Source organism: Danio rerio, chromosome 22, assembly GCF_052040795.2.
Source record: "Danio rerio strain M-AB ecotype USA chromosome 22, GRCz13ab, whole genome shotgun sequence".
Lineage (NCBI taxonomy): Eukaryota > Metazoa > Chordata > Actinopteri > Cypriniformes > Danionidae > Danio > Danio rerio.
This window is the reverse complement of record NC_141042.1, coordinates 31,698,048-31,842,226: the sequence shown is the minus strand read 5'-3', so window position 1 is coordinate 31,842,226 and position 144,179 is coordinate 31,698,048. Positions and strand designations below refer to the sequence as shown.

At 35.3% G+C, this 144,179-nt stretch overlaps 8 protein-coding genes and 1 long non-coding RNA gene across 14 annotated transcripts; all 9 read right to left on the bottom strand.

Annotated features, from left to right (window-relative positions):
* Window positions 1-32: 32 nt before the first annotated feature.
* Window positions 33-2,919, bottom strand: LOC792997 (novel PIM family protein). The gene is made up of 7 exons (XM_087304533.1): window positions 1,798-2,919; window positions 1,385-1,479; window positions 1,235-1,285; window positions 738-1,116; window positions 474-650; window positions 296-384; window positions 33-174 (listed from the first exon to the last, which is right to left on the bottom strand). The coding sequence occupies exons 1-7, from the start codon at window positions 2,729-2,731 to the stop codon at window positions 154-156; spliced, it is 1,746 nt and encodes a 581-aa protein (XP_087160659.1). The 5' UTR covers window positions 2,732-2,919; the 3' UTR covers window positions 33-153.
* A 16,132-nt stretch (window positions 2,920-19,051) lies between these two features.
* LOC147838586 (uncharacterized) lies at window positions 19,052-24,622 on the bottom strand. The gene is made up of 7 exons (XM_087304529.1): window positions 20,808-24,622; window positions 20,404-20,498; window positions 20,254-20,304; window positions 19,757-20,135; window positions 19,493-19,669; window positions 19,315-19,403; window positions 19,052-19,193 (listed from the first exon to the last, which is right to left on the bottom strand). The coding sequence occupies exons 1-7, from the start codon at window positions 21,784-21,786 to the stop codon at window positions 19,173-19,175; spliced, it is 1,791 nt and encodes a 596-aa protein (XP_087160655.1). The 5' UTR covers window positions 21,787-24,622; the 3' UTR covers window positions 19,052-19,172.
* A 9,488-nt stretch (window positions 24,623-34,110) lies between these two features.
* LOC147838585 (uncharacterized) lies at window positions 34,111-37,432 on the bottom strand. The gene is made up of 7 exons (XM_087304531.1): window positions 35,893-37,432; window positions 35,463-35,557; window positions 35,313-35,363; window positions 34,816-35,194; window positions 34,552-34,728; window positions 34,374-34,462; window positions 34,111-34,252 (listed from the first exon to the last, which is right to left on the bottom strand). The coding sequence occupies exons 1-7, from the start codon at window positions 36,869-36,871 to the stop codon at window positions 34,232-34,234; spliced, it is 1,791 nt and encodes a 596-aa protein (XP_087160657.1). The 5' UTR covers window positions 36,872-37,432; the 3' UTR covers window positions 34,111-34,231.
* A 23,792-nt stretch (window positions 37,433-61,224) lies between these two features.
* Window positions 61,225-64,638, bottom strand: pimr98 (Pim proto-oncogene, serine/threonine kinase, related 98). The gene is made up of 7 exons (XM_087304540.1): window positions 63,000-64,638; window positions 62,577-62,671; window positions 62,427-62,477; window positions 61,930-62,308; window positions 61,666-61,842; window positions 61,488-61,576; window positions 61,225-61,366 (listed from the first exon to the last, which is right to left on the bottom strand). The coding sequence occupies exons 1-7, from the start codon at window positions 63,322-63,324 to the stop codon at window positions 61,346-61,348; spliced, it is 1,137 nt and encodes a 378-aa protein (XP_087160666.1). The 5' UTR covers window positions 63,325-64,638; the 3' UTR covers window positions 61,225-61,345.
* Window positions 64,639-66,086: 1,448 nt separating this feature from the next.
* Window positions 66,087-69,559, bottom strand: LOC147838584 (uncharacterized). Its single transcript, XR_015522240.1, has 2 exons — window positions 69,514-69,559; window positions 66,087-69,402 (listed from the first exon to the last, which is right to left on the bottom strand). It is a non-coding gene; the product is annotated as an uncharacterized LOC147838584 (long non-coding RNA).
* Window positions 69,560-75,358: 5,799 nt separating this feature from the next.
* On the bottom strand, window positions 75,359-79,642 carry LOC147838583 (uncharacterized). The gene is made up of 7 exons (XM_087304525.1): window positions 77,090-79,642; window positions 76,711-76,805; window positions 76,561-76,611; window positions 76,064-76,442; window positions 75,800-75,976; window positions 75,622-75,710; window positions 75,359-75,500 (listed from the first exon to the last, which is right to left on the bottom strand). The coding sequence occupies exons 1-7, from the start codon at window positions 78,069-78,071 to the stop codon at window positions 75,480-75,482; spliced, it is 1,794 nt and encodes a 597-aa protein (XP_087160651.1). The 5' UTR covers window positions 78,072-79,642; the 3' UTR covers window positions 75,359-75,479.
* A 20,613-nt stretch (window positions 79,643-100,255) lies between these two features.
* On the bottom strand, window positions 100,256-118,120 carry LOC147838581 (serine/threonine-protein kinase pim-3-like). 4 transcript variants are annotated; one of them, XM_087304535.1, is made up of 7 exons: window positions 117,792-118,120; window positions 102,041-103,341; window positions 101,612-101,706; window positions 100,965-101,343; window positions 100,701-100,877; window positions 100,523-100,611; window positions 100,260-100,401 (listed from the first exon to the last, which is right to left on the bottom strand). In XM_087304535.1, exons 2-7 carry the CDS (start codon window positions 103,020-103,022, stop codon window positions 100,381-100,383), a joined length of 1,743 nt encoding a protein of 580 aa, XP_087160661.1. In that variant the 5' UTR covers window positions 103,023-103,341; window positions 117,792-118,120; the 3' UTR covers window positions 100,260-100,380. The 4 variants fall into 4 exon arrangements, with proteins under 4 accessions (XP_088507771.1, XP_087160661.1, XP_088507770.1 ...); XM_087304536.1 differs by lacking the exon at window positions 117,792-118,120 and adding an exon at window positions 101,458-101,512 and having other exon boundaries at window positions 100,262-100,401; window positions 102,041-103,124; XM_088651645.1 differs by lacking the exon at window positions 117,792-118,120 and having other exon boundaries at window positions 100,256-100,401; window positions 100,965-101,512; window positions 102,041-103,090.
* LOC147838582 (serine/threonine-protein kinase pim-3-like) lies at window positions 114,848-117,543 on the bottom strand. 3 transcript variants are annotated; one of them, XM_087304542.1, is made up of 7 exons: window positions 116,497-117,543; window positions 116,200-116,290; window positions 116,050-116,100; window positions 115,553-115,931; window positions 115,289-115,465; window positions 115,111-115,199; window positions 114,848-114,989 (listed from the first exon to the last, which is right to left on the bottom strand). In XM_087304542.1, the coding sequence occupies exons 2-7, from the start codon at window positions 116,272-116,274 to the stop codon at window positions 114,969-114,971; spliced, it is 792 nt and encodes a 263-aa protein (XP_087160668.1). In that variant the 5' UTR covers window positions 116,275-116,290; window positions 116,497-117,543; the 3' UTR covers window positions 114,848-114,968. The 3 variants fall into 3 exon arrangements, with proteins under 3 accessions (XP_087160668.1, XP_087160667.1, XP_087160669.1); XM_087304541.1 differs by having other exon boundaries at window positions 116,200-116,322; window positions 116,497-117,502; XM_087304543.1 differs by lacking the exon at window positions 116,200-116,290 and having other exon boundaries at window positions 116,497-117,537.
* Window positions 118,121-129,777: 11,657 nt separating the features above from the next.
* Window positions 129,778-134,023, bottom strand: LOC147838580 (uncharacterized). Its single transcript, XM_087304522.1, has 7 exons — window positions 131,505-134,023; window positions 131,130-131,224; window positions 130,980-131,030; window positions 130,483-130,861; window positions 130,219-130,395; window positions 130,041-130,129; window positions 129,778-129,919 (listed from the first exon to the last, which is right to left on the bottom strand). Exons 1-7 carry the CDS (start codon window positions 132,484-132,486, stop codon window positions 129,899-129,901), a joined length of 1,794 nt encoding a protein of 597 aa, XP_087160648.1. The 5' UTR covers window positions 132,487-134,023; the 3' UTR covers window positions 129,778-129,898.
* Window positions 134,024-144,179: the final 10,156 nt, after the last annotated feature.

The following is a 144,179-nucleotide window of genomic DNA, read 5'->3' as shown; positions in this document are numbered from 1 at the left end:
TTGTTTTTGTCAAATAATACTCTTCACAAGAGTTCAATTAATGCATATGTTTTATTGTTTGTTTTGAGAGGAGCCACCTCCTGCTCAAGATTTCCTGCCTCAAACAGCCTGAAACGTTCCTCTCAAGACAATAACATGTAGGGTGGCTGTTCTTCAGTTCTCCAGGTTGGTGTCCTAAAATAAAAACAGCAATTAGTTTATCAAAAGTGAATCCAAATCTAATATTCTCTAAGCTAACATCCATAGTCTTGTGTTTGAATTAACCCTCCCAAAATACTCTGCTTAGGCTTCATACCTTGAACCATTCGTGGAGAAGAATCTCTTTTAATTGAATCCGCTGCTCTGGCTTTTGCTGGAGACAGCAACTAATCAACTGACAGCATTCTGTGAAAAACAGTTGAAACATCTGTTTACCTTGAACTTCACACCTCCTTTGATGTTGCATGTAAGAGTCTTTGAAATAAAGAGCTTACCATCGGACAAGCCAGCTTTGGAGAAGTTGTTCTCATTGATCATGTGCAGTTCTTGAGGGTTGGGAAAGTCCTCACACACCAATACAAACAAGAGGATGCCAAGGGACCAGACTGTTGCCGGCTTCCCATTGTATTCACCCGTTTCCTCAAACTCTGGGGGGCAGTACTCAAGGGTGCCTAAAGGTAAAAGATTTTTGCATCAATTAGCATTTGTTGCTATAAATTCAGAATATCGTTTTTCACAGCTTAAGGGTTAATACATACCGGCAAATGTATCGTAGGGTAATTTCTTGAGAAGGTCTCCACACCCAAAGTCTATTAATTTGACTTTATGAGTCTCCTTGTTGATTAGTAGATTTTCAAGTTTGATATCGCGATGTAGAACACCATTGCGGCAGCACATGTATGCAGCTTGAGTTGCCTGCTGCATAACAACACGCGCTAAACCTTCACTTATGGATCCTCCATAGCTTTCTGTGAAAGCATATAGGTCCTCACAGGGTGAAGGGTATTCCAACACCATTATATAATGGTCCTCCTGGTCCTGCCAGTCCAGAAGCTGGATTATTTCTGGAACGCTGGATACTCCATGGGCGAGGATGAGAAGTGCAACTTCAAGAGGAAAGGGCTCTGAATGACCCGACTACAGGAAATACATTTTTTATGATGTTTAGATAGATATATATTTTATAGATTATGAATTGAATCATAATTTCACAAAATTTCGACAACAGTAGCTTGTCTTATGAGAAATCACTTACGATACGTATGTATTCCACATCTTCCGTCTTTGTGACAAATTTCACTGCCACCTAATAAACAAGAAATAAGCAAAGTGTATGTAAGAATGATTGTACAGCTAACATATTGTATTTGTTACTATTTATCCTATCCAGAAAAATGAAAGGCACCTTTAAGTCATCGTGTAGACGTCGCCCCTTGTACACAGTTCCAAAGGATCCTTCACCCAGCATGTCATCGATCAGATAGTGGCAAGAATTGATGACTATTAAAACAAAACCAAGGTTAAGTAATATGAAATATCAACCAGTGTAAAACAGGACAAAATGTTTTACTTAATCAGTGTACATTTTTTGAAAATGAGGTCTGAATGTTGAATAAATAAGCTTTAGTTTTACCTATTGCCAAAAATGTATAACTTAAGACTGGTTTTGTGGTCCAGGGTCACAAATGGAAACATTAAAATGGCCTGATATAGTATTGCAGGTGTGTGTGTGTGTGTGTGTGTGTGTGTGTGTGTGTGTGTGTGTGTGTGTGTGTGTGTGTGTGTGTGTGTGGTGTGTTTAAGGGACAGTCAACTTACCCTGACTTGTCATCTTTCCATTATTCTCTATTTGTTTTGAAACAGAGGCCTGTGTGCAGACTGGAGTTTGACCACCATTGATGCTCCAGTCTGACGTTGTGTGCTGTGAAATCTGAGGGAAATTGGCACTCCCCTCGGAAGCATCGGGGACTGGAATCTCAGTGGCATTGTTACAACAATCAGAAGTGGATGAGTGAAATGGAGGCTGGGTGACATCAATACTCCAGACTGACACGTTGTGTACCGGAGTCCGGGTAGCGTCAGTACTAAAATCTGATGTGGTGCGTGTTGGAGTTTTGATCACATCAATGCTCCAATCTGACATGGTGTGTGCTGAAGTCTTAGTAAAATCATTGCTCCACCTTGATGTGGTGCGTGCTAGAGCCAGGCCATCACAATAGTCATGACTAAGCAATGGAGTCTGGCTGATGTCAAAGTTCCAGTTGAATGAAGTCTGAGCAGTATTGCTGCTCAGAACTGGAGAACGGAGGACATCAGGTTGAACAGTAAGATGTGTCTTTACTGTTGGATAGACTTCAGGGTCACTGGCTGAAGGTTCCTGAAGATTGAGCTCTACAGTATGAATGGCCTGCTGTAGAGATCCGTCACCTGAAGAGGAGGAAGGTTGTACTTCAGGTGGTGCTGCAGTTGCCCCAGTGTCCTGAGCCTCTCCATCAACCTGAAGTGTACTATTTTTTTCAGCAGCTCTCAGACAGGAGAACCACCGCCACAACTTGAACCTTCTTTTCTTTTTACGGTTGGCCTCCTTTCTCTTTTTATTTTTCCCCTCACTCGCACTATCTTCACCTACGCCAACAGGATGTTTATGAGCTTCCACCAAATTGGTGAGCTGTGGCGGTGCATCGTGATGGTAAACGTGCACACGCTCAAAATCATTGTTTGCCTTTTTGCAACGACAATTACGTTGACCCATCGCTCAACTAGTTTAACCGCAGAATGCCAAAGTCAGAGTTGCATTCGCATTCTCTTAGCTATGATGTCACCGTTTCGAACATTCACATTCAATTCTAAATGTGACGCAGGCTGGGCCGTTTCTGTGGAGCGTTTCTGTGGCCATTTGAAAGTGCCATATTGTTTTTGCATAAAGTATATGCCTTATAATCAATCAATAACTGATCACACATACTCATAGCCTGTATGCAAGCGGCTACGCGGTAAACAGGCTAAACTTGTAAAACACCAGCGTTACGCCTTAATGAAATGAATTCTGCGTCAGTTTTACAACGAACTAAAAATTGAAATTAATTAAAATAAACAGTTGTAACAATAAAAATCATTGAAAAACATTTGTTTTTCACTATTTTACTTTTTTACTATTTTACTAAAAACCTATAGAAGACGAAACCTTCAAAAACTATACAAAAATAAGTAAAAACAAATAAATAAATAAGTTCATAAATAAATTCGTAAATTCCTGCATAAATAAAACAATAAATAAATAAATTGCATATTTATTTGCTTTATTTATGCAGGAATTTGTGGATTTATTTACTCATTTATTGTTATATTAGCTGTTTTATTTATTTATAGTTTTATTTATGCATTAATTTTTATATTTTTATTTATTTATGCTTTGTTTTATTTATGCAGAATTTATTTACTTATTTATTTATATATTTTCGTTTTTATCCATTTTTATTTATGCAGACATTTATTTATTTATTTGTTTATTTGCGTATTTATTTATTTTATGCCTGCATTCATGGATTTATTTACTCATTTATTTATTTGCGTATTTATTTATTAATTATTTTATTTATACAGGAATTTATAGATTTCAATGCTTATTTATGTATATATGCGCGTATTTAGTTATTCTTTTTTTATTTTGTTTTATTTTTGCAGAAATGTAAATGTATTCTCCAATTTCTTTATATATTTGCGCATTTATTCATTTTTTATTTATGCATGAATTTATGCATTTATTTACTCTGTCTTTTATTTATTTGCGCATTTATTCATTTATTTATTTATTTTTGCCGGTTTCGTCCTTCGTATAAACTCAGCATTCTTTTGATTTTGGATGCATGTTTTTTTTTTCTATTGACATAATAATGTTGCTCCCTTTTTATTCATTCATTCTTTATTGTACTGCGTGCGTGTGTATATGTTTCACTGGTAGTGTTGAGGTTGACATTTTGTATGGGTAAATTCTTTAATGAATGTATAAATGAATGGTTTGACTCGACCCTAATAAGTATGGCTGATATTTTAATCCTCATGCTTAAAATATCATCAGTGACTTTCACTTCTATTTTTTGATAGGCTACATGTTTATATACAGTATATTGCTAAATTGTTTATATCCATTCCCACATTGACACATTTACATTCTAGCAATCTCGTATTTTACTATTGTCTAGACAAACTTTTTTTTAAATTTATTTTTTTATTTAAACTTCAAATAACAAACAGGCATTTTCAACTTCCATTGTTAAACATATATAACATTATAACCAAGCAGCATATAATAAACAAAACAGTACAAATTAATAATAACATAAAAATAAACCTTAAATAATACAAAAGAAAATACATTACATTCAGAGGGGTCAGTCCATATATGTTGACAAAAGCTTAGAGAGCTTTAAGGCACCTGTTGTTTTTACTTGTTTTATAGATTTATATGACATATTGAAATCATTTTTAAATGCTTTGAAACAAGAAGAAACTTTAACAAATCTACATTTGTGTACATAAAATTTTGCTACAATCGACATATTATTACATAGAAATTCAACTTCCTTGTTTTTCATAAAAATGCCAAATTTCACAATGTGATAGTCAAACGCAGGTGTTACATTTTTAGTTATCAACCACTTATACAATCTGTCCCAAAAGGATTTGACACTGGAACAACTATAAAAAAAGATGTTCCTGTGATTCTATATCTTTCAAGCAAAAAAATACAAGCATTACTGTCTAAATGAAATCTTATTCTAAGAAATTTGTTACATGGATAGATGTCATCAATTGTTTTGAAATGTACTTCTTTCATTTTAGGTAACAAGGGAAATGACAGGTATCTTTTTCTAATATCAATAGTGTCCGCTTTAGAAAATCTCTCAGATAAAACTTTTCTTTTAACAGGAAGAGGAAAATATTCTTTTGTCAGTAGTGATCTCAAGACTTTGTTGTTACATTTAATATCCCAAAATGAATAATTATTTATAAACAAATCAACTAGTGTAGGTATTACAGAGGAGTATTGCACTATACCTTTAACTAAATTTCTCAAAGCTACAGGAATAGCTTTGACAACCAAAGAGAATTCTCTATGTGCACAATTACAATTGAATTTTAACTTAAAATGATCATAGCTCAACATATTACCATCATCATCCATTAAATGAATTACATTCCAAATTCCTTTGTCAAACCAGTCTTTAAAAAATAAAGATTTCCTCTCATGTAGAAAAACACACCTGTTATTCCAAATGATAACATTATGTGGAGTAAAATTGTGCTTGTACAACATCTTCCAATATAGTTACACTTCTGCATGAAAACCAGACAATTTAAATGGCAATTTTAGTAAGTCAAAATCACATTTTAGAAAAAAAGAAATTCCTCCCATCCTTTGAAAAATATGAAAAGGGATGCTAAACCATAAAGACGGTTCATCTTTAACAAAGCTTTGTAACCATTTTAACTTCATTACTCCATTTATAACGCCAAAATCAATAACATTCAACCCCCCTTCCTCTGATAACTTCACCAAATCATTTTTCAAAATAAATGTTGCTTATTGTTCCAAAATAAACTCATAATGAACTCTGTTAATTTGTTTAATACATCTTTCTGTTACACCTAAGCAATATGCTGGATAGATTAATCTTGATATTGCTTCCATTTTTGTTAATAATATTCTCCCAAAAAATTAAATATTTCTTTGTAACCAGCTACTTAATGTTTTTTTTTTTATTTTTCTGTACAACAGTATGAATATTATTATTTTCCCTGTCCCTAAATTTTTTTGTAATAGTTATTTCCAAGTATGTTATTTAGCTTTTAATTGGGATATTATACAATGAATTTTATGTATTATTGTGAAGAATTAGAATCTCACATTTTTTCAAATTTAAATGTAACCCTGAAGCATTAGAAAACAATGATATAGACTTTAAGGCAATCGGTATTTGATTAGAGTCCTTCAGAAATCAAGTTGTATCATCAGCTAGTTGTGTAATTAACAAGGATCTACTCAGAACATTTAATGGCTTAATATTGTCGTTATTTTTAATATACAGTGCTAATAATTCAGCAGCAAGTAAGAAAGAAGGGGGCTGACTGGATCTCCCTGTCGTATTTCCCTTCTGATATCAAATCTCTTTGTAGTACCCGATTGAAGTAAAACAGCACTTGTTATTTGTTATATTGTCAACATTGAAAGAATATTAATAAATTTTGTCCCAAACCCAAAATATTGTTGAGACTGAAAAACAAAAGGGTGTTCAAGTTTATCAAAAGCTTTTAGAAAATCCAGAAATAGTATTATACCATCATCCTCTATCAAATGTGAATAGTCTAATAAATCTAACACCATGCGAATGTTATTATGTATTAGTCGATTTAGAAGAAACCCAGATTGTGTATCACTAATAATTTTACCTATACCACCTTTAAGTCTACTAGCTAATGCATGAGTGAATATTTTGTAATCAATGTTAAGTAAAGTAATTGGTCTTAAATTATCAATAAGAGAGTTGTCTTTTTTTGTTTAGGTATTAAAACAATTATAGCCTGTTTCATTGTAGTTAGTAGTGTATGACTTTCTAAACATTCTATTAGTGCTTTAAAGAGCATTTCTCTCATATCATTCCAGAAAAAAGATAAAAGTTAGTTGCAAGTCCATCTTGACCTGGTGATTTACCTAAAGCCATTTTTTTAATAGCAGCATCAAGTTCTTCAATTTTTAAATCAGAGTCACATATCATTTTAAAATCTTCATCAATTTTAGGAATAAAATTATAGAATTTTTGAAGAAATTCTCAGAATCTTTCATGGAAAATGATGATGAATATAGGCTTTGATAAAATTTAAAAATCTCATTACTTATTTATTTTGGATCAGTTACAATTTTATTAATTGGATTTAAGGTGGTAATTGCATTTCTGTCTACTTTTTTCTAATCTACTAAAATAAGAGCTGTTTTTTACACCAACTTCCATCCATTTTGCTCTAGATCGTATAAATGCCCCTTGTGCCCTATTTAAGTAGAAATCGTCTAATTTAGTTTGTAATCTAATCATTTCCTCTTTATTAGGTTCTAATGATAGATCCTTTTTACAACAATCATTAATGTCTTTTATCAGCTGTTTTTCTAATTATTTTTGCTTATTACACAATATTTTACCATAATTAATTGAGTACATTCTCACTTTATCTCATCATTTGTCATAATTGAATATAAGATTTTTTTTAACCATGTCACAAAAATATTCTTCTTTTAACAAGTTTGCATTAAAGTTCCAATATTTTTGCCTACATGTTCTTTCAGAGCCTGGGATCAGTGTGACAGTAATTACACAATGATCAGTTGTAGGAGCTGCAGAGATTTTAGCTTGCAAAACATATTTAAAAAATTTCTTGGGTTACCAACCAAAAATCTATTCTTGATTTACAATTTCCATTGGGTCTAATCCATGAATATTGCCTTATTTCAGGATTAACATGATTCCAAACATCTATTAGGGAAGTATTAATACAAAAATTTGTAATACATTCATTTCATAATGACCATATTTGTTGGAAATCTATCCATCCATTCATCAGGGACACAAATAAAGTCACCAACATATTTTCAGTTGGGAAAAATGTTTTCAACTCTCTAATAGTTTCTGAAATGCATTCAGCAACATTTTGTTTTTATATTGACCATTATATCCGTAAACATTTAGAAGAATCAGTGGAGTACCTTCAATCATCAAAACTGCAGCAATCCAGTGTCCATCCTTATCTTCTTTCACTTTAACTACTTTACCAGGACAGTTATTCAAGCATATGACTACGCCAGCAGATCTATAGTTCCATGACTAAACAGTATAGTATCACCCAGAGGTGTGGACTCGAGTCATGTGACTTGGACTCGAGTCAGACTCGAGTCATGAATTTGATGACTTCAGACTCGACTTGACAAAATATAAAAAGACTTGCAACTCGACTTGGACTTGAACATAAATGACTCGGACTTTCACTTGGACTTGCGCCTATTGACTTGTAAAGACTTGCTACTTTCTATAAAAAGCCCAAAGATAAAAAGTATGTTGACAGAACGCTCTATCTCTGCGTGTGTGTGCGTGTGCGTGTGTGACAGAGAGCATGCACGCATACTTTCGACCACTAGCGCTTTGTGGCGCACTTCCGTGTTTTTGCACCAGCGGGAAATTTGAAGATGCCATTTTCATTCTGACTCGGAGAGTGAAATAAACACATCTGCGATCTGCTCCTTTTGTTTTATTCAGCGGATTTACAACATCTGTCAAAGATAAGAGACTTTACTACTCGCAATGTGTTACTGTTGTGCAAAAGCATTGTTTTACTGTTGTGCATAAGTCAATGAACTTCAGTTTTTTTTAAACCAAATTTACCCTCTCCTGATTTATTTCATATAATTATGAATGAACATGGCTGTAATTTATGTTTTTGCACTTGGTCGTTTGTGTCAATGCGCATATTATGTTTTATTTTTGTGTTTTGCCCATCCTCTGACAGTATTTTCTAACTATTTAATTAGTAGTAACATTAATTACATTCCATAATAACTAGATATATAATTTATTTTTAAAGCTCTTAAAACTGTAAAAAAAAGTTTTTTGTTATTTTCTGGTGACATTTTGCAATAAGGTTTCTTTAGTTAATCTATGTACTAACATGAACTAATAATGAACTATACTTATAAACCTCTATTAATTATAGTTTAACATTTACTATTGCATTATTACAATTTAAAGTTATGCTTGTTAACATCAATGTTAATGCACTGTGAGTTAACAAGAATTAACCAATAATTTTATTTTCATTAATTAAAGCATAAAATAATGAATACTGTAATGAACTGCACTGCATTGTTTGTTCACATTAGTACATACATAAACTTAATTAATTAATACAACCTTATTGTAAAGTGTTACATTTTTCATATTTTGGATTAATACTATTAATTTTATTTAGTATTTAAAACCTTAAAGTTATTTTTATTATTGTTGATGTTATGCCTCTTAGCAATATTTTAGTCCTGTATATGGTTTTTAATAAAACATTTTATTGTGAGATTGTAATGTAATGCATCTATATTGTTGAATTTCTGTTTGTTTGTTTTTCTGTATTTCCCCTTCTATATTTAAGGCTTATCTACTATTTTTAAAGTACTTAAAACCAACCATCTAATAAAAAATACAATTAACAATCACATTTTGTTTCATGAGTGTCTTTGTTCCTGTTTTGTAGGACTCTTATTTTAACAGATTTCATTTGGAAACACTTGACTGATCATTCAATTAAAGTTTTACCTTTATTATTCCATCACTCAATGAGATAATTTAATTGTGAGTTGAATTACTCCATTTGTAATTGTTTTTAAATAAACTAAAAACGAAGACTTGTTTTATTCAGTTTGTTGAATGTGAACTTCTCTACTTTACATATTAAAATATATTTAAAACCACTATGAATGTATTTAAACTAATATTTAAATTTATATAACTGTTTCATTGTGGGTATTTCTATTTTAATTTATTTAGCACATTTATTGGCTATTCAAACATGAAAACAAGTTTTAGATACTTTGTGGCTCTAATAAATGGTTAAACATAACAATATCCCTGCAGAAAAATCCAGCTTAAACCAGCCTAGGCTGGTAAGCTGGTTTTAGCTGGTCGACCAGGCTGGTTTTAGAGGGGTTTTGGTCATTTCCAGGCTGGTTTCCAGCCATTTCCAGCCTGGTCTTAGCTGGTCAGGCTGGAAACTGACCAGCAAAATCCAGCTAAAACCAGCTTGACCAGCCTGGTTTAAGCTGGACATAACTGGTTTTAGCTGGTCATCTCCCAGCCTGACCAGCTAAGACCAGGCTGGAAATGGCTGGAAACCAGCCTGGAAATGGCCAAAACCCCTCTAAAACCAACCAACCAGCCTAGGCTGGTTTAAGCTGTTTTTTCAGTAGGGATTTTTGACAAAATGTTCTAAAATGATTGTTTACAAGTGCCTAAGTGGGATTTGAACCCCGTTCTTTATGAAAAGAAAGAAAAATCTGATTGGCTCTGACATTACTTTCACTAGTGGGCAGGTACTTCAATCTATAAATCAATAAATACTAGTGTTTTTGAGAGTTAGGTATACTGCCTATGTTTAAGCCTAGTATTATTTACAAGTTGTTAATGAATGCTTCAGCATACTGTAGTATTAAGAATAGTGAACTGATAAAATGAAATACAGAGTGTAGTTTTACTACAGTAAAGTGTGGTGAATTGTAGTATAATATACCATATACTGTAAAAAAAACTACAGCACTGGGTCATTTGTTTATATTACACTTGTGTTACCATAGCAACTACAATATGACCCCAACAGATTAATTAAAGTACTTTACAAAAAAGTACTGTACAAAACCCTGTCCATGCCAATAGATGTGTTCAGGGGCCCTGTGGGTCAGCTTTTCCTCAAAATGAAGAGGATGACATGGAAAATGTCCTCCACAATCTCATCAATAATGTGGAAGACAGCAGAGACGTGTTCACTTTATTTTAGTTGCCATGATAAAATGGGATTGATAGTGAGATTTATTTAAAGAGTGAATAGTACAGTAGGCTATAATGCCAAATCAAGTTTTTCCTTATTTTTATCACAGTTACATTTCTGCTTGCGTTAGTTATATTTTTGTTTAAATGTTTTTTATTTGATTAGTATGGTGCACCTTTTGGATGTTTAATAAATGTTTGTAAAACAAAATGCATTCTTTACATCCAACCTCTATTCTCTGTGTCTTTAAGTGTTTGAAACTGGAAATATCTCATTATAAAACATACAGCCAAAATGTTATGGTTTATTAGATAAAAAAATTAATATGCAAGTCTATTTTAGTATTTTGGTTATTGTTAATAAATAGTGCCTCAATATAAATCATATCAAAAAGAGCAAAAGGAGGAAACACAAGACACAAATTCTATATATAATCTCTGAGAGCGCGCAGGAAAATGTGTGCGTGAGCAGTGCATATTTGAGAGCGAGAAAATTTGCGCGTGAGCAGCGTATATTTGAGAGCTCGCAAGCAGTTTTGTCCACAGAGGAAATCGGTGCACGAGCATCACACAAGGTAGAGAGCAAAGTTCTTCATTGTTATGTGAAGAAAACAGCGTTGTTGTTTGTATGAAGTAGCCTACTTCATTTAGAATATGTGCTACCATTTTACATTGCTGCTAGACAGATTTGCATCTCAATCTCTTCAGCACACACGAGATTCAATTGACAAAATACCAAGTTCACTCAATTTTACTTTGCAGCATACAGGAGTTGTTGGTCTACTGCTGCCTCATTGAGGTTGTTTATGTAGTTTTAGTTAATCACAAGTTGATCACTGAAGACATAACATAACACAACTAAACGTAATGAACTAGACAGCAGTAGACCTGCAATTTCTGTGTGATGTGAGGCAAAATGGACTCTTTTTTTGGTGGAACTCGTTCTTGTGCAATATGCTGTGTAGACGAGACACAGGACTGTTCAGCACTTTTTCAGAAAATTGCATTTGTATTTTTATATATCTGAGCAATGTTCTTTCATTAAAAAAAAGGTTTGTTTAATAAATACAGATCCTACAGCCATACATAATCTGTTTAAATTTTATTTTTCTGTTAAAAAGACTCGAAAAGACTCGAAAATCAAACTATAGGACTTTGGACTTGACTTGAGACTTGTTGCCTTTGACTTGGGACTTGACTCGGGACTTGCCTGTCTTGACTCGGGACTTGACTCGGGACTTGAGGGCAATGAATTGAGACTTACTTGTGACTTGCCAAACAATGACTTGGTCCCACCTCTGGTATCACCCCATTGGTTTCTCCAGAAGGTTGAGTCCTCTGCGCTGGAATGTGTCTCTTGTAAAAATATACATTGTGCCTGTTGTGAGTCTGACAGGAGTTCAGCTCCGGCACCCCAGTCGAGCCGGAGCTGAACTCCTGTCGGACAACATCTCCAGATTACTTCGCACCATCTGACTAGCAGGTAAAAATTCACAGAACTCACATTATAGCCACCTAGACTCTTGTTCACCCCACTTAAACATCAGTAACGCATATCTGGCGAATCCTATAGAGACTGTGTCTGTTCCTCGTATTATTAGATTAAGAAATAAACGTACTGTGTGCTCCAGAAAAAATCTAGTAAGAATCAAACCAGAAAAACCAGTAGAAAGTGAAAATACAAATTTCGTAAAACTTGGTCTCCTAAACATCAGGTCACTTGCACCTAAAGCACTTATCATAAATGAAATAATAACAGAAAACAATCTTAATGCACTCTGTCTCACTGAAACCTGGCTGAAACAAAATGACTATATTAGCTTAAATGAAGCAACTCCTCCAGGATTCTTATATAAACATGAGGCTCGTCAAACTGGTCGTGGTAGTGGAGTTGCATCAATCTTTAGTGATTTCCTTAATATTAAACAGAGAAACGGACTTATGTTTAGCTCCTTTGAAGTATTATTGCTTAATGTTCAGCTTCCAGATACTATACAAAAACCTATGTTATCTCTCGCTTTAATCACCATATATAGACCACCAGGACCCTATGTCAAATTTCTAAAAGAATTTTCTGATTTTATTTCTGACTTACTAGTCAAAACTGATAAAATGCTAATTGTAGGTGACTTTAACATCCACATAGATGACGCTAATGATACATTAGGGCTCGCGTTTATGGATTTAATACACTCACTTGGGATAAAGCAAAACGTTGTGGGTCCAACCCATCGCTTAAAGCATACATTAGATCTAATTCTGTCTTATGGAATCGAGGTTATTGACGTAGACATTATACCACAAAGTGATGATATTACAGATCACTACCTCTTACTATATAAGCTATGTTTACCTGAAATCAGCAAACCCGCTCCAATACTCCGCCCTAGTAGAACTATTGTTCCGTCAACTAAAGATGAATTTATCAATAACTTACCTGATCTCTCTCTATTTCGTAATGCACCCGCAAACTCAAATGATCTTGATGTAGAAACCAGCAGTATGGATGCCATCTTTACTAGCACACTAAATACTGTGGCACCCATCAAATTAAAAAAGGCTAGAGAGATTAAAACTGTACCATGGTATAATAGTCATACTCGTGCGCTCAAAACAGCAACCCGCGCCCTGGAACGTAAATAGAAAAAAACTAATTTAGAGATCTTTAGAATTGCGTACAAAGACAGTATGTCCAGCTATAGGAGGGCTCTAAAATCTGCCAGGACCGAGCACCTGCGCAAACTGATAGAAAATAATCATAACAATCCTAGATTTTTATTTAACACCATCTCTAAATTAGCAAATAACTCTTCTTTATCTATAGGCCATGTTCCAAACTCTTACAAGCTAGCTGTTAATAAGCCTATTATTAAGAAACCGCAACTAGACACCAACAACTTAGCTAACTATAGACCTATTTCAAATCTTCCATTTATGTCTAAAATACTAGAAAAAGTTGTTTCCACTCAATTATGCTCTTTTCTGCAGATGAACAATATTTTTGAAGTGTTTCAGTCAGGTTTCAGGGCTCACCACAGTACAGAAACCGCCTTAGTGACAATAACCAACGATTTACTCTTAGCTGCTGACCGAGGGTGCGTCTCGCTATTAGTTTTACTCGATCTTAGTGCGGCATTTGATACCATTGACCACAATATCCTCATAAATCGCTTAAAGTCTACAGGTGTCCAGGGACAGGCTCTACAATGGTTTAAGTCATACTTAACTGACCGCTACCAGTTTGTGAATCTTAATGGACAGCCTTCACAAATCTGCCCAGTAAAGTATGGGGTGCCTCAAGGATCAGTTTTAGGCCCTTTACTGTTTACAATTTACATGCTACCTCTGGGAGACATTATTAGAAGACATGGGATCAGCTTTCACTGCTATGCAGATGATACTCAATTATATATTTCAACTAAACCTGACAAGACGTCTGAACTTTCTAAACTAAACTAACTGACATCAAAGACTGGATGACCAACAATTTTCTTCTCTTAAACTCCGACAAAACAGAATTATTACTTATTGTGCCTATATCTTGCACACAGCAGATCTCGCAACTCAATTAACAATTAGAGGGATACAAAGTTAGCTTTAGCTCTACTATAAAAGATTTGGGTGTCATATTAGACAGCAATCTAACTTTTAAAAACCATATATCCCATGTCACAAAAACGGCCTTCTTTCATCTGAGAAATATCGCTAAATTACGTAACATGCTATCCATCTCAGATGCAGAAAAGCTAGTCCATGCTTTTATGACTTCGAGACTGGATTACTGTAATGCTCTATTTGCTGGCTGCCCAGCATCCTCTATTAACAGACTTCAATTAGTACAAAATGCAGCAGCCAGAGTTCTGACCAGGTCTAGAAAATATGATCATATAACCCCAATTTTATCCTCCTTACACTGGCTGCCTGTTAAGTTTCGTATTGAATTTAAAATATTACTTCTCACCTATAAAGCTCTAAATAATCTAGCTCCTGTTTATCTAACCAACCTTCTGTCTCGCTACGAACCAACTCGCTCTTTAAGATCTCAAAATTCAGGGCTTCTGGTAGTACCTAGAATAGCAAAATCAAGTAAAGGAGGTCGAGCCTTCTCTTTCATGGCTCCTACACTCTGGAATAGCCTTCCTGATAACGTCCGAGGCTCAGACACACTCTCTCAGTTCAAAACTAGATTAAAGACCTATCTGTTTAGTAAAGCATACACTCAATGCATCACCTAGCGGGTTCCACACTGGCTTCTGCATCTTGCTTATACACTATGAACAGCAGCTACGCTAATTATTCTCTTTATTCTCTATTTTCACCTGGGGATACTCATCCCGAGGTCCTCAGATTAGGCGGAGTCACTGATTGGATCCAAGACCAGATCCAAGATGATCCCAAGGATTCCATATCCGGGACCAGGCCATATCCTGAGCTGCTGCTGCGCTGATGGTCGTGGGGAGTGGAGAACATGTGTCTGATTCCAGCGACGCTCCAGGGACAGACGAGTCTTCATTGAGGCCATCTCCAGCATAAACCACGGCGAATGAAGTTCTGCACAAGACTTTTGGCCAGCGGAGAAATTAAAATGGTCGTGCCCAACTGAGTCTGGTTCTCTCAAGGTTTTTTTTCTTCACTCCCATCAGGTGAAGTTTTTTTTCCCTCTCCGCTGTCGCCACTGCCTCGCATGGTTCAGGATTGGTAGAGCTACGCATCGATGAATTTGCTCTTCAGTGTTTGAACGATGAAGAGTAATGATTAAATCACACTGAACTGAGCTAAACTGAACTGAACTGAACTTAAACACTAAAACCTGAACCACACTGTTCCAGTTACTATGACCATTTATGTGAAGCTACTTTGACACAATCTACATTGTAAAAGCGCTATACAAATAAAGCTGAATTGAATTGAATTGAATTGAACTGTTGACTTTTGCAAAATAAGAATATTGCTTTTCTCTTAATACTGTCTTTAAGTCCCCTGGTATTCAATGATATAAAATTAATTTTAGAACAAAATTTAAACATACTATTTACTTACACTACAAGTAGCTTTAACAAGCTAACAAATAACACCTCACAATATCTGTGTGGAGAAAAAAGAAAAAGAATAATTCAGTTGGTCCTTCTAAATATAATCACGTGTCTCATTTGTCTACATTAACAGCTCCCATGAACTATTTAGTATACATTTTAAGCGAAACATAAATAAAACAGTGTTTTCCTGTATTTACAAACAGAAGAAAATAAAAACTGGGTGAAATGTTTACAGTATACTCACCAGAAGTGTCCTGCAACTGCAGCCACGAGAAAATGCCATAGCCTGAACAGTAAGTCAGGTTGGGAGCAGGTGCAGGATCAGACAAAAACTCTATTGTACTTAAAGTTATTCATCCAATAAACTTTGTCTACAAAAAAGTAGAATTCGCTTAAAAGGTTATAGTAATGAACTAAATGTAAAATTATTTCAGTACTTGCACTTACAGGCTCACAAAACAGTAAAACACCTTTTTTTGAGCAGTTGACGGTCGTATATGTGTCCCACACTGCTAAAAACACTATTAGGACACAAATATTTCACTAAAAAGTGAAAATTGTTTGTTTTCGCCTAATTTCGAGCAAATTTATACTTCCAGTTAGAAACTAATTTTTGAAGCTGCGTCACAGTCATGAGATCTTAGCGTGTAATCTAGTGTGTAGACTTTATGTCTGTACCTGGGAGTACCTTGTGACGTCTCTGAGTGTGCTGCGTTCATTCATGAGAGACTTGGTTCAAACCAATCAGCGCGCTCTATTGTGTATGCCGTGCAACTTCATTAATATGAAAGCTAGCTTACAAGACTGTTTGTACCTGAAACAGTGTTCAGACGGCAGATAGACGCCATGTTGGGTTGCCAGAAGAAGTGGGAAAAGAATAAGATTTGTTTTGGAGATACGGGTCGTGATTTTATAATGTGCTGCAACGAAGGTTTTGTTTTAATTTTCCAGCTGTAAGAGCGCAATTGGACTCACGTGTGGATCAGTGCACGCGACACGCGGCAGAAATACGTTTGCTCTGAAAATTTTTTACTCGAGAGCTTTTTGCATCTGGGCCCGGTTTTTCAAAAGGATTAATCTGGATAAAATTGATCCGGATTTAGTAATCCTGTTTTTGCAATCCGTGATCACGTAATCCAGCTTACTTTTTGAGCCAGTTTTTCAAAGCAACATCGGATTGGATCAATGTGATCCGGATAGGAACTTTTCAGGATCACTAAATCTGGATTACCAGTGCTCAATCACAATGTAGATAAATAGATAGGCCTGTGTAAAGAGCAACAAGTAGAATAGCCAGTGTGGGGTCAATATAACTTTATTTTTATTTGAAATGAAAACTAAGAAAATTTAATAAATAATAAAATAATAATAATAAATGATAAAAACAAGAAAAACCCCACCCCATCCTCTTCCAGCAGTCCGCTCATCTGAGACCTACAACACTGTACATTGAGGATATTTATAATGAGTTTCAAATATAGATGTAAATAAAAAAAAGACTTAATGTCAAAAACTCCACAATAATTTCAGACTTCCTCATCTGATGTGGAGAGAGCAGCTTGTCTGAGCATAGCCTTTAGGAGGCGGATCTGAAGTCTGGCCTTGGTTTGCTGCAGTTTGGTAAGAGTCAGTTGTTCCTCTGCCAGATGAAGCTGTGCTTCCGCCCTTTCAGTCTCTTTTTGCAATTGTTAAAAAAGAGATTTCTAAAATCAGTCATTGCCATTCTTTGCACTTTTTTTTTTTTTTTTGGTTATTCTGTAATTATTGCATGCATCACTAATAAATATCCTAAAAACAAAAATATTTTCCATTGTGATGAATATAGATATCAATTATTGACAATAAAATGTATTGTTTTTGGTCAATTTTGACAGATGTTTGGGGGATTATTTTATGAGGCCAAGCTATTTCTACTTTGCTGTAGGCCTATACTGAATGGCTGAATACGTTAAAGCCAATAATCACTACAGGCTGATGGATGAACAAATAAAATTAAAACCTTATGAATAAATAGTATATCTCGCAAGATACTGTGTGATCCAAAAATAGTATTATTTAATAACATTTTTAAGTTTTTATTACATTTTGGGCATGAAATCCACACTTTCTGATGGGATCAGTTTAATCCAGGTTTTTTGGATCAAAGTGATCCAAATCCTACAAAAAAGGTCTGAAAAACCCAAAGTAAAGGTTTGATCCGGATCAAAACCAAGATTAGATTACGTGATCTAATCCGATTAGGTAATCCGTTTTTTCTTTTGAAAAACCCATTTTCAAGATTTGATCCAATCCCTTATCCAAAATCCTAGTGGATTACTTTTGAAAAACCGGGCCCTGGAGATTGTGAAATCCGGATTTGCTGCTCGGATTTGCTTTCACATGGCATTGCCATTTTCACAATTTTTTTAAAAATTTATTTATTTATTTTTTTGTATTTGCACAGAAAATAAAAAATTTAAAACAAATTTTTAAAATTTGCAATTTCAAGCCCACATATTGTCATTGTTTAAGTATTCATGGCCAAAAACTGTAAACATGATATAAACATATCTAGATGTATTATGTTTGAATTGACCTATGCACAGTTATTCAACTTGCGAAGGGAAAAAAAACAAACGTTTTTGTGTGTGTTTGAAAAACATCTAACTGCTTATAAGGTGGCATGGAGGCTCAGTGGTTAGCACTGTTGCTGCACAGCAAGGTGGTCGCTGGCTTCCTAGCGGGACCAAGCTGGGTCACTTGGCGTTTCTTTGTGGAGTTTGCATGTTCTCTCTATGTTCATGTGGGTTTCCTCCGGGTGCTCCAGTTTCCCCCACAGTACAGGTAGGGGAAACTGAATTGAAGAAGCCACAGTCTAAATTAGCCATAGTGTATGTGTGTGAATGTGAGTGTATAGGAGTTTACTTGGTTGTGACTGGAAGGACATCTGCTGTGTAAAACATATACTGGATAAGTTAGCAGATCTTTCCGCTGTGGCAACCCCTGATTAATAAAGGGACTAAGCCGAAGGAAAATGAATGAATGAATAATTATCTATAAATCAAGTCATCAAGTAGCCATATAGATTTGCACTGCCTACCCAAATTTAGCCTTCTTTTGGCCAGACGTTTAGAGTCTATTAGACAGCATTTAAACGTCTCATTGCTTGGTGAGATGTCTGAAGAACAAATACATGTGGCAGGGAAGTGTCTGTTATTTTAAATATTCATTTTCAGAGTGGAAATGTGATGTCATTTTACAGCTTAAAATGATGTTTATCATCAGCTGTTTTGTGTTGGTGACTTTTTTGACACGTTTATTGTGTCAATATGCAGCCTCTAGTCATCTTTTTAACTGTAAGAATAGCATGACACAAGAAATGCATTGCATACTTATCATACATGACAGAAACAAGATTCACAGTACTATGTAAATATGTGCTCTCCTAGAATTGTTTTTGTCAAATAATACTCTTCACAAGAGTTCAATTAATGCATATGTTTTATTGTTTGTTTTGAGAGGAGCCACCTCCTGCTCAAGATTTCCTGCCTCAAACAGCCTGAAACGTTCCTCTCAAGACAATAACATGTAGGGTGGCTGTTCTTCAGTTCTCCAGGTTGGTGTCCTAAAATAAAAACAGCAATTAGTTTATCAAAAGTGAATCCAAATCTAATATTCTCTAAGCTAACATCCATAGTCTTGTGTTTGAATTAACCCTCCCAAAATACTCTGCTTAGGCTTCATACCTTGAACCATTCGTGGAGAAGAATCTCTTTTAATTGAATCCGCTGCTCTGGCTTTTGCTGGAGACAGCAACTAATCAACTGACAGCATTCTGTGAAAAACAGTTGAAACATCTGTTTACCTTGAACTTCACACCTCCTTTGATGTTGCATGTAAGAGTCTTTGAAATAAAGAGCTTACCATCGGACAAGCCAGCTTTGGAGAAGTTGTTCTCATTGATCATGTGCAGTTCTTGAGGGTTGGGAAAGTCCTCACACACCAATACAAACAAGAGGATGCCAAGGGACCAGACTGTTGCCGGCTTCCCATTGTATTCACCCGTTTCCTCAAACTCTGGGGGGCAGTACTCAAGGGTGCCTAAAGGTAAAAGATTTTTGCATCAATTAGCATTTGTTGCTATAAATTCAGAATATCGTTTTTCACAGCTTAAGGGTTAATACATACCGGCAAATGTATCGTAGGGTAATTTCTTGAGAAGGTCTCCACACCCAAAGTCTATTAATTTGACTTTATGAGTCTCCTTGTTGATTAGTAGATTTTCAAGTTTGATATCGCGATGTAGAACACCATTGCGGCAGCACATGTATGCAGCTTGAGTTGCCTGCTGCATAACAACACGCGCTAAACCTTCACTTATGGATCCTCCATAGCTTTCTGTGAAAGCATATAGGTCCTCACAGGGTGAAGGGTATTCCAACACCATTATATAATGGTCCTCCTGGTCCTGCCAGTCCAGAAGCTGGATTATTTCTGGAACGCTGGATACTCCATGGGCGAGGATGAGAAGTGCAACTTCAAGAGGAAAGGGCTCTGAATGACCCGACTACAGGAAATACATTTTTTATGATGTTTAGATAGATATATCTTTTATAGATTATGAATTGAATCATAATTTCACAAAATTTCGACAACAGTAGCTTGTCTTATGAGAAATCACTTACGATACGTATGTATTCCACATCTTCCGTCTTTGTGACAAATTTCACTGCCACCTAATAAACAAGAAATAAGCAAAGTGTATGTAAGAATGATTGTACAGCTAACATATTGTATTTGTTACTATTTATCCTATCCAGAAAAATGAAAGGCACCTTTAAGTCATCGTGTAGACGTCGCCCCTTGTACACAGTTCCAAAGGATCCTTCACCCAGCATGTCATCGATCAGATAGTGGCAAGAATTGATGACTATTAAAACAAAACCAAGGTTAAGTAATATGAAATATCAACCAGTGTAAAACAGGACAAAATGTTTTACTTAATCAGTGTACATTTTTTGAAAATGAGGTCTGAATGTTGAATAAATAAGCTTTAGTTTTACCTATTGCCAAAAATGTATAACTTAAGACTGGTTTTGTGGTCCAGGGTCACAAATGGAAACATTAAAATGGCCTGATATAGTATTGCAGGTGTGTGTGTGTGTGTGTGTGTGTGTGTGTGTGTGTGTGTGTGTGTGTGTTTGTGTGTGTGTGTGTGTTTAAGGGACAGTCAACTTACCCTGACTTGTCATCTTTCCATTATTCTCTATTTGTTTTGAAACAGAGGCCTGTGTGCAGACTGGAGTTTGACCACCATTGATGCTCCAGTCTGACGTTGTGTGCTGTGAAATCTGAGGGAAATTGGCACTCCCCTCGGAAGCATCGGGGACTGGAATCTCAGTAGCATTGTTACAACAATCAGAAGTGGATGAGTGAAATGGAGGCTGGGTGACATCAATACTCCAGACTGACACTTTGTGTACCGGAGTCCGGGTAGCGTCAGTACTCCAATCTGATGTGGTGCGTGTTGGAGTTTTGATCTTATCAATGCTCCAATCTGACATGGTGTGTGCTGAAGTCTTAGTGAAATCATTGCTCCACCTTGATGTGGTGCGTGCTAGAGCCAGGCCAGAATCAATGCTCCAGTCAGATAAGGTGTGAGCTAAGCTTTCGGCTTCATCACAATAGTCAGGACTAAGCAATGGAGTCTGGCTGATGTCAAAGTTCCAGTTGAATGAAGTCTGAGCAGTATTGCTGCTCAGAACTGGAGAACGGAGGACATCAGGTTGAACAGTAAGATGTGTCTTTACTGTTGGATAGACTTCAGGGTCACTGGCTGAAGGTTCCTGAAGATTGAGGTCTACAGTATGAATGACCTGCTGTAGAGATCCGTCACCTGAGAAGGAGGAAGGTTGTACTTCAGGTGGTGCTGCAGTTGCCCCAGTGTCCTGAGCCTCTCCATCAACCTGAAGTGTACTATTTTTTTCAGCAGCTCTCAGACAGGAGAACCACCGCCACAACTTGAACCTTCTTTTCTTTTTACGGTTGGCCTCCTTTCTCTTTTTATTTTTCCCCTCACTCGCATCTTCACCTACGCCAACAGGATGTTTATGAGCTTCCACCAAATTGGTGAGCTGTGGCGGTGCATCGTGATGGTAAACGTGCACACGCTCAAAATCATTGTTTGCCTTTTTGCAACGACAATTACGTTGACCCATCGCTCAACTAGTTTAACCGCAGAATGCCAAAGTCAGAGTTGCATTCGCATTCTCTTAGCTATGATGTCACCGTTTCGAACATTCACATTCAATTCTAAATGTGACGCAGGCTGGGCCGTTTCTGTGGAGCGTTTCTGTGGCCATTTGAAAGTGCCATATTGTTTTTGCATAAAGTATATGCCTTATAATCAATCAATAACTGATCACACATACTCATAGCCTGTATGCAAGCGGCTGCGCGGTAAACAGGCTAAACTTGTAAAACACCAGCGTTACGCCTTAATGAAATGAATTCTGCGTCAGTTTTACAACGAACTAAAAATCGAAATTAATTAAAATAAACAGTGGTAACAATAAAAATCATTGAAAAACATTTGTTTTTCACTATTTTACTTTTTTACTATTTTACTAAAAACCTATAGAAGACGAAACCTTCAAAAACTATACAAAAATAGGTAAAAACAAATAAATAAATAAGTTCATAAATAAATTCGTAAATTCCTGCATAAATAAAACAATAAATAAATAAATTGCATATTTATTTGCTTTATTTATGCAGGAATTTGTGGATTTATTTACTCATTTATTGTTATATTAGCTTTTTTATTTATTTATGGTTTTATTTATGCATTAATTTATATTTTCCTATTTATTTATGCTTTGTTTTATTTATGCAGAATTTATTTACTTATTTATTTATATATTTTCGTTTTTATCCATTTTTATTTATGCAGACATTTATTTATTTATTTGTTTATTTGCGTATTTATTTATTTTATGCCTGCATTCATGGATTTATTTACTCATTTATTTATTTGCGTATTTATTTATTAATTATTTTATTTATACAGGAATTTATAGATTTCAATGCTTATTTATGTATATATGCGCGTATTTAGTTATTCTTTTTTTATTTTGTTTTATTTTTGCAGAAATGTAAATGTATTCTCCAATTTCTTTATATATTTGCGCATTTATTCATTTTTTATTTATGCATGAATTTATGCATTTATTTACTCTGTCTTTTATTTATTTGCGCATTTATTCATTTATTTATTTAATTTTGCCGGTTTCGTCCTTCGTATAAACTCAGCATTCTTTTGATTTTGGATGCATGTTTTTTTTTCTATTGACATAATAATGTTGCTCCCTTTTTATTCATTCATTCTTTATTGTACTGCGTGCGTGTGTATATGTTTCACTGGTAGTGTTGAGGTTGACATTTTGTATGGGTAAATTCTTTAATGAATGTATAAATGAATGGTTTGACTCGACCCTAATAAGTATGGCTGATATTTTAATCCTCATGCTTAAAATATCATCAGTGACTTTCACTTCTATTTTTTGATAGGCTACATGTTTATATACAGTATATTGCTAAATTGTTTATATCCAATCCCACATTGACACATTTATATTCTAGCAATCTCGTATTTTACTATTGTCTAGACAAACTTTTTTTTAAATTTATTTTTTTATTTAAACTTCAAATAACAAACAGGCATTTTCAACTTCCATTGTTAAACATATATAACATTATAACCAAGCAGCATATAATAAACAAAACAGTACAAATTAATAATAACATAAAAATAAACCTTAAATAATACAAAAGAAAATACATTACATTCAGAGGGGTCAGTCCATATATGTTGACAAAAGCTTAGAGAGCTTTAAGGCACCTTTTGTTTTTACTTGTTTTATAGATTTATATGACATATTGAAATCATTTTTAAATGCTTTGAAACAAGAAGAAACTTTAACAAATCTACATTTGTGTACATAAAATTTTGCTACAATCGACATATTATTACATAGAAATTCAACTTCCTTGTTTTTCATAAAAATGCCAAATTTCACAATGTGATAGTCAAACGCAGGTGTTACATTTTTAGTTATCAACCACTTATACAATCTGTCCCAAAAGGATTTGACACTGGAACAACTATAAAAAAAGATGTTCCTGTGATTCTATATCTTTCAAGCAAAAAAATACAAACATTACTGTCTAAATGAAATCTTATTCTAAGAAATTTGTTACATGGATAGATGTCATCAATTGTTTTGAAATGTACTTCTTTCATTTTAGGTAACAAGGGAAATGACAGGTATCTTTTTCTAATATCAATAGTGTCCGCTTTAGAAAATCTCTCAGATAAAACTTTTCTTTTAACAGGAAGAGGAAAATATTCTTTTGTCAGTAGTGATCTCAAGACTTTGTTGTTACATTTAATATCCCAAAATGAATAATTATTTATAAACAAATCAACTAGTGTAGGTATTACAGAGGAGTATTGCACTATACCTTTAACTAAATTTCTCAAAGCTACAGGAATAGCTTTGACAACCAAAGAGAATTCTCTATGTGCACAATTACAATTGAATTTTAACTTAAAATGATCATAGCTCAACATATTACCATCATCATCCATTAAATGAATTACATTCCAAATTCCTTTGTCAAACCAGTCTTTAAAAAATAAAGATTTCCTGTCATGTAGAAAAACACACCTGTTATTCCAAATGATAACATTATGTGGAGTAAAATTGTGCTTGTACAACATCTTCCAATATAGTTACACTTCTGCATGAAAACCAGACAATTTAAATGGCAATTTTAGTAAGTCAAAATCACATTTTAGAAAAAAAGAAATTCCTCCCATCCTTTGAAAAATATGAAAAGGGATGCTAAACCATAAAGACGGTTCATCTTTAACAAAGCTTTGTAACCATTTTAACTTCATTACTCCATTTATAACGCCAAAATCAATAACATTCAACCCCCCTTCCTCTGATAACTTCACCAAATCATTTTTCAAAATAAATGTTGCTTATTGTTCCAAAATAAACTCATAATGAACTTTGTTAATTTGTTTAATACATCTTTCTGTTACACCTAAGCAATATGCTGGATAGATTAATCTTGATATTGCTTCCATTTTTGTTAATAATATTCTCCCAAAAAATTAAATATTTCTTTGTAACCAGCTACTTAATGTTTTTTTTTTATTTTTCTGTACAACAGTATGAATATTATTATTTTCCCTGTCCCTAAATTTTTTTGTAATAGTTATTTCCAAGTATGTTATTTAGCTTTTAATTGGGATATTATACAATGAATTTTATGTATTATTGTGAAGAATTAGAATCTCACATTTTTTCAAATTTAAATGTAACCCTGAAGCATTAGAAAACAATGATATAGACTTTAAGGCAATCGGTATTTGATTAGAGTCCTTCAGAAATCAAGTTGTATCATCAGCTAGTTGTGTAATTAACAAGGATCTACTCAGAACATTTAATGGCTTAATATTGTCGTTATTTTTAATATACAGTGCTAATAATTCAGCAGCAAGTAAGAAAGAAGGGGGCTGACTGGATCTCCCTGTCGTATTTCCCTTCTGATATCAAATCTCTTTGTAGTACCCGATTGAAGTAACACAGCACTTGTTATTTGTTATATTGTCAACATTGAAAGAATATTAATAAATTTTGTCCCAAACCCAAAATATTGTTGAGACTGAAAAACAAAAGGGTGTTCAAGTTTATCAAAAGCTTTTAGAAAATCCAGAAATATGATTATACCATCATCCTCTATCAAATGTGAATAGTCTAATAAATCTAACACCATGCAAATGTTATTATGTATTAGTCGATTTAGAAGAAACCCAGATTGTGTATCACTAATAATTTTACCTATACCACCTTTAAGTCTACTAGCTAATGCATGAGTGAATATTTTGTAATCAATGTTAAGTAAAGTAATTGGTCTTAAATTATCAATAAGAGAGTTGTCTTTTTTTGTTTAGGTATTAAAACAATTATAGCCTGTTTCATTGTAGTTAGTAGTGTATGACTTTCTAAACATTCTATTAGTGCTTTAAAGAGCATTTCTCTCATATCATTCCAGAAAAAAGATAAAAGTTAGTTGCAAGTCCATCTTGACCTGGTGATTTACCTAAAGCCATTTTTTTAATAGCAGCATCAAGTTCTTCAATTTTTAAATCAGAGTCACATATCATTTTAAAATCTTCATCAATTTTAGGAATAAAATTATAGAATTTTTGAAGAAATTCTCAGAATCTTTCATGGAAAATGATGATGAATATAGGCTTTGATAAAATTTAAAAATCTCATTACTTATTTATTTTGGATCAGTTACAATTTTATTAATTGGATTTAAGGTGGTAATTGCATTTCTGTCTACTTTTTTCTAATCTACTAAAATAAGAGCTGTTTTTTACACCAACTTCCTTCCATTTTGCTCTAGATCGTATAAATGCCCCTTGTGCCCTATTTAAGTAGAAATCGTCTAATTTAGTTTGTAATCTAATCATTTCCTCTTTATTAGGTTCTAATGATAGATCCTTTTTACAACAATCATTAATGTCTTTTATCAGCTGTTTTTCTAATTATTTTTGCTTATTACACAATATTTTACCATAATTAATTGAGTACATTCTCACTTTATCTCATCATTTGTCATAATTGAATATAAGATTTTTTTAACCATGTCACAAAAATATTCTTCTTTTAACAAGTTTGCATTAAAGTTCCAATATTTTTGCCTACATGTTCTTTCAGAGCCTGGGATCAGTGTGACAGTAATTACACAATGATCAGTTGTAGGAGCTGCAGAGATTTTAGCTTGCAAAACATATTTAAAAAATTTCTTGGGTTACCAACCAAAAATCTATTCTTGATTTACAATTTCCATTGGGTCTAATCCATGAATATTGCCTTTTTTCAGGATTAACATGATTCCAAACATCTATTAGGGAAGTATTAATACAAAAATTTGTAATACATTCATTTCATAATGACCATATTTGTTGGAAATCTATCCATCCATTCATCAGGGACACAAATAAAGTCACCAACATATTTTCAGTTGGGAAAAATGTTTTCAACTCTCTAATAGTTTCTGAAATGCATTCAGCAACATTTTGTTTTTATATTGACCATTATATCCGTAAACATTTAGAAGAATCAGTGGAGTACCTTCAATCATCAAAACTGCAGCAATCCAGTGTCCATCCTTATCTTCTTTCACTTTAACTACTTTACCAGGACAGTTATTCAAGCATATGACTACGCCAGCAGATCTATAGTTCCATGACTAAACAGTATAGTATCACCCCATTGGTTTCTCCAGAAGGTTGAGTCCTCTGCGCTGGAATGTGTCTCTTGTAAAAATATACATTGTGCCTGTTGTGAGTCTGACAGGAGTTCAGCTCCGGTACCCCAGTCGAGCCGGAGCTGAACTCCTGTCGGACAACATCTCCAGATTACTTCGCACCATCTGACTAGCAGGTAAAAATTCACAGAACTCACATTATAGCCACCTAGACTCTTGTTCACTCCACTTAAACATCAGTAACGCATATCTGGCGAATCCTATAGAGACTGTGTCTGTTCCTCGTATTATTAGATTAAGAAATAAACGTACTGTGTGCTCCAGAAAAAATCTAGTAAGAATCAAACCAGAAAAACCAGTAGAAAGTGAAAATACAAATTTCGTAAAACTTGGTCTCCTAAACATCAGGTCACTTGCACCTAAAGCACTTATCATAAATGAAATAATAACAGAAAACAATCTTAATGCACTCTGTCTCACTGAAACCTGGCTGAAACAAAATGACTATATTAGCTTAAATGAAGCAACTCCTCCAGGATTCTTATATAAACATGAGGCTCGTCAAACTGGTCGTGGTAGTGGAGTTGCATCAATCTTTAGTGATTTCCTTAATATTAAACAGAGAAACGGACTTATGTTTAGCTCCTTTGAAGTATTATTGCTTAATGTTCAGCTTCCAGATACTATACAAAAACCTATGTTATCTCTCGCTTTAATCACCATATATAGACCACCAGGACCCTATGTCAAATTTCTAAAAGAATTTTCTGATTTTATTTCTGACTTACTAGTCAAAACTGATAAAATGCTAATTGTAGGTGACTTTAACATCCACATAGATGACGCTAATGATACATTAGGGCTCGCGTTTATGGATTTAATACACTCACTTGGGATAAAGCAAAACGTTGTGGGTCCAACCCATCGCTTAAAGCATACATTAGATCTAATTCTGTCTTATGGAATCGAGGTTATTGACGTAGACATTATACCACAAAGTGATGATATTACAGATCACTACCTCTTACTATATAAGCTATGTTTACCTGAAATCAGCAAACCCGCTCCAATACTCCGCCCTAGTAGAACTATTGTTCCGTCAACTAAAGATGAATTTATCAATAACTTACCTGATCTCTCTCTATTTCGTAATGCACCCGCAAACTGAAATGATCTTGATGTAGAAACCAGCAGTATGGATGCCATCTTTACTAGCACACTAAATACTGTGGCACCCATCAAATTAAAAAAGGCTAGAGAGATTAAAACTGTACCATGGTATAATAGTCATACTCGTGCGCTCAAAACAGCAACCCGCGCCCTGGAACGTAAATAGAAAAAAACTAATTTAGAGGTCTTTAGAATTGCGTACAAAGACAGTATGTCCAGCTATAGGAGGGCTCTAAAATCTGCCAGGACCGAGCACCTGCGCAAACTGATAGAAAATAATCATAACAATCCTAGATTTTTATTTAACACCATCTCTAAATTAGCAAATAACTCTTCTTTATCTATAGGCCATGTTCCAAACTCTTACAAGCTAGCTGTTAATAAGCCTATTATTAAGAAACCGCAACTAGACACCAACAACTTAGCTAACTATAGACCTATTTCAAATCTTCCATTTATGTCTAAAATACTAGAAAAAGTTGTTTCCACTCAATTATGCTCTTTTCTGCAGATGAACAATATTTTTGAAGTGTTTCAGTCAGGTTTCAGGGCTCACCACAGTACAGAAACCGCCTTAGTGACAATAACCAACGATTTACTCTTAGCTGCTGACCGAGGGTGCGTCTCGCTATTAGTTTTACTCGATCTTAGTGCGGCATTTGATACCATTGACCACAATATCCTCATAAATCGCTTAAAGTCTACAGGTGTCCAGGGACAGGCTCTACAATGGTTTAAGTCATACTTAACTGACCGCTACCAGTTTGTGAATCTTAATGGACAGCCTTCACAAATCTGCCCAGTAAAGTATGGGGTGCCTCAAGGATCAGTTTTAGGCCCTTTACTGTTTACAATTTACATGCTACCTCTGGGAGACATTATTAGAAGACATGGGATCAGCTTTCACTGCTATGCAGATGATACTCAATTATATATTTCAACTAAACCTGACAAGACGTCTGAACTTTCTAAACTAAACTAACTGACATCAAAGACTGGATGACCAACAATTTTCTTCTCTTAAACTCCGACAAAACAGAATTATTACTTATTGTGCCTATATCTTGCACACAGCAGATCTCGCAACTCAATTAACAATTAGAGGGATACAAAGTTAGCTTTAGCTCTACTATAAAAGATTTGGGTGTCATATTAGACAGCAATCTAACTTTTAAAAACCATATATCCCATGTCACAAAAACGGCCTTCTTTCATCTGAGAAATATCGCTAAATTACGTAACATGCTATCCATCTCAGATGCAGAAAAGCTAGTCCATGCTTTTATGACTTCGAGACTGGATTACTGTAATGCTCTATTTGCTGGCTGCCCAGCATCCTCTATTAACAGACTTCAATTAGTACAAAATGCAGCAGCCAGAGTTCTGACCAGGTCTAGAAAATATGATCATATAACCCCAATTTTATCCTGCTTACACTGGCTGCCTGTTAAGTTTCGTATTGAATTTAAAATATTACTTCTCACCTATAAAGCTCTAAATAATCTAGCTCCTGTTTATCTAACCAACCTTCTGTCTTGCTACGAACCAACTCGCTCTTTAAGATCTCAAAATTCAGGGCTTCTGGTAGTACCTAGAATAGCAAAATCAAGTAAAGGAGGTCGAGCCTTCTCTTTCATGGCTCCTACACTCTGGAATAGCCTTCCTGATAACGTCCGAGGCTCAGACACACTCTCCCAGTTCAAAACTAGATTAAAGACCTATCTGTTTAGTAAAGCATACACTCAATGCATCACCTAGCGGGTTCCACACTGGCTTCTGCATCTTGCTTATACACTATGAACAGCAGCTACGCTAATTATTCTCTTTATTCTCTATTTTCACCTGGGGATACTCATCCCGAGGTCCTCAGATTAGGCGGAGTCACTGATTGGATCCAAGACCAGATCCAAGACCAGATCCAAGATGATCCCAAGGATTCCATATCCGGGACCAGGCCATATCCTGAGCTGCTGCTGCGCTGATGGTCGTGGGGAGTGGAGAACATGTGTCTGATTCCAGCGACGCTCCAGGGACAGACGAGTCTTCATTGAGGCCATCTCCAGCATAAACCACGGCGAATGAAGTTCTGCACAAGACTTTTGGCCAGCGGAGAAATTAAAATGGTCGTGCCCAACTGAGTCTGGTTCTCTCAAGGTTTTTTTTCTTCACTCCCATCAGGTGAAGTTTTTTTTCCCTCTCCGCTGTCGCCACTGCCTCGCATGGTTCAGGATTGGTAGAGCTACGCATCGATGAATTTGCTCTTCAGTGTTTGAACGATGAAGAGTAATGATTAAATCACACTGAACTGAGCTAAACTGAACTGAACTGAACTTAAACACTAAAACCTGAACCACACTGTTCCAGTTACTATGACCATTTATGTGAAGCTACTTTGACACAATCTACATTGTAAAAGCGCTATACAAATAAAGCTGAATTGAATTGAATTGAATTGAACTGTTGACTTTTGCAAAATAAGAATATTGCTTTTCTCTTAATACTGTCTTTAAGTCCCCTGGTATTCAATGATATAAAATAAATTTTAGAACAAAATTTAAACATACTATTTACTTACACTACAAGTAGCTTTAACAAGCTAACAAATAACACCTCACAATATCTGTGTGGAGAAAAAAGAAAAAGAATAATTCAGTTGGTCCTTCTAAATATAATCACGTGTCTCATTTGTCTACATTAACAGCTCCCATGAACTATTTAGTATACATTTTAAGCGAAACATAAATAAAACAGTGTTTTCCTGTATTTACAAACAGAAGAAAATAAAAACTGGGTGAAATGTTTACAGTATACTCACCAGAAGTGTCCTGCAACTGCAGCCACGAGAAAATGCCATAGCCTGAACAGTAAGTCAGGTTGGGAGCAGGTGCAGGATCAGACAAAAACTCTATTGTACTTAAAGTTATTCATCCAATAAACTTTGTCTACAAAAAAGTAGAATTCGCTTAAAAGGTTATAGTAATGAACTAAATGTAAAATTATTTCAGTACTTGCACTTACAGGCTCACAAAACAGTAAAACACCTTTTTTTGAGCAGTTGACGGTCATATATGTGTCCCACACTGCTAAAAACACTATTAGGACACAAATATTTCACTAAAAAGTGAAAATTGTTTGTTTTCGCCTAATTTCGAGCAAATTTATACTTCCAGTTAGAAACTAATTTTTGAAGCTGCGTCACAGTCATGAGATCTTAGCGTGTAATCTAGTGTGTAGACTTTATGTCTGTACCTGGGAGTACCTTGTGACGTCTCTGAGTGTGCTGCGTTCATTCATGAGAGACTTGGTTCAAACCAATCAGCGCGCTCTATTGTGTATGCCGTGCAACTTCATTAATATGAAAGCTAGCTTACAAGACTGTTTGTACCTGAAACAGTGTTCAGACGGCAGATAGACGCCATGTTGGGTTGCCAGAAGAAGTGGGAAAAGAATAAGATTTGTTTTGGAGATACGGGTCGTGATTTTATAATGTGCTGCAACGAAGGTTTTGTTTTAATTTTCCAGCTGTAAGAGCGCAATTGGACTCACGTGTGGATCAGTGCACGCGACACGCGGCAGAAATACGTTTGCTCTGAAAATTTTTTACTCGAGAGCTTTTTGCATCTGGGCCCGGTTTTTCAAAAGGATTAATCTGGATAAAATTGATCCGGATTTAGTAATCCTGTTTTTGCAATCCGTGATCACGTAATCCAGCTTACTTTTTGAGCCAGTTTTTCAAAGCAACATCGGATTGGATCAATGTGATCCGGATAGGAACTTTTCAGGATCACTAAATCTGGATTACCAGTGCTCAATCACAATGTAGATAAATAGATAGGCCTGTGTAAAGAGCAACAAGTAGAATAGCCAGTGTGGGGTCAATATAACTTTATTTTTATTTGAAATGAAAACTAAGAAAATTTAATAAATAATAAAATAATAATAATAAATGATAAAAACAAGAAAAACCCCACCCCATCCTCTTCCAGCAGTCCGCTCATCTGAGACTTACAACACTGTACATTGAGGATATTTATAATGAGTTTCAAATATAGATGTAAATAAAAAAAAGACTTAATGTCAAAAACTCCACAATAATTTCAGAATTTCAGAGCAGCTTGTCTGAGCATAGCCTTTAGGAGGCGGATCTGAAGTCTGGCCTTGGTTTGCTGCAGTTTGGTAAGAGTCAGTTGTTCCTCTGCCAGATGAAGCTGTGCTTCCGCCCTTTCAGTCTCTTTTTGCAATTGTTAAAAAAGAGATTTCTAAAATCAGTCATTGCCATTCTTTGCACTTTTTTTTTTTTTTTGGTTATTCTGTAATTATTGCATGCATCACTAATAAATATCCTAAAAACAAAAATATTTTCCATTGTGATGAATATAGATATCAATTATTGACAATAAAATGTATTGTTTTTGGTCAATTTTGACAGATGTTTGGGGGATTATTTTATGAGGCCAAGCTATTTCTACTTTGCTGTAGGCCTATACTGAATGGCTGAATACGTTAAAGCCAATAATCACTACAGGCTGATGGATGAACAAATAAAATTAAAACCTTATGAATAAATAGTATATCTCGCAAGATACTGTGTGATCCAAAAATAGTATTATTTAATAACATTTTTAAGTTTTTATTACATTTTGGGCATGAAATCCACACTTTCTGATGGGATCAGTTTAATCCAGGTTTTTTGGATCAAAGTGATCCAAATCCTACAAAAAAGGTCTGAAAAACCCAAAGTAAAGGTTTGATCCGGATCAAAACCAAGATTAGATTACGTGATCTAATCCGATTAGGTAATCCGTTTTTTCTTTTGAAAAACCCATTTTCAAGATTTGATCCAATCCCTTATCCAAAATCCTAGTGGATTACTTTTGAAAAACCGGGCCCTGGAGATTGTGAAATCCGGATTTGCTGCTCGGATTTGCTTTCACATGGCATTGCCATTTTCACATTTTTTTTTAAAATTTATTTATTTATTTTTTTGTATTTGCACAGAAAATAAAAAATTTAAAACAAATTTTTAAAATTTGCAATTTCAAGCCCACATATTGTCATTGTTTAAGTATTCATGGCCAAAAACTGTAAACATGATATAAACATATCTAGATGTATTATGTTTGAATTGACCTATGCACAGTTATTCAACTTGCGAAGGGAAAAAAAACAAACGTTTTTGTGTGTGTTTGAAAAACATCTAACTGCTTATAAGGTGGCATGGAGGCTCAGTGGTTAGCACTGTTGCTGCACAGCAAGGTGGTCGCTGGCTTCCTAGCGGGACCAAGCTGGGTCACTTGGCGTTTCTTTGTGGAGTTTGCATGTTCTCTCTATGTTCATGTGGGTTTCCTCCGGGTGCTCCAGTTTCCCCCACAGTACAGGTAGGGGAAACTGAATTGAAGAAGCCACAGTCTAAATTAGCCATAGTGTATGTGTGTGAATGTGAGTGTATAGGAGTTTACTTGGTTGTGACTGGAAGGACATCTGCTGTGTAAAACATATACTGGATAAGTTAGCAGATCTTTCCGCTGTGGCAACCCCTGATTAATAAAGGGACTAAGCCGAAGGAAAACGAATGAATGAATAATTATCTATAAATCAAGTCATCAAGTAGCCATATAGATTTGCACTGCCTACCCAAATTTAGCCTTCTTTTGGCCAGACGTTTAGAGTCTATTAGACAGCATTTAAACGTCTCATTGCTTGGTGAGATGTCTGAAGAACAAATACATGTGGCAGGGAAGTGTCTGTTATTTTAAATATTCATTTTCAGAGTGGAAATGTGATGTCATTTTACAGCTTAAAATGATGTTTATCATCAGCTGTTTTGTGTTGGTGACTTTTTTGACACGTTTATTGTGTCAATATGCAGCCTCTAGTCATCTTTTTAACTGTAAGAATAGCATGACACAAGAAATGCATTGCATACTTATCATACATGACAGAAACAAGATTCACAGTACTATGTAAATATGTGCTCTCCTAGAATTGTTTTTGTCAAATAATACTCTTCACAAGAGTTCAATTAATGCATATGTTTTATTGTTTGTTTTGAGAGGAGCCACCTCCTGCTCAAGATTTCCTGCCTCAAACAGCCTGAAACGTTCCTCTCAAGACAATAACATGTAGGGTGGCTGTTCTTCAGTTCTCCAGGTTGGTGTCCTAAAATAAAAACAGCAATTAGTTTATCAAAAGTGAATCCAAATCTAATATTCTCTAAGCTAACATCCATAGTCTTGTGTTTGAATTAACCCTCCCAAAATACTCTGCTTAGGCTTCATACCTTGAACCATTCGTGGAGAAGAATCTCTTTTAATTGAATCCGCTGCTCTGGCTTTTGCTGGAGACAGCAACTAATCAACTGACAGCATTCTGTGAAAAACAGTTGAAACATCTGTTTACCTTGAACTTCACACCTCCTTTGATGTTGCATGTAAGAGTCTTTGAAATAAAGAGCTTACCATCGGACAAGCCAGCTTTGGAGAAGTTGTTCTCATTGATCATGTGCAGTTCTTGAGGGTTGGGAAAGTCCTCACACACCAATACAAACAAGAGGATGCCAAGGGACCAGACTGTTGCCGGCTTCCCATTGTATTCACCCGTTTCCTCAAACTCTGGGGGGCAGTACTCAAGGGTGCCTAAAGGTAAAAGATTTTTGCATCAATTAGCATTTGTTGCTATAAATTCAGAATATCGTTTTTCACAGCTTAAGGGTTAATACATACCGGCAAATGTATCGTAGGGTAATTTCTTGAGAAGGTCTCCACACCCAAAGTCTATTAATTTGACTTTATGAGTCTCCTTGTTGATTAGTAGATTTTCAAGTTTGATATCGCGATGTAGAACACCATTGCGGCAGCACATGTATGCAGCTTGAGTTGCCTGCTGCATAACAACACGCGCTAAACCTTCACTTATGGATCCTCCATAGCTTTCTGTGAAAGCATATAGGTCCTCACAGGGTGAAGGGTATTCCAACACCATTATATAATGGTCCTCCTGGTCCTGCCAGTCCAGAAGCTGGATTATTTCTGGAACGCTGGATACTCCATGGGCGAGGATGAGAAGTGCAACTTCAAGAGGAAAGGGCTCTGAATGACCCGACTACAGGAAATACATTTTTTATGATGTTTAGATAGATATATCTTTTATAGATTATGAATTGAATCATAATTTCACAAAATTTCGACAACAGTAGCTTGTCTTATGAGAAATCACTTACGATACGTATGTATTCCACATCTTCCGTCTTTGTGACAAATTTCACTGCCACCTAATAAACAAGAAATAAGCAAAGTGTATGTAAGAATGATTGTACAGCTAACATATTGTATTTGTTACTATTTATCCTATCCAGAAAAATGAAAGGCACCTTTAAGTCATCGTGTAGACGTCGCCCCTTGTACACAGTTCCAAAGGATCCTTCACCCAGCATGTCATCGATCAGATAGTGGCAAGAATTGATGACTATTAAAACAAAACCAAGGTTAAGTAATATGAAATATCAACCAGTGTAAAACAGGACAAAATGTTTTACTTAATCAGTGTACATTTTTTGAAAATGAGGTCTGAATGTTGAATAAATAAGCTTTAGTTTTACCTATTGCCAAAAATGTATAACTTAAGACTGGTTTTGTGGTCCAGGGTCACAAATGGAAACATTAAAATGGCCTGATATAGTATTGCAGGTGTGTGTGTGTGTGTGTGTGTGTGTGTGTGTGTGTGTGTGTGTGTGTGTGTGTGTGTGTGTGTGTGTGTGTGTGTTTGTGTGTGTGTGTGTGTTTAAGGGACAGTCAACTTACCCTGACTTGTCATCTTTCCATTATTCTCTATTTGTTTTGAAACAGAGGCCTGTGTGCAGACTGGAGTTTGACCACCATTGATGCTCCAGTCTGACGTTGTGTGCTGTGAAATCTGAGGGAAATTGGCACTCCCCTCGGAAGCATCGGGGACTGGAATCTCAGTAGCATTGTTACAACAATCAGAAGTGGATGAGTGAAATGGAGGCTGGGTGACATCAATACTCCAGACTGACACTTTGTGTACCGGAGTCCGGGTAGCGTCAGTACTCCAATCTGATGTGGTGCGTGTTGGAGTTTTGATCTTATCAATGCTCCAATCTGACATGGTGTGTGCTGAAGTCTTAGTGAAATCATTGCTCCACCTTGATGTGGTGCGTGCTAGAGCCAGGCCAGAATCAATGCTCCAGTCAGATAAGGTGTGAGCTAAGCTTTCGGCTTCATCACAATAGTCAGGACTAAGCAATGGAGTCTGGCTGATGTCAAAGTTCCAGTTGAATGAAGTCTGAGCAGTATTGCTGCTCAGAACTGGAGAACGGAGGACATCAGGTTGAACAGTAAGATGTGTCTTTACTGTTGGATAGACTTCAGGGTCACTGGCTGAAGGTTCCTGAAGATTGAGGTCTACAGTATGAATGACCTGCTGTAGAGATCCGTCACCTGAGAAGGAGGAAGGTTGTACTTCAGGTGGTGCTGCAGTTGCCCCAGTGTCCTGAGCCTCTCCATCAACCTGAAGTGTACTATTTTTTTCAGCAGCTCTCAGACAGGAGAACCACCGCCACAACTTGAACCTTCTTTTCTTTTTACGGTTGGCCTCCTTTCTCTTTTTATTTTTCCCCTCACTCGCATCTTCACCTACGCCAACAGGATGTTTATGAGCTTCCACCAAATTGGTGAGCTGTGGCGGTGCATCGTGATGGTAAACGTGCACACGCTCAAAATCATTGTTTGCCTTTTTGCAACGACAATTACGTTGACCCATCGCTCAACTAGTTTAACCGCAGAATGCCAAAGTCAGAGTTGCATTCGCATTCTCTTAGCTATGATGTCACCGTTTCGAACATTCACATTCAATTCTAAATGTGACGCAGGCTGGGCCGTTTCTGTGGAGCGTTTCTGTGGCCATTTGAAAGTGCCATATTGTTTTTGCATAAAGTATATGCCTTATAATCAATCAATAACTGATCACACATACTCATAGCCTGTATGCAAGCGGCTGCGCGGTAAACAGGCTAAACTTGTAAAACACCAGCGTTACGCCTTAATGAAATGAATTCTGCGTCAGTTTTACAACGAACTAAAAATCGAAATTAATTAAAATAAACAGTTGTAACAATAAAAATCATTGAAAAACATTTGTTTTTCACTATTTTACTTTTTTACTATTTTACTAAAAACCTATAGAAGACGAAACCTTCAAAAACTATACAAAAATAGGTAAAAACAAATAAATAAATAAGTTCATAAATAAATTCGTAAATTCCTGCATAAATAAAACAATAAATAAATAAATTGCATATTTATTTGCTTTATTTATGCAGGAATTTGTGGATTTATTTACTCATTTATTGTTATATTAGCTGTTTTATTTATTTATAGTTTTATTTATGCATTAATTTTTATATTTTTATTTATTTATGCTTTGTTTTATTTATGCAGAATTTATTTACTTATTTATTTATATATTTTCGTTTTTATCCATTTTTATTTATGCAGACATTTATTTATTTATTTGTTTATTTGCGTATTTATTTATTTTATGCCTGCATTCATGGATTTATTTACTCATTTATTTATTTGCGTATTTATTTATTAATTATTTTATTTATACAGGAATTTATAGATTTCAATGCTTATTTATGTATATATGCGCGTATTTAGTTATTCTTTTTTTATTTTGTTTTATTTTTGCAGAAATGTAAATGTATTCTCCAATTTCTTTATATACTTGCGCATTTATTCATTTTTTATTTATGCATGAATTTATGCATTTATTTACTCTGTCTTTTATTTATTTGCGCATTTATTCATTTATTTATTTATTTTTGCCGGTTTCGTCCTTCGTATAAACTCAGCATTCTTTTGATTTTGGATGCATGTTTTTTTTTCTATTGACATAATAATGTTGCTCCCTTTTTATTCATTCATTCTTTATTGTACTGCGTGCGTGTGTATATGTTTCACTGGTAGTGTTGAGGTTGACATTTTGTATGGGTAAATTCTTTAATGAATGTATAAATGAATGGTTTGACTCGACCCTAATAAGTATGGCTGATATTTTAATCCTCATGCTTAAAATATCATCAGTGACTTTCACTTCTATTTTTTGATAGGCTACATGTTTATATACAGTATATTGCTAAATTGTTTATATCCAATCCCACATTGACACATTTATATTCTAGCAATCTCGTATTTTACTATTGTCTAGACAAACTTTTTTTTAAATTTATTTTTTTATTTAAACTTCAAATAACAAACAGGCATTTTCAACTTCCATTGTTAAACATATATAACATTATAACCAAGCAGCATATAATAAACAAAACAGTACAAATTAATAATAACATAAAAATAAACCTTAAATAATACAAAAGAAAATACATTACATTCAGAGGGGTCAGTCCATATATGTTGACAAAAGCTTAGAGAGCTTTAAGGCACCTTTTGTTTTTACTTGTTTTATAGATTTATATGACATATTGAAATCATTTTTAAATGCTTTGAAACAAGAAGAAACTTTAACAAATCTACATTTGTGTACATAAAATTTTGCTACAATCGACATATTATTACATAGAAATTCAACTTCCTTGTTTTTCATAAAAATGCCAAATTTCACAATGTGATAGTCAAACGCAGGTGTTACATTTTTAGTTATCAACCACTTATACAATCTGTCCCAAAAGGATTTGACACTGGAACAACTATAAAAAAAGATGTTCCTGTGATTCTATATCTTTCAAGCAAAAAAATACAAACATTACTGTCTAAATGAAATCTTATTCTAAGAAATTTGTTACATGGATAGATGTCATCAATTGTTTTGAAATGTACTTCTTTCATTTTAGGTAACAAGGGAAATGACAGGTATCTTTTTCTAATATCAATAGTGTCCGCTTTAGAAAATCTCTCAGATAAAACTTTTCTTTTAACAGGAAGAGGAAAATATTCTTTTGTCAGTAGTGATCTCAAGACTTTGTTGTTACATTTAATATCCCAAAATGAATAATTATTTATAAACAAATCAACTAGTGTAGGTATTACAGAGGAGTATTGCACTATACCTTTAACTAAATTTCTCAAAGCTACAGGAATAGCTTTGACAACCAAAGAGAATTCTCTATGTGCACAATTACAATTGAATTTTAACTTAAAATGATCATAGCTCAACATATTACCATCATCATCCATTAAATGAATTACATTCCAAATTCCTTTGTCAAACCAGTCTTTAAAAAATAAAGATTTCCTGTCATGTAGAAAAACACACCTGTTATTCCAAATGATAACATTATGTGGAGTAAAATTGTGCTTGTACAACATCTTCCAATATAGTTACACTTCTGCATGAAAACCAGACAATTTAAATGGCAATTTTAGTAAGTCAAAATCACATTTTAGAAAAAAAGAAATTCCTCCCATCCTTTGAAAAATATGAAAAGGGATGCTAAACCATAAAGACGGTTCATCTTTAACAAAGCTTTGTAACCATTTTAACTTCATTACTCCATTTATAACGCCAAAATCAATAACATTCAACCCCCCTTCCTCTGATAACTTCACCAAATCATTTTTCAAAATAAATGTTGCTTATTGTTCCAAAATAAACTCATAATGAACTTTGTTAATTTGTTTAATACATCTTTCTGTTACACCTAAGCAATATGCTGGATAGATTAATCTTGATATTGCTTCCATTTTTGTTAATAATATTCTCCCAAAAAATTAAATATTTCTTTGTAACCAGCTACTTAATGTTTTTTTTTTATTTTTCTGTACAACAGTATGAATATTATTATTTTCCCTGTCCCTAAATTTTTTTGTAATAGTTATTTCCAAGTATGTTATTTAGCTTTTAATTGGGATATTATACAATGAATTTTATGTATTATTGTGAAGAATTAGAATCTCACATTTTTTCAAATTTAAATGTAACCCTGAAGCATTAGAAAACAATGATATAGACTTTAAGGCAATCGGTATTTGATTAGAGTCCTTCAGAAATCAAGTTGTATCATCAGCTAGTTGTGTAATTAACAAGGATCTACTCAGAACATTTAATGGCTTAATATTGTCGTTATTTTTAATATACAGTGCTAATAATTCAGCAGCAAGTAAGAAAGAAGGGGGCTGACTGGATCTCCCTGTCGTATTTCCCTTCTGATATCAAATCTCTTTGTAGTACCCGATTGAAGTAACACAGCACTTGTTATTTGTTATATTGTCAACATTGAAAGAATATTAATAAATTTTGTCCCAAACCCAAAATATTGTTGAGACTGAAAAACAAAAGGGTGTTCAAGTTTATCAAAAGCTTTTAGAAAATCCAGAAATATGATTATACCATCATCCTCTATCAAATGTGAATAGTCTAATAAATCTAACACCATGCAAATGTTATTATGTATTAGTCGATTTAGAAGAAACCCAGATTGTGTATCACTAATAATTTTACCTATACCACCTTTAAGTCTACTAGCTAATGCATGAGTGAATATTTTGTAATCAATGTTAAGTAAAGTAATTGGTCTTAAATTATCAATAAGAGAGTTGTCTTTTTTTGTTTAGGTATTAAAACAATTATAGCCTGTTTCATTGTAGTTAGTAGTGTATGACTTTCTAAACATTCTATTAGTGCTTTAAAGAGCATTTCTCTCATATCATTCCAGAAAAAAGATAAAAGTTAGTTGCAAGTCCATCTTGACCTGGTGATTTACCTAAAGCCATTTTTTTAATAGCAGCATCAAGTTCTTCAATTTTTAAATCAGAGTCACATATCATTTTAAAATCTTCATCAATTTTAGGAATAAAATTATAGAATTTTTGAAGAAATTCTCAGAATCTTTCATGGAAAATGATGATGAATATAGGCTTTGATAAAATTTAAAAATCTCATTACTTATTTATTTTGGATCAGTTACAATTTTATTAATTGGATTTAAGGTGGTAATTGCATTTCTGTCTACTTTTTTCTAATCTACTAAAATAAGAGCTGTTTTTTACACCAACTTCCTTCCATTTTGCTCTAGATCGTATAAATGCCCCTTGTGCCCTATTTAAGTAGAAATCGTCTAATTTAGTTTGTAATCTAATCATTTCCTCTTTATTAGGTTCTAATGATAGATCCTTTTTACAACAATCATTAATGTCTTTTATCAGCTGTTTTTCTAATTATTTTTGCTTATTACACAATATTTTACCATAATTAATTGAGTACATTCTCACTTTATCTCATCATTTGTCATAATTGAATATAAGATTTTTTTAACCATGTCACAAAAATATTCTTCTTTTAACAAGTTTGCATTAAAGTTCCAATATTTTTGCCTACATGTTCTTTCAGAGCCTGGGATCAGTGTGACAGTAATTACACAATGATCAGTTGTAGGAGCTGCAGAGATTTTAGCTTGCAAAACATATTTAAAAAATTTCTTGGGTTACCAACCAAAAATCTATTCTTGATTTACAATTTCCATTGGGTCTAATCCATGAATATTGCCTTTTTTCAGGATTAACATGATTCCAAACATCTATTAGGGAAGTATTAATACAAAAATTTGTAATACATTCATTTCATAATGACCATATTTGTTGGAAATCTATCCATCCATTCATCAGGGACACAAATAAAGTCACCAACATATTTTCAGTTGGGAAAAATGTTTTCAACTCTCTAATAGTTTCTGAAATGCATTCAGCAACATTTTGTTTTTATATTGACCATTATATCCGTAAACATTTAGAAGAATCAGTGGAGTACCTTCAATCATCAAAACTGCAGCAATCCAGTGTCCATCCTTATCTTCTTTCACTTTAACTACTTTACCAGGACAGTTATTCAAGCATATGACTACGCCAGCAGATCTATAGTTCCATGACTAAACAGTATAGTATCACCCCATTGGTTTCTCCAGAAGGTTGAGTCCTCTGCGCTGGAATGTGTCTCTTGTAAAAATATACATTGTGCCTGTTGTGAGTCTGACAGGAGTTCAGCTCCGGTACCCCAGTCGAGCCGGAGCTGAACTCCTGTCGGACAACATCTCCAGATTACTTCGCACCATCTGACTAGCAGGTAAAAATTCACAGAACTCACATTATAGCCACCTAGACTCTTGTTCACTCCACTTAAACATCAGTAACACATATCTGGCGAATCCTATAGAGACTGTGTCTGTTCCTCGTATTATTAGATTAAGAAATAAACGTACTGTGTGCTCCAGAAAAAATCTAGTAAGAATCAAACCAGAAAAACCAGTAGAAAGTGAAAATACAAATTTCGTAAAACTTGGTCTCCTAAACATCAGGTCACTTGCACCTAAAGCACTTATCATAAATGAAATAATAACAGAAAACAATCTTAATGCACTCTGTCTCACTGAAACCTGGCTGAAACAAAATGACTATATTAGCTTAAATGAAGCAACTCCTCCAGGATTCTTATATAAACATGAGGCTCGTCAAACTGGTCGTGGTAGTGGAGTTGCATCAATCTTTAGTGATTTCCTTAATATTAAACAGAGAAACGGACTTATGTTTAGCTCCTTTGAAGTATTATTGCTTAATGTTCAGCTTCCAGATACTATACAAAAACCTATGTTATCTCTCGCTTTAATCACCATATATAGACCACCAGGACCCTATGTCAAATTTCTAAAAGAATTTTCTGATTTTATTTCTGACTTACTAGTCAAAACTGATAAAATGCTAATTGTAGGTGACTTTAACATCCACATAGATGACGCTAATGATACATTAGGGCTCGCGTTTATGGATTTAATACACTCACTTGGGATAAAGCAAAACGTTGTGGGTCCAACCCATCGCTTAAAGCATACATTAGATCTAATTCTGTCTTATGGAATCGAGGTTATTGACGTAGACATTATACCACAAAGTGATGATATTACAGATCACTACCTCTTACTATATAAGCTATGTTTACCTGAAATCAGCAAACCCGCTCCAATACTCCGCCCTAGTAGAACTATTGTTCCGTCAACTAAAGATGAATTTATCAATAACTTACCTGATCTCTCTCTATTTCGTAATGCACCCGCAAACTGAAATGATCTTGATGTAGAAACCAGCAGTATGGATGCCATCTTTACTAGCACACTAAATACTGTGGCACCCATCAAATTAAAAAAGGCTAGAGAGATTAAAACTGTACCATGGTATAATAGTCATACTCGTGCGCTCAAAACAGCAACCCGCGCCCTGGAACGTAAATAGAAAAAAACTAATTTAGAGGTCTTTAGAATTGCGTACAAAGACAGTATGTCCAGCTATAGGAGGGCTCTAAAATCTGCCAGGACCGAGCACCTGCGCAAACTGATAGAAAATAATCATAACAATCCTAGATTTTTATTTAACACCATCTCTAAATTAGCAAATAACTCTTCTTTATCTATAGGCCATGTTCCAAACTCTTACAAGCTAGCTGTTAATAAGCCTATTATTAAGAAACCGCAACTAGACACCAACAACTTAGCTAACTATAGACCTATTTCAAATCTTCCATTTATGTCTAAAATACTAGAAAAAGTTGTTTCCACTCAATTATGCTCTTTTCTGCAGATGAACAATATTTTTGAAGTGTTTCAGTCAGGTTTCAGGGCTCACCACAGTACAGAAACCGCCTTAGTGACAATAACCAACGATTTACTCTTAGCTGCTGACCGAGGGTGCGTCTCGCTATTAGTTTTACTCGATCTTAGTGCGGCATTTGATACCATTGACCACAATATCCTCATAAATCGCTTAAAGTCTACAGGTGTCCAGGGACAGGCTCTACAATGGTTTAAGTCATACTTAACTGACCGCTACCAGTTTGTGAATCTTAATGGACAGCCTTCACAAATCTGCCCAGTAAAGTATGGGGTGCCTCAAGGATCAGTTTTAGGCCCTTTACTGTTTACAATTTACATGCTACCTCTGGGAGACATTATTAGAAGACATGGGATCAGCTTTCACTGCTATGCAGATGATACTCAATTATATATTTCAACTAAACCTGACAAGACGTCTGAACTTTCTAAACTAAACTAACTGACATCAAAGACTGGATGACCAACAATTTTCTTCTCTTAAACTCCGACAAAACAGAATTATTACTTATTGTGCCTATATCTTGCACACAGCAGATCTCGCAACTCAATTAACAATTAGAGGGATACAAAGTTAGCTTTAGCTCTACTATAAAAGATTTGGGTGTCATATTAGACAGCAATCTAACTTTTAAAAACCATATATCCCATGTCACAAAAACGGCCTTCTTTCATCTGAGAAATATCGCTAAATTACGTAACATGCTATCCATCTCAGATGCAGAAAAGCTAGTCCATGCTTTTATGACTTCGAGACTGGATTACTGTAATGCTCTATTTGCTGGCTGCCCAGCATCCTCTATTAACAGACTTCAATTAGTACAAAATGCAGCAGCCAGAGTTCTGACCAGGTCTAGAAAATATGATCATATAACCCCAATTTTATCCTGCTTACACTGGCTGCCTGTTAAGTTTCGTATTGAATTTAAAATATTACTTCTCACCTATAAAGCTCTAAATAATCTAGCTCCTGTTTATCTAACCAACCTTCTGTCTTGCTACGAACCAACTCGCTCTTTAAGATCTCAAAATTCAGGGCTTCTGGTAGTACCTAGAATAGCAAAATCAAGTAAAGGAGGTCGAGCCTTCTCTTTCATGGCTCCTACACTCTGGAATAGCCTTCCTGATAACGTCCGAGGCTCAGACACACTCTCCCAGTTCAAAACTAGATTAAAGACCTATCTGTTTAGTAAAGCATACACTCAATGCATCACCTAGCGGGTTCCACACTGGCTTCTGCATCTTGCTTATACACTATGAACAGCAGCTACGCTAATTATTCTCTTTATTCTCTATTTTCACCTGGGGATACTCATCCCGAGGTCCTCAGATTAGGCGGAGTCACTGATTGGATCCAAGACCAGATCCAAGACCAGATCCAAGATGATCCCAAGGATTCCATATCCGGGACCAGGCCATATCCTGAGCTGCTGCTGCGCTGATGGTCGTGGGGAGTGGAGAACATGTGTCTGATTCCAGCGACGCTCCAGGGACAGACGAGTCTTCATTGAGGCCATCTCCAGCATAAACCACGGCGAATGAAGTTCTGCACAAGACTTTTGGCCAGCGGAGAAATTAAAATGGTCGTGCCCAACTGAGTCTGGTTCTCTCAAGGTTTTTTTTCTTCACTCCCATCAGGTGAAGTTTTTTTTCCCTCTCCGCTGTCGCCACTGCCTCGCATGGTTCAGGATTGGTAGAGCTACGCATCGATGAATTTGCTCTTCAGTGTTTGAACTCTCAGTAATGATTAAATCACACTGAACTGAGCTAAACTGAACTGAACTGAACTTAAACACTAAAACCTGAACCACACTGTTCCAGTTACTATAACCATTTATGTGAAGCTGCTTTGACACAATCTACATTGTAAAAGCGCTATACAAATAAAGCTGAATTGAATTGAATTGAATTGAACTGTTGACTTTTGCAAAATAAGAATATTGCTTTTCTCTTAATACTGTCTTTAAGTCCCCTGGTATTCAATGATATAAAATAAAATTTTAGAACTAAATTTAAACATACTATTTACTTACACTACAAGTAGCTTTAACAAGCTAACAAATAACACCTCACAATATCTGTGTGGAGAAAAAAGAAAAAGAATAATTCAGTTGGTCCTTCTAAATATAATCACGTGTCTCATTTGTCTACATTAACAGCTCCCATGAACTATTTAGTATACATTTTAAGCGAAACATAAATAAAACAGTGTTTTCCTGTATTTACAAAAAGAAGAAAATAAAAACTGGGTGAAATGTTTACAGTATACTCACCAGAAGTGTCCTGCAACTGCAGCCACAAGAAAATGCCATAGCCTGAACAGTAAGTCAGGTTGGGAGCAGGTGCAGGATCAGACAAAAACTCTATTGTACTTAAAGTTATTCATCCAATAAAACTTTGTCTACAAAAAAGTAGAATTCGCTTAAAAGGTTATAGTAATGACTAAATGTAAAATTATTGCAGTACTTGCACTTACAGGCTCACAAAACAGTAAAACACCTTTTTTTGAGCAGTTGACGGTCGTATATGTGTCCCACACTGCTAAAAACACTATTAGGACACAAATATTTCACCAAAAAGTGAAAATTGTTTGTTTTCGCCTAATTTCGAGCAAATTTATACTTCCAGTTAGAAACTAATTTTTGAAGCTGCGTCACAGTCATGAGATCTTAGCGTGTAATCTAGTGTGTAGACTTTATGTCTGTACCTGGGAGTACCTTGTGACGTCTCTGAGTGTGCTGCATTCATTCATGAGAGACTTGGTTCAAACCAATCAGCGCTTTATTGTGTATGCCGTGCAACTTCATTAATATGAAAGCTAGTTTACAAGACTGTTTGTACCTGAAACAGTGTTGGCAGACGGCAGATAGACGCCATGTTGGGTTGCCAGAAGAAGTGGGAAAAGAATAAGATTTGTTTTGGAGATACGGGTCGTGATTTTATAATGTGCTGCAACGAAGGTTTTGTTTTAATTTTCCAGCTGTAAGAGCGCAATTGGACTCACGTGTGGATCAGTGCACGCGACACGCGGCAGAAATACGTTTGCTCTGAAAATTTTTTACTCGAGAGCTTTTTGCATCTGGGCCCGGTTTTTCAAAAGGATTAATCTGGATAAAATTGATCCGGATTTAGTAATCCTGTTTTTGCAATCCGTGATCACGTAATCCAGCTTACTTTTTGAGCCAGTTTTTCAAAATAACATTGGATTGGATCATTCTGATCCAGATAGGAACTTTTCAGGATCACTAAATCTGGATTACCAGTGTTCAATCACAATGTAGATGGATAGATAGGCCTATGTAAAGAGCAACAAGTAGAATAGCCAGTGCGGGGTAAATATAAATTTATTTTTATTTGAAATGAAAACTAAGAAAATTTTATAAATAATAAAATAATAAACAATAAAAACAAGAAAAACCCCACCCCATCCTCTTCCAGCAGTCCACTCATCTGAGACCTACAACACTGTACATTGAGGATATTTATAATAAGTTTCAAATATAGATGTAAATAAGAGAGAGCAGCTTGTCTGAGCGCAGCCTTTAGGAGGCGGATCTCGAGTCTGGTCTTGGTTTGCTGCAGTTTGGTCAGAGTCAGTTGTTCCTCTGCCAGATGAAGCTGTGCAGCAACAAGCTACAATCTTCAGGATCTTCGTTTGGAAGAACGCTCTGCTCCGCTCATCAACTATACAAGCTTCAAGCTACTATCTACAATATACAATCTAAAAGCTTCAATCTACAAGCTACAATATACAAGCTACAGCAACAACAACAACTACTACTATTACTACCATTTCAAACAACTACAACTCCAACAATTTCATCAACAGCTTAAACAACAACACCAAAACCTTCCACTTCAAAGAGCCTCCACAACGCATCTGCTGTGTCTTCAACCTTATTTCCCAGCAAGATATAAGCCAAAACTCCAAAGCTATTGCAATAAAACTGAACCCTCACCTTCTCCTAGCAGTACACATGCGATCCATCGTTTAACAGATTGTTTGCTGGAATGTGTTCAGCAGAGCAGCAGCTCCAGCCATAAACAATGTTGAATTTAATCAACAAAATGGCCGCCAGGCTTTTTGCACCTTTTGCATGGCCTGACTGAAACTCCTTAAGCTAATAGCTGTAAAGAGAAGCGTCACCATCCAATGAGCTAAAAGACTGGAGATGGTCCCGCCCTCTCTCTTGACTCTGTTGCAAAGACCTTATGAATGAATAGGCCAGACACGCTTGTAAATTTAGTTAAGATTAAAAAAAATAATAATAATAAATTCCATTAGACATTTAACTTCTGAAAAGATTATTACTCAACCAGTAAATATTAGCAAGCTATTGAAAAACATTATGCCATCAAGCACAGAAGTCTAATTGTAATACGCCAGTGACTCATGTGTTGATTTACAAAGCGTCATATAAGATTATATAGCAAGTCAGTCGGATGTGAAAACGGCAAAGAAACAAACTTCCCACTTGACTGTTATAAATAGAAATTTAAACTTCACTATCACTTCACATGCTCAGTCTTCAAGAGGTACCAGTTTTCCAGGACCACCAGACAAGCCATATCCTCAGCTCTCCATCCATCTGTCATCCCGTGGGGAGACGAACACCCACCCCTACCATCCTTGCACATCGTATCAATGAAGCTATCGGACCATGCATTAACAAAAGCGCTTCCATTTACAGCCGCCTATGCCCTTATTAAGATGCCTCGCATGGATATCAACTAAAACAATTTTCATGTCTGCCATACTTGTATTATTTTGCAAAGATTTAATTTCTGATTCTCTTTGTTTTTTCTATTTTAGAGATCATGACTGCTGGCTCCAGAAGCTGACCCTCATCCAACCTATTACACTCCACATCCTCTTCACAAAGGATACATTCCATTTTTCACTTTATCCAATCTGTCCTAACCTGCAGTCTGCAACCTCCGAACCTGAAACCGTCGATTATCTTATTAAAAAAAAAATCAACAACAACTTCATGATTGAACCATTCAAGGCTCCTCCATTTAATATCTCGCGCATTAGCCCCATTGGTGTCGCTACTCAAAAATTTTCTGGCAAAAACGCCTTATAGTCGACCTTTCGTCCCAACACAATTGCTCCTTTCCTAGCATTAACAGCACTATCCCATTGGACGAATATTCGCTTAACTACCACGACATTGATCAAGCGATCTCTCTCATAAAGATAGCCAGTCGTAACACCTGGCTAGCCAAAGTAGACATTTCCTCTACCTTTAAAATCCTGCCAATCCACCCAGACTTCTAGCACCTTTTTGGCATTCATTGGCGCAATCAATTTTATTTTTTGGATGCAAAAGCAGCCCAAAAAATAGTTGACATGATGTCAGAAGCTTTATGCTGGATTCTGTCTAATATTTACGGAATCCCATACCTCATTCACCTTCTAGACGATTTTCTTATTTCCCCCCCGTCATCTCCTCCAGCCAAACACCTAGCGATCACCCAGCAGGTTTTCGCTGATCTCAGAAAGGACCCTGTACTTCAATCGAATTTCTGGGTATTAATCTAGACTCGCATAAATTCCAAGCATCCCTTCCTAAAGAGAAAATCAATCGAATATTTTCTCTATCCCAAATTTTCCTTGAAAAACAGATGTGCACACAACGAGAACTCCTACCAATTCTAGGCCATCTAAATTTCGCTATGCGCATCATTCCTTTCATTTCCCACCTCCTTCAATTATCCACCACAGTTCATGGCTTAGAAGAAACAATTTTTCTCTCTAAACCCAGTCGCGATTAACTCTGCTTATGGATCTCTTTCCTTAAGCAATGGAACGGCTGTTCCTTTTTCTACAGCGACTTGATAGCATCCCCTATTGACATTAACTTATACACAGACGCTGCCCCTCCAATAGGTTACAGTGGCTACTACAAAGGACACTGCTTTGCCTTAACATGGCCACCCCAATTGTATTTCCATTCCGAAAGACCAATGTGAACCCTCAATGCATACCTCACAGCATGGAATTCATTCAAACAATTCCATACCATGCTAGACAACCCATTACACTCAAAATCCTTACTTCATGCATCTACACCAGGGGTCTCAAACTCAATTTACCTGGGGGCCGCAGGAGGCAAAGTCTGGGTGAGGCTGGACCGCATAAGGGATTCCACAAAAAAAAGTCCTCAAATGTCATTATTAACAGTTTTAATTATTTCTTCTGAACATGAAGTGTCCTGAACATTAATAGAACATTAAGTGAAGATTATGAACAGTTCTTCTGAACATGGCATCTTTTGCCTACTTCTTGCTGCCAGAGACTTGACAGCGCTTCTTCTCACAAATCTGAACCACATTTGGCTTTAGAGCGGAAGCAGTTGAGACCCTCAGTATGGCTTGAAGAGGATCATCATTAAGTCTAGACCTGTACTTTGACTTATTGAAGTCCTAGGGAAAAAAGTGGGGGAACTCACTCAAAACTTCCATTCCCTCACCTAAAAAAAAGGCGTATATATGTATAAATAAAACACCCCCACCCCACTCCAGTCACATCAGTCTGTACCAGTCTGTATCTACCTATAATATCAACACAATCTCACGGCAATTCGTAACTTTTTCATTTAGCGACTAATTCATATGAATTCGTACGATTTAATTCGTACAATTTAGTACGATTTGCTTATCCCCCAATGACGGTTGGGGTTAGGAGTGGGGTCAGGTGCCACGCCTCCTTTTAAAAATCATACCATTTCGTACGACTGAACTCGTACGAATTCGTACGAATTAGCCACTAAACTGGCAAAACGTAAAATACTTACGTTTTCTCGTGAGATCAGGCTGATAATATATATAAGATGCAGGGCAGGCACGTGCACACATAGGGCTCAACCTGTGCAGAGCACATGCCCTTTTTAGTCTTGCATAGAAAGTGCCCTTCCTAACACCCTCGGTCCCGCCCTTCAGTAGGCGCGCGATAACACCGCTCTTGAGTACGTGCACGACAACACAGCTGATCAGAACACGCGCATTGAGTGACAAGCGACAATGACAATCCTTCGCCTATCAGGTTTTCCCCCAGAGCCCTTTTCCAGCCACTCATTCGGGATTGGCACAGCCACTACAGCAGCCTCTAACAGGCTCTCACACCATCAGATCCAGACCCTTGGTCGCTGGTCTTCTGAAGCTTTCAAATCTTACATACGCCTCAATAAATACCACCTCAAGAAAGCCCAACAGGCTTTAACCAACCCCCAAGCACCTCCTCACACGGCTCCAACTCAAAAAGATGTCTAACAGAGCCTCGAGTCTCGCAAGAGTCATCCAAACCAAACCCCGCAGAAGCCCAATTGTCCACCCATGGCACCCTTACATGTTTGCCAAGGACTCCCTCAAGGGCCATTGCAGTTAGCATCTTCTGCAATCACCAATAGCTATTTACAGATGCAAACATTTGTATCCACATGTTCTTTGCGCATTTACTGCGTTTGTACATATGTATTATATTTGTGCTTGTTCCCTTCTTCCAACTTTTCCAAATCTTTTATCCTTATAACCCTACTTTTTAGCCTCTCGTTCCTTTCTTCTCTACACTCCACTCCCAACTAATTTTTTCTACACTCTACCTCTACCAATCTTTTTTCTCCCGTCTTGACTCTTCAGACCCTTGAAGGGGCCCCCTTGAGCTCCGACTCTCGCAGGATTCGGCCATAGTCCTTTCTTCTTCATGCTGATACCTATTCTTTTCCGCCTAGTCTCCAAGCTCCAACCCCTGCAGGGGTCTGCTCAAGCTAAAACTTCTTCACTCTACTTCAACTACCTCTCTTCTCCTTATTGACTCACCCTCTAGCTCTGACCACCGCAGGGGTCGCTCCGAGCCCCAACTCTCGCAAGAGTTACCCAGAACCCTCTCTTCTACACACTGCTACGTATCTCCTCCCATCTACACTCTACCTCCAAGCTCTGACCTCCGCAGAGGTCGCTCCGAGCTCCAACTCTTGCAAGAGTTACCCAAAATCCTCTCTCCCACTCACTGCTACCTATCTCCTCCTATCTGCACTCTACCCTCAAGCTCTGACCTCCGCAGAGGTCGCTCCGAGCTCCAACTCTCGCAAGAGTTACTCTCTTCCACTCACTGCTACCTATCTCCTCTTATCTACACTCTACCCCCAAGCTCTGACCTCCGCAGAGGTCGCTTTGAGCTCCAACTCTCGCAAGAGTTACTCTCTTCCACTCACTGCTACCTATCTCCTCCTATCTACACTCTACCTCCAAGCTCTGACCTCCATAGAGGTCGCTCCGAGCTCCAACTCTCGCAAGAGTTACTCTCTTCCACTCACTGCTACCTATCTCCTCTTATCTACACTCTACCCCCAAGCTCTGACCTCCGCAGAAGTCGCTTTGTGCTCCAACTCTCGCAAGAGTTACTCAAAATCCTCTCTCCCACTCACTGCTACCTATCTCCTCCTATCTGCACTCTACCCTCAAGCTCTGACCTCCGCAGAGGTCGCTCCGAGCTCCAACTCTCGCAAGAGTTACTCTCTTCCACTCACTGCTACCTATCTCCTCTTATCTACACTCTACCCCCAAGCTCTGACCTCCGCAGAGGTCGCTTTGAGCTCCAACTCTCGCAAGAGTTACTCTCTTCCACTCACTGCTACCTATCTCCTCCTATCTACACTCTACCTCCAAGCTCTGACCTCCGTAGAGGTCGCTCCGAGCTCCAACTCTCGCAAGAGTTACCCAAAATCCTCTCTCCCACTCACTGCTACCTATCTCCTCCTATCTACACTCTACCCTCAAGCTCTGACCCCCGCAGGGGTCGCTCCGAGCTCCAACTCTCGCAAGAGTTACCCTAAAATCCTCTCTTCCACTCACTGCTACCTATCTCTTCCCATCTGCACTCTACCTGCAAGCTCTGTCCTCCGCAGAGGTCGCTTTGAGCTCCAACTCTCGCAAGAGTTACTCTCTTCCACTCACTGCTACCTATCTCCTCCTATCTACACTCTACCCCCAAACTCTGACCTCCGCAGAGGTCGCTCCGAGCTCCAACTCTCGCAAGAGTTACTCTCTTCCACTCACTGCTACCTATCTCCTCCTATCTACACTCTACCCCCAAGCTCTGACCCCCGCAGGGGTCGCTTAGAGCTCCAACTCCCGCAGGAGTTACCCAGAGTCCTCTTTTACACTCTGCTTCAAACCACCTTCTTCTCCCTTTTATTCACAACCCTGAAAATTATGACCCCCGCAGGGGTTTCTTCAAGCTCTAACTCCAGCAGGAGCTACTAGAATCCTCTCTTCACCCTTCATAATCCTATCTACTTAATGCCCATGCATTAAACTTTCTTTCCTTCCATTATATCCAGCAGCCGGATATAGCTCTATTTTCCTTGCTTTTTGGGGTTTTTTTCCTTGAATACGCGGCTGCTGTCCCGAGCGATTAATTACTGCATTTTGGGGAGTTCTGAGATCCACCGAGCTCAGGCTCCCCTCTTGCTCTGCCAACGGGGGGAAGCCCCGGGCTCGAGGAGCCCTTGAGCTCGGGGCTCTCTCCCGGGACAGCATGCCAAACAAGCTTTTGTAAATAATCAGCTAAGTGTGAACTCTTGAAGTGAAGTTTATTCATAAACTAATTTCGAGAGGATCACGTGCTTATGATTTATCACGGCCAGTCTCGCATTTGCTAATCACTATCTTCCAATCATATGAGCCCTAAGCTACTATAAATAGCCACAGTTTTCAGTTCACTTTATCTTCGTTTGGAAGAAGCCCCCCTCCTCCCCTATTCTCCTTCTTTACCTGTGATTGGGCGGCACGGCGGCCCAGTGGTTAGCACTGTGAGCCACACAGCAAGAACACTGCCGGCCCGGGTTCCACAGGACCGGTGGGTGTTTCTGTGAGGAGTTTGTATGTCCTCCCCGTGTCCGCGTGGGTTTTCCCCGGGTTCTCCGGTTTCCTCCCACCATCCAAAGACATTCAACATACATAACAATCAAGCTTGTCTAATCCCTTGCGTTCCCTTAGCTACAGCGGCAGGGGAGTTCTGAGATCCACCGAGCTCAGGCTCCCCTCTTGCTCTGCCAACGGGAGGAAGCCCCGGGCTCGAGGAGCCCTTGAGCTCGGGCTCTCTCCATGGACAGCATGCCAAACAAGCTTTTGTAAATCATCAGCTAAGTGTGAACTCTTGAAATATTCTAAAAAGAAAAATATTTTCCATTGTGATGAATATATATATATATATCAATTATTGACAGAATAAAATGTATTGTTTTTGGTAAATTTTGACAGCTGTTTGGGGGATTATTTTATGAGGCCAAACTCTTTCTATTTTGCTGTAGGCCTATACTGAAAGGCTGAATACATTAAAGCCAATAACCACTATAGCCTGACGGATGAACAAATAAAATTAAAACCTTATGAATAAATAGTATATCTCGCAAGATACTGCGTGATCCAAAAATAGTATTATTTAATAAAATTTTTAAGTCTTTATTACATTTGCCTGGCCCCGGGCCCTGGGCCCGGTTTTTCAAAAGTAATCCACTAGGATTTTGGATAAGGGATTGGATCAAATCTTGAAAATGGGTTTTTCAAAAGAAAAAACGGATTACATAATTGGATTAGATCACGTAATCCAATCTTGGTTTTGATCCGGATCAAACCTTTAGTTTGGGTTTGTCGGACCTTTTTTGTAGGATCTGGATCACTGTGATCCAAAAAACATGGATTAAACTGATCCCATCAGAAGGGTAGATTTAGCGTGGATTTCATGCCTAAAATGTAATGAAAACTTAAAAAATTTATTAAACAATACTATTTTTGGATCATGCAGTATCTTACGAGATATACTATTTATTAATAAGGTTTTAATTTTATTTGTTCATCTGTCAGGCTATAGTGATTATTGGCTTTAACGTATTTAGCCTTTCTGTATAGGCCTCCAGCAAAGTAGAAAGAGTTTGGCCTTATAAAATAATCCCCCAAACAGCTGTCAAAATTTACCAAAAACAATACATTTATTCATTTATTCAAGCATATGACTACGCCAGCAGATCTATAGTTCCATGACTAAACAGTATAGTATCACCCCATTGGTTTCTCCAGAAGGTTGAGTCCTCTGCGCTGGAATGTGTCTCTTGTAAAAATATACATTGTGCCTGTTGACTTTTGCAAAATAAGAATATTGCTTTTCTCTTAATACTGTCTTTAAGTCCCCTGGTATTCAATGAAATAAAATAAAGTTTAGAACAAAATTTAAACATACTATTTACTTACACTACAAGTAGCTTTAACAAGCTAACAAATAACACCTCACAATATCTGTGTGGAGAAAAAAGAAAAAGAATAATTCAGTTGGTCCTTCTAAATATAATCACGTGTCTCATTTGTCAACATTAACAGCTCCCATGAACTATTTAGTATACATTTTAAGCGAAACATACTTAAAACAGTGTTTTCCTGTATTCACAAACAGCCGAAAATAAAAACTGGGTGAAATGTTTACAGTATACTCACCAGAAGTGTCCTGCAACTGCAGCCACGAGAAAATGCCATAGCCTGAACAGTAAGTCAGGTTGGGAGCAGGTGCAGGATCAGACAAAAACTCTGTTGTACTTAAAGTTATTCATCCAATAAACTTTGTCTACAAAAAAGTAGAATTCGCTTAAAAGGTTATAGTAATGAACTAAATATAAAATTATTTAAGTACTTGCACTTACAGGCTCACAAAACAGTAAAACACCTTTTTTTGAGCTGTTGACGGTCGTATATGTGTCCCACACTGCTAAAAACACTATTAGGACACAAATATTTCACTAAAAAGTGAAAATCGTTTGTTTTCGCCTAATTTCGAGCAAATTTATACTTCCAGTTAGAAACTAATTTTTTGAAGCTGCGTCACAGTCATGAGATCTTAGCGTGTAATCTAGTGTGTAGACTTTATGTCTGTACCTGGGAGTACCTTGTGACGTCTCTGAGTGTGCTGCGTTCATTCATGAGAGACTTGGTTCAAACCAATCAGTGCGCTCTATTGTGTATGCCGTGCAACTTCATTAATATGAAAGCTAGCTTACAAGACTGTTTGTACCTGAAACAGTGTTCAGACGGCAGATAGACGCCATGTTGGGTTGCCAAAAGAAGTGGGAAAAGAATAAGATTTGTTTTGGAGATACAGGTCGTGATTTTATAATGTGCTGCAACGAAGGTTTTGTTTTAATTTTTCAGCTGTAAGAGCGCAATTGGACTCACGTGTGGATCAGTGCACGCGACACGTGGCAGAAATACGTTTGCTCTGAAAATTTTTTACTTAAGAGCTTTTTGCATCTGGGCCCGGTTTTTCAAAAGGTTTAATCTGGATAAAATTGATCCGGATTTAGTAATCCTGTTTTTGCAATCCGTGATCACGTAATCCAGCTTACTTTTTGAGCCAGTTTTTCAAAGCAACATTGGATTGGATCATTCTGATCCAGATAGGAACTTTTTAGGATCACTAAATCTGGATTACCAGTGTTCAATCACAATGTAGATGGATAGATAGGCCTATGTAAAGAGCAACAAGTAGAATAGCCAGTGTGGGGTAAATATAAATTTATTATTATTTGAAATGAAAACTAAGAAAATTTTATAAATAATAAAATAATTATAATAATAAATAATAAAAGCAAGAAAAACCCCACCCCATCCTCTTCCAGCAGTCCGCTCATCTGAGATCTACAACACTGTACATTGAGGATATTTATAATAAGTTTCAAATTGCCATTGCCATTCTTTGCATTTTTTTTGTTATTCTGTAATCATTGCATGCATCACTAATGAATATTCTAAACACAAAAATATTTTCCATTGTGATGAATATATATATATATATATATATATATATATATATATATATATATCAATTAGTAACAGAATAAAATGTATGGTTTTTGGTAAATTTTGACAGCTGTTTGGGGGATTGTTTTATGAGGCCAAACTCTTTCTATTTTGCTGTAGGCCTATACTGAAAGGCTAAATACACTGTTAGACCTTACCGGGTTAATTTTACAGTAGAATACTGGCAACACTGTTGCCAGCCACTCACTGTAAAAGTTCAGTTACAGTAAGTAACTGGCAACAGTGTTGCCAGTTAATTACTGTAACTGAACCATTACAGTGAGTGACTGGCAACAGTGTTGCCAGTTATTTACTGTAACTGAACCGATACAGTGAGTAGCTGGCAACTTTGTTGCCAGTTAATTACTGTAATAGAGCAGCAGTGGTAACTAACTGGAAACTGTGTACAGTTAATTACTGTATTGTAGTGTTACAAATCACAGCATTATACTGCATACACATTAATAGTATGTAATATATAGTTATTGTAGTGTTACTAAAATTAATCAGTATTCTTAGCTGTTATTAAAAAAATAGAAGGCATAACATTTTTCAGACAAATTTATTTTATTGTTTTGGCACCAAACAAATAAATAACAGAAAAAGTAGAACAAAATTAAGAAATCAGCAGATATAATTATTGTCTTGCAGATTACAGGTCTGCACAGTAAGGCTGCGGTCACATTAACGTTTGAGCATGCGAAATTCTGTCATACTGCACTGCGAAGTGGAATTAAACAACGCGAGAAGTGGAATTCAACAAAATAATTAGAGATTGAAAAAGCAAGCCAGAGAGGTCACGTTTTGATCTTTGATTGGTATCAAGCAATCACATGATGTGATTTTGCATGTCAGCGTTCTCCAAGCTTGAACTTTCCAATGCTGCGAATTATGAAATTTGTCGCATGAGCTATTATTCCAGGTCTGCAGTACTCACATGCGTATGAATCGAAGTCTATTGGGAGAAAAGTGCAGTGTGACCGGGACTTTAAGCTGTTACTCTAGTTAAACACACCTGATCAAACTAATTAAGGCTTGTTAGAAATCTACAGGTAATGTTGAAGCAGGGTGGGTACTAAATTCTGCTGCTGCAGTTCTCCAGGAACTTGGAGTTTGACCCCCATGGTATATAGCAGGGGTGCTCAATCCGGTTCCTGGATATCTACCTTCCTGCAGATTTCAGTTGCTACCCATATCAAACACACCTGCCTGTAATTATCAAGTGGTGTTTAGGTCCTAATTAATTGGTTTAGGTGTGTTTGATATGGATAGCAACTGGAATCTGCAGGAAGGTAGATCAGCAAATGAACAGCAAAAAACACGACATAATTATTTTAAATTTTAAAGTTTTAAGTAATTAAAAACTGTGTCAAATCTCAATAAAAAGTTTAAAATAATTATAAAAAATAAAAATAAAGTTGGCAACATCGAAAAACCAAAGGATCCAATCTTTTATTGTTATAATTATCTCATGACAACAAACTTTTATTGTTTCTAATATAAATTCATAGGTGGAAACACTGCTCTGAAAAATACTTGGCAACAAACTCACAACCTGTGACCTGACAGTGGAGCTTTTGTGTGTGGATGGCTATGTGTATCATGTTTTTGTGATTCCCTGTGATGATGTGCACATGTTACCTTACAGAGATGATGGAATTTAATTTTGGCTTAGTTGCCGGAAAGATACATACAACTGTTAGCATCTGTACATTATGGCAGTATGCAATATCCAATATCCAATAAATACATATACTTAGACAAAAGTAATGTAAGAAGTTATATGAGGAGAGGCTAACTAGCTAACAATGTAGCTTTCAAGTACACAGTTCAAGATAACAACAATATAACTTAAAACACAGCCTTATTATTGAAACCCTCAAAAACATTTGAACACATTTTATTTACTCGTTGTAGATTCTTATTTAAAGCCTAATACATATCAGACTCTACATCTGAATTGATGGACAGAGAATAGAGCACACTCAGCAGTAAACAAATCAAACACCTGGCTCCCTTAAAGGGCCAGCATTTTCTGAAAACTCTTTCTAACACCTTTGTGTTTAGAAGAAGACAGACAGCCCGTGGGAGTGTGTGGTGATGCCTAAATCATTAATTTCTGCCTTTAAAATGCACATCTCTATACATAGCAACATAAACCATCAGAGAAGATGGGACAGTAATGGTTGAACAGTAATTTGCTATTTATTGTCAGTTACTATCTGTAATGAGTACATAAAGTAAATTACTGTAATTTATTTTTTGCACTACACAATTTCATACAAAGTCTACTCCTTTTACAGTAAAATAATGTGTTAATAAGTAATAAATGTTTCCTTTTATTACAGCAAAACACTGTAGATTGTGCAGTAAATAACTGTAAAATAGCCAGAGTAACAGTGCAGTTATACTAATTAAACACACCTGATCAAACTAAATCTAAAGGTAGTGTGTTGAAGCAGGGCTGGAACTAAATTCTGCTGGGCTGTGGCCTTTCAGGAGTTTGACATCCCTGGTACATAGCATATTTTCAAAGGAATTGCCTACATTTATCACAATCATGCACATATCATTGAATAAAAACAATAAAAATATAAAAACTTCATCCAAAGCAAACAAATAAAAAAAAAAAATAATAATCTGATCCTCATGTTGTTCCAAACCTATAGTAATATATATTACTATAGGTAATATATAGGTCGATATCTTTACCTTTTAATTAGCTCTGTGACATTGACATTGGTTGACTCCTGATACTCAATGTTAAAAACATAAAAGGAACCAAAGAAAACACAGAGATGGCTGCAGAGAAATTTATCTTATCATCAATGCATTGCCTCACTTTCTCCTCAATACTGACCATACACATACCAAAACTGAACTATATATATATATATATATATATATATAGCAACATAAAGCATCAGAGTACATGGGGTAATAATGGTTGAGCAGTAATTTACCATTTATTATCACAGTAACTATCTGTAATGGGTACATAAAATAAATTACTGTAATTTATTCTTTGCACTACAAAATTTCATACAAATCCTGCTCCTTTTACTGTAAAATACTGTTTCCTTTTATTACAGCAAAACACTGGCTATTTTACAGTTATTTACTGCATAATCTACAGTAAGGGTTAACAGTTTACGTTAAAGCCTATAATCACTATAGCCTGACAGATGAACAAATAAAATTAAAACGTTATGAATAAATAGTATATCTCGTAAGATTCTGCATGATCCAATATAGTTTTATTTAATACATTTTTTTACGTTTTTATTACATTTTGGGCATGAAATCCACGCTAAATGCACCCTTCTGATGGGATCAGTTTAATCCAGGTTTTTTGGATCAAAATGATCCAGATCCTACAAAAAAGGTCTGAAAAACCCAAACTATCCAAATCAAAACCAAGATTAGATTACGTGATCTAATCTGATTATGTAATCCGTTTTTTCTTTTGAAAAACCCATTTTCAAGATTTGATCCAATCCCTTATCCAAAATCCTAGTGGATTACTTTTGAAAAACCGGGCCCTGGAGATTGTGAAATCTGGATTTGCTGCTCGGATTTGCTTTCACATGGCATTGCCATTTTTTAAAAATTTATTTATGTTTTTTGTATTTGCACAGAAAATAAAAAATTTAGAACAAAATTTTAAAATTAGCAATTTCAAGCCCACATATTGTCATTGTTTAAGTATTTATGGCCAAAAACTGTAAACATGATATAAACATATCTAGATGTATTATGTTTGAATTGACCTATGCACAGTTATTCAACTTGCGAAGGGAAAAAAAACAAACGTTTTTGTGTGTGTTTGAAAAACATCTAACTGCTTATAAGGTGGCATGGAGGCTCAGTGGTTAGCACTGTTGCTGCACAGCAAGGTGGTCGCTGGCTTCCTAGCGGGACCAAGCTGGGTCACTTGGCGTTTCTTTGTGGAGTTTGCATGTTCTCTCTATGTTCATGTGGGTTTCCTCCAGGTGCTCCAGTTTCCCCCACAGTACAGGTAGGGGAAACTGAATTGTAGAAGCCACAGTCTAAATCAGCCATAGTGTATGTGTGTGAATGTGAGTGTGTAGGAGTTTACTTGGTTGTGACTGGAAGGACATCTGCTGTGTAAAACATATACTGGATAAGTTAGCAGATCTTTCCGCTGTGGCAACCCCTGATTAATAAAGGGACTAAGCCGAAGGAAAATGAATGAATGAATAATTATCTATAAATCAAGTCATCAAGTAGCCATATAGATTTGCACTGCCTACCCAAATTTAGCCTTCTTTTGGCCAGACGTTTAGAGTCTATTAGACAGCATTTAAACGTCTCATTGCTTGGTGAGATGTCTGAAGAACAAATACATGTGGCAGGGAAGTGTCAGTTATTTTAAATATTAATTTTCATAGAGGAAATGTGATGTCATTTTACAGCTTAAAATGATGTTTATCATCAGCTGTTTTGTGTTGGTGACTTTTTTGACACGTTTATTGTGTCAATATGCAGCGTCTAGTCATCTTTTTAACTGTAAGAATAGCATGACACAAGAAATGCATTGCATACTTATCATACATGACAGAAACAAGATTCACAGTACTATGTAAATATGTGCTCTCCTAGAATTGTTTTTGTCAAATAATACTCTTCACAAGAGTTCAATTAATGCATATGTTTTATTGTTTGTTTTGAGAGGAGCCACCTCCTGCTCAAGATTTCCTGCCTCAAACAGCCTGAAACGTTCCTCTCAAGACAATAACATGTAGGGTGGCTGTTCTTCAGTTCTCCAGGTTGGTGTCCTAAAATAAAAACAGCAATTAGTTTATCAAAAGTCAATCCAAATCTAATATTCTCTAAGCTAACATCCATAGTCTTGTGTTTGAATTAACCCTCCCAAAATACTCTGCTTAGGCTTCATACCTTGAACCATTCGTGGAGAAGAATCTCTTTTAATTGAATCCGCTGCTCTGGCTTTTGCTGGAGACAGCAACTAATCAACTGACAGCATTCTGTGAAAAACAGTTGAAACATCTGTTTACCTTGAACTTCACACCTCCTTTGATGTTGCATGTAAGAGTCTTTGAAATAAAGAGCTTACCATCGGACAAGCCAGCTTTGGAGAAGTTGTTCTCATTGATCATGTGCAGTTCTTGAGGGTTGGGAAAGTCCTCACACACCAATACAAACAAGAGGATGCCAAGGGACCAGACTGTTGCCGGCTTCCCATTGTATTCACCCGTTTCCTCAAACTCTGGGGGGCAGTACTCAAGGGTGCCTAAAGGTAAAAGATTTTTGCATCAATTAGCATTTGTTGCTATAAATTCAGAATATCGTTTTTCACAGCTTAAGGGTTAATACATACCGGCAAATGTATCGTAGGGTAATTTCTTGAGAAGGTCTCCACACCCAAAGTCTATTAATTTGACTTTATGAGTCTCCTTGTTGATTAGTAGATTTTCAAGTTTGATATCGCGATGTAGAACACCATTGCGGCAGCACATGTATGCAGCTTGAGTTGCCTGCTGCATAACAACACGCGCTAAACCTTCACTTATGGATCCTCCATAGCTTTCTGTGAAAGCATATAGGTCCTCACAGGGTGAAGGGTATTCCAACACCATTATATAATGGTCCTCCTGGTCCTGCCAGTCCAGAAGCTGGATTATTTCTGGAACGCTGGATACTCCATGGGCGAGGATGAGAAGTGCAACTTCAAGAGGAAAGGGCTCTGAATGACCCGACTACAGGAAATACATTTTTTATGATGTTTAGATAGATATATATTTTATAGATTATGAATTGAATCATAATTTCACAAAATTTCGACAACAGTAGCTTGTCTTATGAGAAATCACTTACGATACGTATGTATTCCACATCTTCCGTCTTTGTGACAAATTTCACTGCCACCTAATAAACAAGAAATAAGCAAAGTGTATGTAAGAATGATTGTACAGCTAACATATTGTATTTGTTACTATTTATCCTATCCAGGAAAATGAAAGGCACCTTTAAGTCATCGTGTAGACGTCGCCCCTTGTACACAGTTCCAAAGGATCCTTCACCCAGCATGTCATCGATCAGATAGTGGCAAGAATTGATGACTATTAAAACAAAACCAAGGTTAAGTAATATGAAATATCAACCAGTGTAAAACAGGACAAAATGTTTTACTTAATCAGTGTACATTTTTTGAAAATGAGGTCTGAATGTTGAATAAATAAGCTTTAGTTTTACCTATTGCCAAAAATGTATCTTGTGCAACTTAAGACTGGTTTTGTGGTCCAGGGTCACAAATGGAAACATTAAAATGGCCTGATATAGTAGTGCAGGTGTGTGTGTGTGTGTGTGTGTGTGTGTGTGTGTGTGTGTGTGTGTGTGTGTGTGTGTGTGTGTGTGTGTGTGTGTGTGTTTAAGGGACAGTCAACTTACCCTGACTTGTCATCTTTCCATTATTCTCTATTTGTTTTGAAACAGAGGCCTGTGTGCAGACTGGAGTTTGACCACCATTGATGCTCCAGTCTGACGTTGTGTGCTGTGAAATCTGAGGGAAATTGGCACTCCCCTCGGAAGCATCGGGGACTGGAATCTCAGTGGCATTGTTACAACAATCAGAAGTGGATGAGTGAAATGGAGGCTGGGTGACATCAATACTCCAGACTGACACTTTGTGTACCGGAGTCCGGGTAGCGTCAGTACTCCAATCTGATGTGGTGCGTGTTGGTGTTTTGATCTTATCAATGCTCCAATCTGACATGGTGTGTGCTGAAGTCTTAGTGAAATCATTGCTCCACCTTGATGTGGTGCGTGCTAGAGCCAGGCCAGAATCAATGCTCCAGTCAGATAAGGTGTGAGCTAAGCTTTCGGCTTCATCACAATAGTCAGGACTAAGCAATGGAGTCTGGCTGATGTCAAATTTCCAGTCGAATGAAGTCTGAGCAGTATTGCTGCTCAGAACTGGAGAACGGAGGACATCAGGTTGAACAGTAAGATGTTTCTTTACTGTTGGATAGACTTCAGGGTCACTGGCTGAAGGTTCCTGAAGATTGAGGTCTATAGTATGAATGACCTGCTGTAGAGATCCGTCACCTGAAGAGGAGGAAGGTTGTACTTCAGGTGGTGCTGCAGTTGCCCCAGTGTCCTGAGCCTCTCCATCAACCTGAAGTGTACTATTTTTTTCAGCAGCTCTCAGACAGGAGAACCACCGCCACAACTTGAACCTTCTTTTCTTTTTACGGTTGGCCTCCTTTCTCTTTTTATTTTTCCCCTCACTCGCACTATCTTCACCTACGCCAACAGGATGTTTATGAGCTTCCACCAAATTGGTGAGCTGTGGCGGTGCATCTGATGGTAAACGTACACACGCTCAAAATCATTGTTTGCCTTTTTGCAACGACAATTACGTTGACCCATCGCTCAACTAGTTTAACCGCAGAATGCCAAAGTCAGAGTTGCATTCGCATTCTCTTAGCTATGATGTCACCGTTTCGAACATTCACATTCAATTCTAAATGTGACGCAGGCTGGGCCGTTTCTGTGGAGCGTTTCTGTGGCCATTTGAAAGTGCCATATTGTTTTTGCATAAAGTATATGCCTTATAATCAATCAATAACTGATCACACATACTCATAGCCTGTATGCAAGCGGCTGCGCGGTAAACAGGCTAAACTTGTAAAACATAGACCAGCGTTACGCCTTCATGAAATTAATTCTGCGTCAGTTTTACAACAAACTAAAACTCGAAATGAATTCAAATAAACAGTTGTAACAATAAAAAATCATTAAAAACATTTGTTTTTCACTATTTTACTTTCACTATTATACATTATATTACATATATTTATTTATAACAAAATTCGAATGGACCTAAATTTACCAAATGATTTAAAACGTCTGAATCTCTTTAATATAGGATTGTAAAATGCTAGACACTTCTATTTACTTCGTTATTATTCCTTTTGCACAATTTATCAATCAGTTTATCATTATCTATCTGCATCTGCAACATGGATATTCGCACCCTAGGAAAAAAAAAACCTATAGAGGACGAAACCTTCAAAAACTATAAATAAATAAGTAAACAAATAAATAAATAAATGAATAAATAAATTCATAAATTCCTGCATAAATAAAACAATAAATAAATACATTGCATATTTATTTGCTTTATTTATGCAGGAAATTGTGAACTTTTTTACTCATTTATTTTTATAATTGCTTTTTTTATTTATTTAATGTTTTATTTATGTAGTAATTTATATTTTCTTGTTTATTTATGCTTTGTTTTATTTATGCAGAATTTATTTACTTATTTATTTATATATTTTCGTTTTTATTCATTTTTATTTATGAAGACATTTTTTTTATTTGTTTATTTATCAGTCGTATTAATTTATTTATAAAAAAAATATTTATGCCTGCATTTATGGATTTATTTACTTATTTATTTATTTGCGTATTTATTTATTAATTTTTTTATTTATACAGGAATTTATAGATTTCAATGCTTATTTATGTATATATGCGCATATTTTGTTATTCTTTATTTTATTTTATTTTTGCAGAAATGTATGGATTTATTCTTCAATTTCGTTATATATTTGCGTATTTATTAATTTTTTATTTATGTATGAATTTATGTATTTATTTACTTTGTCTTTTATTTGTATTTTTTTCTTTTTTTTTGCGTATTTATTCATTTATTTATTTATTTATTTTTGCCGGTTTCGTTCTTCGTATAAACTCAGCATTCTTTTGATTTTGGATGCATGCTTTTTTTTCTATTGACATAATATTTTTGCTCCTAATTTATTCATTCATTCTTTATTGTACTGCGTGCGTGTGTATATGTTTCACTGACAGTGTTGAGGTTGACATTTTGTATGCTTAAATTCTTTAATGAATGTATAAATGAATGGTTGGACTCGTCACTATTAAGTATGGCTGATATTTTAATCCTCATGCTTAAAATATCATCAGTCACTTGCACTTCTATTTTTTGATAGGCTACATGTTTATATATATTGATAAATTGTGTATATCCATTACCACAGTGACACATTTATATTCTAGCAATCTCGTATTTTATTATTCTCTTGACGAACTTTTTTTTTTTTTTAATTTAAACTTCAAATAACACACAGGCATTTTCAACTTCCATCGTTAAACATATATATCATTATATCCAAGCAGCATATAATAAACAAAACAGTACAAATTAATAATAACATAAAAATTAACCTTAAATAATACAAAAGAAAATACATTACATTCAGAGGGGTCAGTCCATATATGTTGACAAAAGCTTAGAGAGCTTTAAGGCACCTTTTGTTTTTACTTGTTTTATAGATTTATATAACATATTGAAATCATTTGTAAATGCTTTGAAACAAGGAGAAACTTTAACAAATCTACATTTGTGTATATAAAATTTTGCTACAATCAACATATTATTACATAAAAATTCAACTTCCTTGTTTTTCATAAAAATGCCAAATTTCACAATGTGATAGTCAAACGCAGGTGTTACATTTTTAGTTATCAACCACTAATACAATCTGTCCCAAAAGGATTTGACACTGGAACAACTATAAAAAAGATGTTCATGGGATTCTATATCTTTCAAGCAAAAAATACAAGCATTACTGTCTAAATGAAATCTTATTCTAAGAAATTTGTTACATGGATAGATGTCATTAATTGTTTTGAAATGTACTTCGTTCATTTTAGGTAACAAGGGAAATGACAGGTATCTTTTTCTAATATCAATAGTGTCCGCTTTAGAAAATCTCTCAGATAAAACTTTTCTTTTAACAGGAAGAGGAAAATATTCTTTTGTCAGTAGTGATCTCAAGACCTTGTTGTTACGTTTAATATCCAAAAATGAATAATTATTTATAAACAAATCAACTAGTGTAGGTATTACAGAGGAGTATTGCACTATACCTTTAACTAAGTTCCTCAAAGCCACATTAATAGCTTTGACAACCAAAGAGAATTCTCTATATGCACAATTAAAATTGAATTTTAACCTAAAATGATCATAGCTCAACATATTACCATCATCATCCATTAAATGAATTACATTTAATTCCTTTGTCAAACCAGTCTTTAAAAAATAAAGATTTCCTGTCATGTAGAAAAACACACCTGTTATTCCAAATGATAACATTATGTGGAGTAAAATTGTGCTTGTACAACATCTTCCAATATAGTAACACTTCTGCATGAAAACCAGACAATTTAAATGGCAATTTTAGTAAGTCAAAATCACATTTTAGAAAAAAAGAAATTCCTCCCATCCTTTGAAAAATATGAAAAGGGATGCTAAACCATAAAGACGGTTCACCTTTAACAAAGCTTTGTAACCATTTTAACTTCATTACTCCATTTATAACGCCAAAATCAATAGCATTCAACCCCCCTTCCTCTGATAACTTTACCAAATCATTTTTTCGAATTAAATGTTGCTTATTGTTCCAAATAAACTCATAATGAACTCTGTTAATTTGTTTAATACATATTTCTGTTACACCTAAGGAAAATGCTGGATAGATTAATCTTGATATTGCTTCCATTTTTGTTAATAATATTCTCCCCAAAATTGAAATATTTCTTTGTAACCGGCTACTTAATGTTTTTTTATTTTTCTTTACAACAGTATGAGTATTATTATTTTCCCTGTCCCTAAAACTTTTTGTAATAGTTATTCCCAAGTATGTTATTTAGCTTTTAATTGGGATATTATACAATGAATTTTATGTATTATTGTGAAGAGTTAGAATCTCACATTTTTTCAAATTTAAATGTAACCCTGAAGCATTAGAAAACAATGATATAGACTTTAAGGCAATCGGTATTTGATTAGAGTCCTTCAGAAATCAAGTTGTATCATCAGCTAGTTGTGTAATTAACAAGGATCTACTTTTAATGGCTTAATATTTTTAATATACAGTGCTAATAATTCGGCAGCAAGTAAGAAAGAAGGGGGCTGACTGGATCTCCCTGTCGTATTCCCCTTCTGATATCAAATCTCTTTGTAGTACCCGATTGAAGTAAAACAACACTTGTTATTTGTTATATTGTCAACATTGAAAGAATATTAATACATTTTGTCCCAAACCCAAAATATTGTTGAGACTGAAAAACAAAAGGGTGTTCAAGTTTATCAAAAGCTTTTAGAAAATCCAGAAATAGTATTATACCATCATCCTCTATCAAATGTGAATAGTCTAATAAATCTAACACCATGCGAATGTTATTATGTATTAGTCGATTTGGAAGAAACCCAGATTGTGTATCACTAATAATTTTACCTATACCACCTTTAAGTCTAGTAGCTAATGCATGAGTGAATATTTTGTAATCAATGTTAAGTAAAGTAATTGGTCTTAAATTATCAATAAGAGTGTTGTCTTTTTTGGTTTAGGTATTAAAATAATTATAGCCTGTTTCATTGTAGTTAGTAGTGTATGACTTTCTAAACATTCTTTTAGTGCTTTAAAGAGCATTTCTCTCATATCATTCCAGAAAAAAGATAAAAGTTAGTTGCAAGTCCATCTTGACCTGGTGATTTACCTAAAGCCATTTTTTTAATAGCAGCATCAAGTTCTTCAATTTTTAAATCAGAGTCACATATCATTTTAAAATCTTCATCAATTTTAGGAATAAAATTATAGAATTTTTGAAGAAATTCTCAGAATCTTTCATGGAAAATGATGATGAATATAGGCTTTGATAAAATTTAAAAATCTCATTACTTATTTCTTTTGGATCAGTTACAATTTTATTATTTAGATTTAAGGTGGTAATTGCATTTCTGTCTACTTTTTTCTAATCTACTAAAATAAGAGCTGTTTTTTACACCAACTTCCATCCATTTTGCTCTAGATCGTATAAATGCCCCTTGTGCCCTATTTAAGTAGAAATCGTCGAATTTAGTTTGTAATCTAATCATTTCCTCTTTATTAGGTTCTAATAATAAATCCTTTTTACAACAATCATTAATGTCTTTTATCAGCTGTTTTTCTAATTATTTTTGCTTATTACACAATATTTTACCATAATTAATTGAGTACATTCTCACTTTATCTCATCATTTGTCATGATTGAATATAAGATTTTTTTAACCATGTCACAAAAATATTCTTCTTTTAACAAGTTTGCATTAAATTTCCAATATTTTTGCCTACATGTTCTTTCAGAGCCTGGGATCAGTGTGACAGTAATTACACAATGATCAGTTGTAGGAGCTGCAGAGATTTTAGCTTGCAAAACATATTTAAAAATTTCTTGGGTTACCAACCAAAAATCTATTCTTGATTTACAATTTCCATTGGGTCTAATCCATGAATATTGCCTTACTTCAGGGTTAACATGATTCCAAACGTCTATTAGGGAAGTATTAATACAAACATTTGTAATACATTCATTTCATAATAACCGTATTTTGTTGAAAATCTATCCATCCATTCATCAGGGACACAATTAAAGTCACCAACATATTTTCAGTTGGGAAAAATGTTTTCAACTCTCTAATAGTTTCTGAAATGCATTCCAGCAAAATTCTCTTTTTATATTGACCATTATATCCGTAAACATTTAGAAGAATCAGTGGAGTACCTTCAATCATCAAAACTGCAGCAATCCAGTGTCCATCCTTATCTTCTTTCACTTTAACTACTTTACCAGGACAGTTATTCAAGCATATGACTACGCCAGCAGATCTATAGTTCCATGACTAAACAGTATAGTATCACCCCATTGGTTTCTCCAGAAGGTTGAGTCCTCTGCGCTGGAATGTGTCTCTTGTAAAAATATACATTGTGCCTGTTGACTTTTGCAAAATAAGAATATTGCTTTTCTCTTAATACTGTCTTTAAGTCCCCTGGTATTCAATGAAATAAAATAAAGTTTAGAACAAAATTTAAACATACTATTTACTTACACTACAAGTAGCTTTAACAAGCTAACAAATAACACCTCACAATATCTGTGTGGAGAAAAAAGAAACACAACCATTTGTATTCACAAACAGCCGAAAATAAAAACTGGGTGAAATGTTTACGGTATACTCACCAGAAGTGTCCTGCAACTGCAGCCACGAGAAAATACCATAGCCTGAACAGTAAGTCAGGTTGGGAGCAGGTGCAGGATCAGACAAAAACTCTATTGTACTTAAAGTTATTCATCCAATAAACTTTGTCTACAAAAAAGTAGAATTCGCTTAAAAGGTTATAGTAATGAACTAAATATAAAATTATTTAAGTACTTGCACTTACAGGCTCACAAAACAGTAAAACACCTTTTTTTGAGCAGTTGACGGTCGTATATGTGTCCCACACTGCTAAAAACACTATTAGGACACAAATATTTCACTAAAAAGTGAAAATCGTTTGTTTTCGCCTAATTTCGAGCAAATTTATACTTCCAGTTAGAAACTAATTTTTTGAAGCTGCGTCACAGTCATGAGATCTTAGCGTGTAATCTAGTGTGTAGACTTTATGTCTGTATCTGGGAGTACCTTGTGACGTCTCTGAGTGTGCTGCATTCATTCATGAGAGACTTGGTTCAAACCAATCAGTGCGCTCTATTGTGTATGCCGTGCAACTTCATTAATATGAAAGCTAGCTTACAAGACTGTTTGTACCTGAAACAGTGTTCAGACGGCAGACAGACGCCATGTTGGGTTGCCAAAAGAAGTGGCAAAAGAATAAGATTTGTTTTGGAGATACGGGTCGTGATTTTATAATGTGCTGCAACAAAGGTTTTGTTTTAATTTTCCAGCTGTAAGAGCGCAATTGGACTCACGTGTGGATCAGTGCGCGCGACACGTGGCAGAAATACGTTTGCTCTGAAAATTTTTTACTCGAGAGCTTTTTGCATCTGGGCCCGGTTTTTCAAAAGGTTTAATCTGGATAAAATTGATCCGGATTTAGTAATCCTGTTTTTGCAATCCGTGATCACGTAATCCAGCTTACTTTTTGAGCCAGTTTTTCAAAGCAACATTGGATTGGATCATTCTGATCCGGATAGGAACTTTTTAGGATCACTAAATCTGGATTACCAGTGTTCAATCACAATGTAGATGGATAGATAGGCCTATGTAAAGAGCAACAAGTCGAATAGCCAGTGTGGGGTAAATATAAATTAATTTTTATTTAAAATGAATACTAAGAAAATTTTATAAATAATAAAATAATTATAATAATAAATAATAAAAGCAAGAAAAACCCCACCCCTTCCTCTTCCAGCAGTCCGCTCATCTGAGATCTACAACACTGTACATTGAGGATATTTATAATAAGTTTCAAATTGCCATTGCCATTCTTTGCATTTTTTTTGTTATTCTGTAATCATTGCATGCATCACTAATGAATATTCTAAACTCAAAAATATTTTCTATTGTGATGATTATATATATCAATTAGTAACAGAATAAAATGTATCATTTTTGGTAAATTTTGACAGCTTTGGGGGATTGTTTTATGAGGCCAAACTCTTTCTATTTTGCTGTAGGCCTATACTGAAAGGCTAAATACACTGTTAGACCTTACCGGGTTGATTTTACAGTAGAATACTGGCAACACTGTTGCCAGTTAATTACTGTAACTGAACCATTACAGTGAGTGGCTGGCAACAGTGTTGCCAGTTATTTACTGTAACTGAACCGATACAGTGAGTAGCTGGCAACTTTTTTGCCAGTTAATTACTGTAATAGAGCAGCAGTGGTAACTAACTGGAAACTGTGTACAGTTAATTACTGTATTGTAGTGTTACAAATCACAGCATTATACTGCATACACATTAATAGTATGTAATATATAGTTATTGTAGTGTTACTAAAATTAATCAGTATTCTTAGCTGTTATTAAAAAAATAGAAGGCATAACATTTGAATAAGCAAGCCAGAGAGGTCACGTTTTGATCTTTGATTGGTATCAAGCAATCACATGATGTGATTTTGCATGTCAGCGTTCTCCAAGCTTGAACTTTCCAATGCTGCGAATGGTGAAATTTGTCGCATGAGCTATTATTCCAGGTCTGCAGTACTCACATGCGTATGAATCGAAGTCTATTGGGAGAAAAGTGCAGTGTGACCGGGACTTTAAGCTGTTACTCTAGTTAAACACACCTGATCAAACTAATTAAGGCTTGTTAGAAATCTACAGGTAACGTTGAAGCAGGGTGGGTACTAAATTCTGCTGCTGCAGTTCTCCAGGAACTTGGAGTTTGACCCCCATGGTATATAGCAGGGGTGCTCAATCCGGTTCCTGGATATCTACCTTCCTGCAGATTTCAGTTGCTACCCATATCAAACACACCTGCCTGTAATTATCAAGTGGTGTTTAGGTCCTAATTAATTGGTTTAGGTGTGTTTGATATGGATAGCAACTGGAATCTGCAGGAAGGTAGATCAGCAAATGAACAGCAAAAAACACGACATAATTATTTTAAATTTTAAAGTTTTAAGTAATTAAAAACTGTGTTAAATCTCAATAAAAAGTTTAAAATAATTATAAAAAATAAAAATAAAGTTGGCAACATCGAAAAACCAAAGGATCCAATCTTTTATTGTTATAATTATCTCATGACAACAAACTTTTATTGTTTCTAATATAAATTCATAGGTGGAAACACTGCTCTGAAAAATACTTGGCAACAAACTCACAACCTGTGACCTGACAGTGGAGCTTTTGTGTGTGGATGGCTATGTGTATCATGTTTTTGTGATTCCCTGTGATGATGTGCACATGTTACCTTACAGAGATGATGGAATTTAATTTTGGCTTAGTTGCCGGAAAGATACATACAACTGTTAGCATCTGTACATTATGGCAGTATGCAATATCCAATATCCAATAAATACATATACTTAGACAAAAGTAATGTAAGAAGTTATATGAGGAGAGGCTAACTAGCTAACAATGTAGCTTTCAAGTACACAGTTCAAGATAACAACAATATAACTTAAAACACAGCCTTATTATAGAAACCCTCAAAAACATTTGAACACATTTTATTTACTCGTTGTAGATTCTTATTTAAAGTCTAATACATATCAGACTCTACATCTGAATTGATGGACAGAGAATAGAGCACACTCAGCAGTAAACCAATCAAACACCTGGCTCCCTTAAAGGGCCAGCATTTTCTGAAAACTCTTTCTAACACCTTTGTGTTTAGAAGAAGACAGACAGCCCGTGGGAGTGTGTGGTGATGCCTAAATCATTAATTTCTGCCTTTAAAATGCACATCTCTATACATAGCAACATAAACCATCAGAGAAGATGGGACAGTAATGGTTGAACAGTAATTTGCTATTTATTGTCAGTTACAATCTGTAATGAGTACATAAAGTAAATTACTGTAATTTATTTTTTGCACTACACAATTTCATACAAAGTCTACTCCTTTTACAGTAAAATAATGTGTTAATAAATAGTAAATGTTTCCTTTTATTACAGCAAAACACTGTAGATTGTGCAGTAAATAACTGTAAAATAGCCAGAGTAACAGTGCAGTTATACTAATTAAACACACCTGATCAAACTAAATCTAAAGGTAGTGTGTTGAAGCAGGGCTGGAACTAAATTCTGCTGGGCTGTGGCCTTTCAGGAGTTTGACATCCCTGGTACATAGCATATTTTCAAAGGAATTGCCTACATTTATCACAATCATGCACATATCATTGAATAAAAACAATAAAAATATAAAAACTTCATCCAAAGCAAACAAATAAAAAAATAATAATAATAATCTGATCCTCATGTTGTTCCAAACCTATAGTAATATATATTACTATAGGTAATATATAGGTCGATATCTTTACCTTTTAATTAGCTCTGTGACATTGACATTGGTTGACTCCTGATACTCAATGTTAAAAACATAAAAGGAACCAAAGAAAACACAGAGATGGCTGCAGAGAAATTTATCTTATCATCAATGCATTGCCTCACTTTCTCCTCAATACTGACCATACACATACCAAAACTGAACTATATATATATATATATATATATATATATATATAGCAACATAAAGCATCAGAGTACATGGGGTAATAATGGTTGAGCAGTAATTTACCATTTATTATCACAGTAACTATCTGTAATGGGTACATAAAATAAATTACTGTAATTTATTCTTTGCACTACAAAATTTCATACAAATCCTGCTCCTTTTACTGTAAAATACTGTTTCCTTTTATTACAGCAAAACACTGGCTATTTTACAGTTATTTACTGCATAATCTACAGTAAGGGTTAACAGTGTACGTTAAAGCCTATAATCACTATAGCCTGACAGATGAACAAATAAAATTAAAACGTTATGAATAAATAGTATATCTCGTAAGATTCTGCATGATCCAATATAGTTTTATTTAATACATTTTTTTACGTTTTAATTACATTTTGGGCATGAAATCCACGCTAAATCCACCCTTCTGATGGGATCAGTTTAATCCAGGTTTTTTGGATCAAAATGATCCAGATCCTACAAAAAAGGTCTGAAAAACCCAAACTATCCAAATCAAAACCAAGATTAGATTACGTGATCTAATCTGATTATGTAATCCGTTTTTTCTTTTGAAAAACCCATTTTCAAGATTTGATCCAATCCCTTATCCAAAATCCTAGTGGATTACTTTTGAAAAACCGGGCCCTGGAGATTGTGAAATCCGGATTTGCTGCTCGGATTTGCTTTCACATGGCATTGCCATTTTCACAATTTTTTTTAAATTTATTTATGTTTTTTGTATTTGCACAGAAAATAAAAAATTTAGAACAAAATTTTAAAATTAGCAATTTCAAGCCCACATATTGTCATTGTTTAAGTATTTATGGCCAAAAACTGTAAACATGATATAAACATATCTAGATGTATTATGTTTGAATTGACCTATGCACAGTTATTCAACTTGCGAAGGGAAAAAAAACAAACGTTTTTGTGTGTGTTTGAAAAACATCTAACTGCTTATAAGGTGGCATGGAGGCTCAGTGGTTAGCACTGTTGCTGCACAGCAAGGTGGTCGCTGGCTTCCTAGCGGGACCAAGCTGGGTCACTTGGCGTTTCTTTGTGGAGTTTGCATGTTCTCTCTATGTTCATGTGGGTTTCCTCCGGGTGCTCCAGTTTCCCCCACAGTACAGGTAGGGGAAACTGAATTGAAGAAGCCACAGTCTAAATTAGCCATAGTGTATGTGTGTGAATGTGAGTGTATAGGAGTTTACTTGGTTGTGACTGGAAGGACATCTGCTGTGTAAAACATATACTGGATAAGTTAGCAGATCTTTCCGCTGTGGCAACCCCTGATTAATAAAGGGACTAAGCCGAAGGAAAATGAATGAATGAATAATTATCTATAAATCAAGTCATCAAGTAGCCATATAGATTTGCACTGCCTACCCAAATTTAGCCTTCTTTTGGCCAGACGTTTAGAGTCTATTAGACAGCATTTAAACGTCTCATTGCTTGGTGAGATGTCTGAAGAACAAATACATGTGGCAGGGAAGTGTCTGTTATTTTAAATATTCATTTTCAGAGTGGAAATGTGATGTCATTTTACAGCTTAAAATGATGTTTATCATCAGCTGTTTTGTGTTGGTGACTTTTTTGACACGTTTATTGTGTCAATATGCAGCCTCTAGTCATCTTTTTAACTGTAAGAATAGCATGACACAAGAAATGCATTGCATACTTATCATACATGACAGAAACAAGATTCACAGTACTATGTAAATATGTGCTCTCCTAGAATTGTTTTTGTCAAATAATACTCTTCACAAGAGTTCAATTAATGCATATGTTTTATTGTTTGTTTTGAGAGGAGCCACCTCCTGCTCAAGATTTCCTGCCTCAAACAGCCTGAAACGTTCCTCTCAAGACAATAACATGTAGGGTGGCTGTTCTTCAGTTCTCCAGGTTGGTGTCCTAAAATAAAAACAGCAATTAGTTTATCAAAAGTCAATCCAAATCTAATATTCTCTAAGCTAACATCCATAGTCTTGTGTTTGAATTAACCCTCCCAAAATACTCTGCTTAGGCTTCATACCTTGAACCATTCGTGGAGAAGAATCTCTTTTAATTGAATCCGCTGCTCTGGCTTTTGCTGGAGACAGCAACTAATCAACTGACAGCATTCTGTGTAAAACAGTTGAAACATCTGTTTACCTTGAACTTCACACCTCCTTTGATGTTGCATGTAAGAGTCTTTGAAATAAAGAGCTTACCATCGGACAAGCCAGCTTTGGAGAAGTTGTTCTCATTGATCATGTGCAGTTCTTGAGGGTTGGGAAAGTCCTCACACACCAATACAAACAAGAGGATGCCAAGGGACCAGACTGTTGCCGGCTTCCCATTGTATTCACCCGTTTCCTCAAACTCTGGGGGGCAGTACTCAAGGGTGCCTAAAGGTAAAAGATTTTTGCATCAATTAGCATTTGTTGCTATACATTCAGAATATCGTTTTTCACAGCTTAAGGGTTAATACATACCGGCAAATGTATCGTAGGGTAATTTCTTGAGAAGGTCTCCACACCCAAAGTCTATTAATTTGATTTTATGAGTCTCCTTGTTGATTAGTAGATTTTCAAGTTTGATATCGCGATGTAGAACACCATTGCGGCAGCACATGTATGCAGCTTGAGTTGCCTGCTGCATAACAACACGCGCTAAACCTTCACTTATGGATCCTCCATAGCTTTCTGTGAAAGCATATAGGTCCTCACAGGGTGAAGGGTATTCCAACACCATTATATAATGGTCCTCCTGGTCCTGCCAGTCCAGAAGCTGGATTATTTCTGGAACGCTGGATACTCCATGGGCGAGGATGAGAAGTGCAACTTCAAGAGGAAAGGGCTCTGAATGACCCGACTACAGGAAATACATTTTTTATGATGTTTAGATAGATATATCTTTTATAGATTATGAATTGAATCATAATTTCACAAAATTTCGACAACAGTAGCTTGTCTTATGAGAAATCACTTACGATACGTATGTATTCCACATCTTCCGTCTTTGTGACAAATTTCACTGCCACCTAATAAACAAGAAATAAGCAAAGTGTATGTAAGAATGATTGTACAGCTAACATATTGTATTTGTTACTATTTATCCTATCCAGGAAAATGAAAGGCACCTTTAAGTCATCGTGTAGACGTCGCCCCTTGTACACAGTTCCAAAGGATCCTTCACCCAGCATGTCATCGATCAGATAGTGGCAAGAATTGATGACTATTAAAACAAAACCAAGGTTAAGTAATATGAAATATCAACCAGTGTAAAACAGGACAAAATGTTTTACTTAATCAGTGTACATTTTTTGAAAATGAGGTCTGAATGTTGAATAAATAAGCTTTAGTTTTACCTATTGCCAAAAATGTATAACTTAAGACTGGTTTTGTGGTCCAGGGTCACAAATGGAAACATTAAAATGGCCTGATATAGTATTGCAGGTGTGTGTGTGTGTGTGTGTGTGTGTGTGTGTGTGTGGTGTGTTTAAGGGACAGTCAACTTACCCTGACTTGTCATCTTTCCATTATTCTCTATTTGTTTTGAAACAGAGGCCTGTGTGCAGACTGGAGTTTGACCACCATTGATGCTCCAGTCTGACATTGTGTGCTGTGAAATCTGAGGGAAATTGGCACTCCCCTCGGAAGCATCGGGGACTGGAATCTCAGTGGCATTGTTACAACAATCAGAAGTGGATGAGTGAAATGGAGGCTGGTTGACATCAATACTCCAGACTGACACTTTGTGTACCGGAGTCCGGGTAGCGTCAGTACTCCAATCTGATGTGGTGCGTGTTGGTGTTTTGATCTTATCAATGCTCCAATCTGACATGGTGTGTGCTGAAGTCTTAGTGAAATCATTGCTCCACCTTGATGTGGTGCGTGCTAGAGCCAGGCCAGAATCAATGCTCCAGTCAGATAAGGTGTGAGCTAAGCTTTCGGCTTCATCACAATAGTCAGGACTAAGCAATGGAGTCTGGCTGATGTCAAAGTTCCAGTCGAATGAAGTCTGAGCAGTATTGCTGCTCAGAACTGGAGAACGGAGGACATCAGGTTGAACAGTAAGATGTTTCTTTACTGTTGGATAGACTTCAGGGTCACTGGCTGAAGGTTCCTGAAGATTGAGGTCTATAGTATGAATGACCTGCTGTAGAGATCCGTCACCTGAAGAGGAAGAAGGTTGTACTTCAGGTGGTGCTGCAGTTGCCCCAGTGTCCTGAGCCTCTCCATCAACCTGAAGTGTACTATTTTTTTCAGCAGCTCTCAGACAGGAGAACCACCGCCACAACTTGAACCTTCTTTTCTTTTTACGGTTGGCCTCCTTTCTCTTTTTATTTTTCCCCTCACTCGCACTATCTTCACCTACGCCAACAGGATGTTTATGAGCTTCCACCAAATTGGTGAGCTGTGGCGGTGCATCGTGATGGTAAACGTGCACACGCTCAAAATCATTGTTTGCCTTTTTGCAACGACAATTACGTTGACCCATCGCTCAACTAGTTTAACCGCAGAATGCCAAAGTCAGAGTTGCATTCGCATTCTCTTAGCTATGATGTCACCGTTTCGAACATTCACATTCAATTCTAAATGTGACGCAGGCTGGGCCGTATCTGTGGAGCGTTTCTGTGGCCATTTGAAAGTGCCATATTGTTTTTGCATAAAGTATATGCCTTATAATCAATCAATAACTGATCACACATACTCATAGCCTGTATGCAAGCGGCTGCGCGGTAAACAGGCTAAACTTGTAAAACACCAGCGTTACGCCTTAATGAAATGAATTCTGCGTCAGTTTTACAACGAACTAAAAATCGAAATTAATTAAAATAAACAGTTGTAACAATAAAAATTATTGAAAAACATTTGTTTTTCACTATTTTACTTTTTTACTATTTTACTAAAAACCTATAGAAGACGAAACCTTCAAAAACTATACAAAAATAGGTAAAAACAAATAAATAAATAAGTTCATAAATAAATTCGTAAATTCCTGCATAAATAAAACAATAAATAAATAAATTGCATATTTATTTGCTTTATTTATGCAGGAATTTGTGGATTTATTTACTCATTTATTGTTATATTAGCTTTTTTATTTATTTATAGTTTTATTTATGCATTAATTTATATTTTCCTATTTATTTATGCTTTGTTTTATTTATGCAGAATTTATTTACTTATTTATTTATATATTTTCGTTTTTATCCATTTTTATTTATGCAGACATTTATTTATTTATTTATTTGTTTATTTGCGTATTTATTTATTTTATGCCTGCATTCATGGATTTATTTACTCATTTATTTATTTGCGTATTTATTTATTAATTATTTTATTTATACAGGAATTTATAGATTTCAATGCTTATTTATGTATATATGCGCGTATTTAGTTATTCTTTTTTTATTTTGTTTTATTTTTGCAGAAATGTAAATGTATTCTCCAATTTCTTTATATATTTGCGCATTTATTCATTTTTATTTATGCATGAATTTATGCATTTATTTACTCTGTCTTTTATTTATTTGCGCATTTATTCATTTATTTATTTATTTTTGCCGGTTTCGTCCTTCGTATAAACTCAGCATTCTTTTGATTTTGGATGCATGCTTTTTTTTTCTATTGACATAATAATGTTGCTCCCTTTTTATTCATTCATTCTTTATTGTACTGCGTGCGTGTGTATATGTTTCACTGGTAGTGTTGAGGTTGACATTTTGTATGGGTAAATTCTTTAATGAATGTATAAATGAATGGTTTGACTCGACCCTAATAAGTATGGCTGATATTTTAATCCTCATGCTTAAAATATCATCAGTGACTTTCACTTCTATTTTTTGATAGGCTACATGTTTATATATTGCTAAATTGTTTATATCCATTCCCACATTGACACATTTATATTCTAGCAATCTCGTATTTTACTATTGTCTAGACAAACTTTTTTTTAAATTTATTTTTTTATTTAAACTTCAAATAACAAACAGGCATTTTCAACTTCCATTGTTAAACATGTATAACCAAGCAGCATATAATAAACAAAACAGTACAAATTAATAATAACATAAAAATAAACCTTAAATAATACAAAAGAAAATACATTACATTCAGAGGGGTCAGTCCATATATGTTGACAAAAGCTTAGAGAGCTTTAAGGCACCTTTTGTTTTTACTTGTTTTATAGATTTATATGACATATTGAAATCATTTTTAAATGCTTTGAAACAAGAAGAAACTTTAACAAATCTACATTTGTGTACATAAAATTTTGCTACAATCGACATATTATTACATAGAAATTCAACTTCCTTGTTTTTCATAAAAATGCCAAATTTCACAATGTGATAGTCAAACGCAGGTGTTACATTTTTAGTTATCAACCACTAATACAATCTGTCCCAAAAGGATTTGACACTGGAACAACTATAAAAAAAGATGTTCCTGTGATTCTATATCTTTCAAGCAAAAAAATACAAGCATTACTGTCTAAATGAAATCTTATTCTAAGAAATTTGTTACATGGATAGATGTCATTAATTGTTTTGAAATGTACTTCTTTCATTTTAGGTAACAAGGGAAATGACAGGTATCTTTTTCTAATATCAATAGTGTCCGCTTTAGAAAATCTCTCAGATAAAACTTTTCTTTTAACAGGAAGAGGAAAATATTCTTTTGTCAGTAGTGATCTCAAGACCTTGTTGTTACGTTTAATATCCAAAAATGAATAATTATTTATAAACAAATCAACTAGGTATTACAGAGGAGTATTGCACTATACCTTTAACTAAGTTCCTCAAAGCTACAGGAATAGCTTTGACAACCAAAGAGAATTCTCTATATGCACAATTACAATTGAATTTTAACTTAAAATGATCATAGCTCAACATATTACTATCATCATCCATTAAATGAATTACATTCCAAATTCCTTTGTCAAACCAGTCTTTAAAAAATAAAGATTTCCTCTCATGTAGAATACACCTGTTATTCCAAATGATAACATTATGTGGAGTAAAATTGTGCTTGTACAACATCTTCCAATATAGTAACACTTCTGCATGAAAACCAGACAATTTAAATGGCAATTTTAGTAAGTCAAAATCACATTTTAGAAAAAAAGAAATTCCTCCCATCCTTTGAAAAATATGAAAAGGGATGCTAAACCATAAAGACGGTTCATCTTTAACAAAGCTTTGTAACCATTTTAACTTTATTACTCCATTTATAACGCCAAAATCAATAACATTCAACCCCCCTTCCTCTGATAACTTTACCAAATCATTTTTCAAAATAGATGTTGCTTATTGTTCCAAAATAAACTCATAATGAACTCTGTTAATTTGTTTAATACATCTTTCTGTTACACCTAAGCAATATGCTGGATAGATTAATCTTGATATTGCTTCCATTTTTGTTAATAATATTCTCCCAAAAAATTAAATATTTCTTTGTAACCAGCTACTTAATGTTTTTTTTATTTTTCTGTACAACAGTATGAATATTATTATTTTCCCTGTCCCTAAATTTTTTTGTATTAGTTATTTCCAAGTATGTTATTTAGCTTTTAATTGGGATATTATACAATGAATTTTATGTATTATTGTGAAGAATTAGAATCTCACATTTTTTCAAATTTAAATGTAACCCTGAAGCATTAGAAAACAATGATATAGACTTTAAGGCAATCGGTATTTGATTAGAGTCCTTCAGAAATCAAGTTGTATCATCAGCTAGTTGTGTAATTAACAAGGATCTACTCAGAACATTTAATGGCTTAATATTGTCGTTATTTTTAATATACAGTGCTAATAATTCAGCAGCAAGTAAGAAAGGAAGTGGGCTGACTGGATCTCTCTGTCGTATTCCCCTTCTGATATCAAATCTCTTTGTAGTACCCGATTGAAGTAAAACAGCACTTGTTATTTGTTATATTGTCAACATTGAAAGAATATTAATAAATTTTGTCCCAAACCCAAAATATTGTTGAGACTGATAAACAAAAGGGTGTTCAAGTTTATCAAAAGCTTTTAGAAAATCCAGAAATAGTATTATACCATCATCCTCTATCAAATGTGAATAGTCTAATAAATCTAACACCATGCGAATGTTATTATGTATTAGTCGATTTAGAAGAAACCCAGATTGTGTATCACTAATAATTTTACCTATACCACCTTTAAGTCTACTAGCTAATGCATGAGTGAATATTTTGTAATCAATGTTAAGTAAAGTAATTGGTCTTAAATTATCAATAAGAGTGTTGTCTTTTTTGGTTTAGGTATTAAAATAATTATAGCCTGTTTCATTGTAGTTAGTAGTGTATGACTTTCTAAACATTCTTTTAGTGCTTTAAAGAGCATTTCTCTCATATCATTCCAGAAAAAAGATAAAAGTTAGTTGCAAGTCCATCTTGACCTGGTGATTTACCTAAAGCCATTTTTTTAATAGCAGCATCAAGTTCTTCAATTTTTAAATCAGAGTCACATATCATTTTAAAATCTTCATCAATTTTAGGAATAAAATTATAGAATTTTAGAAGAAATTCTCAGAATCTTTCATGGAAAATGATGATGAATATAGGCTTTGATAAAATTTAAAAATCTCATTACTTATTTCTTTTGGATCAGTTACAATTTTATTATTTAGATTTAAGGTGGTAATTGCATTTCTGTCTACTTTTTTCTAATCTACTAAAATAAGAGCTGTTTTTTACACCAACTTCCATCCATTTTGCTCTAGATCGTATATATGCCCCTTGTGCCCTATTTAAGTAGAAATCATCTAATTTAGTTTGTAATCTAATCATTTCCTCTTTATTAGGTTCTAATGATAAATCCTTTTTACAACAATCATTAATGTCTTTTATCGGCTGTTTTTCTAATTATTTTTGCTTATTACACAATATTTTACCATAATTAATTGAGTACATTCTCACTTTATCTCATCATTTGTCATAATTGAATATAAGATTTTTTTAACCATGTCACAAAAATATTCTTCTTTTAACAAGTTTGCATTAAAGTTCCAATATTTTTGCCTACATGTTCTTTCAGAGCCTGGGATCAGTGTGACAGTAATTACACAATGATCAGTTGTAGGAGCTGCAGAGATTTTAGCTTGCAAAACATATTTAAAAATTTCTTGGGTTACCAACCAAAAATCTATTCTTGATTTACAATTTCCATTGGGTCTAATCCATGAATATTGCCTTACTTCAGGGTTAACATGATTCCAAACGTCTATTAGGGAAGTATTAATACAAAAATTTGTAATACATTCATTTCATAATGACCATATTTGTTGGAAATCTATCCATCCATTCATCAGGGACACAAATAAAGTCACCAACATATTTTCAGTTGGGAAAAATGTTTTCAACTCTCTAATAGTTTCTGAAATGCATTCAGCAATATTTTGTTTTTATATTGACCATTATATCCGTAAACATTTAGAAGAATCAGTGGAGTACCTTCAATCATCAAAACTGCAGCAATCCAGTGTCCATCCTTATCTTCTTTCACTTTAACTACTTTACCAGGACAGTTATTCAAGCATATGACTACGCCAGCAGATCTATAGTTCCATGACTAAACAGTATAGTATCACCCCATTGGAATGTGTCTCTTGTAAAAATATACATTGTGCCTGTTGTGAGTCTGACAGGAGTTCAGCTCCGGCACCCCAGTCGAGCCGGAGCTGAACTCCTGTCGGACAACATCTCCAGATTACTTCGCACCATCTGACTAGCAGGTAAAAATTCACAGAACTCACATTATAGCCACCTAGACTCTTGTTCACCCCACTTAAACATCAGTAACGCATATCTGGCGAATCCTATAGAGACTGTGTCTGTTCCTCGTATTATTAGATTAAGAAATAAACGTACTGTGTGCTCCAGAAAAAATCTAGTAAGAATCAAACCAGAAAAACCAGTAGAAAGTGAAAATACAAATTTCGTAAAACTTGGTCTCCTAAACATCAGGTCACTTGCACCTAAAGCACTTATCATAAATGAAATAATAACAGAAAACAATCTTAATGCACTCTGTCTCACTGAAACCTGGCTGAAACAAAATGACTATTAGCTTAAATGAAGCAACTCCTCCAGGATTCTTATATAAACATGAGGCTCGTCAAACTGGTCGTGGTGGTGGAGTTGCATCAATCTTTAGTGATTTCCTTAATATTAAACAGAGAAACGGACTTATGTTTAGCTCCTTTGAAGTATTATCGCTTAATGTTCAGCTTCCAGATACTATACAAAAACCTATGTTATCTCTCGCTTTAATCACCATATATAGACCCCCAGGACCCTATGTCAAATTTCTAAAAGAATTTTCTGATTTTATTTCTGACTTACTAGTCAAAACTGATAAAATGCTAATTGTAGGTGACTTTAACATCCACATAGATGACGCTAATGATACATTAGGGCTCGCGTTTATGGATTTAATACACTCACTTGGGATAAAGCAAAACGTTGTGGGTCCAACCCATCGCTTAAAGCATACATTAGATCTAATTCTGTCTTATGGAATCGAGGTTATTGACGTAGACATTATACCACAAAGTGATGATATTACAGATCACTACCTCTTACTATATAAGCTATGTTTACCTGAAATCAGCAAACCCGCTCCAATACTCCGCCCTAGTAGAACTATTGTTCCGTCAACTAAAGATGAATTTATAAATAACTTACCTGATCTCTCTCTATTTCGTAATGCACCCGCAAACTCAAATGATCTTGATGTAGTAACCAGCAGTATGGATGCCATCTTTACTAGCACACTAAATACTGTGGCACCCATCAAATTAAAAAAGGCTAGAGAGATTAAAACTGTACCATGGTATAATAGTCATACTCGTGCGCTCAAAACAGCAACCCGCGCCCTGGAACGTAAATGGAAAAAAACTAATTTAGAGGTCTTTAGAATTGCGTACAAAGACAGTATGTCCAGCTATAGGAGGGCTCTAAAATCTGCCAGGACCGAGCACCTGCGCAAACTGATAGAAAATAATCATAACAATCCTAGATTTTTATTTAACACCATCTCTAAATTAGCAAATAATTGGTCATCCTTGGAACAAACTACTCCACCGCAAATTAGTAGTGATGACTTCATGAAATTTTTCAGTAATAAAATAGAAGGCTTTAGACAGAAAATAGGAGATGCCAAACTTTCTGCACCGGCTTATACTCCAAATCCTGTAAACATTTCATTAAATCATAATAATAACCTACACTGCTTCAAAATCATAGAACATGAAGAGTTAGTAAAAATTATAAATAGCTCTAAACCAGCTACAGTACGTGTATGCTGGACTCAATTCCAACAAAATTACTGAAAGAGCTGCTACCTGCTATAGGAGAACCTCTTCTTAACATTATCAACTCTTCTTTATCTATAGGCCATGTTCCAAACTCTTACAAGCTAGCTGTTAATAAGCCTATTATTAAGAAACCGCAACTAGACACCAACAACTTAGCTAACTATAGACCTATTTCAAATCTTCCATTTATGTCTAAAATACTAGAAAAAGTTGTTTCCACTCAATTATGCTCTTTTCTGCAGACGAACAATATTTTTGAAGTGTTTCAGTCAGGTTTCAGGGCTCACCACAGTACAGAAACCGCCTTAGTGAAAATAACCAACGATTTACTCTTAGCTGCTGACCGAGGGTACGTCTCGCTTTTAGTTTTACTCGATCTTAGTGCGGCATTTGATACCATTGACCACAATATCCTCATAAATCGCTTAAAGTCTACAGGTGTCCAGGGACAGGCTCTACAATGGTTTAAGTCATACTTAACTGACCGCTACCAGTTTGTGAATCTTAATGGACAGCCTTCACAAATCTGCCCAGTAAAGTATGGGGTGCCTCAAGGATCAGTTTTAGGCCCTTTACTGTTTACAATTTACATGCTACCTCTGGGAGACATTATTAGAAGACATGGGATCAGCTTTCACTGCTATGCAGATGATACTCAATTATATATTTCAACTAAACCTGACGAGACGTCTGAACTTTCTAAACTAACTGAGTGTATCAAAGACATCAAAGACTGGATGACCAACAATTTTCTTCTCTTAAACAGAATTATTACTTATTGGGCCTAAATCTTGCACACAGCAGATCTCGCAACTCAATTTACAATTAGAGGGATACAAAGTTAGCTTTAGCTCTACTATAAAAGATTTGGGTGTCATATTAGACAGCAATCTAACTTTTAAAAACCATATATCCCATGTCACAAAAACTGCCTTCTTTCATCTGAGAAATATCGCTAAATTACGTAACATGCTATCCATCTCAGATGCAGAAAAGCTAGTCCATGCTTTTATGACTTCGAGACTGGATTACTGTAATGCTCTATTTGCTGGCTGCCCAGCATCCTCTATTAACAGACTTCAATTAGTACAAAATGCAGCAGCCAGAGTTCTGACCAAGTCTAGAAAATATGATCATATAACCCCAATTTTATCCTGCTTACACTGGCTGCCTGTTAAGTTTCGTATTGAATTTAAAATATTACTTCTCACCTATAAAGCTCTAAATAATCTAGCTCCTGTTTATCTAACCAACCTTCTGTCTCGCTACGAACCAACTCGCTCTTTAAGATCTCAAAATTCAGGGCTTCTGGTAGTACCTAGAATAGCAAAATCAAGTAAAGGAGGTCGAGCCTTCTCTTTCATGGCTCCTACACTCTGGAATAGCCTTCCTGATAACGTCCGAGGCTCAGACACACTCTCCCAGTTCAAAACTAGATTAAAGACCTATCTGTTTAGTAAAGCATACACTCAATGCATCACCTAGCGGGTTCCACACTGGCTTCTGCATCTTGCTTATACACTATGAACAGCAGCTACGCTAATTATTCTCTTTATTCTCTATTTTCACCTGGGGATACTCATCCCGAGGTCCTCAGATTAGGCGGAGTCACTGATTGGATCCAAGACCAGATCCAAGACCAGATCCAAGATGATCCCAAGGATTCCATATCCGGGACCAGGCCATATCCTGAGCTGCTGCTGCGCTGATGGTCGTGGGGAGTGGAGAACATGTGTCTGATTCCAGCGACGCTCCAGGGACAGACGAGTCTTCATTGAGGCCATCTCCAGCATAAACCACGGCGAATGAAGTTCTGCACAAGACTTTTGGCCAGCGGAGAAATTAAAATGGTCGTGCCCAACTGAGTCTGGTTCTCTCAAGGTTTTTTTTCTTCACTCCCATCAGGTGAAGTTTTTTTTCCCTCTCCGCTGTCGCCACTGCCTCGCATGGTTCAGGATTGGTAGAGCTACGCATCGATGAATTTGCTCTTCAGTGTTTGAACTCTCAGTAATGATTAAATCACACTGAACTGAGCTAAACTGAACTGAACTGAACTTAAACACTAAAACCTGAACCACACTGTTCCAGTTACTATAACCATTTATGTGAAGCTGCTTTGACACAATCTACATTGTAAAAGCGCTATACAAATAAAGCTGAATTGAATTGAATTGAATTGAACTGTTGACTTTTGCAAAATAAGAATATTGCTTTTCTCTTAATACTGTCTTTAAGTCCCCTGGTATTCAATGATATAAAATAAAATTTTAGAACTAAATTTAAACATACTATTTACTTACACTACAAGTAGCTTTAACAAGCTAACAAATAACACCTCACAATATCTGTGTGGAGAAAAAAGAAAAAGAATAATTCAGTTGGTCCTTCTAAATATAATCACGTGTCTCATTTGTCTACATTAACAGCTCCCATGAACTATTTAGTATACATTTTAAGCGAAACATAAATAAAACAGTGTTTTCCTGTATTTACAAAAAGAAGAAAATAAAAACTGGGTGAAATGTTTACAGTATACTCACCAGAAGTGTCCTGCAACTGCAGCCACAAGAAAATGCCATAGCCTGAACAGTAAGTCAGGTTGGGAGCAGGTGCAGGATCAGACAAAAACTCTATTGTACTTAAAGTTATTCATCCAATAAAACTTTGTCTACAAAAAAGTAGAATTCGCTTAAAAGGTTATAGTAATGACTAAATGTAAAATTATTGCAGTACTTGCACTTACAGGCTCACAAAACAGTAAAACACCTTTTTTTGAGCAGTTGACGGTCGTATATGTGTCCCACACTGCTAAAAACACTATTAGGACACAAATATTTCACCAAAAAGTGAAAATTGTTTGTTTTCGCCTAATTTCGAGCAAATTTATACTTCCAGTTAGAAACTAATTTTTGAAGCTGCGTCACAGTCATGAGATCTTAGCGTGTAATCTAGTGTGTAGACTTTATGTCTGTACCTGGGAGTACCTTGTGACGTCTCTGAGTGTGCTGCATTCATTCATGAGAGACTTGGTTCAAACCAATCAGCGCTTTATTGTGTATGCCGTGCAACTTCATTAATATGAAAGCTAGTTTACAAGACTGTTTGTACCTGAAACAGTGTTGGCAGACGGCAGATAGACGCCATGTTGGGTTGCCAGAAGAAGTGGGAAAAGAATAAGATTTGTTTTGGAGATACGGGTCGTGATTTTATAATGTGCTGCAACGAAGGTTTTGTTTTAATTTTCCAGCTGTAAGAGCGCAATTGGACTCACGTGTGGATCAGTGCACGCGACACGCGGCAGAAATACGTTTGCTCTGAAAATTTTTTACTCGAGAGCTTTTTGCATCTGGGCCCGGTTTTTCAAAAGGATTAATCTGGATAAAATTGATCCGGATTTAGTAATCCTGTTTTTGCAATCCGTGATCACGTAATCCAGCTTACTTTTTGAGCCAGTTTTTCAAAATAACATTGGATTGGATCATTCTGATCCAGATAGGAACTTTTCAGGATCACTAAATCTGGATTACCAGTGTTCAATCACAATGTAGATGGATAGATAGGCCTATGTAAAGAGCAACAAGTAGAATAGCCAGTGCGGGGTAAATATAAATTTATTTTTATTTGAAATGAAAACTAAGAAAATTTTATAAATAATAAAATAATAAACAATAAAAACAAGAAAAACCCCACCCCATCCTCTTCCAGCAGTCCACTCATCTGAGACCTACAACACTGTACATTGAGGATATTTATAATAAGTTTCAAATATAGATGTAAATAAGAGAGAGCAGCTTGTCTGAGCGCAGCCTTTAGGAGGCGGATCTCGAGTCTGGTCTTGGTTTGCTGCAGTTTGGTCAGAGTCAGTTGTTCCTCTGCCAGATGAAGCTGTGCAGCAACAAGCTACAATCTTCAGGATCTTCGTTTGGAAGAACGCTCTGCTCCGCTCATCAACTATACAAGCTTCAAGCTACTATCTACAATATACAATCTAAAAGCTTCAATCTACAAGCTACAATATACAAGCTACAGCAACAACAACAACTACTACTATTACTACCATTTCAAACAACTACAACTCCAACAATTTCATCAACAGCTTAAACAACAACACCAAAACCTTCCACTTCAAAGAGCCTCCACAACGCATCTGCTGTGTCTTCAACCTTATTTCCCAGCAAGATATAAGCCAAAACTCCAAAGCTATTGCAATAAAACTGAACCCTCACCTTCTCCTAGCAGTACACATGCGATCCATCGTTTAACAGATTGTTTGCTGGAATGTGTTCAGCAGAGCAGCAGCTCCAGCCATAAACAATGTTGAATTTAATCAACAAAATGGCCGCCAGGCTTTTTGCACCTTTTGCATGGCCTGACTGAAACTCCTTAAGCTAATAGCTGTAAAGAGAAGCGTCACCATCCAATGAGCTAAAAGACTGGAGATGGTCCCGCCCTCTCTCTTGACTCTGTTGCAAAGACCTTATGAATGAATAGGCCAGACACGCTTGTAAATTTAGTTAAGATTAAAAAAAATAATAATAATAAATTCCATTAGACATTTAACTTCTGAAAAGATTATTACTCAACCAGTAAATATTAGCAAGCTATTGAAAAACATTATGCCATCAAGCACAGAAGTCTAATTGTAATACGCCAGTGACTCATGTGTTGATTTACAAAGCGTCATATAAGATTATATAGCAAGTCAGTCGGATGTGAAAACGGCAAAGAAACAAACTTCCCACTTGACTGTTATAAATAGAAATTTAAACTTCACTATCACTTCACATGCTCAGTCTTCAAGAGGTACCAGTTTTCCAGGACCACCAGACAAGCCATATCCTCAGCTCTCCATCCATCTGTCATCCCGTGGGGAGACGAACACCCACCCCTACCATCCTTGCACATCGTATCAATGAAGCTATCGGACCATGCATTAACAAAAGCGCTTCCATTTACAGCCGCCTATGCCCTTATTAAGATGCCTCGCATGGATATCAACTAAAACAATTTTCATGTCTGCCATACTTGTATTATTTTGCAAAGATTTAATTTCTGATTCTCTTTGTTTTTTCTATTTTAGAGATCATGACTGCTGGCTCCAGAAGCTGACCCTCATCCAACCTATTACACTCCACATCCTCTTCACAAAGGATACATTCCATTTTTCACTTTATCCAATCTGTCCTAACCTGCAGTCTGCAACCTCCGAACCTGAAACCGTCGATTATCTTATTAAAAAAAAAAATCAACAACAACTTCATGATTGAACCATTCAAGGCTCCTCCATTTAATATCTCGCGCATTAGCCCCATTGGTGTCGCTACTCAAAAATTTTCTGGCAAAAACGCCTTATAGTCGACCTTTCGTCCCAACACAATTGCTCCTTTCCTAGCATTAACAGCACTATCCCATTGGACGAATATTCGCTTAACTACCACGACATTGATCAAGCGATCTCTCTCATAAAGATAGCCAGTCGTAACACCTGGCTAGCCAAAGTAGACATTTCCTCTACCTTTAAAATCCTGCCAATCCACCCAGACTTCTAGCACCTTTTTGGCATTCATTGGCGCAATCAATTTTATTTTTTGGATGCAAAAGCAGCCCAAAAAATAGTTGACATGATGTCAGAAGCTTTATGCTGGATTCTGTCTAATATTTACGGAATCCCATACCTCATTCACCTTCTAGACGATTTTCTTATTTCCCCCCCGTCATCTCCTCCAGCCAAACACCTAGCGATCACCCAGCAGGTTTTCGCTGATCTCAGAAAGGACCCTGTACTTCAATCGAATTTCTGGGTATTAATCTAGACTCGCATAAATTCCAAGCATCCCTTCCTAAAGAGAAAATCAATCGAATATTTTCTCTATCCCAAATTTTCCTTGAAAAACAGATGTGCACACAACGAGAACTCCTACCAATTCTAGGCCATCTAAATTTCGCTATGCGCATCATTCCTTTCATTTCCCACCTCCTTCAATTATCCACCACAGTTCATGGCTTAGAAGAAACAATTTTTCTCTCTAAACCCAGTCGCGATTAACTCTGCTTATGGATCTCTTTCCTTAAGCAATGGAACGGCTGTTCCTTTTTCTACAGCGACTTGATAGCATCCCCTATTGACATTAACTTATACACAGACGCTGCCCCTCCAATAGGTTACAGTGGCTACTACAAAGGACACTGCTTTGCCTTAACATGGCCACACCAATTGTATTTCCATTCCGAAAGACCAATGTGAACCCTCAATGCATACCTCACAGCATGGAATTCATTCAAACAATTCCATACCATGCTAGACAACCCATTACACTCAAAATCCTTACTTCATGCATCTACACCAGGGGTCTCAAACTCAATTTACCTGGGGGCCGCAGGAGGCAAAGTCTGGGTGAGGCTGGACCGCATAAGGGATTCCACAAAAAAAAGTCCTCAAATGTCATTATTAACAGTTTTAATTATTTCTTCTGAACATGAAGTGTCCTGAACATTAATAGAACATTAAGTGAAGATTATGAACAGTTCTTCTGAACATGGCATCTTTTGCCTACTTCTTGCTGCCAGAGACTTGACAGCGCTTCTTCTCACAAATCTGAACCACATTTGGCTTTAGAGCGGAAGCAGTTGAGACCCTCAGTATGGCTTGAAGAGGATCATCATTAAGTCTAGACCTGTACTTTGACTTATTGAAGTCCTAGGGAAAAAAGTGGGGGAACTCACTCAAAACTTCCATTCCCTCACCTAAAAAAAAGGCGTATATATGTATAAATAAAACACCCCCACCCCACTCCAGTCACATCAGTCTGTACCAGTCTGTATCTACCTATAATATCAACACAATCTCACGGCAATTCGTAACTTTTTCATTTAGCGACTAATTCATATGAATTCGTACGATTTAATTCGTACAATTTAGTACGATTTGCTTATCCCCCAATGACGGTTGGGGTTAGGAGTGGGGTCAGGTGCCACGCCTCCTTTTAAAAATCATACCATTTCGTACGACTGAACTCGTACGAATTCGTACGAATTAGCCACTAAACTGGCAAAACGTAAAATACTTACGTTTTCTCGTGAGATCAGGCTGATAATATATATAAGATGCAGGGCAGGCACGTGCACACATAGGGCTCAACCTGTGCAGAGCACATGCCCTTTTTAGTCTTGCATAGAAAGTGCCCTTCCTAACACCCTCGGTCCCGCCCTTCAGTAGGCGCGCGATAACACCGCTCTTGAGTACGTGCACGACAACACAGCTGATCAGAACACGCGCATTGAGTGACAAGCGACAATGACAATCCTTCGCCTATCAGGTTTTCCCCCAGAGCCCTTTTCCAGCCACTCATTCGGGATTGGCACAGCCACTACAGCAGCCTCTAACAGGCTCTCACACCATCAGATCCAGACCCTTGGTCGCTGGTCTTCTGAAGCTTTCAAATCTTACATACGCCTCAATAAATACCACCTCAAGAAAGCCCAACAGGCTTTAACCAACCCCCAAGCACCTCCTCACACGGCTCCAACTCAAAAAGATGTCTAACAGAGCCTCGAGTCTCGCAAGAGTCATCCAAACCAAACCCCGCAGAAGCCCAATTGTCCACCCATGGCACCCTTACATGTTTGCCAAGGACTCCCTCAAGGGCCATTGCAGTTAGCATCTTCTGCAATCACCAATAGCTATTTACAGATGCAAACATTTGTATCCACATGTTCTTTGCGCATTTACTGCGTTTGTACATATGTATTATATTTGTGCTTGTTCCCTTCTTCCAACTTTTCCAAATCTTTTATCCTTATAACCCTACTTTTTAGCCTCTCGTTCCTTTCTTCTCTACACTCCACTCCCAACTAATTTTTTCTACACTCTACCTCTACCAATCTTTTTTCTCCCGTCTTGACTCTTCAGACCCTTGAAGGGGCCCCCTTGAGCTCCGACTCTCGCAGGATTCGGCCATAGTCCTTTCTTCTTCATGCTGATACCTATTCTTTTCCGCCTAGTCTCCAAGCTCCAACCCCTGCAGGGGTCTGCTCAAGCTAAAACTTCTTCACTCTACTTCAACTACCTCTCTTCTCCTTATTGACTCACCCTCTAGCTCTGACCACCGCAGGGGTCGCTCCGAGCCCCAACTCTCGCAAGAGTTACCCAGAACCCTCTCTTCTACACACTGCTACGTATCTCCTCCCATCTACACTCTACCTCCAAGCTCTGACCTCCGCAGAGGTCGCTCCGAGCTCCAACTCTTGCAAGAGTTACCCAAAATCCTCTCTCCCACTCACTGCTACCTATCTCCTCCTATCTGCACTCTACCCTCAAGCTCTGACCTCCGCAGAGGTCGCTCCGAGCTCCAACTCTCGCAAGAGTTACTCTCTTCCACTCACTGCTACCTATCTCCTCTTATCTACACTCTACCCCCAAGCTCTGACCTCCGCAGAGGTCGCTTTGAGCTCCAACTCTCGCAAGAGTTACTCTCTTCCACTCACTGCTACCTATCTCCTCCTATCTACACTCTACCTCCAAGCTCTGACCTCCATAGAGGTCGCTCCGAGCTCCAACTCTCGCAAGAGTTACTCTCTTCCACTCACTGCTACCTATCTCCTCTTATCTACACTCTACCCCCAAGCTCTGACCTCCGCAGAAGTCGCTTTGTGCTCCAACTCTCGCAAGAGTTACTCAAAATCCTCTCTCCCACTCACTGCTACCTATCTCCTCCTATCTGCACTCTACCCTCAAGCTCTGACCTCCGCAGAGGTCGCTCCGAGCTCCAACTCTCGCAAGAGTTACTCTCTTCCACTCACTGCTACCTATCTCCTCTTATCTACACTCTACCCCCAAGCTCTGACCTCCGCAGAGGTCGCTTTGAGCTCCAACTCTCGCAAGAGTTACTTTCTTCCACTCACTGCTACCTATCTCCTCCTATCTACACTCTACCTCCAAGCTCTGACCTCCGTAGAGGTCGCTCCGAGCTCCAACTCTCGCAAGAGTTACCCAAAATCCTCTCTCCCACTCACTGCTACCTATCTCCTCCTATCTACACTCTACCCTCAAGCTCTGACCCCCGCAGGGGTCGCTCCGAGCTCCAACTCTCGCAAGAGTTACCCTAAAATCCTCTCTTCCACTCACTGCTACCTATCTCTTCCCATCTGCAAGCTCTAACTCCAGCAGGAGCTACTAGAATCCTCTCTTCACCCTTCATAATCCTATCTACTTAATGCCCATGCATTAAACTTTCTTTCCTTCCATTATATCCAGCAGCCGGATATAGCTCTATTTTCCTTGCTTTTTGGGGTTTTTTTCCTTGAATACGCGGCTGCTGTCCCGAGCGATTAATTACTGCATTTTGGGGAGTTCTGAGATCCACCGAGCTCAGGCTCCCCTCTTGCTCTGCCAACGGGGGGAAGCCCCGGGCTCGAGGAGCCCTTGAGCTCGGGGCTCTCTCCCGGGACAGCATGCCAAACAAGCTTTTGTAAATAATCAGCTAAGTGTGAACTCTTGAAGTGAAGTTTATTCATAAACTAATTTCGAGAGGATCACGTGCTTATGATTTATCACGGCCAGTCTCGCATTTGCTAATCACTATCTTCCAATCATATGAGCCCTAAGCTACTATAAATAGCCACAGTTTTCAGTTCACTTTATCTTCGTTTGGAAGAAGCCCCCCTCCTCCCCTATTCTCCTTCTTTACCTGTGATTGGGCGGCACGGCGGCCCAGTGGTTAGCACTGTGAGCCACACAGCAAGAACACTGCCGGCCCGGGTTCCACAGGACCGGTGGGTGTTTCTGTGAGGAGTTTGTATGTCCTCCCCGTGTCCGCGTGGGTTTTCCCCGGGTTCTCCGGTTTCCTCCCACCATCCAAAGACATTCAACATACATAACAATCAAGCTTGTCTAATCCCTTGCGTTCCCTTAGCTACAGCGGCAGGGGAGTTCTGAGATCCACCGAGCTCAGGCTCCCCTCTTGCTCTGCCAACGGGAGGAAGCCCCGGGCTCGAGGAGCCCTTGAGCTCGGGCTCTCTCCATGGACAGCATGCCAAACAAGCTTTTGTAAATCATCAGCTAAGTGTGAACTCTTGAAATATTCTAAAAAGAAAAATATTTTCCATTGTGATGAATATATATATATATATATCAATTATTGACAGAATAAAATGTATTGTTTTTGGTAAATTTTGACAGCTGTTTGGGGGATTATTTTATGAGGCCAAACTCTTTCTATTTTGCTGTAGGCCTATACTGAAAGGCTGAATACATTAAAGCCAATAACCACTATAGCCTGACGGATGAACAAATAAAATTAAAACCTTATGAATAAATAGTATATCTCGCAAGATACTGCGTGATCCAAAAATAGTATTATTTAATAAAATTTTTAAGTCTTTATTACATTTGCCTGGCCCCGGGCCCTGGGCCCGGTTTTTCAAAAGTAATCCACTAGGATTTTGGATAAGGGATTGGATCAAATCTTGAAAATGGGTTTTTCAAAAGAAAAAACGGATTACATAATTGGATTAGATCACGTAATCCAATCTTGGTTTTGATCCGGATCAAACCTTTAGTTTGGGTTTGTCGGACCTTTTTTGTAGGATCTGGATCACTGTGATCCAAAAAACATGGATTAAACTGATCCCATCAGAAGGGTAGATTTAGCGTGGATTTCATGCCTAAAATGTAATGAAAACTTAAAAAATTTATTAAACAATACTATTTTTGGATCATGCAGTATCTTACGAGATATACTATTTATTAATAAGGTTTTAATTTTATTTGTTCATCTGTCAGGCTATAGTGATTATTGGCTTTAACGTATTTAGCCTTTCTGTATAGGCCTCCAGCAAAGTAGAAAGAGTTTGGCCTTATAAAATAATCCCCCAAACAGCTGTCAAAACTGACCAAAAACAATCAATTTTATTCTGTCACTAATTGATATATATATATATATATATATATATATATATATATATATATATATATATGTATTCATCACAATGGAAAATATTTTTCTTATTAGAATATTTATTAATGATGATAGCAATGATTACAGAATAAACAAAAAATGCAAGAAATATCAATGACTGATTTTTGAAATCTCTTTCAACAATTGCAAAAAGAGACTGAAAGGGCAGAAGCACAGCTTCGCCTGGCAGAGGAACAACTGACTCTGACCAAACTGCAGCAAACCAAAGCCAGACTTGAGATCCCCCACCTAAAGGATACGCTTCACATCAGATGAGGAAGTCTGAGATTATTGTGGAGTTTTTGACATTAAGTATTTTTTTTATTTACATCTATATTGGAAACTTATTATAAATATCCTCAATGTACAGTGTTTGTGTTGTAGGTCTCAGATGAGCGGACTGCTGGAAAAGGATGGGGTGGGCTTTTTCTTGTTTTTCTTATTTATTATTATTATTAATTTAATATTTATTACATTTTCTTAGCTTTCATTTAAAAAAAAAATTATATTGACCCCACGCTGGCTATTCTACTTGTCGCTCTTTACATATCTATAGTTCTACATTGTGATTTCCTATCCTGTTTGAGCACTGGTAATCCAGATTTAGTGATCCTGGAAAGTTCCTATCCAGATCAGATTGATCCAATCCAATGTTGCTTTGAAAAACTGGCTCAAAAAGTAAGCTGGATTACGTGATCACGGATCGCAAAAACAGAATCACTAAATCTGGATCAATTTGATCCGGATTAAACCTTTTGAAAAACCGGGCCCTGGGCCCGGTTTTTCAAAAGGTTTCATCCGGATCAAATAGATCAAAATCACAATGTAGATAGACAGGCCTGTGTAAAGAGCAAAAAATAATAGCCAGTGTGGGGTCAATATAACTTTATTTTTATTTGAAATGAAAACTAAGAAAATTTAATAAATAATAAAATAATCATAATAATAATAATAAATAATAAAAACAAGAATAACCCCACCCCATCCTCTTCCAGCAGTCCGCTTATCTGAGACCTACAACATTGTACATTGAGGATATTTATAATAAGTTTCAAATTCAAATGTAAATAAAAAAGACTTAATGTCAAAAACTCCACAATTATTTCAGACTTCCTCATCTGATGTGGAGAGACCAGCTTGTTGAGCAAAGCCTTTAGGAGGCAGATCTCAAGTCTGGCCTTGGTTTGCTGCAGTTTGGTCAGAGTCAGTTGTTCTCTGCCAGATGAAGCTGAACTTCTGCCCTTTCAGTCTCTTTTTGCAATTGTTGAAAGAGAAATCTAAAGTCATTGCCATTCTTTGCATTTTTATTTTTGGTTATTCTGTAATCATTGCATGCATCACACATAAATATTCTAAAAAGAAAAATATTTTCTATTGTGATGAATATATATATATATATATATATATATATATATATATATATATATATATATATATATATATATATATATATATATATATATATATATATATATATATCAATTAGTGACACAAATTTTTTTTATTGTTTTTGGTCAGTTTTGACAGCTGTTTGGGGGATTATTTTATGAGGCCAAACTCTTTCTACTTTGCTGTAGGCCTATACTGAAAGGCTGAATACGTTAAAGCCTATAATCACTATAGCCTGACAGATGAACAAATAAAATTAAAACCTTATTAATAAATAGTATATCTCGCAAGATACTGCATGATCCAAAAATAGTTTTATTTAATACATTTTTAAGTTTTCATTACCTTTTAGGCATGAAATCCACGCTAAATCCACCCTTCTGATGGGATCAGTTTAATCCAGGTTTTTTGGATCAAAGTGATCCAGATCCTACAAAAAAAGGTCTGAAAAACCCAAACTAAAGGTTTGATCTGGATCAAAACCAAGATTGGATTACGTGATCTAATCCGATTAGGTAATCCGTTTTTTTCTTTTGAAAAACCCATTTTCAAGATTTGATCCAATCCCTTATCCAAAATCCTAGTGGATTACTTTTGAAAAACCGGGCCCAGGGCCCGGTTTTTCAAAAGGTTTAATCCGGATCAAATTGATCCAGATTTAGTAATTCTGTTTTTTGCGATCCGTGATCAGGTAATCCAGCTTACTTTTTGAGCCAGTTTTTCAAAGCAACATTGGATTGGACCAATCTGATCTGGATAGGAACTTTTCAGGATCACTAAATCTGGATTACCAGTGCTCAAACAGGATAGGAAATGACAAATAGAATAGCCAGCGTGGGGTCAATATAATTTATTATTTTTTTAAATGAAAACTAAGAAAATGTAATAAATATTAAATTAATAATAATAATAAATAAGAAAAACAAGAAAAAGCCCACCCCATCCTTTTCCAGCAGTCCGCTCATCTGAGACCTACAACACAAACACTGTACATTGAGGATATTTATAATAAGTTTCAAATATAGATGTAAATAAAAAAAAAATACTTAATGTCAAAAACTCCACAATAATCTCAGACTTCCTCATCTGATGTGAAGCGTATCCTTTAGGTGGGGGATCTCAAGTCTAACCTTGGTTTGCTGCAGTTTGGTCAGAGTCAGTTGTTCCTCTGCCAGGCGAAGCTGTGCTTCTGCCCTTTCAGTCTCTTTTTGCAATTGTTGAAAGAGATTTCAAAAATCAGTCATTGCCATTTCTTGCATTTTTTGTTTATTCTGTAATCATTGCTATCATCATTAATAAATGTTCTAATAAGAAAAATATTTTCCATTGTGATGAATACATATATATATATATATCAATTAGTGACAGAATAAAATTTATTGTTTTTGGTCAGTTTTGACAGCTGTTTGGGGGATTATTTTATGAGGCCAAACTCTTTCTACTTTGCTGGAAGCCTATACAGAAAGGCTAAATACGTTAAAGCCAATAATCACTATAGCCTGACAGATGAACAAATAAAATTAAAACCTTATGAATAAATAGTATATCTCTTAAGAGACTGCATGATCCAAAAATAGTATTGTTTAATAAATTTTTTAAGTTTTCATTACCTTTTAGGCATGAAATCCACGCTAAATCCACCCTTCTGATGGGATCAGTTTAATCCAGGTTTTTTGGATCAAAGTGATCCAAATCCTACAAAAAAGGTCTGAAAAACCCAAAGTAAAGGTTTTATCCGGATCAAAACCAAGATTAGATTACGTGATCTAATCCGATTATGTAATCCGTTTTTTCTTTTGAAAAACCCATTTTCAAGATTTGATCCAATCCCTTATACAAAATTCTAGTGGATTACTTTTGAAAAACCGGGCCCTGGAGATTGTGAAATCCGGATTTGCTGCTCGGATTTGCTTTCACATGGCATTGCCATTTTCACAATTTTTTAAAAAATTTATTTATTAATTTTTTTGTATTTGCACAGAAAATAAAAAATTTAAAACTTTTTTTAAAATTTGCAATTTCAAGCCCACATATTGTCATTGTTTAAGTATTAATGTCCAAAAACTGTAAACATGATATAAACATATCTAGATGTATTATGTTTGAATTGACCTATGCACAGTTATTCAACTTGCGAAGGGAAAAAAAACAAACGTTTTTGTGTGTGTTTGAAAAACATCTAACTGCTTATAAGGTGGCATGGAGGCTCAGTGGTTAGCACTGTTGCTGCACAGCAAGGTGGTCGCTGGCTTCCTAGCGGGACCAAGCTGGGTCACTTGGCGTTTCTTTGTGGAGTTTGCATGTTCTCTCTATGTTCATGTGGGTTTCCTCCGGGTGCTCCAGTTTCCCCCACAGTACAGGTAGGGGAAACTGAATTGAAGAAGCCACAGTCTAAATTAGCCATAGTGTATGTGTGTGAATGTGAGTGTATAGGAGTTTACTTGGTTGTGACTGGAAGGACATCTGCTGTGTAAAACATATACTGGATAAGTTAGCAGATCTTTCCGCTGTGGCAACCCCTGATTAATAAAGGGACTAAGCCGAAGGAAAATGAATGAATGAATAATTATCTATAAATCAAGTCATCAAGTAGCCATATAGATTTGCACTGCCTACCCAAATTTAGCCTTCTTTTGGCCAGACGTTTAGAGTCTATTAGACAGCATTTGAACGTCTCATTGCTTGGTGAGATGTCTGAAGAACAAATACATGTGGCAGGGAAGTGTCTGTTATTTTAAATATTCATTTTCAGAGTGGAAATGTGATGTCATTTTACAGCTTAAAATGATGTTTATCATCAGCTGTTTTGTGTTGGTGACTTTTTTGACACATTTATTGTGTCAATATGCAGCCTCTAGTCATCTTTTTAACTGTAAGAATAGCATGACACAAGAAATGCATTGCATACTTATCATACATGACAGAAACAAGATTCACAGTACTATGTAAATATGTGCTCTCCTAGAATAGTTTTTGTCAAATAATACTCTTCACAAGAGTTCAATTAATGCATATGTTTTATTGTTTGTTTTGAGAAGAGCCACCTCCTGCTCAAGATTTCCTGCCTCAAACAGCCTGAAACGTTCCTCTCAAGACAATAACATGTAGGGTGGCTGTTCTTCAGTTCTCCAGGTTGGTGTCCTAAAATAAAAACAGCAATTAGTTTATCAAAAGTCAATCCAAATCTAATATTCTCTAAGCTAACATCCATAGTCTTGTGTTTGAATTAACCCTCCCAAAATACTCTGCTTAGGCTTCATACCTTGAACCATTCGTGGAGAAGAATCTCTTTTAATTGAATCCGCTGCTCTGGCTTTTGCTGGAGACAGCAACTAATCAACTGACAGCATTCTGTGAAAAACAGTTGAAACATCTGTTTACCTTGAACTTCACACCTCCTTTGATGTTGCATGTAAGAGTCTTTGAAATAAAGAGCTTACCATCGGACAAGCCAGCTTTGGAGAAGTTGTTCTCATTGATCATGTGCAGTTCTTGAGGGTTGGGAAAGTCCTCACACACCAATACAAACAAGAGGATGCCAAGGGACCAGACTGTTGCCGGCTTCCCATTGTATTCACCCGTTTCCTCAAACTCTGGGGGGCAGTACTCAAGGGTGCCTAAAGGTAAAAGATTTTTGCATCAATTAGCATTTGTTGCTATACATTCAGAATATCGTTTTTCACAGCTTAAGGGTTAATACATACCGGCAAATGTATCGTAGGGTAATTTCTTGAGAAGGTCTCCACACCCAAAGTCTATTAATTTGACTTTATGAGTCTCCTTGTTGATTAGTAGATTTTCAAGTTTGATATCGCGATGTAGAACACCATTGCGGCAGCACATGTATGCAGCTTGAGTTGCCTGCTGCATAACAACACGCGCTAAACCTTCACTTATGGATCCTCCATAGCTTTCTGTGAAAGCATATAGGTCCTCACAGGGTGAAGGGTATTCCAACACCATTATATAATGGTCCTCCTGGTCCTGCCAGTCCAGAAGCTGGATTATTTCTGGAACGCTGGATACTCCATGGGCGAGGATGAGAAGTGCAACTTCAAGAGGAAAGGGCTCTGAATGACCCGACTACAGGAAATACATTTTTTATGATGTTTAGATAGATATATATTTTATAGATTATGAATTGAATCATAATTTCACAAAATTTCGACAACAGTAGCTTGTCTTATGAGAAATCACTTATGATACGTATGTATTCCACATCTTCCGTCTTTGTGACAAATTTCACTGCCACCTAATAAACAAGAAATAAGCAAAGTGTATGTAAGAATGATTGTACAGCTAACATATTGTATTTGTTACTATTTATCCTATCCAGGAAAATGAAAGGCACCTTTAAGTCATCGTGTAGACGTCGCCCCTTGTACACAGTTCCAAAGGATCCTTCACCCAGCATGTCATCGATCAGATAGTGGCAAGAATTGATGACTATTAAAACAAAACCAAGGTTAAGTAATATGAAATATCAACCAGTGTAAAACAGGACAAAATGTTTTACTTAATCAGTGTACATTTTTTGAAAATGAGGTCTGAATGTTGAATAAATAAGCTTTAGTTTTACCTATTGCCAAAAATGTATCTTGTGCAACTTAAGACTGGTTTTGTGGTCCAGGGTCACAAATGGAAACATTAAAATGGCCTGATATAGTAGTGCAGGTGTGTGTGTGTGTGTGTGTGTGTGTGTGTGTGTGTGTGTGTGTGTGTGTGTGTGTGTGTGTGTGTGTGTGTGTGTGTGTGTGTGTTTAAGGGACAGTCAACTTACCCTGACTTGTCATCTTTCCATTATTCTCTATTTGTTTTGAAACAGAGGCCTGTGTGCAGACTGGAGTTTGACCACCATTGATGCTCCAGTCTGACGTTGTGTGCTGTGAAATCTGAGGGAAATTGGCACTCCCCTCGGAAGCATCGGGGACTGGAATCTCAGTGGCATTGTTACAACAATCAGAAGTGGATGAGTGAAATGGAGGCTGGGTGACATCAATACTCCAGACTGACACTTTGTGTACCGGAGTCCGGGTAGCGTCAGTACTCCAATCTGATGTGGTGCGTGTTGGTGTTTTGATCTTATCAATGCTCCAATCTGACATGGTGTGTGCTGAAGTCTTAGTGAAATCATTGCTCCACCTTGATGTGGTGCGTGCTAGAGCCAGGCCAGAATCAATGCTCCAGTCAGATAAGGTGTGAGCTAAGCTTTCGGCTTCATCACAATAGTCAGGACTAAGCAATGGAGTCTGGCTGATGTCAAATTTCCAGTCGAATGAAGTCTGAGCAGTATTGCTGCTCAGAACTGGAGAACGGAGGACATCAGGTTGAACAGTAAGATGTTTCTTTACTGTTGGATAGACTTCAGGGTCACTGGCTGAAGGTTCCTGAAGATTGAGGTCTATAGTATGAATGACCTGCTGTAGAGATCCGTCACCTGAAGAGGAGGAAGGTTGTACTTCAGGTGGTGCTGCAGTTGCCCCAGTGTCCTGAGCCTCTCCATCAACCTGAAGTGTACTATTTTTTTCAGCAGCTCTCAGACAGGAGAACCACCGCCACAACTTGAACCTTCTTTTCTTTTTACGGTTGGCCTCCTTTCTCTTTTTATTTTTCCCCTCACTCGCACTATCTTCACCTACGCCAACAGGATGTTTATGAGCTTCCACCAAATTGGTGAGCTGTGGCGGTGCATCGTGATGGTAAACGTACACACGCTCAAAATCATTGTTTGCCTTTTTGCAACGACAATTACGTTGACCCATCGCTCAACTAGTTTAACCGCAGAATGCCAAAGTCAGAGTTGCATTCGCATTCTCTTAGCTATGATGTCACCGTTTCGAACATTCACATTCAATTCTAAATGTGACGCAGGCTGGGCCGTTTCTGTGGAGCGTTTCTGTGGCCATTTGAAAGTGCCATATTGTTTTTGCATAAAGTATATGCCTTATAATCAATCAATAACTGATCACACATACTCATAGCCTGTATGCAAGCGGCTGCGCGGTTAACAGGCTAAACTTGTAAAACATAGACCAGCGTTACGCCTTCATGAAATTAATTCTGCGTCAGTTTTACAACAAACTAAAACTCGAAATGAATTCAAATAAACAGTTGTAACAATAAAAAATCATTAAAAACATTTGTTTTTCACTATTTTACTTTCACTATTATACATTATATTACATATATTTATTTATAACAAAATTCGAATGGACCTAAATTTACCAAATGATTTAAAACGTCTGAATCTCTTTAATATAGGATTGTAAAATGCTAGACACTTCTATTTACTTCGTTATTATTCCTTTTGCACAATTTATCAATCAATTTATCATTATCTATCTGCATCTGCAACATGGATATTCGCACCCTAGGAAAAAAAAAACCTATAGAGGACGAAACCTTCAAAAACTATAAATAAATAAGTAAACAAATAAATAAATAAATGAATAAATAAATTCATAAATTCCTGCATAAATAAAACAATAAATAAATACATTGCATATTTATTTGCTTTATTTATGCAGGAAATTGTGAACTTTTTTACTCATTTATTTTTATAATTGCTTTTTTTATTTATTTAATGTTTTATTTATGTAGTAATTTATATTTTCTTGTTTATTTATGCTTTGTTTTATTTATGCAGAATTTATTTACTTATTTATTTATATATTTTCGTTTTTATTCATTTTTATTTATGAAGACATTTTTTTTATTTGTTTATTTATCAGTCGTATTAATTTATTTATAAAAAAAATATTTATGCCTGCATTTATGGATTTATTTACTTATTTATTTATTTGCGTATTTATTTATTAATTTTTTTATTTATACAGGAATTTATAGATTTCAATGCTTATTTATGTATATATGCGCATATTTTGTTATTCTTTATTTTATTTTATTTTTGCAGAAATGTATGGATTTATTCTTCAATTTCGTTATATATTTGCGTATTTATTAATTTTTTATTTATGTATGAATTTATGTATTTATTTACTTTGTCTTTTATTTGTATTTTTTTCTTTTTTTTTGCGTATTTATTCATTTATTTATTTATTTATTTTTGCCGGTTTCGTTCTTCGTATAAACTCAGCATTCTTTTGATTTTGGATGCATGCTTTTTTTTCTATTGACATAATATTTTTGCTCCTAATTTATTCATTCATTCTTTATTGTACTGCGTGCGTGTGTATATGTTTCACTGACAGTGTTGAGGTTGACATTTTGTATGCTTAAATTCTTTAATGAATGTATAAATGAATGGTTGGACTCGTCACTATTAAGTATGGCTGATATTTTAATCCTCATGCTTAAAATATCATCAGTCACTTGCACTTCTATTTTTTGATAGGCTACATGTTTATATATATTGATAAATTGTGTATATCCATTACCACAGTGACACATTTATATTCTAGCAATCTCGTATTTTATTATTCTCTTGACGAACTTTTTTTTTTTTTAATTTAAACTTCAAATAACACACAGGCATTTTCAACTTCCATCGTTAAACATATATATCATTATATCCAAGCAGCATATAATAAACAAAACAGTACAAATTAATAATAACATAAAAATTAACCTTAAATAATACAAAAGAAAATACATTACATTCAGAGGGGTCAGTCCATATATGTTGACAAAAGCTTAGAGAGCTTTAAGGCACCTTTTGTTTTTACTTGTTTTATAGATTTATATAACATATTGAAATCATTTGTAAATGCTTTGAAACAAGGAGAAACTTTAACAAATCTACATTTGTGTATATAAAATTTTGCTACAATCAACATATTATTACATAAAAATTCAACTTCCTTGTTTTTCATAAAAATGCCAAATTTCACAATGTGATAGTCAAACGCAGGTGTTACATTTTTAGTTATCAACCACTAATACAATCTGTCCCAAAAGGATTTGACACTGGAACAACTATAAAAAAGATGTTCATGGGATTCTATATCTTTCAAGCAAAAAATACAAGCATTACTGTCTAAATGAAATCTTATTCTAAGAAATTTGTTACATGGATAGATGTCATTAATTGTTTTGAAATGTACTTCGTTCATTTTAGGTAACAAGGGAAATGACAGGTATCTTTTTCTAATATCAATAGTGTCCGCTTTAGAAAATCTCTCAGATAAAACTTTTCTTTTAACAGGAAGAGGAAAATATTCTTTTGTCAGTAGTGATCTCAAGACCTTGTTGTTACGTTTAATATCCAAAAATGAATAATTATTTATAAACAAATCAACTAGTGTAGGTATTACAGAGGAGTATTGCACTATACCTTTAACTAAGTTCCTCAAAGCCACATTAATAGCTTTGACAACCAAAGAGAATTCTCTATATGCACAATTAAAATTGAATTTTAACCTAAAATGATCATAGCTCAACATATTACCATCATCATCCATTAAATGAATTACATTTAATTCCTTTGTCAAACCAGTCTTTAAAAAATAAAGATTTCCTGTCATGTAGAAAAACACACCTGTTATTCCAAATGATAACATTATGTGGAGTAAAATTGTGCTTGTACAACATCTTCCAATATAGTAACACTTCTGCATGAAAACCAGACAATTTAAATGGCAATTTTAGTAAGTCAAAATCACATTTTAGAAAAAAAGAAATTCCTCCCATCCTTTGAAAAATATGAAAAGGGATGCTAAACCATAAAGACGGTTCACCTTTAACAAAGCTTTGTAACCATTTTAACTTCATTACTCCATTTATAACGCCAAAATCAATAGCATTCAACCCCCCTTCCTCTGATAACTTTACCAAATCATTTTTTCGAATTAAATGTTGCTTATTGTTCCAAATAAACTCATAATGAACTCTGTTAATTTGTTTAATACATATTTCTGTTACACCTAAGGAAAATGCTGGATAGATTAATCTTGATATTGCTTCCATTTTTGTTAATAATATTCTCCCCAAAATTGAAATATTTCTTTGTAACCGGCTACTTAATGTTTTTTTATTTTTCTTTACAACAGTATGAGTATTATTATTTTCCCTGTCCCTAAAACTTTTTGTAATAGTTATTCCCAAGTATGTTATTTAGCTTTTAATTGGGATATTATACAATGAATTTTATGTATTATTGTGAAGAGTTAGAATCTCACATTTTTTCAAATTTAAATGTAACCCTGAAGCATTAGAAAACAATGATATAGACTTTAAGGCAATCGGTATTTGATTAGAGTCCTTCAGAAATCAAGTTGTATCATCAGCTAGTTGTGTAATTAACAAGGATCTACTTTTAATGGCTTAATATTTTTAATATACAGTGCTAATAATTCGGCAGCAAGTAAGAAAGAAGGGGGCTGACTGGATCTCCCTGTCGTATTCCCCTTCTGATATCAAATCTCTTTGTAGTACCCGATTGAAGTAAAACAACACTTGTTATTTGTTATATTGTCAACATTGAAAGAATATTAATACATTTTGTCCCAAACCCAAAATATTGTTGAGACTGAAAAACAAAAGGGTGTTCAAGTTTATCAAAAGCTTTTAGAAAATCCAGAAATAGTATTATACCATCATCCTCTATCAAATGTGAATAGTCTAATAAATCTAACACCATGCGAATGTTATTATGTATTAGTCGATTTGGAAGAAACCCAGATTGTGTATCACTAATAATTTTACCTATACCACCTTTAAGTCTAGTAGCTAATGCATGAGTGAATATTTTGTAATCAATGTTAAGTAAAGTAATTGGTCTTAAATTATCAATAAGAGTGTTGTCTTTTTTGGTTTAGGTATTAAAATAATTATAGCCTGTTTCATTGTAGTTAGTAGTGTATGACTTTCTAAACATTCTTTTAGTGCTTTAAAGAGCATTTCTCTCATATCATTCCAGAAAAAAGATAAAAGTTAGTTGCAAGTCCATCTTGACCTGGTGATTTACCTAAAGCCATTTTTTTAATAGCAGCATCAAGTTCTTCAATTTATAAATCAGAGTCACATATCATTTTAAAATCTTCATCAATTTTAGGAATAAAATTATAGAATTTTTGAAGAAATTCTCAGAATCTTTCATGGAAAATGATGATGAATATAGGCTTTGATAAAGTTTAAAAATCTCATTACTTATTTCTTTTGGATCAGTTACAATTTTATTATTTGGATTTAAGGTGGTAATTGCATTTCTGTCTACTTTTTTCTAATCTACTAAAATAAGAGCTGTTTTTTACACCAACTTCCATCCATTTTGCTCTAGATCGTATATATGCCCCTTGTGCCCTATTTAAGTAGAAATCGTCTAATTTAGTTTGTAATCTAATCATTTCCTCTTTATTAGGTTCTAATGATAAATCCTTTTTACAACAATCATTAATGTCTTTTATCGGCTGTTTTTCTAATTATTTTTGCTTATTACACAATATTTTACCATAATTAATTGAGTACATTCTCACTTTATCTCATCATTTGTCATGATTGAATATAAGATTTTTTTAACTATGTCACAAAAATATTCTTCTTTTAACAAGTTTGCATTAAATTTCCAATATTTTTGCCTACATGTTCTTTCAGAGCCTGGGATCAGTGTGACAGTAATTACACAATGATCAGTTGTAGGAGCTGCAGAGATTTTAGCTTGCAAAACATATTTAAAAATTTCTTGGGTTACCAACCAAAAATCTATTCTTGATTTACAATTTCCATTGGGTCTAATCCATGAATATTGCCTTACTTCAGGGTTAACATGATTCCAAACGTCTATTAGGGAAGTATTAATACAAACATTTGTAATACATTCATTTCATAATAACCGTATTTTGTTGAAAATCTATCCATCCATTCATCAGGGACACAATTAAAGTCACCAACATATTTTCAGTTGGGAAAAATGTTTTCAACTCTCTAATAGTTTCTGAAATGCATTCCAGCAAAATTCTCTTTTTATATTGACCATTATATCCGTAAACATTTAGAAGAATCAGTGGAGTACCTTCAATCATCAAAACTGCAGCAATCCAGTGTCCATCCTTATCTTCTTTCACTTTAACTACTTTACCAGGACAGTTATTCAAGCATATGACTACGCCAGCAGATCTATAGTTCCATGACTAAACAGTATAGTATCACCCCATTGGTTTCTCCAGAAGGTTGAGTCCTCTGCGCTGGAATGTGTCTCTTGTAAAAATATACATTGTGCCTGTTGACTTTTGCAAAATAAGAATATTGCTTTTCTCTTAATACTGTCTTTAAGTCCCCTGGTATTCAATGAAATAAAATAAAGTTTAGAACAAAATTTAAACATACTATTTACTTACACTACAAGTAGCTTTAACAAGCTAACAAATAACACCTCACAATATCTGTGTGGAGAAAAAAGAAAAAGAATAATTCAGTTGGTCCTTCTAAATATAATCACGTGTCTCATTTGTCAACATTAACAGCTCCCATGAACTATTTAGTATACATTTTAAGCGAAACATACTTAAAACAGTGTTTTCCTGTATTCACAAACAGCCGAAAATAAAAACTGGGTGAAATGTTTACAGTATACTCACCAGAAGTGTCCTGCAACTGCAGCCACGAGAAAATGCCATAGCCTGAACAGTAAGTCAGGTTGGGAGCAGGTGCAGGATCAGACAAAAACTCTATTGTACTTAAAGTTATTCATCCAATAAAACTTTGTCTACAAAAAAGTAGAATTCGCTTAAAAGGTTATAGTAATGAACTAAATATAAAATTATTTAAGTACTTGCACTTACAGGCTCACAAAACAGTAAAACACCTTTTTTTGAGCTGTTGACGGTCGTATATGTGTCCCACACTGCTAAAAACACTATTAGGACACAAATATTTCACTAAAAAGTGAAAATCGTTTGTTTTCGCCTAATTTCGAGCAAATTTATACTTCCAGTTAGAAACTAATTTTTTGAAGCTGCGTCACAGTCATGAGATCTTAGCGTGTAATCTAGTGTGTAGACTTTATGTCTGTACCTGGGAGTACCTTGTGACGTCTCTGAGTGTGCTGCATTCATTCATGAGAGACTTGGTTCAAACCAATCAGCGCTTTATTGTGTATGCCGTGCAACTTCATTAATATGAAAGCTAGCTTACAAGACTGTTTGTACCTGAAACAGTGTTCAGACGGCAGATAGACGCCATGTTGGGTTGCCAAAAGAAGTGGGAAAAGAATAAGATTTGTTTTGGAGATACAGGTCGTGTTTTTAAAATGTGCTGCAACGAAGGTTTTGTTTTAATTTTTCAGCTGTAAGAGCGCAATTGGACTCACGTGTGGATCAGTGCACGCGACACGTGGCAGAAATACGTTTGCTCTGAAAATTTTTTACTTAAGAGCTTTTTGCATCTGGGCCCGGTTTTTCAAAAGGTTTAATCTGGATAAAATTGATCCGGATTTAGTAATCCTGTTTTTGCAATCCGTGATCACGTAATCCAGCTTACTTTTTGAGCCAGTTTTTCAAAGCAACATTGGATTGGATCATTCTGATCCAGATAGGAACTTTTTAGGATCACTAAATCTGGATTACCAGTGTTCAATCACAATGTAGATGGATAGATAGGCCTATGTAAAGAGCAACAAGTAGAATAGCCAGTGTGGGGTAAATATAAATTTATTATTATTTGAAATGAAAACTAAGAAAATTTTATAAATAATAAAATAATTATAATAATAAATAATAAAAGCAAGAAAAACCCCACCCCATCCTCTTCCAGCAGTCCGCTCATCTGAGATCTACAACACTGTACATTGAGGATATTTATAATAAGTTTCAAATTGCCATTGCCATTCTTTGCATTTTTTTTGTTATTCTGTAATCATTGCATGCATCACTAATGAATATTCTAAACACAAAAATATTTTCCATTGTGATGAATATATATATATATATATATATATATATATATATATATATATATATATATATATATATATATATATATCAATTAGTAACAGAATAAAATGTATGGTTTTTGGTAAATTTTGACAGCTGTTTGGGGGATTGTTTTATGAGGCCAAACTCTTTCTATTTTGCTGTAGGCCTATACTGAAAGGCTAAATACACTGTTAGACCTTACCGGGTTAATTTTACAGTAGAATACTGGCAACACTGTTGCCAGCCACTCACTGTAAAAGTTCAGTTACAGTAAGTAACTGGCAACAGTGTTGCCAGTTAATTACTGTAACTGAACCATTACAGTGAGTGACTGGCAACAGTGTTGCCAGTTATTTACTGTAACTGAACCGATACAGTGAGTAGCTGGCAACTTTGTTGCCAGTTAATTACTGTAATAGAGCAGCAGTGGTAACTAACTGGAAACTGTGTACAGTTAATTACTGTATTGTAGTGTTACAAATCACAGCATTATACTGCATACACATTAATAGTATGTAATATATAGTTATTGTAGTGTTACTAAAATTAATCAGTATTCTTAGCTGTTATTAAAAAAATAGAAGGCATAACATTTTTCAGACAAATTTATTTTATTGTTTTGGCACCAAACAAATAAATAACAGAAAAAGTAGAACAAAATTAAGAAATCAGCAGATATAATTATTGTCTTGCAGATTACAGGTCTGCACAGTAAGGCTGCGGTCACATTAACGTTTGAGCATGCGAAATTCTGTCATACTGCACTGCGAAGTGGAATTAAACAACGCGAGAAGTGGAATTCAACAAAATAATTAGAGATTGAAAAAGCAAGCCAGAGAGGTCACGTTTTGATCTTTGATTGGTATCAAGCAATCACATGATGTGATTTTGCATGTCAGCGTTCTCCAAGCTTGAACTTTCCAATGCTGCGAATTATGAAATTTGTCGCATGAGCTATTATTCCAGGTCTGCAGTACTCACATGCGTATGAATCGAAGTCTATTGGGAGAAAAGTGCAGTGTGACCGGGACTTTAAGCTGTTACTCTAGTTAAACACACCTGATCAAACTAATTAAGGCTTGTTAGAAATCTACAGGTAATGTTGAAGCAGGGTGGATACTAAATTCTGCTGCTGCAGTTCTCCAGGAACTTGGAGTTTGACCCCCATGGTATATAGCAGGGGTGCTCAATCCGGTTCCTGGATATCTACCTTCCTGCAGATTTCAGTTGCTACCCATATCAAACACACCTGCCTGTAATTATCAAGTGGTGTTTAGGTCCTAATTAATTGGTTTAGGTGTGTTTGATATGGATAGCAACTGGAATCTGCAGGAAGGTAGATCAGCAAATGAACAGCAAAAAACACGACATAATTATTTTAAATTTTAAAGTTTTAAGTAATTAAAAACTGTGTCAAATCTCAATAAAAAGTTTAAAATAATTATAAAAAATAAAAATAAAGTTGGCAACATCGAAAAACCAAAGGATCCAATCTTTTATTGTTATAATTATCTCATGACAACAAACTTTTATTGTTTCTAATATAAATTCATAGGTGGAAACACTGCTCTGAAAAATACTTGGCAACAAACTCACAACCTGTGACCTGACAGTGGAGCTTTTGTGTGTGGATGGCTATGTGTATCATGTTTTTGTGATTCCCTGTGATGATGTGCACATGTTACCTTACAGAGATGATGGAATTTAATTTTGGCTTAGTTGCCGGAAAGATACATACAACTGTTAGCATCTGTACATTATGGCAGTATGCAATATCCAATATCCAATAAATACATATACTTAGACAAAAGTAATGTAAGAAGTTATATGAGGAGAGGCTAACTAGCTAACAATGTAGCTTTCAAGTACACAGTTCAAGATAACAACAATATAACTTAAAACACAGCCTTATTATTGAAACCCTCAAAAACATTTGAACACATTTTATTTACTCGTTGTAGATTCTTATTTAAAGCCTAATACATATCAGACTCTACATCTGAATTGATGGACAGAGAATAGAGCACACTCAGCAGTAAACAAATCAAACACCTGGCTCCCTTAAAGGGCCAGCATTTTCTGAAAACTCTTTCTAACACCTTTGTGTTTAGAAGAAGACAGACAGCCCGTGGGAGTGTGTGGTGATGCCTAAATCATTAATTTCTGCCTTTAAAATGCACATCTCTATACATAGCAACATAAACCATCAGAGAAGATGGGACAGTAATGGTTGAACAGTAATTTGCTATTTATTGTCAGTTACTATCTGTAATGAGTACATAAAGTAAATTACTGTAATTTATTTTTTGCACTACACAATTTCATACAAAGTCTACTCCTTTTACAGTAAAATAATGTGTTAATAAATAATAAATGTTTCCTTTTATTACAGCAAAACACTGTAGATTGTGCAGTAAATAACTGTAAAATAGCCAGAGTAACAGTGCAGTTATACTAATTAAACACACCTGATCAAACTAAATCTAAAGGTAGTGTGTTGAAGCAGGGCTGGAACTAAATTCTGCTGGGCTGTGGCCTTTCAGGAGTTTGACATCCCTGGTACATAGCATATTTTCAAAGGAATTGCCTACATTTATCACAATCATGCACATATCATTGAATAAAAACAATAAAAATATAAAAACTTCATCCAAAGCAAACAAATAAAAAAAAAAATAATAATCTGATCCTCATGTTGTTCCAAACCTATAGTAATATATATTACTATAGGTAATATATAGGTCGATATCTTTACCTTTTAATTAGCTCTGTGACATTGACATTGGTTGACTCCTGATACTCAATGTTAAAAACATAAAAGGAACCAAAGAAAACACAGAGATGGCTGCAGAGAAATTTATCTTATCATCAATGCATTGCCTCACTTTCTCCTCAATACTGACCATACACATACCAAAACTGAACTATATATATATATATATATATATATATATATATATATATATATATAGCAACATAAAGCATCAGAGTACATGGGGTAATAATGGTTGAGCAGTAATTTACCATTTATTATCACAGTAACTATCTGTAATGGGTACATAAAATAAATTACTGTAATTTATTCTTTGCACTACAAAATTTCATACAAATCCTGCTCCTTTTACTGTAAAATACTGTTTCCTTTTATTACAGCAAAACACTGGCTATTTTACAGTTATTTACTGCATAATCTACAGTAAGGGTTAACAGTTTACGTTAAAGCCTATAATCACTATAGCCTGACAGATGAACAAATAAAATTAAAACGTTATGAATAAATAGTATATCTCGTAAGATTCTGCATGATCCAATATAGTTTTATTTAATACATTTTTTTACGTTTTTATTACATTTTGGGCATGAAATCCACGCTAAATGCACCCTTCTGATGGGATCAGTTTAATCCAGGTTTTTTGGATCAAAATGATCCAGATCCTACAAAAAAGGTCTGAAAAACCCAAACTATCCAAATCAAAACCAAGATTAGATTACGTGATCTAATCTGATTATGTAATCCGTTTTTTCTTTTGAAAAACCCATTTTCAAGATTTGATCCAATCCCTTATCCAAAATCCTAGTGGATTACTTTTGAAAAACCGGGCCCTGGAGATTGTGAAATCTGGATTTGCTGCTCGGATTTGCTTTCACATGGCATTGCCATTTTTTAAAAATTTATTTATGTTTTTTGTATTTGCACAGAAAATAAAAAATTTAGAACAAAATTTTAAAATTAGCAATTTCAAGCCCACATATTGTCATTGTTTAAGTATTTATGGCCAAAAACTGTAAACATGATATAAACATATCTAGATGTATTATGTTTGAATTGACCTATGCACAGTTATTCAACTTGCGAAGGGAAAAAAAACAAACGTTTTTGTGTGTGTTTGAAAAACATCTAACTGCTTATAAGGTGGCATGGAGGCTCAGTGGTTAGCACTGTTGCTGCACAGCAAGGTGGTCGCTGGCTTCCTAGCGGGACCAAGCTGGGTCACTTGGCGTTTCTTTGTGGAGTTTGCATGTTCTCTCTATGTTCATGTGGGTTTCCTCCAGGTGCTCCAGTTTCCCCCACAGTACAGGTAGGGGAAACTGAATTGTAGAAGCCACAGTCTAAATCAGCCATAGTGTATGTGTGTGAATGTGAGTGTGTAGGAGTTTACTTGGTTGTGACTGGAAGGACATCTGCTGTGTAAAACATATACTGGATAAGTTAGCAGATCTTTCCGCTGTGGCAACCCCTGATTAATAAAGGGACTAAGCCGAAGGAAAATGAATGAATGAATAATTATCTATAAATCAAGTCATCAAGTAGCCATATAGATTTGCACTGCCTACCCAAATTTAGCCTTCTTTTGGCCAGACGTTTAGAGTCTATTAGACAGCATTTAAACGTCTCATTGCTTGGTGAGATGTCTGAAGAACAAATACATGTGGCAGGGAAGTGTCAGTTATTTTAAATATTAATTTTCAGAGAGGAAATGTGATGTCATTTTACAGCTTAAAATGATGTTTATCATCAGCTGTTTTGTGTTGGTGACTTTTTTGACACGTTTATTGTGTCAATATGCAGCGTCTAGTCATCTTTTTAACTGTAAGAATAGCATGACACAAGAAATGCATTGCATACTTATCATACATGACAGAAACAAGATTCACAGTACTATGTAAATATGTGCTCTCCTAGAATTGTTTTTGTCAAATAATACTCTTCACAAGAGTTCAATTAATGCATATGTTTTATTGTTTGTTTTGAGAGGAGCCACCTCCTGCTCAAGATTTCCTGCCTCAAACAGCCTGAAACGTTCCTCTCAAGACAATAACATGTAGGGTGGCTGTTCTTCAGTTCTCCAGGTTGGTGTCCTAAAATAAAAACAGCAATTAGTTTATCAAAAGTCAATCCAAATCTAATATTCTCTAAGCTAACATCCATAGTCTTGTGTTTGAATTAACCCTCCCAAAATACTCTGCTTAGGCTTCATACCTTGAACCATTCGTGGAGAAGAATCTCTTTTAATTGAATCCGCTGCTCTGGCTTTTGCTGGAGACAGCAACTAATCAACTGACAGCATTCTGTGTAAAACAGTTGAAACATCTGTTTACCTTGAACTTCACACCTCCTTTGATGTTGCATGTAAGAGTCTTTGAAATAAAGAGCTTACCATCGGACAAGCCAGCTTTGGAGAAGTTGTTCTCATTGATCATGTGCAGTTCTTGAGGGTTGGGAAAGTCCTCACACACCAATACAAACAAGAGGATGCCAAGGGACCAGACTGTTGCCGGCTTCCCATTGTATTCACCCGTTTCCTCAAACTCTGGGGGGCAGTACTCAAGGGTGCCTAAAGGTAAAAGATTTTTGCATCAATTAGCATTTGTTGCTATAAATTCAGAATATCGTTTTTCACAGCTTAAGGGTTAATACATACCGGCAAATGTATCGTAGGGTAATTTCTTGAGAAGGTCTCCACACCCAAAGTCTATTAATTTGACTTTATGAGTCTCCTTGTTGATTAGTAGATTTTCAAGTTTGATATCGCGATGTAGAACACCATTGCGGCAGCACATGTATGCAGCTTGAGTTGCCTGCTGCATAACAACACGCGCTAAACCTTCACTTATGGATCCTCCATAGCTTTCTGTGAAAGCATATAGGTCCTCACAGGGTGAAGGGTATTCCAACACCATTATATAATGGTCCTCCTGGTCCTGCCAGTCCAGAAGCTGGATTATTTCTGGAACGCTGGATACTCCATGGGCGAGGATGAGAAGTGCAACTTCAAGAGGAAAGGGCTCTGAATGACCCGACTACAGGAAATACATTTTTTATGATGTTTAGATAGATATATCTTCTATAGATTATGAATTGAATCATAATTTCACAAAATTTCGACAACAGTAGCTTGTCTTATGAGAAATCACTTACGATACGTATGTATTCCACATCTTCCGTCTTTGTGACAAATTTCACTGCCACCTAATAAACAAGAAATAAGCAAAGTGTATGTAAGAATGATTGTACAGCTAACATATTGTATTTGTTACTATTTATCCTATCCAGAAAAATGAAAGGCACCTTTAAGTCATCGTGTAGACGTCGCCCTTTGTACACAGTTCCAAAGGATCCTTCACCCAGCATGTCAGTGTACATTTTTTGAAAATGAGGTCTGAATGTTGAATAAATAAGCTTTAGTTTTACCTATTGCCAAAAATGTATAACTTAAGACTGGTTTTGTGGTCCAGGGTCACAAATGGAAACATTAAAATGGCCTGATATAGTATTGCAGGTGTGTGTGTGTGTGTGTGTGTGTGTGTGTGTGTGTGTGTGTGTGTGTTTGTGTGTGTGTGTGTGTTTAAGGGACAGTCAACTTACCCTGACTTGTCATCTTTCCATTATTCTCTATTTGTTTTGAAACAGAGGCCTGTGTGCAGACTGGAGTTTGACCACCATTGATGCTCCAGTCTGACGTTGTGTGCTGTGAAATCTGAGGGAAATTGGCACTCCCCTCGGAAGCATCGGGGACTGGAATCTCAGTAGCATTGTTACAACAATCAGAAGTGGATGAGTGAAATGGAGGCTGGGTGACATCAATACTCCAGACTGACACTTTGTGTACCGGAGTCCGGGTAGCGTCAGTACTCCAATCTGATGTGGTGCGTGTTGGAGTTTTGATCTTATCAATGCTCCAATCTGACATGGTGTGTGCTGAAGTCTTAGTGAAATCATTGCTCCACCTTGATGTGGTGCGTGCTAGAGCCAGGCCAGAATCAATGCTCCAGTCAGATAAGGTGTGAGCTAAGCTTTCGGCTTCATCACAATAGTCAGGACTAAGCAATGGAGTCTGGCTGATGTCAAAGTTACAGTTGAATGAAGTCTGAGCAGTATTGCTGCTCAGAACTGGAGAACGGAGGACATCAGGTTGAACAGTAAGATGTGTCTTTACTGTTGGATAGACTTCAGGGTCACTGGCTGAAGGTTCCTGAAGATTGAGGTCTACAGTATGAATGACCTGCTGTAGAGATCCGTCACCTGAGAAGGAGGAAGGTTGTACTTCAGGTGGTGCTGCAGTTGCCCCAGTGTCCTGAGCCTCTCCATCAACCTGAAGTGTACTATTTTTTTCAGCAGCTCTCAGACAGGAGAACCACCGCCACAACTTGAACCTTCTTTTCTTTTTACGGTTGGCCTCCTTTCTCTTTTTATTTTTCCCCTCACTCGCATCTTCACCTACGCCAACAGGATGTTAATGAGCTTCCACCAAATTGGTGAGCTGTGGCGGTGCATCGTGATGGTAAACGTGCACACGCTCAAAATCATTGTTTGCCTTTTTGCAACGACAATTACGTTGACCCATCGCTCAACTAGTTTAACCGCAGAATGCCAAAGTCAGAGTTGCATTCGCATTCTCTTAGCTATGATGTCACCGTTTCGAACATTCACATTCAATTCTAAATGTGACGCAGGCTGGGCCGTTTCTGTGGAGCGTTTCTGTGGCCATTTGAAAGTGCCATATTGTTTTTGCATAAAGTATTTGCCTTATAATCAATCAATAACTGATCACACATACTCATAGCCTGTATGCAAGCGGCTGCGCGGTAAACAGGCTAAACTTGTAAAACACCAGCGTTACGCCTTAATGAAATGAATTCTGCGTCAGTTTTACAACGAACTAAAAATCGAAATTAATTAAAATAAACAGTTGTAACAATAAAAATCATTGAAAAACATTTGTTTTTCACTATTTTACTTTTTTACTATTTTACTAAAAACCTATAGAAGACGAAACCTTCAAAAACTATACAAAAATAGGTAAAAACAAATAAATAAATAAGTTCATAAATAAATTCGTAAATTCCTGCATAAATAAAACAATAAATAAATAAATTGCATATTTATTTGCTTTATTTATGCAGGAATTTGTGGATTTATTTACTCATTTATTGTTATATTAGCTTTTTTATTTATTTATGGTTTTATTTATGCATTAATTTATATTTTCCTATTTATTTATGCTTTGTTTTATTTATGCAGAATTTATTTACTTATTTATTTATATATTTTCGTTTTTATCCATTTTTATTTATGCAGACATTTATTTATTTATTTGTTTATTTGCGTATTTATTTATTTTATGCCTGCATTCATGGATTTATTTACTCATTTATTTATTTGCGTATTTATTTATTAATTATTTTATTTATACAGGAATTTATAGATTTCAATGCTTATTTATGTATATATGCGCGTATTTAGTTATTCTTTTTTTATTTTGTTTTATTTTTGCAGAAATGTAAATGTATTCTCCAATTTCTTTATATATTTGCGCATTTATTCATTTTTTATTTATGCATGAATTTATGCATTTATTTACTCTGTCTTTTATTTATTTGCGCATTTATTCATTTATTTATTTATTTTTGCCGGTTTCGTCCTTCGTATAAACTCAGCATTCTTTTGATTTTGGATGCATGCTTTTTTTTTCTATTGACATAATAATGTTGCTCCCTTTTTATTCATTCATTCTTTATTGTACTGCGTGCGTGTGTATATGTTTCACTGGTAGTGTTGAGGTTGACATTTTGTATGGGTAAATTCTTTAATGAATGTATAAATGAATGGTTTGACTCGACCCTAATAAGTATGACTGATATTTTAATCCTCATGCTTAAAATATCATCAGTGACTTTCACTTCTATTTTTTGATAGGCTACATGTTTATATACAGTATATTGCTAAATTGTTTATATCCATTCCCACATTGACACATTTATATTCTAGCAATCTCGTATTTTACTATTGTCTAGACAAACTTTTTTTTAAATTTATTTTTTTATTTAAACTTCAAATAACAAACAGGCATTTTCAACTTCCATTGTTAAACATATATAACATTATAACCAAGCAGCATATAATAAACAAAACAGTACAAATTAATAATAACATAAAAATAAACCTTAAATAATACAAAAGAAAATACATTACATTCAGAGGGGTCAGTCCATATATGTTGACAAAAGCTTAGAGAGCTTTAAGGCACCTTTTGTTTTTACTTGTTTTATAGATTTATATGACATATTGAAATCATTTTTAAATGCTTTGAAACAAGGAGAAACTTTAACAAATCTACATTTGTGTACATAAAATTTTGCTACAATCGACATATTATTACATAGAAATTCAACTTCCTTGTTTTTCATAAAAATGCCAAATTTCACAATGTGATAGTCAAACGCAGGTGTTACATTTTTAGTTATCAACCACTAATACAATCTGTCCCAAAAGGATTTGACACTGGAACAACTATAAAAAAAGATGTTCCTGTGATTCTATATCTTTCAAGCAAAAAAATACAAGCATTACTGTCTAAATGAAATCTTATTCTAAGAAATTTGTTACATGGATAGATGTCATTAATTGTTTTGAAATGTACTTCTTTCATTTTAGGTAACAAGGGAAATGACAGGTATCTTTTTCTAATATCAATAGTGTCCGCTTTAGAAAATCTCTCAGATAAAACTTTTCTTTTAACAGGAAGAGGAAAATATTCTTTTGTCAGTAGTGATCTCAAGACTTTGTTGTTACATTTAATATCCCAAAATGAATAATTATTTATAAACAAATCAACTAGTGTAGGTATTACAGAGGAGTATTGCACTATACCTTTTACTAAATTTCTCAAAGCTACAGGAATAGCTTTGACAACCAAAGAGAATTCTCTATGTGCACAATTACAATTGAATTTTAACTTAAAATGATCATAGCTCAACATATTACCATCATCATCCATTAAATGAATTACATTCCAAATTCCTTTGTCAAACCAGTCTTTAAAAAATAAAGATTTCCTCTCATGTAGAATACACCTGTTATTCCAAATGATAACATTATGTGGAGTAAAATTGTGCTTGTACAACATCTTCCAATATAGTAACACTTCTGCATGAAAACCAGACAATTTAAATGGCAATTTTAGTAAGTCAAAATCACATTTTAGAAAAAAAGAAATTCCTCCCATCCTTTGAAAAATATGAAAAGGGATGCTAAACCATAAAGACGGTTCACCTTTAACAAAGCTTTGTAACCATTTTAACTTCATTACTCCATTTATAACGCCAAAATCAATAACATTCAACCCCCCTTCCTCTGATAACTTTACCAAATCATTTTTCAAAATAAATGTTGCTTATTGTTCCAAAATAAACTCATAATGAACTCTGTTAATTTGTTTAATACATCTTTCTGTTACACCTAAGCAATATGCTGGATAGATTAATCTTGATATTGCTTCCATTTTTGTTAATAATATTCTCCCAAAAAATTAAATATTTCTTTGTAACCAGCTACTTAATGTTTTTTTATTTTTCTGTACAACAGTATGAATATTATTATTATTTTCCCTGTCCCTAAATTTTTTTGTAATAGTTATTTCCAAGTATGTTATTTAGCTTTTAATTGGGATATTATACAATGAATTTTATGTATTATTGTGAAGAATTAGAATCTCACATTTTTTCAAATTTAAATGTAACCCTGAAGCATTAGAAAACAATGATATAGACTTTAAGGCAATCGGTATTTGATTAGAGTCCTTCAGAAATCAAGTTGTATCATCAGCTAGTTGTGTAATTAACAAGGATCTACTCAGAACATTTATTGGCTTAATATTGTCGTTATTTTTAATATACAGTGCTAATAATTCAGCAGCAAGTAAGAAAGAAGGGGGCTGACTGGATCTCCCTGTCGTATTCCCCTTCTGATATCAAATCTCTTTGTAGTACCCGATTGAAGTAAAACAGCACTTGTTATTTGTTATATTGTCAACATTGAAAGAATATTAATAAATTTTGTCCCAAACCCAAAATATTGTTGAGACTGAAAAACAAAAGGGTGTTCAAGTTTATCAAAAGCTTTTAGAAAATCCAGAAATAGTATTATACCATCATCCTCTATCAAATGTGAATAGTCTAATAAATCTAACACCATGCAAATGTTATTATGTATTAGTCGATTTAGAAGAAACCCAGATTGTGTATCACTAATAATTTTACCTATACCACCTTTAAGTCTACTAGCTAATGCATGAGTGAATATTTTGTAATCAATGTTAAGTAAAGTAATTGGTCTTAAATTATCAATAAGAGTGTTGTCTTTTTTGGTTTAGGTATTAAAATAATTATAGCCTGTTTCATTGTAGTTAGTAGTGTATGACTTTCTAAACATTCTATTAGTGCTTTAAAGAGCATTTCTCTCATATCATTCCAGAAAAAAGATAAAAGTTAGTTGCAAGTCCATCTTGACCTGGTGATTTACCTAAAGCCATTTTTTTAATAGCAGCATCAAGTTCTTCAATTTTTAAATCAGAGTCACATATCATTTTAAAATCTTCATCAATTTTAGGAATAAAATTATAGAATTTTTGAAGAAATTCTCAGAATCTTTCATGGAAAATGATGATGAATATAGGCTTTGATAAAATTTAAAAATCTCATTACTTATTTATTTTGGATCAGTTACAATTTTATTATTTGGATTTAAGGTGGTAATTGCATTTCTGTCTACTTTTTTCTAATCTACTAAAATAAGAGCTGTTTTTTACACCAACTTCCACCCATTTTGCTCTAGATCGTATATATGCCCCTTCTGCCCTATTTAAGTAGAAATCGTCTAATTTAGTTTGTAATCTAATCATTTCCTCTTTATTAGGTTCTAATGATAAATCCTTTTTACAACAATCATTAATGTCTTTTATCAGCTGTTTTTCTAATTATTTTTGCTTATTACACAATATTTTACCATAATTAATTGAGTACATTCTCACTTTATCTCATCATTTGTCATGATTGAATATAAGATTTTTTTAACCATGTCACAAAAATATTCTTCTTTTAACAAGTTTGCATTAAAGTTCCAATATTTTTGCCTACAAGTTCTTTCAGAGCCTGGGATCAGTGTGACAGTAATTACACAATGATCAGTTGTAGGAGCTGCAGAGATTTTAGCTTGCAAAACATATTTAAAAAATTTCTTGGGTTACCAACCAAAAATCTATTCTTGATTTACAATTTCCATTGGGTCTAATCCATGAATATTGCCTTATTTCAGGATTAACATGATTCCAAACATCTATTAGGGAAGTATTAATACAAAAATTTGTAATACATTCATTTCATAATGACCATATTTGTTGGAAATCTATCCATCCATTCATCAGGGACACAAATAAAGTCACCAACATATTTTCAGTTGGGAAAAATGTTTTCAACTCTCTAATAGTTTCTGAAATGCATTCAGCAACATTTTGTTTTTATATTGACCATTATATCCGTAAACATTTAGAAGAATCAGTGGAGTACCTTCAATCATCAAAACTGCAGCAATCCAGTGTCCATCCTTATCTTCTTTCACTTTAACTACTTTACCAGGACAGTTATTCAAGCATATGACTACGCCAGCAGATCTATAGTTCCATGACTAAACAGTATAGTATCACCCCATTGGAATGTGTCTCTTGTAAAAATATACATTGTGCCTGTTGTGAGTCTGACAGGAGTTCAGCTCCGGCACCCCAGTCGAGCCGGAGCTGAACTCCTGTCGGACAACATCTCCAGATTACTTCGCACCATCTGACTAGCAGGTAAAAATTCACAGAACTCACATTATAGCCACCTAGACTCTTGTTCACCCCACTTAAACATCAGTAACGCATATCTGGCGAATCCTATAGAGACTGTGTCTGTTCCTCGTATTATTAGATTAAGAAATAAACGTACTGTGTGCTCCAGAAAAAATCTAGTAAGAATCAAACCAGAAAAACCAGTAGAAAGTGAAAATACAAATTTCGTAAAACTTGGTCTCCTAAACATCAGGTCACTTGCACCTAAAGCACTTATCATAAATGAAATAATAACAGAAAACAATCTTAATGCACTCTGTCTCACTGAAACCTGGCTGAAACAAAATGACTATATTAGCTTAAATGAAGCAACTCCTCCAGGATTCTTATATAAACATGAGGCTCGTCAAACTGGTCGTGGTGGTGGAGTTGCATCAATCTTTAGTGATTTCCTTAATATTAAACAGAGAAACGGACTTATGTTTAGCTCCTTTGAAGTATTATCGCTTAATGTTCAGCTTCCAGATACTATACAAAAACCTATGTTATCTCTCGCTTTAATCACCATATATAGACCACCAGGACCCTATGTCAAATTTCTAAAAGAATTTTCTGATTTTATTTCTGACTTACTAGTCAAAACTGATAAAATGCTAATTGTAGGTGACTTTAACATCCACATAGATGACGCTAATGATACATTAGGGCTCGCGTTTATGGATTTAATACACTCACTTGGGATAAAGCAAAACGTTGTGGGTCCAACCCATCGCTTAAAGCATACATTAGATCTAATTCTGTCTTATGGAATCGAGGTTATTGACGTAGACATTATACCACAAAGTGATGATATTACAGATCACTTCCTCTTACTATATAAGCTATGTTTACCTGAAATCAGCAAACCCGCTCCAATACTCCGCCCTAGTAGAACTATTGTTCCGTCAACTAAAGATGAATTTATCAATAACTTACCTGATCTCTCTCTATTTCGTAATGCACCCGCAAACTCAAATGATCTTGATGTAGTAACCAGCAGTATGGATGCCATCTTTACTAGCACACTAAATACTGTGGCACCCATCAAATTAAAAAAGGCTAGAGAGATTAAAACTGTACCATGGTATAATAGTCATACTCGTGCGCTCAAAACAGCAACCCGCGCCCTGGAACGTAAATGGAAAAAAAAACTAATTTAGAGGTCTTTAGAATTGCGTACAAAGACAGTATGTCCAGCTATAGGAGGGCTCTAAAATCTGCCAGGACCGAGCACCTGCGCAAACTGATAGAAAATAATCATAACAATCCTAGATTTTTATTTAACACCATCTCTAAATTAGCAAATAACTCTTCTTTATCTATAGGCCATGTTCCAAACTCTTACAAGCTAGCTGTTAATAAGCCTATTATTAAGAAACCGCAACTAGACACCAACAACTTAGCTAACTATAGACCTATTTCAAATCTTCCATTTATGTCTAAAATACTAGAAAAAGTTGTTTCCACTCAATTATGCTCTTTTCTGCAGATGAACAATATTTTTGAAGTGTTTCAGTCAGGTTTCAGGGCTCACCACAGTACAGAAACCGCCTTAGTGAAAATAACCAACGATTTACTCTTAGCTGCTGACCGAGGGTGCGTCTCGCTATTAGTTTTACTCGATCTTAGTGCGGCATTTGATACCATTGACCACAATATCCTCATAAATCGCTTAAAGTCTACAGGTGTCCAGGGACAGGCTCTACAATGGTTTAAGTCATACTTAACTGACCGCTACCAGTTTGTGAATCTTAATGGACAGCCTTCACAAATCTGCCCAGTAAAGTATGGGGTGCCTCAAGGATCAGTTTTAGGCCCTTTACTGTTTACAATTTACATGCTACCTCTGGGAGACATTATTAGAAGACATGGGATCAGCTTTCACTGCTATGCAGATGATACTCAATTATATATTTCAACTAAACCTGACAAGACGTCTGAACTTTCTAAACTAAACTAACTGACATCAAAGACTGGATGACCAACAATTTTCTTCTCTTAAACTCCGACAAAACAGAATTATTACTTATTGTGCCTATATCTTGCACACAGCAGATCTCGCAACTCAATTAACAATTAGAGGGATACAAAGTTAGCTTTAGCTCTACTATAAAAGATTTGGGTGTCATATTAGACAGCAATCTAACTTTTAAAAACCATATATCCCATGTCACAAAAACTGCCTTCTTTCATCTGAGAATTATCGCTAAATTACGTAACATGCTATCCATCTCAGATGCAGAAAAGCTAGTTCATGCTTTTATGACTTCGAGACTGGATTACTGTAATGCTCTATTTGCTGGCTGCCCAGCATCCTCTATTAACAGACTTCAATTAGTACAAAATGTAGCAGCCAGAGTTCTGACCAGGTCTAGAAAATATGATCACATAACCCCAATTTTATCCTCCTTACACTGGCTGCCTGTTAAGTTTCGTATTGAATTTAAAATATTACTTCTCACCTATAAAGCTCTAAATAATCTAGCTCCTGTTTATCTAACCAACCTTCTGTCTCGCTACGAACCAACTCGCTCTTTAAGATCTCAAAATTCAGGGCTTCTGGTAGTACCTAGAATAGCAAAATCAAGTAAAGGAGGTCGAGCCTTCTCTTTCATGGCTCCTACACTCTGGAATAGCCTTCCTGATAACGTCCGAGGCTCAGACACACTCTCCCAGTTCAAAACTAGATTAAAGACCTATCTGTTTAGTAAAGCATACACTCAATGCATCACCTAGCGGGTTCCACACTGGCTTCTGCATCTTGCTTATACACTATGAACAGCAGCTACGCTAATTATTCTCTTTATTCTCTATTTTCACCTGGGGATACTCATCCCGAGGTCCTCAGATTAGGCGGAGTCACTGATTGGATCCAAGACCAGATCCAAGACCAGATCCAAGATGATCCCAAGGATTCCATATCCGGGACCAGGCCATATCCTGAGCTGCTGCTGCGCTGATGGTCGTGGGGAGTGGAGAACATGTGTCTGATTCCAGCGACGCTCCAGGGACAGACGAGTCTTCATTGAGGCCATCTCCAGCATAAACCACGGCGAATGAAGTTCTGCACAAGACTTTTGGCCAGCGGAGAAATTAAAATGGTCGTGCCCAACTGACTCTGGTTCTCTCAAGGTTTTTTTTCTTCTCTCCCATCAGGTGAAGTTTTTTTTCCCTCTCCGCTGTCGCCACTGCCTCGCATGGTTCAGGATTGGTAGAGCTACGCATCGATGAATTTGCTCTTCAGTGTTTGAACTCTCAGTAATGATTAAATCACACTGAACTGAGCTAAACTGAACTGAACTGAACTTAAACACTAAAACCTGAACCACACTGTTCCAGTTACTATGACCATTTATGTGAAGCTGCTTTGACACAATCTACATTGTAAAAGCGCTATACAAATAAAGCTGAATTGAATTGAATTGAATTGAACTGTTGACTTATGCAAAATAAGAATATTGCTTTTCTCTTAATACTGTCTTTAAGTCCCCTGGTATTCAATGATATAAAATAAATTTTAGAACAAAATTTAAACATACTATTTACTTACACTACAAGTAGCTTTAACAAGCTAACAAATAACACCTCACAATATCTGTGTGGAGAAAAAAGAAAAAGAATAATTCAGTTGGTCCTTCTAAATATAATCACGTGTCTCATTTGTCTACATTAACAGCTCCCATGAACTATTTAGTATACATTTTAAGCGAAACATAAATAAAACAGTGTTTTCCTGTATTTACAAACAGAAGAAAATAAAAACTGGGTGAAATGTTTACAGTATACTCACCAGAAGTGTCCTGCAACTGCAGCCACGAGAAAATGCCATAGCCTGAACAGTAAGTCAGGTTGGGAGCAGGTGCAGGATCAGACAAAAACTCTATTGTACTTAAAGTTATTCATCCAATAAACTTTGTCTACAAAAAAGTAGAATTCGCTTAAAAGGTTATAGTAATGAACTAAATGTAAAATTATTTCAGTACTTGCACTTACAGGCTCACAAAACAGTAAAACACCTTTTTTTGAGCAGTTGACGGTCGTATATGTGTCCCACACTGCTAAAAACACTATTAGGACACAAATATTTCACTAAAAAGTGAAAATTGTTTGTTTTCGCCTAATTTCGAGCAAATTTATACTTCCAGTTAGAAACTAATTTTTGAAGCTGCGTCACAGTCATGAGATCTTAGCGTGTAATCTAGTGTGTAGACTTTATGTCTGTACCTGGGAGTACCTTGTGACGTCTCTGAGTGTGCTGCGTTCATTCATGAGAGACTTGGTTCAAACCAATCAGCGCGCTCTATTGTGTATGCCGTGCAACTTCATTAATATGAAAGCTAGCTTACAAGACTGTTTGTACCTGAAACAGTGTTCAGACGGCAGATAGACGCCATGTTGGGTTGCCAGAAGAAGTGGGAAAAGAATAAGATTTGTTTTGGAGATACGGGTCGTGATTTTATAATGTGCTGCAACGAAGGTTTTGTTTTAATTTTCCAGCTGTAAGAGCGCAATTGGACTCACGTGTGGATCAGTGCACGCGACACGCGGCAGAAATACGTTTGCTCTGAACATTTTTTACTCGAGAGCTTTTTGCATCTGGGCCCGGTTTTTCAAAAGGATTAATCTGGATAAAATTGATCCAGATTTAGTAATCCTGTTTTTGCAATCCGTGATCACGTAATCCAGCTTACTTTTTGAGCCAGTATTTCAAAGCAACATCGGATTGGATCAATGTGATCCGGATAGGAACTTTTCAGGATCACTAAATCTGGATTACCAGTGCTCAATCACAATGTAGATAAATAGATAGGCCTGTGTAAAGAGCAACAAGTAGAATAGCCAGTGTGGGGTCAATATAACTTTATTTTTATTTGAAATGAAAACTAAGAAAATTTAATAAATAATAAAATAATAATAATAAATGATAAAAACAAGAAAAACCCCACCCCATCCTCTTCCAGCAGTCCGCTCATCTGAGATCTACAACACTGTACATTGAGGATATTTATAATGAGTTTCAAATATAGATGTAAATAAAAAAAAGACTTAATGTCAAAAACTCCACAATAATTTCAGACTTCCTCATCTGATGTGGAGAGAGCAGCTTGTCTGAGCATAGCCTTTAGGAGGCGGATCTGAAGTCTGGCCTTGGTTTGCTGCAGTTTGGTAAGAGTCAGTTGTTCCTCTGCCAGATGAAGCTGTGCTTCCGCCCTTTCAGTCTCTTTTTGCAATTGTTGAAAGAGATTTCTAAAATCAGTCATTGCCATTCTTTGCACTTTTTTTTTTTTTGGTTATTCTGTAATTATTGCATGCATCACTAATAAATATCCTAAAAACAAAAATATTTTCCATTGTGATGAATATAGATATCAATTATTGACAATAAAATGTATTGTTTTTGGTCAATTTTGACAGATGTTTGGGGGATTATTTTATGAGGCCAAGCTATTTCTACTTTGCTGTAGGCCTATACTGAATGGCTGAATACGTTAAAGCCAATAATCACTACAGGCTGATGGATGAACAAATAAAATTAAAACCTTATGAATAAATAGTATATCTCGCAAGATACTGTGTGATCCAAAAATAGTATTATTTAATAACATTTTTAAGTTTTTATTACATTTTGGGCATGAAATCCACACTTTCTGATGGGATCAGTTTAATCCAGGTTTTTTGGATCAAAGTGATCCAAATCCTACAAAAAAGGTCTGAAAAACCCAAAGTAAAGGTTTGATCCGGATCAAAACCAAGATTAGATTACGTGATCTAATCCGGTTAGGTAATCCGTTTTTTCTTTTGAAAAACCCATTTTCAAGATTTGATCCAATCCCTTATCCAAAATCCTAGTGGATTACTTTTGAAAAACCGGGCCCTGGAGATTGTGAAATCCGGATTTGCTGCTCGGATTTGCTTTCACATGGCATTGCCATTTTCACAATTTTTTTTTAAATTTATTTATTTAATTTTTTGTATTTGCACAGAAAATAAAAAATTTAAAACAAATTTTTAAAATTTGCAATTTCAAGCCCACATATTGTCATTGTTTAAGTATTCATGGCCAAAAACTGTAAACATGATATAAACATATCTAGATGTATTATGTTTGAATTGACCTATGCACAGTTATTCAACTTGCGAAGGGAAAAAAAAACAAACGTTTTTGTGTGTGTTTGAAAATTATCTAACTGCTTATAAGGTGGCATGGAGGCTCAGTGGTTAGCACTGTTGCTGCACAGCAAGGTGGTCGCTGGCTTCCTAGCGGGACCAAGCTGGGTCACTTGGCGTTTCTTTGTGGAGTTTGCATGTTCTCTCTATGTTCATGTGGGTTTCCTCTGGGTGCTCCAGTTTCCCCCATAGTACAGGTAGGGGAAACTGAATTGAAGAAGCCACAGTCTAAATTAGCCATAGTGTATGTGTGTGAATGTGAGTGTATAGGAGTTTACTTGGTTGTGACTGGAAGGACATCTGCTGTGTAAAACATATACTGGATAAGTTAGCAGATCTTTCCGCTGTGGCAACCCCTGATTAATAAAGGGACTAAGCCGAAGGAAAATGAATGAATGAATAATTATCTATAAATCAAGTCATCAAGTAGCCATATAGATTTGCACTGCCTACCCAAATTTAGCCTTCTTTTGGCCAGACGTTTAGAGTCTATTAGACAGCATTTAAACGTCTCATTGCTTGGTGAGATGTCTGAAGAACAAATACATGTGGCAGGGAAGTGTCTGTTATTTTAAATATTCATTTTCAGAGTGGAAATGTGATGTCATTTTACAGCTTAAAATGATGTTTATCATCAGCTGTTTTGTGTTGGTGACTTTTTTGACACGTTTATTGTGTCAATATGCAGCCTCTAGTCATCTTTTTAACTGTAAGAATAGCATGACACAAGAAATGCATTGCATACTTATCATACATGACAGAAACAAGATTCACAGTACTATGTAAATATGTGCTCTCCTAGAATTGTTTTTGTCAAATAATACTCTTCACAAGAGTTCAATTAATGCATATGTTTTATTGTTTGTTTTGAGAGGAGCCACCTCCTGCTCAAGATTTCCTGCCTCAAACAGCCTGAAACGTTCCTCTCAAGACAATAACATGTAGGGTGGCTGTTCTTCAGTTCTCCAGGTTGGTGTCCTAAAATAAAAACAGCAATTAGTTTATCAAAAGTGAATCCAAATCTAATATTCTCTAAGCTAACATCCATAGTCTTGTGTTTGAATTAACCCTCCCAAAATACTCTGCTTAGGCTTCATACCTTGAACCATTCGTGGAGAAGAATCTCTTTTAATTGAATCCGCTGCTCTGGCTTTTGCTGGAGACAGCAACTAATCAACTGACAGCATTCTGTGAAAAACAGTTGAAACATCTGTTTACCTTGAACTTCACACCTCCTTTGATGTTGCATGTAAGAGTCTTTGAAATAAAGAGCTTACCATCGGACAAGCCAGCTTTGGAGAAGTTGTTCTCATTGATCATGTGCAGTTCTTGAGGGTTGGGAAAGTCCTCACACACCAATACAAACAAGAGGATGCCAAGGGACCAGACTGTTGCCGGCTTCCCATTGTATTCACCCGTTTCCTCAAACTCTGGGGGGCAGTACTCAAGGGTGCCTAAAGGTAAAAGATTTTTGCATCAATTAGCATTTGTTGCTATAAATTCAGAATATCGTTTTTCACAGCTTAAGGGTTAATACATACCGGCAAATGTATCGTAGGGTAATTTCTTGAGAAGGTCTCCACACCCAAAGTCTATTAATTTGACTTTATGAGTCTCCTTGTTGATTAGTAGATTTTCAAGTTTGATATCGCGATGTAGAACACCATTGCGGCAGCACATGTATGCAGCTTGAGTTGCCTGCTGCATAACAACACGCGCTAAACCTTCACTTATGGATCCTCCATAGCTTTCTGTGAAAGCATATAGGTCCTCACAGGGTGAAGGGTATTCCAACACCATTATATAATGGTCCTCCTGGTCCTGCCAGTCCAGAAGCTGGATTATTTCTGGAACGCTGGATACTCCATGGGCGAGGATGAGAAGTGCAACTTCAAGAGGAAAGGGCTCTGAATGACCCGACTACAGGAAATACATTTTTTATGATGTTTAGATAGATATATCTTTTATAGATTATGAATTGAATCATAATTTCACAAAATTTCGACAACAGTAGCTTGTCTTATGAGAAATCACTTACGATACGTATGTATTCCACATCTTCCGTCTTTGTGACAAATTTCACTGCCACCTAATAAACAAGAAATAAGCAAAGTGTATGTAAGAATGATTGTACAGCTAACATATTGTATTTGTTACTATTTATCCTATCCAGAAAAATGAAAGGCACCTTTAAGTCATCGTGTAGACGTCGCCCCTTGTACACAGTTCCAAAGGATCCTTCACCCAGCATGTCATCGATCAGATAGTGGCAAGAATTGATGACTATTAAAACAAAACCAAGGTTAAGTAATATGAAATATCAACCAGTGTAAAACAGGACAAAATGTTTTACTTAATCAGTGTACATTTTTTGAAAATGAGGTCTGAATGTTGAATAAATAAGCTTTAGTTTTACCTATTGCCAAAAATGTATCTTGTGCAACTTAAGACTGGTTTTGTGGTCCAGGGTCACAAATGGAAACATTAAAATGGCCTGATATAGTATTGCAGGTGTGTGTGTGTGTGTGTGTGTGTGTGTGTGTTTAAGGGACAGTCAACTTACCCTGACTTGTCATCTTTCCATTATTCTCTATTTGTTTTGAAACAGAGGCCTGTGTGCAGACTGGAGTTTGACCACCATTGATGCTCCAGTCTGACGTTGTGTGCTGTGAAATCTGAGGGAAATTGGCACTCCCCTCGGAAGCATCGGGGACTGGAATCTCAGTGGCATTGTTACAACAATCAGAAGTGGATGAGTGAAATGGAGGCTGGGTGACATCAATACTCCAGACTGACACTTTGTGTACCGGAGTCCGGGTAGCGTCAGTACTCCAATCTGATGTGGTGCGTGTTGGTGTTTTGATCTTATCAATGCTCCAATCTGACATGGTGTGTGCTGAAGTCTTAGTGAAATCATTGCTCCACCTTGATGTGGTGCGTGCTAGAGCCAGGCCAGAATCAATGCTCCAGTCAGATAAGGTGTGAGCTAAGCTTTCGGCTTCATCAAAATAGTCAGGACTAAGCAATGGAGTCTGGCTGATGTCAAAGTTCCAGTCGAATGAAGTCTGAGCAGTATTGCTGCTCAGAACTGGAGAACGGAGGACATCAGGTTGAACAGTAAGATGTTTCTTTACTGTTGGATAGACTTCAGGGTCACTGGCTGAAGGTTCCTGAAGATTGAGGTCTACAGTATGAATGACCTGCTGTAGAGATCCGTCACCTGAAGAGGAGGAAGGTTGTACTTCAGGTGGTGCTGCAGTTGCCCCAGTGTCCTGAGCCTCTCCATCAACCTGAAGTGTACTATTTTTTTCAGCAGCTCTCAGACAGGAGAACCACCGCCACAACTTGAACCTTCTTTTCTTTTTACGGTTGGCCTCCTTTCTCTTTTTATTTTTCCCCTCACTCGCACTATCTTCACCTACGCCAACAGGATGTTTATGAGCTTCCACCAAATTGGTGAGCTGTGGCGGTGCATCGTGATGGTAAACGTGCACACGCTCAAAATCATTGTTTGCCTTTTTGCAACGACAATTACGTTGACCCATCGCTCAACTAGTTTAACCGCAGAATGCCAAAGTCAGAGTTGCATTCGCATTCTCTTAGCTATGATGTCACCGTTTCGAACATTCACATTCAATTCTAAATGTGACGCAGGCTGGACCGTTTCTGTGGAGCGTTTCTGTGGCCATTTGAAAGTGCCATATTGTTTTTGCATAAAGTATATGCCTTATAATCAATCAATAACTGATCACACATACTCATAGCCTGTATGCAAGCGGCTGCCCGGTAAACAGGCTAAACTTGTAAAACATAGACCAGCGTTAAGCCTTCATGAAATTAATTCTGCGTCAGTTTTACAACCAACTAAAACTCGAAATGAATTCAAATAAACAGTTGTAACAATAAAAAATCATTAAAAACATTTGTTTTTCACTATTTTACTTTCACTATTATACATTATATTACATATATTCATTTATAACAAAATTCGAATGGACCTAAATTTACCAAATGATTTAAAACGTCTGAATCTCTTTAATATAGGATTGTAAAATGCTAGACACTTCTATTTACTTCGTTATTATTTCTTTTGCACAATTTATCAATCAATTTATCATTATCTATCCGCATCTGCAACATGGATATTCGCACCCTAGGAAAAAAAACCTATAGAGGACGAAACCTTCAAAAACTATAAATAAATAAGTAAACAAATAAATAAATAAATGAATAAATAAATTCATAAATTCCTGCATAAATAAAACAATAAATAAATACATTGCATATTTATTTGCTTTATTTATGCAGGAAATTGTGAACTTTTTTACTCATTTATTTTTATAATTGCTTTTTTTATTTATTTAATGTTTTATTTATGTAGTAATTTATATTTTCTTGTTTATTTATGCTTTGTTTTATTTATGCAGAATTTATTTACTTATTTATTTATATATTTTCGTTTTTATTCATTTTTATTCATGAAGACATTTTTTTATTTGTTTATTTATCAGTCGTATTAATTTATTTATAAAAAAAATATTTATGCCTGCATTTATGGATTTATTTACTTATTTATTTATTTGCGTATTTATTTATTAATTATTTTATTTATACAGGAATTTATAGATTTCAATGCTTATTTATGTATATATGCGCGTATTTTGTTATTCTTTATTTTATTTTATTTTTGCAGAAATGTATGGATTTATTCTTCAATTTCGTTATATATTTGCGTATTTATTAATTTTTTATTTATGTATGAATTTATGTATTTATTTACTTTGTCTTTTATTTGTATTTTTTTCTTTTTTTTGCGTATTTATTCATTTATTTATTTATTTATTTTTGCCGGTTTCGTTCTTCGTATAAACTCAGCATTCTTTTGATTTTGGATGCATGCTTTTTTTTTCTATTGACATAATATTTTTGCTCCTAATTTATTCATTCATTCTTTATTGTACTGCGTGCGTGTGTATATGTTTCACTGTGTTGAGGTTGACATTTTGTATGGTTAAATTCTTTAATGAATGTATAAATGAATGGTTGGACTCGTCACTATTAAGTATGGCTGATATTTTAATCCTCATGCTTAAAATATCATCAGTCACTTGCACTTCTATTTTTTGATAGGCTACATGTTTATATATATTGATAAATTGTGTATATCCATTACCACAGTGACACATTTATATTCTAGCAATCTCGTATTTTATTATTCTCTTGACGAACTTTTTTTTTTTTTTAATTTAAACTTCAAATAACACACAGGCATTTTCAACTTCCATCGTTAAACATATATATCATTATATCCAAGCAGCATATAATAAACAAAACAGTACTAATTAATAATAACATAAAAATTAACCTTAAATAATACAAAAGAAAATACATTACATTCAGAGGGGTCAGTCCATATATGTTGACAAAAGCTTAGAGAGCTTTAAGGCACCTTTTGTTTTTACTTGTTTTATAGATTTATATAACATATTGAAATCATTTGTAAATGCTTTGAAACAAGGAGAAACTTTAACAAATCTACATTTGTGTATATAAAATTTTGCTACAATCAACATATTATTACATAAAAAATCAACTTCCTTGTTTTTCATAAAAATGCCAAATTTCACAATGTGATAGTCAAACGCAGGTGTTACATTTTTAGTTATCAACCACTAATACAATCTGTCCCAAAAGGATTTGACACTGGAACAACTATAAAAAAGATGTTCATGGGATTCTATATCTTTCAAGCAAAAAATACAAGCATTACTGTCTAAATGAAATCTTATTCTAAGAAATTTGTTACATGGATAGATGTCATTAATTGTTTTGAAATGTACTTCGTTCATTTTAGGTAACAAGGGAAATGACAGGTATCTTTTTCTAATATCAATAGTGTTCGCTTTAGAAAATCTCTCAGATAAAACTTTTCTTTTAACAGGAGGAGAAAAATATTCTTTTGTCAGTAGTGATCTCAAGACCTTGTTGTTACGTTTAATATCCAAAAATGAATAATTATTTATAAACAAATCAACTAGTGTAGGTATTACAGAGGAGTATTGCACTATACCTTTAACTAAATTTCTCAAAGCTACATTAATAGCTTTGACAACCAAAGAGAATTCTCTATATGCACAATTAAAATTGAATTTTAACCTAAAATGATCATAGCTCAACATATTACCATCATCATCATCCATTAAATGAATTACATTCCAAATTCCTTTGTCAAACCAGTCTTTAAAAAATAAAGATTTCCTGTCATGTAGAAAAACACACCTGTTATTCCAAATGATAACATTATGTGGAGTAAAATTGTGCTTGTACAACATCTACCAATATAGTAACACTTCTGCATGAAAACCAGACAATTTAAATGGCAATTTTAGTAAGTCAAAATCACATTTTAGAAAAAAAGAAATTCCTCCCATCCTTTGAAAAATATGAAAAGGGATGCTAAACCATAAAAACGGTTCACCTTTAACAAAGCTTTGTAACCATTTTAACTTCATTACTCCATTTATAACGCCAAAATCAATAGCATTCAACACCCCTTCCTCTGATAACTTTACCAAATCATTTTTTCGAATTAAATGTTGCTTATTGTTCCAAATAAACTCATAATGAACTTTGTTAATTTGTTTAATACATCTTTCTGTTACACCTAAGGAAAATGCTGGATAGATTAATCTTGATATTGCTTCCATTTTTGTTAATAATATTCTCCCCAAAATTGAAATATTTCTTTGTAACCAGCTACTTAATGTTTTTTTATTTTTCTTTACAACAGTATGAGTATTATTATTTTCCCTGTCCCTAAAACTTTTTGTAATAGTTATTCCCAAGTATGTTATTTAGCTTTTAATTGGGATATTATACAATGAATTTTATGTATTATTGTGAAGAGTTAGAATCTCACATTTTTTCAAATTTAATGTAACCCTGAAGCATTAGAAAACAATGATATAGACTTTAAGGCAATCGGTATTTGATTAGAGTCCTTCAGAAATCAAGTTGTATCATCAGCTAGTTGTGTAATTAACAAGGATCTACTTTTAATGGCTTAATATTTTTAATATACAGTGCTAATAATTCGGCAGCAAGTAAGAAAGAAGGGGGCTGACTGGATCTCCCTGTCGTATTCCCCTTCTGATATCAAATCTCTTTGTAGTACCCGATTGAAGTAAAACAGCACTTGTTATTTGTTATATTGTCAACATTGAAAGAATATTAATACATTTTGTCCCAAACCCAAAATATTGTTGAGACTGAAAAACAAAAGGGTGTTCAAGTTTATCAAAAGCTTTTAGAAAATCCAGAAATAGTATTATACCATCATCCTCTATCAAATGTGAATAGTCTAATAAATCTAACACCATGCGAATGTTATTATGTATTAGTCGATTTGGAAGAAACCCAGATTGTGTATCACTAATAATTTTACCTATACCACCTTTAAGTCTAGTAGCTAATGCATGAGTGAATATTTTGTAATCAATGTTAAGTAAAGTAATTGGTCTTAAATTATCAATAAGAGTGTTGTCTTTTTTGGTTTAGGTATTAAAATAATTATAGCCTGTTTCATTGTAGTTAGTAGTGTATGACTTTCTAAACATTCTTTTAGTGCTTTAAAGAGCATTTCTCTCATATCATTCCAGAAAAAAGATAAAAGTTAGTTGCAAGTCCATCTTGACCTGGTGATTTACCTAAAGCCATTTTTTTAATAGCAGCATCAAGTTCTTCATTTTTTAAATCAGAGTCACATATCATTTTAAAATCTTCATCAATTTTAGGAATAAAATTATAGAATTTTTGAAGAAATTCTCAGAATCTTTCATGGAAAATGATGATGAATATAGGCTTTGATAAAATTTAAAAATCTCATTAATTATTTCTTTTGGATCAGTTACAATTTTATTATTTAGATTTAAGGTGGTAATTGCATTTCTGTCTACTTTTTTCTAATCTACTAAAATAAGAGCTGTTTTTTACACCAACTTCCATCCATTTTGCTCTAGATCGTATATATGCCCCTTGTGCCCTATTTAAGTAGAAATCGTCTAATTTAGTTTGTAATCTAATCATTTCCTCTTTATTAGGTTCTAATAATAAATCCTTTTTACAACAATCATTAATGTCTTTTATCAGCTGTTTTTCTAATTATTTTTGCTTATTACACAATATTTTACCATAATTAATTGAGTACATTCTCACTTTATCTCATCATTTGTCATGATTGAATATAAGATTTTTTTAACCATGTCACAAAAATATTCTTCTTTTAACAAGTTTGCATTAAATTTCCAATATTTTTGCCTACATGTTCTTTCAGAGCCTGGGATCAGTGTGACAGTAATTACACAATGATCAGTTGTAGGAGCTGCAGAGATTTTAGCTTGCAAAACATATTTAAAAATTTCTTGGGTTACCAACCAAAAATCTATTCTTGATTTACAATTTCCATTGGGTCTAATCCATGAATATTGCCTTACTTCAGGGTTAACATGATTCCAAACGTCTATTAGGGAAGTATTAATACAAACATTTGTAATACATTCATTTCATAATAACCGTATTTTGTTGAAAATCTATCCATCCATTCATCAGGGACACAATTAAAGTCACCAACATATTTTCAGTTGGGAAAAATGTTTTCAACTCTCTAATAGTTTCTGAAATGCATTCCAGCAAAATTCTCTTTTTATATTGACCATTATATCCGTAAACATTTAGAAGAATCAGTGGAGTACCTTCAATCATCAAAACTGCAGCAATCCAGTGTCCATCCTTATCTTCTTTCACTTTAACTACTTTACCAGGACAGTTATTCAAGCATATGACTACGCCAGCAGATCTATAGTTCCATGACTAAACAGTATAGTATCACCCCATTGGTTTCTCCAGAAGGTTGAGTCCTCTGCGCTGGAATGTGTCTCTTGAAAAATATACATTGTGCCTGTTGACTTTTGCAAAATAAGAATATTGCTTTTCTCTTAATACTGTCTTTAAGTCCCCTGGTATTCAATGAAATAAAATAAAGTTTAGAACAAAATTTAAACATACTATTTACTTACACTACAAGTAGCTTTAACAAGCTAACAAACAACACCTCACAATATCTGTGTGGAGAAAAAAGAAAAAGAATAATTCAGTTGGTCCTTCTAAATATAATCACGTGTCTCATTTGTCTACATTAACAGCTCCCATGAACTATTTAGTATACATTTTAAGCGAAACATACTTAAAACAGTGTTTTCCTGTATTCACAAACAGCCGAAAATAAAAACTGGGTGAAATGTTTACAGTATACTCACCAGAAGTGTCCTGCAACTGCAGCCACGAGAAAATGCCATAGCCTGAACAGTAAGTCAGGTTGGGAGCAGGTGCAGGATCAGACAAAAACTCTATTGTACTTAAAGTTATTCATCCAATAAACTTTGTCTACAAAAAAGTAGAATTCGCTTAAAAGGTTATAGTAATGAACTAAATATAAAATTATTTAAGTACTTGCACTTACAGGCTCACAAAACAGTAAAACACCTTTTCTTGAGCTGTTGCCGGTCGTATATGTGTCCCACACTGCTAAAAACACTATTAGGACACAAATATTTCACTAAAAAGTGAAAATCGTTTGTTTTCGCCTAATTTCGAGCAAATTTATACTTCCAGTTAGAAACTAATTTTTTGAAGCTGCGTCACAGTCATGAGATCTTAGCGTGTAATCTAGTGTGTAGACTTTATGTCTGTACCTGGGAGTACCTTGTGACGTCTCTGAGTGTGCTGCATTCATTCATGAGAGACTTGGTTCAAACCAATCAGTGCGCTCTATTGTGTATGCCGTGCAACTTCATTAATATGAAAGCTAGCTTACAAGACTGTTTGTACCTGAAACAGTGTTCAGACGGCAGATAGACGCCATGTTGGGTTGCCAAAAGAAGTGGGAAAAGAATAAGATTTGTTTTGGAGATACGGGTCGTGATGTGCTGCAACAAAGGTTTTGTTTTAATTTTCCAGCTGTAAGAGCGCAATTGGACTCACGTGTGGATCAGTGCACGCGACACGTGGCAGAAATACGTTTGCTCTGAAAATTGTTTACTCGAGAGCTTTTTGCATCTGGGCCCGGTTTTTCAAAAGGTTTAATCTGGATAAAATTGATCCGGATTTAGTAATCCTGTTTTTGCAATCCGTGATCACGTAATCCAGCTTACTTTTTGAGCCAGTTTTTCAAAGCAACATTGGATCATTCTGATCCGGATAGGAACTTTTTAGGATCACTAAATCTGGATTACCAGTGTTCAATCACAATGTAGATGGATAGATAGGCCTATGTAAAGAGCAACAAGTAGAATAGCCAGTGTGGGATAAATATAAATTTATTTTTATTTGAAATGAAAACTAAGAAAATTTTATAAATAATAAAATAATTATAATAATAAATAATAAAAGCAAGAAAAACCCCACCCCATCCTCTTCCAGCAGTCCGCTCATCTGAGATCTACAACACTGTACATTGAGGATATTTATAATAAGTTTCAAATTGCCATTGCCATTCTTTGCATTTTTTTTTTTGTTATTCTGTAATCATTGCATGCATCACTAATGAATATTCTAAACTCAAAAATATTTTCCATTGTGATGAATATATATATATATATATATATATATATATATATATATATATATATATATATATATATATATATATATATATATATATATATATCAATTAGTAACAGAATAAAATGTATCGTTTTTGGTAAATTTTGACAGCTGTTTGGGGGATTGTTTTATGAGGCCAAACTCTTTCTATTTTGCTGTAGGCCTATACTGAAAGGCTAAATACACTGTTAGACCTTACCGGGTTGATTTTACAGTAGAATACTGGCAACACTGTTGCCAGCCACTCACTGTAAAAGTTCAGTTACAGTAAGTAACTGGCAACAGTGTTGCCAGTTAATTACTGTAACTGAACCATTACAGTGAGGGGCTGGCAATAGTGTTGCCAGTTATTTACTGTAACTGAACCGATACAGTGAGTAGCTGGCAACTTTGTTGCCAGTTAATTACTGTAATAGAGCAGCAGTGGTAACTAACTGGAAACTGTGTACAGTTAATTACTGTATTGTAGTGTTACAAATAACAGCATTATACTGCATACACATTAATAGTATGTAATATATAGTTATTGTAGTGTTACTAAAATTAATCAGTATTCTTAGCTGTTATTAAAAAAATAGAAGGCATAACATTTTTCAGACAAATTTATTTTATTGTTTTGGCACCAAACAAATAAATAACAGAAAAAGTAGAACAAAATTAAGAAATCAGCAGATATAATTATTGTCTTGCAGATTACAGGTCTGCACAGTAAGGCTGCGGTCACATTAACGTTTGAGCATGCGAAATTCTGTCATACTGCACTGCGAAGTGGAATTAAACAACGCGAGTAGTGGAATTCAACAAAATAATTAGAGATTGAAAAAGCAAGCCAGAGAGGTCACGTTTTGATCTTTGATTGGTATCAAGCAATCACATGATGTGATTTTGCATGTCAGCGTTCTCCAAGCTTGAACTTTCCAATGCTGCGAATTATGAAATTTGTCGCATGAGCTAATATTCCAGGTCTGCAGTACTCACATGCGTATGAATCGAAGTCTATTGGGAGAAAAGTGCAGTGTGACCGGGACTTTAAGCTGTTACTCTTGTTAAACACACCTGATCAAACTAATTAAGGCTTGTTAGAAATCTACAGGTAATGTTGAAGCAGGGTGGGTACTAAATTCTGCTGCTGCAGTTCTCCAGGAACTTGGAGTTTGACCCCCATGGTATATAGCAGGGGTGCTCAATCCGGTTCCTGGATATCTACCTTCCTGCAGATTTCAGTTGCTACCCATATCAAACACACCTGCCTGTAATTATCAAGTGGTGTTTAGGTCCTAATTAATTGGTTTAGGTGTGTTTGATATGGATAGCAACTGGAATCTGCAGGAAGGTAGATCAGCAAATGAACAGCAAAACACACGACATAATTATTTTAAATTTTAAAGTTTTAAGTAATTAAAAACTGTGTTAAATCTCAATAAAAAGTTTAAAATAATTATAAAAAATAAAAATAAAGTTGGCAACATCGAAAAACCAAAGGATCCAATCTTTTATTGTTATAATTATCTCATGACAACAAACTTTTATTGTTTCTAATATAAATTCATAGGTGGAAACACTGCTCTGAAAAATACTTGGCAACAAACTCACAACCTGTGACCTGACAGTGGAGCTTTTGTGTGTGGATGGCTATGTGTATCATGTTTTTGTGATTCCCTGTGATGATGTGCACATGTTACCTTACCAAGATGATGGAATTTAATTTTGGCTTAGTTGCCAGAAACATACATACAACTGTTAGCATCTGTACATTATGGCAGTATGCAATATCCAATATCCAATAAATACATATACTTAGACAAAAGTAATGTAAGAAGTTATATGAGGAGAGGCTAACTAGCTAACAATGTAGCTTTCAAGTACACAGTTCAAGATAACAACAATATAACTTAAAACACAGCCTTATTATAGAAACCCTCAAAAACATTTGAACACATTTTATTTACTCGTTGTAGATTCTTATTTAAAGCCTAATACATATCAGACTCTACATCTGAATTGATGGACAGAGGATAGAGCACACTCAGCAGTAAACAAATCAAACACCTGGCTCCCTTAAAGGGCCAGCATTTTCTGAAAACTCTTTCTAACACCTTTGTGTTTAGAAGAAGACAGACAGCCCGTGGGAGTGTGTGGTGATGCCTAAATCATTAATTTCTGCCTTTAAAATGCACATCTCTATAAATAGCAACATAAACCATCAGAGAAGATGGGACAGTAATGGTTGAACAGTAATTTGCTATTTATTGTCAGTTACTATCTGTAATGAGTACATAAAGTAAATTACTGTAATTTATTTTTTGCACTACACAATTTCATACAAAGTCTACTCCTTTTACAGTAAAATAATGTGTTAATAAATAATAAATGTTTCCTTTTATTACAGCAAAACACTGTAGATTGTGCAGTAAATAACTGTAAAATAGCCAGAGTAACAGTGCAGTTATACTAATTAAACACACCTGATCAAACTAAATCTAAAGGTAGTGTGTTGAAGCAGGGCTGGAACTAAATTCTGCTGGGCTGTGGCCTTTCAGGAGTTTGACATCCCTGGTACATAGCATATTTTCAAAGGAATTGCCTACATTTATCACAATCATGCACATATCATTGAATAAAAACAATAAAAATATAAAAACTTCATCCAAAGCAAACAAATAAAAAAATAATAATAATAATCTGATCCTCATGTTGTTCCAAACCTATAGTAATATATATTACTATAGGTAATATATAGGTCGATATCTTTACCTTTTAATTAGCTCTGTGACATTGACATTGGTTGACTCCTGATACTCAATGTTAAAAACATAAAAGGAACCAAAGAAAACACAGAGATGGCTGCAGAGAAATTTATCTTATCATCAATGCATTGCCTCACTTTCTCCTCAATACTGACCATACACATACCAAAACTGAACTATATATATATATATATATATATATATATATATATATATATATATATATATATATATGTATATATATATATATATATATATATATATATATATATATATATATATATATATATATATATATTTATATATAGCAACATAAAGCATCAGAGTACATGGGGTAATAATGGTTGAGCAGTAATTTACCATTTATTATCACAGTAACTATCTGTAATGGGTACATAAAATAAATTACTGTAATTTATTCTTTGCACTACAAAATTTCATACAAATCCTGCTCCTTGTACTGTAAAATACTGTTTCCTTTTATTACAGCAAAACACTGGCTATTTTACAGTTATTTACTGCATAATCTACAGTAAGGGTTAACAGTGTACGTTAAAGCCTATAATCACTATAGCCTGACAGATGAACAAATAAAATTAAAACGTTATGAATAAATAGTATATCTCGTAAGATTCTGCATGATCCAATATAGTTTTATTTAATACATTTTTTTACGTTTTAATTACATTTTGGGCATGAAATCCGCGCTAAATCCACCCTACTGATGGGATCAGTTTAATCCAGGTTTTTTGGATCAAAATGATCCAGATCCTACAAAAAAGGTCTGAAAAACCCAAACTATCCAAATCAAAACCAAGATTAGATTACGTGATCTAATCTGATTATGTAATCCGTTTTTTCTTTTGAAAAACCCATTTTCAAGATTTGATCCAATCCCTTATCCAAAATCCTAGTGGATTACTTTTGAAAAACCGGGCCCTGGAGATTGTGAAATCCGGATTTGCTGCTCGGATTTGCTTTCACATGGCATTGCCATTTTCACAATTTTTTTTTAATTTATTTATGTTTTTTGTATTTGCACAGAAAATAAAAAATTTAGAACAAAATTTTAAAATTAGCAATTTCAAGCCCACATATTGTCATTGTTTAAGTATTTATGGCCAAAAACTGTAAACATGATATAAACATATCTAGATGTATTATGTTTGAATTGACCTATGCACAGTTATTCAACTTGCGAAGGGAAAAAAAACAAACGTTTTTGTGTGTGTTTGAAAAACATCTAACTGCTTATAAGGTGGCATGGAGGCTCAGTGGTTAGCACTGTTGCTGCACAGCAAGGTGGTCGCTGGCTTCCTAGCGGGACCAAGCTGGGTCACTTGGCGTTTCTTTGTGGAGTTTGCATGTATTCTCTATGTTCATGTGGGTTTCCTCCGGGTGCTCCAGTTTCCCCCACAGTACAGGTAGGGGAAACTGAATTGAAGAAGCCACAGTCTAAATTAGCCATAGTGTATGTGTGTGAATGTGAGTGTATAGGAGTTTACTTGGTTGTGACTGGAAGGACATCTGCTGTGTAAAACATATACTGGATAAGTTAGCAGATCTTTCCGCTGTGGCAACCCCTGATTAATAAAGGGACTAAGCCGAAGGAAAATGAATGAATGAATAATTATCTATAAATCAAGTCATCAAGTAGCCATATAGATTTGCACTGCCTACCCAAATTTAGCCTTCTTTTGGCCAGACGTTTAGAGTCTATTAGACAGCATTTAAACGTCTCATTGCTTGGTGAGATGTCTGAAGAACAAATACATGTGGCAGGGAAGTGTCTGTTATTTTAAATATTCATTTTCAGAGTGGAAATGTGATGT

What these genes read in the sequence shown, in the direction of transcription:
- LOC792997 (XM_087304533.1), bottom strand. Translation starts at nt 2,731, where the DNA reads ATGGGTCAACGTAATTGTCGTTGCAAAAAGGCAAACAATGATTTTGAG. An exon ending in ACCCTACGATACATTTGCCG is followed by an intron (nt 651 to 737) that starts GTATGTATTAAC and finishes TTTTACCTTTAG; the next exon opens with GCACCCTTGAGTACTGCCCC. An exon ending in TTCTCCACGAATGGTTCAAG is followed by an intron (nt 175 to 295) that starts GTATGAAGCCTA and finishes TTTTTATTTTAG; the next exon opens with GACACCAACCTGGAGAACTG.
- LOC147838582 (XM_087304542.1), bottom strand. Translation starts at nt 116,274, where the DNA reads ATGTACACTGACATGCTGGGTGAAGGATCCTTTGGAACTGTGTACAAA. An exon ending in ATGTGGAATACATACGTATC is followed by an intron (nt 115,932 to 116,049) that starts GTAAGTGATTTC and finishes TATTTCCTGTAG; the next exon opens with TCGGGTCATTCAGAGCCCTT. An exon ending in TTCTCCACGAATGGTTCAAG is followed by an intron (nt 114,990 to 115,110) that starts GTATGAAGCCTA and finishes TTTTTATTTTAG; the next exon opens with GACACCAACCTGGAGAACTG.
- LOC147838581 (XM_087304535.1), bottom strand. Translation starts at nt 103,022, where the DNA reads ATGGGTCAACGTAATTGTCGTTGCAAAAAGGCAAACAATGATTTTGAG. An exon ending in GTCTACACGATGACTTAAAG is followed by an intron (nt 101,344 to 101,611) that starts GTGCCTTTCATT and finishes TATTTCCTGTAG; the next exon opens with TCGGGTCATTCAGAGCCCTT. An exon ending in ACCCTACGATACATTTGCCG is followed by an intron (nt 100,878 to 100,964) that starts GTATGTATTAAC and finishes TTTTACCTTTAG; the next exon opens with GCACCCTTGAGTACTGCCCC.
- LOC147838580 (XM_087304522.1), bottom strand. Translation starts at nt 132,486, where the DNA reads ATGGGTCAACGTAATTGTCGTTGCAAAAAGGCAAACAATGATTTTGAG. An exon ending in TGGAAAGATGACAAGTCAGG is followed by an intron (nt 131,225 to 131,504) that starts GTAAGTTGACTG and finishes TTGTTTTAATAG; the next exon opens with TCATCAATTCTTGCCACTAT. An exon ending in ACCCTACGATACATTTGCCG is followed by an intron (nt 130,396 to 130,482) that starts GTATGTATTAAC and finishes TTTTACCTTTAG; the next exon opens with GCACCCTTGAGTACTGCCCC.
- LOC147838583 (XM_087304525.1), bottom strand. Translation starts at nt 78,071, where the DNA reads ATGGGTCAACGTAATTGTCGTTGCAAAAAGGCAAACAATGATTTTGAG. An exon ending in TGGAAAGATGACAAGTCAGG is followed by an intron (nt 76,806 to 77,089) that starts GTAAGTTGACTG and finishes TTGTTTTAATAG; the next exon opens with TCATCAATTCTTGCCACTAT. An exon ending in CAAAGCTGGCTTGTCCGATG is followed by an intron (nt 75,711 to 75,799) that starts GTAAGCTCTTTA and finishes TGTTTTACACAG; the next exon opens with AATGCTGTCAGTTGATTAGT.
- LOC147838586 (XM_087304529.1), bottom strand. Translation starts at nt 21,786, where the DNA reads ATGGGTCAACGTAATTGTCGTTGCAAAAAGGCAAACAATGATTTTGAG. An exon ending in ATGTGGAATACATACGTATC is followed by an intron (nt 20,136 to 20,253) that starts GTAAGTGATTTC and finishes TATTTCCTGTAG; the next exon opens with TCGGGTCATTCAGAGCCCTT. An exon ending in TTCTCCACGAATGGTTCAAG is followed by an intron (nt 19,194 to 19,314) that starts GTATGAAGCCTA and finishes TTTTTATTTTAG; the next exon opens with GACACCAACCTGGAGAACTG.
- LOC147838585 (XM_087304531.1), bottom strand. Translation starts at nt 36,871, where the DNA reads ATGGGTCAACGTAATTGTCGTTGCAAAAAGGCAAACAATGATTTTGAG. An exon ending in GTCTACACGATGACTTAAAG is followed by an intron (nt 35,364 to 35,462) that starts GTGCCTTTCATT and finishes CTTGTTTATTAG; the next exon opens with GTGGCAGTGAAATTTGTCAC. An exon ending in TTCTCCACGAATGGTTCAAG is followed by an intron (nt 34,253 to 34,373) that starts GTATGAAGCCTA and finishes TTTTTATTTTAG; the next exon opens with GACACCAACCTGGAGAACTG.
- pimr98 (XM_087304540.1), bottom strand. Translation starts at nt 63,324, where the DNA reads ATGTCAGATTGGAGCATTGATAAGATCAAAACACCAACACGCACCACA. An exon ending in TGGAAAGATGACAAGTCAGG is followed by an intron (nt 62,672 to 62,999) that starts GTAAGTTGACTG and finishes TTGTTTTAATAG; the next exon opens with TCATCAATTCTTGCCACTAT. An exon ending in GTCTACACGATGACTTAAAG is followed by an intron (nt 62,478 to 62,576) that starts GTGCCTTTCATT and finishes CTTGTTTATTAG; the next exon opens with GTGGCAGTGAAATTTGTCAC.